Here is a 144,179-nt window from a genome sequence, read left to right as displayed (position 1 = left end):
ATGTCTGTAAATTGTAATTGCAACTTTTGACCTTTGTAATAAAGGACTTGGAACCAATTGATTTTTTTCAGCATGTGCCATCTAATTGGTGTCTCTTCTTCTTGTGTCCTTGCTTACAACAAAAAGCGTTCTGTTTCAGTGGGAAGCCACCATGTAGAGTCTTGGACATCTCTCACCACTCAGCAAAGTGACGGATATGAGAAGAGGCAACAGTTGTAAAGTCTCTACTCCCCAGCTAGCGTAAGTTAGCATGATCTCATTGACTTCAAAGCAGTTAACCTGAGTCACACATCTTTAAAATGACATTTTAAAATGCAAAGTGAAACGCAGTGATTCTGGAACTCCACAGATTTTTAGCAAAGACTGTATCCCTGAAAGACTCGAATATAAATGAGGCATAACTACATCCTTACTGTAACTAAAATGCTTCCCGTGCACAAGAAGGTTGAATTTTAGGTACAAAGAGGTTCATTACATTTGGTTAAGAAACTTTAGTGGCTTGTTATTGGAATACATTGAAATGGCTGATTATGGTATACAGTTCAAAGGTAAAGCATTTTGATTGTCTAGAATCTCTGTATAACTGTAATTAGGTTGTGTCTACACTGAGCTCGACTGCTTATTTCCATCAAACTGTCTCGAAAATTCAAAATGGTGGATCATTTGCATATTCTGCTAATGAGCATATTCATGAGGCTAATTTGCATATTTGCTGCAGAACTGAAGCTGTGTAGATGTGGTTCTGCCAGCAAAAACCCCCTTTGTCTGCAGCCCCTTATGCCTGACTTTTTTTTCCAGGAATAAGGGGATTTTGAAATGTGTGGGGTCCTTTCATAAAGGACGCCTCTGGAACCACTCCAAGCTCCATGCGGTCGAAAGTGGCACTTCCAAAACGCCGTGGCTGGCAGCATGCGAATGCTAATGAGGTGCTGAATATTCAGTTCAGTGCCTCATTAGTATTCTTCGATTTGGCCACTACCATGGCCATGTCGAAGTTTTGGCAAAGTGTGGCCACAGCCTTAGTGTTGTAAATGCTCATGTCTCCCACTAAGGATTTCAGTGAGCATGAGAGTTTCAGAATCCTGTCTTGGGCCTAATCTTGTGGACACTTATGCACATAGAACTGTAGGGCTGAAAGGGACCTCAAGAAGTCTTCTATTCCATCCTTCCACATTGAGGCTGGACCTCAACCTGTCTTGACAAGTGTTTGCTTAATCTGTTCTTACAAGTCTCCAGTAATGAGCATTCCACAATCTCCTTTGTCATTATCCAAATTCAAAGCAAATACCAACTCATTTTGGTATTTAACCATCCTTCTAGTTAGGTTTTCTTAATACTGAACCTAAATCTCCCTTGCTGCAGATTAAGCTGAGTACTTCTCTTCCGCTCTTCAGTGGACCTGGAGAAAAACTGATCACCACCCTCTTTATAACAGCCCCTAACATATTTGAAAACATATCAGGTTCACCCTCAGTCCCTTTTCTCAAAAGTAAATTCTGCCCAGTTGTTTTAATCTTTCCTCAAAGTCAGGTTATCCAGACCAGATTTCCCAGTTTCTTTATGAGGGACTATGTGAATAGCCTTACTTTAAAAAAAAATGCCTACAGCTTCCCCCCAAAAGTGAACCATGTGAGAACATGAGTCTAAAGTCCCCAGAGAAGACAAACTACAGCCTAGAGGCCACATATCCAACCTGTTGGACCCTTCAGTCCAGCCCCCCAAGCTCCCACCAGGAACCTTTCTGGGAGGAGCCAGCCTAACTCCAGCTAGCCCCTAGTCCCCGCCCATCCCTCACCCTTTTCCCCTACCCACCTGGACACTGTTTCCCCAATGCCTGAGTAGCACTGTTGCTATGCCACCAGCCCTGATGCTCCTGTGGCACTGCTGCAGCTCTGACTGGGTGAGTCAGTTAGGGCAGGAAACAGGGGACTTGGGTAAGGTGTGGGAGTACTGCGAGGTGCAGTTGGGAGGGGGTGCGCATGGTGAGTTGGTTGACAGTGGGGGTGGGGCCATACTTGACTCTTTGGGGAGGCACAGCCTCCCCCAGATTTTCCTACTCATCCTGGCAGAGGCTATGTCTAGACTCCTGGGGCTTTGCCAACAAAAAGGCCATTTTGCTGACAGAGCCCATGGAGCATCCAGAAAGTGAAGCACGTTCTGTCAACAGTAAATAGACAGAACACAGCACTTTTCTCGACCACTGTGCTCTGCTTGCCACAAGGAAGAATGCCACTAGCGACAGAGATCTGTCAACAAAACGCTGGTCAGGATGTTCTGGGGAGGGGTCTTCTGTTGACAGAAAAGGCCTCTGGAGTGCCACACAGGTACTGCAGTGGACACCCTGTCCAAAGCAAACAGTGGTCTATGGTTCTTGCCTCCAGACATTCATGAAGCCACAGGGAGCCTGGGGAACCCCGTGGCGGGAAGCTGTGAATGTGCAATCAGCAGAGCACAGCCGCATGTGCACAGTGAACCACACTGGCATAGGTCTCCTGCCCCCCCCCCCCCCGGGCCCTTGAGGGAGCAGCCTGAGGGGTCCCAGGATCCACCCTGGGGGCTCTAAGAGGTGGGGCTGAGGTCCAGGCACTTCTGGATCTGTGTGGGGAGGAGAATGCCCTGCAGAACCCCAGGCCAAGTGCCAGAACGTGCTGATAAACACCAGATTGGCCACTATCCTGGCTGAATGGGGCCACACACACCACCTTGCCCACTATAGCATGGAGCAGGACTGGGCCAAAGTAAAGGAGCTGTCTGATACGATGCTCCAGGGCAGGACCTGCTACCTGCCCATATTAGTGGGAGCTGCACGGCATCCTGCAGGGGGACATTCCTTCCATACAGCAGCATCAGTACAGCACTCAAAGTCCTCCCACCTCAGTTGCAGCCTCTGCAGGAGAAGGAGGTGGCAGCCCAGCCCCAACCCCCACCAGAGTTGGACTCGGGCCAGCAACCACTTCCTCACCCTGTGCCCAGTCATAGAATCATAGAATACTAGGACTGGAAGGGACCTCGAGAGGCCATTGAGTCCAGCCCCCTGCCCTCATGGCAGGACCAAGTACTGTCTAAGCCATCCCTGATAGACATCTATCTAACCTGTTCTTAAATATCTCCAGCGATGGAGATTCCGCAGCCTCCCTTGGCAATTTATTCCACAACTTAGTCTCCATTAGCAGGACCCATCCTAGGCGTCTTTGCAGCTGGGCATGAGTACCCCATGTGTTACACACCTCAGGCCATGGGGGGTGGGAGCAGATGGGGCATACTACAAGCATCGCAGGGCCAGCCCAGGTGGGATCTCATGTTACAGTCCCACACATGGAACCATGTGCACCTGGAGTGTTCTTCACCCAGACCCAGCAGACCCCCGCAGCATGGGCAGTATCCTGCTGCCAGCCTCATGGGAGGCCAGGTGAGCACCAGACCTTGGCGTGGGGGGAGGGCTCCCAGCACCTGCCATGGCTGGAAGCTGGACCCACACCAAGCGAGGGCTGGGACACCCCCATGATGCCACCACGCCGATCCACCTGCACTTCACCACCAGGCCAAGCCTGCAGCTAGAGAGGCTATTGGAGGGTCTATGAGGACCTCTAGTGGTACCACAATGCCACCCTGTGGGCTGTGACAGGGATAATGGTGTGGTGGCTCATGTCCAACATAGAGTGGCGGTCATGGGCCTGGGACCAGCTCAAGTCCCATTTTGATGCTGTGACCAGAATCTGGCAGCACATGATGATTCAGCCACCCGCAGCTGTCCTCCACCAGCTCGCCCACTGGGCGCCTGGACCTGCTCCAAGACACATGGCTACCTCCTCTGCCCCCCAGGCTTCCTCTATCCCCCAGGTCCCCTGTGCTCTTCAGGCCCACCGTTCTCCTTGGCGGCCCAAATCCTGCCACAGCTCTTCCCCCGACATAATTCTCCCTGCTCCCAGCCCAGCTCTGACAGGGGCCCTGAAACCATGGCAGGAGGGGATCCTAAGGCTGATGCTGCCCAGCGTCCTGCTTCCCTCGAGCTCATGCCCTCCACCCCCTGTCCCAAGTCCCCCCACTGTAAATAGTTCAAAGATATTTGCTCTTTGCTTTCTTGTAAATAGTTTTGTATTACGCAGTTTCATTTGCACGTGTTTTTCCTAATTTCATTAAAACATTTGTTCCCCACACCCGCATCCCTCTTCATTGCGCAGAGGTCAGGGAGGGGTGAGGCAGTGAAGGGAAGGGTTGTGGTGGGGACAGAGTAGGGCTGTTGGCCTGAGGTAGGGTGACCATCCATCCTATGTTAGGTGGGATGGTCCTGCATTTGGGACTCCAAAAAGACGTCCCAACTTACTTTTTAAAAGGGACTAATTGTCCCATATTTGGGCTTTCTCCACCTCTGACCTTTTCTGCCAGCAGCTGCACAGGCACAGCTGCTGGTGGGAGTCACTTCCCCAAGCGTCAGGGAAGCGTGGGAGCATGGGCAGCTGCCACGTCCCTGCTGCTTCCCCAGGGCTCCCGTGGAAGGCTGGCAGCTGCTGCTTCCCCAGGGCTCAGGAGCACTGGCAGCTGCTGCTTCCCTGGGGCTCCCAGGGAGTGCTGGGAGCTACAGCTTTCCTGGGGCTCTGGGGGAGATCTGGTGGCTGCTGCTTTCCCAGACTTCCAGAGAGCACTGGGGGCTGCTGCTTGCCTGGGCTCCTGGGGAGATCCATCGGCTGCGACCTCCTTCCCAGCTCCCCAAGACTTGGTGAAGCCAGGAGGAGCTGCCCCTCCCCTGCATATCTCCCTGTCTCATATTTGGGACGTGGAGATATGGTCACCCTAGCCCAAGGCCCCCATTGGGAGGACCCTGGGGAGGGTTACTGGGGGCCCTGGGAGAACCTTTCCCTCAGAGCTGCACAGATCTGCACCCCATCCTGATGGCCATTGCAGATAGCAGTTGTGCCCGGCTGCTCATAAGCATGTTTCTCATGGCTGGAGACTGCCCCCCACGATGGGAGGAAGGCCTCTCACTTCCCCTCTACAATGTTGTTTTGCCACAACTTGGTGGACATTGTGCTCCTCCACATCCCACCTGAAGCAAGCCTCGATGCAGCCGAAGGCACACCCAGCCTGCATCCTGGTGCAGTGGAGGTGGGTGTTGAGCGCTTCCTGGCTGGGGTTCAGCTGGCCAGCGTAGGGTTTTTTCAGCCAGGGCATGAGGGGGTAGGCTGCATCCCCTATGATGCAGAGTGGCATCTGAACATCACCAATCACCAGCTCATGGTGGGGGATGAATGTGCCTGCCTCCAGCCTCTGGCACAGGCTGGAGTTGCAGAACGCATGTGCCCAGCCCAACCACCCAATATAAATGTCCATTAAATGTCCACAGTGATCGACCAGGGCCTGCAACACCATTGAGAAGTAGCCATTGCGACTGATATACTTGGTCTCACTATGCTCCAGGGCTTGTATTGGGATGTGGGTCCCATTGGTGGCCTCGATTCAGTTCAGGAACCTCAGGGAGGCAAATACAGCCACAGCTTCATCAACGTCTCCAAGACAGATGACCCGCCGCAGCAGGATCATGATGGTGGCTCTCACGACCTTCAGAAGGAGGTGGCTGACCACATACATCAGGGACTGAGGGAGGGAGACCCTGGGCCCTGGGGGAGTCCACAGCCCCCTCCCGTCTCCTCTCCCCAAGCTCTCTGGGAGCCACTCCTGTGAGGCCACCCCCTGCAGCAGCAGAGCTGTGCGAGGGTGGGATGGCGCAGTCTGTTGGGGATGGGGCTTTCCCTCACCCCAATCCTACCCCTCGCACTCTCAACCCTTCATCCAGAGGGTTCCCCTTTGGTGGGACATGCCCCCCATGCAGTGATGGAAGCCCAAGAGTGGCTTACGTCCATGAGGACGGCCCTGACAGTGGACTTCCCCACACAGAACTGGTTGCCCACTTGGCAGTAGTAGCAAGCTTCCAAGAGGGCAACCATGACCTGCTTCTCCACAGGGATGGCAGGCCACAGCTGGGTGTCCTGTCTGTAGAGGTTGGGGGCAAGCCAGGCACAGAGCTCCAGGAAGGTGGCCTTCCACATTCAAAAGTTCTGGATCCACTTCTGGTCATCCCACAGCCGGTCCCACCAGTTGGAGTTGGTGCAGTGTTGTAAAAGCTACCTGTGCACCAAGGGGGCAGGTGGAGGTGTGAACATCCTGCAGCCATGGCAACATCCTTGCAGGTGGTCTCAGATTTGCCCTCCAAGAGGAAGAGGAGGATGGGTGTCAGAAAGTTCAGCAGCTGCTGGAGCATCTCTGTGTGAGGCCACTGCAAGCCTGGGGGCAGCTCCTGTGGCATGGCTCCCTGGAACCAGCTGTGTCACTCACAAAGCCCTGCACTAGCTGTGATGTCCCTTGAGGAGGTTGGCACACCCACAGCAGAAGCAGGAAACAGGTGTCTGGGGGATGTCCCCTTAAAGGCCTGTCTTGCTGGAGCTCCCAGAAGGACCTGGTGACCTGTGACCCTGTCCAACGTGGCTAGCCTCTGTTTGTCAGAGGTTGGAAATGGATTTCAGGAGAGGGATTGCTTTGGTGATCATCTGTTCTATTCACTCCCTAGCTATGTCTACACTAGCCCCAGCTTTTGAAAGGGGGGATACAAAGGAGACACTTTGGGGTGTTTTAATGAGATGCTGCAATGGATATAAAAGGACCCCACACACTTCAAAATCCCCTTATTCCTATAACCGAATGGGAATAAGGGGATTTTGAAAAGGACCCCGTGTGGACAAGCCATGCACGATCGAAAGTGACACTTTTGAAGTGCTGTGGCTGCTATTATATTAATGAGGAGCTGCAAATTCATTGCATTGCCTTATTAGCATATCCCAAAGTGTCTCATTAGCATCTCCTTTCAAAGGGCAGGGCTAGTGTAGACATAGCCCCTCTGGAGCATCTGGCATTGGTCACCGTTGGAAGACAGGATACAGGGCTAGATGGACCATTGGTCTGACCCAGTGTGGCCATTCTTTGTGAATAAACTTAGTTTAGCACAACATCCTGTCTCTGTTCTGCACATGAAACCTAAGAGCAAGTTTTCAGTTAACCTAATAAGCTAATGTGTGCACTGTCTCTATGGAGGCAGCAAACTTAATCATTTTTGTGATTATCCCATGAGAGAGACTGAACGCTGCAGATGTCTCTGGGGAACTCAGGAGCTGGGGCCCAATTATTTTGATCTGCATGGCCAAGTTAAGAGGAGCAGAAGTGCAGAGTTTGCTAGTGAGATGAGTAGACTAGTGTTTCAGGCTGCTGACATACAGTGTAAATCCCAGGAAATCTCACTCCTGAGGCAAAGCAGTAACTGTGGCTCACAGCTCCAGGTGTCCTGAGGTGAGCATCACACTGTTTTTAAAAATTACTCTATAGGTTTTGAGCATTTGATTATGCAGGAACTAATATAGAACATTTATCATCTGTAGACTGTAACAATTCCCAAAAAACTACATATCCTCCCAAACTTTGGGAGAAAGTCGATATTTTGTAAGTAGTCTCTGAGGTAAAATATTAATTTCTACCTCATATGACTCCCTTTTTCCCATATTTTCAGTGTTTCAACTCTCACTAGCTCTTGTTTAAAACTATACTATTTCTGGCAATAAACATTTCTATGCATACTCATTCAGCTATCCCCTTTTTACTCCACAGCCATTTTCTATCTCCTGCTGCTGTTTGTACCCCCAAAAATAAAGTGAAAGATCAGAACATAGTTTTGCTTATATCCTATTCTCATCTGAAATGTGCTAAGGAATGATACAAAAGAATGAAACAAAAATCAGAATTTATTCTGGGCCACCACTAGATGGTGCATCTAGAAGGAAAGAAATTGCAAGCTTGTAGGAACCTTGTAGATTGCTCCTGGGATTTTCAAACTTCTCATAATGTGGACCATGTATTAATAGAACACCCATGTCATTCAGGGTTATGGGGCCACCTCCCCATCCATGCACGATCACTTAACATCCACATGGCAACTACAATAATTGCTTCCATGGAGAAGTAACACTAAGAAAGTATTTGATGTCTTTGTACATTTCTTTTAATTCAGTTCAACTGCCCACAAGATGTAGAAACCAGTACACTGTGACCAGCCAGCTCTCCCCAGCCCATCAGCGAGTACTCCATGTCCACAAGTAGCCTGCAGACAGTCTCAGGACAAATGAATTATTGAAAGAGTTCCCTGCACAGAATTCATGCACCAATGAACTTGTTAACAGAACACTTTCTCCAGGGCTACCGATTCTCATGATTTTAGTCCCTGGTGCAGGGAATCTCAAGACAAGATCCAGCTATTGTTAGATTTCAGGGAATGGGAGATCCCCTTGTGGAAGATAACATGCTAAGCTGTCATAACTTCTAAGTCCATCTCTTCTGCTGACTGCTATTAATATTTCCATTCCTTTCCCAACCTCATAATTGAACAAGATTTCAACAAGGCGGCACGCTGACAGAGGGTCTCTGCTAGTGGGTGGTGGATGCTTTAGTCAGTTGGAGCATGGGGCCCTGAAGGCACGAGGCCCAAGGCAACTGCTTTGCTCACCTTGACTTAAGGCGAGGCCTGTAACACAGTGAGGCTCTGTCATCTTATCAAAGGAAGAGCACACAGAAGTTTCTGTATCTGCCTCTGCTTTGATGCTGAGATCTTTTCTTCTTTGCTCAAATGATAGCAGATCATGTTTACACATCAGAGGTACCCAGTGACCCAAGCAAGGGAGTCATTAGATCTGACTATGCCCAGGCTACCCTTAGCTCGTAGAGCTAGAAAGAGAAACCAAGAATTCTGATGCCAAGAATGCTAGTGTTATCTGACAAATACTTGTGGAATATGTACTTCTATAATAAGTGTATGCAGCATGCCATTTGTGTAAAGTAAGTGGCACTATGTGTTTTGTGTCTCCTCATATGAGTTGCTTCACAAAGAAAAATACTATGTTTTCCCCTTCCTTCCTACTTATTCCTACAGCTGAGCTGGACAATGTCTGGGCTCCGGATCTGCTGGCATGAGTTCAAACCTGACTAATAATGCAGAGGGGAAAGACAAATAACTGGATAAAAGCTAGTGTACAGTCTCTGGCATAGCGGTTGGAAAATTCTACATTGCAAAATATCATGTTTAGAACTGAATTTGAGTAACTTACTGATATCTACCTTATCTTTGCATTGTTAGTGTTCCTGTTTTGATTACTGGAAACCAGGAAGTCACAGACTGAAAGTGTGTTTGAATTCGAGACCCATGAGCAGCAGATTTTGTCATGTGTTTAGAGAAGAAAACCTGCCTTTGAACCTTCCAAAAATATCACACTGGATTTAATAAACTTGTGTCTCTAGAAGACAAGCCTCATTCTCAAAGGCGTAACCATATTTAGAGGATTAAATGCCTCAGGATACTGCTTATGAGCTGCAGAAATTTTCACCTACAGGTCATCAGTGACTGGGACGTGGGCAGTCATGTGTAGAGATTGGATCCAGGGTCAGTGTCCAAGGTCATAATTAGATCCAAGCATCCAAACCAGGTTATCTGGAGTAAGACAGCAGTAAATATCTGAGCAACTCCTGGCCTGCAGTCTGATACCCCTTCCAGCCAATCAGGCAGCACAGTCAATTAGGTAGCCAACTGCAGGCCAGCTGTGCTGGTTAGGTTACTGGAGACTGGTTCTGTTGCAGGCTCTGGTTCCTGGCAATCAGTGTTTATCCCGATCAGTTTAGCAAGAATGTGTTCCTATGAAACATCCATGGGATGAAGTTAATGAGTTCTAGTTCTGGCTCCCACATCTCGAATTCACCACTGTGCTTTGCACTGGGTTAGCAGCTGATCAGGGCTGGGACTGTCTTTTGTTATGTTTTGTACAGTGCAGGCCCGACAATGAGGGTGATGGGAGACAGAGGTGGCAGTTGCTCCTGGGCCACGGTGTTTCAAAGGGGCCCAGAGCTTCAGCAGCCACTGCTGCCAAAGTGTCTGTGACGGAGGGCCGAGCACCATGGTGCAGGCAGCACTAAGGGCTGAATGCCCTTGGCCCCGCCCCTTCCAGGGTGGGGAGCCAAGGCCCACTCCCACCTTGCCCCGGGGCCTGCAGCAGCTGTCAGCCCTGCTGGTACAGTGACTCATTCAATGGAGCATTTATCCCAACAGGGGCCTCTTACAAGAACCAGTTACAACTTCTGCAGTTGGGACCAAAATCACCTTGATATAGATTTACAGGTGTCAGTAAAACTATAATTGTCACCTACGTCCATATGCTGATGGGGAGTTTAAAAATTCAAAGACAATTTAAACTCTCTTCTAAAAATTGTAATTTTGGCACCAATCTTATGGTATTTGGGTTTTGATTTATGGCTTTTTTAACTTTTGAGTTTGGCAATACTGTTTCCTTACATCTGCTTTCCTTTAATTGAGATGACTTTGAGTCTACACACAATATGATCTTGTCAATGAAGTACGGGGTTGGGAGTCAAGAGATTTTGGTTCTATTCTCAGCTCTAATGCAAACTTTTTCTGTAGCCTGGACATGTCATGTAACTTATATTGCTTAGCCTTCTCCATCTATAAAATGAGAACTGGTACTTCCCAAACTGAGAGAGATGGAGTGAAGTTTAATCCTAGAAAAATTGTTCTTGGCCTCTGAGGATAGGACAAGGAGCAATGGGCTTAAACTGCAGCAAAGGAAGGTTGAGGTTGGACATTAGGAAAAACTTCCTAACTGTCAGGGTGGTTAAACACTGGAATAAATTACCTAGGGAGGGTGTGCAATCCCCATCACTGGAGATTTTAAGAGCAGGTTAAATAGATACCTATCTGGGATGGTCTAGATGGTGTTTGGTCCTGCCAAGAAGGCAGGGAACTGGACTCAGCGACCTCTCACGGTCCCTTCCAGTGCTACTGTTCTATGATTCTATAATGCCTTCAGAATGCTCTAAGATCCCAGGACAGGGAGGAGGGGAGCACTAGAGAAGACCAAACTTTGTAGAAACTTTTAAAAAATATCTTGCTTACACAACTCATAAAATATGGTATTTTACATATACTGTGTAAGATTTTCAGGTTGGATAGTGCCTTTCTGTGGAGCAGGCTACCTTTATTTAAAAAAACCCGAAGACTAAAAATCACCACAAGGTAAGCATTTAAGCAGTGTGTTCTGCTTTTATGTCTTGCTCAATGGAGCTACATTAGTACCATGGCTAGTATTATCAGAAGGAGTTCAGTGCTGAAATCTAGGTATACAATCTATGACTGTATCTGGAAAATTTCCAAGAGAGAATGTGTTTCTACCTTGAATTTTGAGATGCACAGAATTATGATTATTTTCTTGCAGTTTTAAAGTCACAGAGAGTATGTCTATACCACAGTAAGAACTCTCTGCCCCAAGCTGGTCCAGGCCATCTGGCTCAGGTTTGTGAGGTTCGGGGGAAGGGGTCTTTAACTTCAGTGTAGGTATTTGGTCCTGAGCTCTAGGACCCTCTGATCTGACATGGTTTGAGAGCATGAGATGCAGCCTGAGTCCAAATGTCTACAGTGCAATTAAACAGCCCCTTAGCCAGAGTTCTCTAAGCCTGAGTCAGCCATTATGAGCTAGCTGTGGGTTTTCATTGCAGCGTAGAAGTCCCTGGAGTTACACTTACATTGCCTCAACTCGCTGCAAAGGTTCTGTCTTCCACAGGAGGGAGCTTTTCTACTGCAAAAATGTCTGAAATGTTGAGGGAGTCCAAATTTTTTAGGACCATCTTACTTTGGAAATGGTTTCAGTATTGGCTTTGGTTCAGAGTGTCTCTGCGAGTGACAGTCTGGGTCATAAGGAAGAGGCTTCAGGTTTGGAAAGCATGAAACCAAAGAGTCACAGCTAACAGAATTTACAAGATGTACTGGTGACTCATTCTCTTTCTTTTTAAAAAACAAGGTCCGGATCCAATAAGGCACTTAAGCACATATTAAATGTTTTGCTTGATCTCTGCCAGAATGTGGAAATTCCATGCAAAACCCCCTCCGCTAATGAACTTATAAACAGAACTCTTTCTCCAGTGTGTCTGTCTGCTGGGTGTTTGATAACTATATAGCCTTCTATGGAAGTTAAGTACTAAAAACTCAAAAAATATGAAAATTGAGATTGAACATGCAGCCTTAACTCTGTCTTCTCGCATGCATGGCTTATGCTACTCCTCTAATATTGTCAACACAGACTCAATGCCATTCTTAGGATATCTGGGGCCCTACAAAGTACTATTAAACTGGTGCTCCTATGCCCCACAACAGCCTATGGAAGGGAGGGACAATTTTTTAGAAATGTGATTTTATAATCTTCAGCAACACACTAAGGAAATATTTTAAAGTAAATTTTAAACTAGGATCCTGTTGCCTAACACGGTAGATTCAGAGACAGAGTATATACCTATTAAATGACTTCATTACCACCTGAAAGGCTCTTGACAGGTTCAGTATTCTGTTAAAATGTCTGGCAGGTCTTTTCACTTTTAAGGTAACTAGATACTCTCAGGAGAAAACAAAGCAGCAGAAATATAGCACTTTAAAGACTAACAAAATGATTTATTCAGTGATGAGCTTTCATGGGACAGACCCATTTCTTCAGATCAAATTCATTTCCAATACAAACTAACATCTGTAAGTACAGAGGACCAAAAAGAAAAAAAGCTGCAATAAAAACTGACAAATCAAATAGGATAGAAGGAAGGGGATGACAGGAGTGGGGATGCAAATTGTCCTGCCTGAGATAATTACCAGCATCAAAGGAAGGGAAGCAGTCCCTGCAGTATGTGAGGTAGTTGATGTCTCCGTTCATACATGTGTTATGTGTCAAATTTGAATATGTACTCTAACTCAGAAATCTCTCACTCCAATTTGTTGTTAAATTCTCTCTGTTGCAGGACACAAATTCTCAGGTCTTTAACTGAATGGCCCACTCCATTGAAGTGTTCACTGACCGGCTTATGTGTATTGAGATTCTTGATGTCTGCTCTGTGTCCATTTATTCTTTGGTGAAGGTTTTGCCCAGTCTGTCCAATGTACATAGTGTCAGGGCATTGTTGGCATATATAATGTTGCTGGAAGTGCACGAGAATGTGCCTTTGATCATGTAACTAATATGGTTAGGTCCAGTGATGGCATCCCCAGAATAAATATGTGGACAAAGTTGGCAGCAGGGTTTGTTGCAAGGAAAAGTTCCAGGATTCGCATTTACTGTGGTGTAGCCTGTGATTGCTGGTGAGATATTCACCAGGCTGCAGCAGCCAGAGAACAGGGATAGGAAGAGGTGTATAGGTGGACATTAATACCCAATGGTGCCCCAAATTTTCAGGTGTCTTAGGTAGTTGCATATGCCACTCATGGCCAAGGATAACCCTGCATATACTTTCATAACACAATTTATTATGTGGGGAGAAGCCTCTGGAATTTCACTCTAGCATCCCAGTCCAGAACCAGACAAATCCAGCACTTTCAGCTTAGTCAATTGAATCAAACTAATCTATCTAAAATCCAGTTAGCTGGCTAGTTTTATCTTCTTAAAATGCTAAAAGTCAATGGTAGCCCATGTCTTGAGGAGAAATTCAATGTCAAGTAATGATGCAAAGCATTAATATCTGAACTGCAAATATATTGGAAGTTGAATAAAAAAAGATCCCTCCTTGGATAACCAATCACCTGTCCAACCTCAAGTGATGCTCAGCTATAATGAGGATCGAACATAGCTTGAAGTACTTTTATGGTGTAGTAAACAGCCATTGCATTAGCTTTCACAGGAGCTGCTTCCACTGCTGTCCCTTAAAATTCAGTGATCTCAAGTCAAATGGGAGTAAGACTTAAGCTCTTCTGTTCCCAACATCTATCAGCTAAGGGATTTTACATTCCCTTTGGTCTAGGTTCAATTCTAGTGGGTATTTTCTCCTCTTGATGCATGTGGCTAATTCTCATGATCACAAATGGGAATAACACACACCCACAGAGGGAAGAACACACTCCTGAGGTTTGCTGTAGTAGTAATTTCAAAATATCAGAGTAAACATATTTTGTATATGATGTAAAGTATGCCAAGGCGCTATCTTCCCATGTGGTTTATGAATTCATCGTGAGAGTAAATATTTATAACCCATTTTGGATTCAATCTGCCAGTTTTTGTAGTTTTCACTTTTGTAAGAATGTAAAGGATGGCTCTGCTCTGAATAGCAGCACTGCTGTTGTTGTTCATTATTAAAATATCCCCAATTAGGGATCAAGGCCCTATTGTGTTAACACTGTACAGACATGAAGTAAAAGGACAGTCCCTGCACTTCAGGAGCTTACAAATGCCATTTATTACAAGTTGCTGAAAAATAGCTTCATTCTTACACAACAGAACTGTTCTCTGTATGCATTCAAAATAATTTGAAAAATAAGAAATTTTACTGCTTTATTTGTCCTGTTATTACTTCAGAGCCAAAAAGCTATGAGGCTAGATTTTGTTATATATTATGCACCATAAACAGAATTGTTAATGTACAATCACAGAGGTGTAAAGAAGGTCTGAATTTGCTCTGACAAAACTGGGTGCTGATATGTGCAAGTAGGAGAACAGTTTGACTTTCAGATCTCAAGCTGAGTTTGCAAGGACAAGCACTTGAGGGTAGAAATGCTAGGAAACTGAGTGTATTTTATGTAAATACAATTGAGACACACAAAACATGGAATCTTTCAATATCATATTCAAAAAATTCAAAAATAGTTTTTCAGAGTACAACTGGTTGTTTGATGTCCGATATGATTTAAAAAACATTGCACTATTGGGCACCTTTTCCTAGTCTCTGATAATTAGCACTGCAAAACTGTCATTATGTAAAATGAATTTAAACTGTGGCATGGTAAAAGGATACAAAAAACCCAAACAAAGACAGCATAGTTCCAGACAAGACCATATGAGCCCTTCATTTGATGCCAAGTCAAGCTAAGCACCAAAGCAAGACTGCTTTGTTTGTATAGCTCTTAATAGATCCCAGCGGGAAAAGGACAGCTGTGTAAAGCTGTCTTAGTTATCCAATTTTTTTCCCTTCATAATTACATAAGTTACTGATATTTCATAAATTGAAATGTCCAGAGTAGCAACAGAAGTTCAATTTGCTTATTAATAAACCTTTGAACATAGTAAGCATGTAATAATTCATCTTTATTTGTGGGATTCTGGCATGCAGTAAAGCCACATCTGAAGCCTGAAATGATGCCAAGTAAAATCAACCCCCAAAGTCCATTTTGTGAACAACATTAATTTTTGTAAAAAACTCTTTGAATTAACCTAGTACAAAGAGTTTTTAAAAAGACCATCAACTCAGTGTAAAGCTATCCATTGCAGCTTATGGTTTACAAACCAGCTTGTTTTGCCATCCCTTAAATTATGTTAGAGTTGTTTTAGAAGACAAACTAGCCAAACTGATTTTGTTCCATACTTAAAAACAAATACTAGGGTTTTGAAAGTTATCCAGGGAAGTCAAAATGTCTTAGGCAGCTTTGAAAATCTCTGTATAAAACTACAAATACTTGGGTTGCTATAACCACAAAACAGAAAAAATCCCATATGACTGTGGCATGATGCAACCTAAGATCTGAGAATTCTTTGATTTAATCCCAGCTATAACAATGAGTGGGCAAGTCAATTGGGACACAACGTTCAAAACTGTTGCCTAAAATTAGGTACCTAAACTTATAGACTTACTTTTTGAGGTGATGAGTATTGGCAATTTCCATTGACTTGAATGGAAACTGCAGGTGGTACTGTAGTGCTTGAGACCCTCAAGGTGTATACTTAGGAGCCTAAGGCTATATCTACACAGCAGAGCTATTTTGTGATACCTTGGTATCCCAAAATAGTTGCTCTGTGTCTTTGACACATGCCTGTTGTTTTGAAATATTTTTCCAAAATGGCAGGTGTGCTATTTTGACATTCCTGTAGTCCTCTCTGCAGAAGTAAGGGATGTTTCAAAATAGCACTTTATTTTGGCATTTGGTGCTATTTAGACAACTCCAGATGCTGAAATAGCCTATTTCAAACGACACACGTCTATACTAGCCTCCGCCTTTTAAAAGGGGGATGCTAATAAGACTCTTTGGGATATGCTAATGAGATGCTGCCATGAATATGCAGTGCCTCATTAGGATAATGGCAGCCGCAGCAATTCAAAAGTGCCGCGGTCTCCCTCTGTCTGTCTGTCCAGGCATGGTTCTACCATGTTCCCCCACCCCCACACCATGCCAGTCCCTGCCCCTTCCCTGGTCAGCATGGGGCATGGCTCAGCACCTCCAGTGGAGCCCCCCACACGCTGTGCCACCTCCAGCCTCTCCCCCAGCTAGCATGGGGTCCTGACCAGCCCCCAGTTGAGCCCCTTCCCCACCCAGAGTGGGGCCTGGCTCAGGCCCCCCAGTGGAGATCTCCCCCCCCGACACCCTGTCAGCCCCAACCATTCCCCTGACCAGCATGGGTCCCAGCCCAGCCCAGCCCAGCCCAGCCCCCACCCCCAAGGAGCTCCCCGCCCCCCACAATGTGCCAGTCCCACTCCCACTCAGCGTGGGGCCCAACCCAGCTCTCAACAGAGCTCCTACCCTGGCCAGTGCAGGGCCTATACAAGTTTCTGACTAGAACTTTCTTCCAGCCTAGCTTCCCCTTGCAAGCGGAGCGGCAAGAGGGCCTCAGTTTTTAAGCTCCCTTTTTAACTATACTCACTTTCAGAGACATAAAAACTCCATTTGGCTCCTTTTAAAATTTCGCCCTGTCCTCCAACCTTTTTCAAATCCCACATTTGGCTGGCAGGAGAGACCATTAAACAAACTATGTATCTCTTCCTCACAAACGATCTATAAAACTAATTACTTATTTATTTTTTTTTGTCATTTGGAGAACTAACTCCTCTACACAAGAAATAATTCCCTTTATGTTATTCCAGCATAGGTGACATAATGGAATGCTGACTCATGGAAGAGCGTAGGGCAGAAAAGCAGAAAAGTACTGTAATGCTAAATGGCATGGTTTGTCCCAGTGGTGCTGTGGGGAGGAAGAGAATAAAGCTGGTATATGCCTACTTTTACCTCTTCTCTGACCTTCAAAATACTGCACCACCAAATATGACTCGTTGAATCTCAGAATGAAAGCTGGATGGGGGAAGATAACCCCAAAAATTCAGGTTAATTTCAATTAAACTTCGTAACACAGAGATCCATCCACCTCTATACATAATAAACATTCACATTAAACTTTAATAGTATTGCAACATTCATGGTGCTTTGTAGAAGACAGCACTTCTTACATGCTGAAACTCCCCAGCTGTCGAAACGTTCTAGTCCTTTTATAATTCAGTGCAACATTATGTATGATATTTGATCAGCCTGGTGAAAGAAAGTTTATATTACGCTACGTTTGATCTTCTGCCATCCCTAGTTAATTTGCATCTGTGAAAAATCAGTTAGGACGCTAAATTATTCTGCAATTACTACAATTTTAAATATAACATTTATATGTAAACAGAAGACAAAACAAGAGTGAGCTAGAGTGAAACTTAAAAGTAGTCACTTCTACAATGGAAGACACCATTAAAATACAGGTGGAATTAAGAAAAAATACAATTTAAAAAAAATTAATGAAAAAAATTAATGGAATGTCTTTAAATTCTTGGTATGCTATTGAATAATCTCGAAGCAGAGAGGGCAGAAATTTGATTTTTTCTCAGTTTTCTCTTAAAGAATCTCTTCACCTTACCCTCTACATCCTATAGGCTGACCCAAAGTTTACAAAAGCCAATGAGAGTCTTTCCAATAATTTCTATGGGCTTTGAATTGACCTTCGGGAGAACAATATTGAAACAAAAGAACAGCTCCAAGGGCATTTGGTAATGAAAAAGGGCCATGACCAGTACTGAGGAATGGCTTCAAATCCCATTGACCTCACTGAGATTTGAGCACACTCAGTAGGTATCTGACAGGAGCAGGCCCTAATTCTTTTTACCTCTTAAATTCAAAGACTGCTCGGTGTCCATTTCCCCCCTCACTGTAATGGGACAGAAACCTGACACATTCTAACCACCCACCCCAGGTTTTTTTCTTCTTTGAGCCATGGAGGATTGAAGATTGTCTTTTTCTTTCCCCCTCCTTTATACAAAATGGGGGGATCACTCAGTGGTGTGTGCATTGGCTTTGTAAACCCAGCATTATGAGCTGAATCCTTGATGAGGCCACTTACAGGTCTGGGGCAAATAGATTTTAAAGAAGAAATCTGTCGGGATGGTGCTTGCTCCTGCCGAGAGGGCAGGGGACTGGACACAGTGACCTCTCAGGGTCCCTTCCAGTTCTGTGAGATACATATATCTCCATATATCAATGGCAAAAGTGTATTAAGGTTCGTAATGGCTGACATTCTGACAGCATGTGAGGCTGGAACTATCTACCCATGGAACAGACAGCGTAAGCTTTGCCACAGCTCCCGTCCAGTGTGCCTTCCCCCCAGTCTGGAAGGGCCATCTTAGAGGTGGAGTATAGTATAGTCTCTGTTTCCATTCAATTATTATTCCTCCAGTGAGATGGCCAATATTATTCTTGTTTGACAAGCGTGTCAATGATTTGTGATGTACAGACTTGTGATGTACAGCTGGCTGGAGCGGGACTCAGGCAACCAAGTCATTTCATATTGGCTACCACAAAAACTCTTACATCTGATGAAGTGGGGCTTTGCCCATGAAATCCTATGCTCAAATGCATCTGTTTAGTCTTTAAGGTGCTGCAGGACTCCTCATTGTTTTCACAACAACTTACAGGCCCTACGAGCTTCCAACTAGAAACCTAGATGAAAAAAGATCTGGAGAGCCCCATTTACTGTACCTGTCTCACTGTTGATATTTTCTGACAGCTCAGTTTGTTAGAGAAATAGTGGAACTAAGAAGAAGTAAAGTCAGTATGAAAAAGAATGGCAGTATTAGGACAACCATGTCAACTTGTTTTTGGGTCCTTCCAGTTTCCATTTTTTTTGATCCAAAACAAAAACCAAAACAAAAAAAAATATCATTTCCAGCTTGACCCCTAAAATTCAATTTTGGAGTCAAACCCTTTTTCGCCCCAATATTTTGAAATTGCTAGCAAACTGAAAAATCAGTGATTTGTCCCATTCCTCCTGTGAATTAACCATTTTAAACTCCCGTTCTATCAAAATACAGGCTCCCATGTATTTCTCAGGACTTCAGAACACAAAATAAGGGGGCAAGTTGTGGGATGAATATATATGGTGGAATAGGTTATTGCCATAACTTATGGATTCATTAGTGGTATTGCAGTAGGCTTCAAATCAAACAAGTGCCGTAAATGCTCCTCTGAAAGACTCCAGAGACTGCTGTTTTGATCATGGTTTTATTTTAATTAGGGCTATCAAGTGATTAAAAAAAATCGTGATTAATCATGTTAAACAACAGAATACCATTTAGTAAATATTTCTACATTCACTATACTGATTTATATTTATTTTATTATGAATACTTTTACTGTAAAAATAACTAAAGAAATAGTATTTTTCAATTCCTTGTACAGGTACTGTAGTGCAATCTATCATAAAAGTTGAACTTGCAAATGCTGACTTGTGTACAAAAATAACTACATTCAAAAACAAAACAATATAATACTTTAGAACCTACAAGTCCACTCAATCCTACTTCTTCTTCCATCAATTGCTCAGATAAACACAATTTGCAGAGGATAATGCTGCCTTCTTTTTTTTCATAATGTCACCTGAACAGGTGTTTGCATTGTCTTCTTGTAGCCCGTGTTGTAAAGGATTTGTCAGATGTGGCAAAGATTCATGTGTCCCTTAATGCTTCAACCACCATTCCAGGGGACATGCATCCATTCTGTTCAAAGCAGAGCAGGCTGATGCCTGTTCATTTTCATCATCTGAGTCAGAGGCCATCACAGAAGGTTGATTTTCATTTTTGGTGGTTCGGTTCTACAGTTTCCACATGAGAGTGTTGCCCTCTTAAGACTTCTGAAAGGGTGCTCTACATCTCATCCCGCTCAGATTTTAGAAGGCATTTCAGATTCTTAAACCTTGGGTCAAATGCTGCAGCTGATTTTAGAAAGCCCACATCAGTACCTTCTTTGCATTTTGTCAAATCTTCCTTGAAAGCATTTTTAAAATGAACACTGGGTCATCCTCTGAGACTGCTATCACATAAAATGTACGGCAGAAGGAGGGCAAAACAAAACAGGAGACATACGATTCTTCCCCAGGGAGTTCAGTCAAATTTAATTAATGCATTTTTTAATAAGCTCCATCAGCATGGAAGTACGTCCTCTGGAATGGTGGCCCGTGCCTGAAGGGGCATATAAACATTTAATATGTCTGGCACTTAAATGCCTTGCAATGCTGCCTACAAAAGTGCCATGTGAACGCTTGTTCCTGCTCTCAGGTGACCTTGTATATAAGATTTAGGCAGCATCATGTCCCATAAATGTAAATTTACATTTAATATCTTAGTGACAGGCTGAACAAGAAGTAGAACTGAGCTGATTTACAGTATCTAAAGCAGGCCTCTCATCCTCCTGGTCCGTGGTCCCTCCCCAGCCAGAGCAGTTTTGCAATACGGCCAAGGAGTACCAGCAGGCTGGGCAGAGAGGGGAGGGAGGTTGTTGTTGCTTAACCTCTGCCCATTCCCACAATCAGCTTAATCAATTACAAGACACATAATTTTTTTCATGCCAAGCAATGTTTCTCCCCATCACAACTGTGTATTTGTCCACAGTACAGTAGCACTCTGCTTAACTGGGCCACTCGGAGTGCTTCCCAGAATGACATATGTACATAAGGCCTCTTAACTAGACTGAATTCATGCTCATTTGAGATTTTTGACCTGAGTTTAAGGATCATCTTAATCATAGTTTGGAGCAGTGCTCCTTCTAATTTTTTCCATTCATGGGTGAAATAAATTTTGTTATGTGAACTAAGGCAGGTGTGGATGTGCTCCACCAATATAAATACATTATCCTGGCTGTGGGTGCTCTGCTAATCAGCTGGGTGGCACCTGAATCTCTCCTGGGTGGCTGCCCAAGTGGTCAGCTTACAGGGAATACTGGTTTGGAGACTGTCTTTCCTGGACATTTGCTGTTGAAGATCTGGAATCTTGTACAGCTCCATAAATGCAACTCCAATGCTACGACAAAGTAGACTTTTTTATGTTTATTCTTAGACTTTTTTGATGTTGGTTGCCTAGTAACTGGAACAACTGCCAGGCAGTCTTTGAGAGCCACATGCATCCTCTGAGGCAAGCAGTTTTATCAGCCAGAGACACGGGTACACACAAATACCTAATCTTAGCAAGCAACAGCCCCATCACCAATGAACAGCCCCATCATCAAGCAGTTGGGGAAATACCCTTGGGTAAGACGAAACAGCAGACCTTGCAGATAGTGGTGATTGGTGGCACAAAACTGGAGGGTATTTCCAATATGCCAGGCCGATTGCAATATGGAAAAATATATTTTTCAAGTCCAAAGCCAGAAAGTGGTCACAGAGAAGGAATGATGAACATGATACCTCATAAGAATGGTCACACTGAGTCAACTCTATGGTCCATCTAGCCCAGAATCCTCTTTCGACAGTGGCTAGTGCCACCTGCTTGAGAGATAATGAATGGAAGAGGCAGTCATTGAGTGGTCCATCCCATTATCCACTCACAGCCCCTGGCTATCAGAAGCTTGGAACACTAAAGCTGTGTCTACACTAGCTCCCTACTTCAAAGGGAGCATGGTAAGTAGGGTGTCAGGAGATTATTAGTGAAGTGCTGCGGTGCATATGCAGCACTTCATTACGCTAATTCTCCTCTGTGGCAACTTCAAAGTGTTAAACTCAAAAGGAGAAAAGGAACTTTGAACTTGCCCAGGCACTTCGAAATGCTGGTGGGTTAGCCCTGGCTATACGCGAGCCAGCACTTCAAAGTTTAACACTTTGAAGTTGCCGCAGGGGAGAATTAGCTTAATGAAGTGCTGCATATGCACCACAGCACTTCTCTAGTAATGTCCTGACACCCTACTTACCATGCTCCCTTTGAAATAGGGAGCTAGTGTAGACACAGCCTCGGAGTGTAAGGTTACATCCCTGTCCATCTTGGCTAATAGCCATTCATGGACCTATCCTCCATGGACTTAACTAGTTCTTTTTCTAAAAATCCTATTATACATCTACAATATCCCCTGTCAATGAGGTCCACAGCTTGACTGTGTGTTGCATGAAGAAGTACTTCTTTTGATTTGTTTTAAAACCACTGCCTATTAATTTCATTGGGTGACCTCCTGGTTCTTCTGTTATGTGAGGGGGACAGTACTTGGAATGTTTGGAAAGATCCACATTGATGCAGAGAGTGTCACCACTGATGTAGATTGCAACTATTCCACATTGCCCTGTTTTGTGTGACTGTCTTCCATGTGCTTTCATGAATCCTCTGTAAAGGATCCACCAACATTCTGGAGGCCTTCCTCTTGTTCTCTTCACATCATGTGGCTATCACTGGAGTATATGCACTATCCGTCTGCTGTCTCTCAGTCTCTCAACATGACCAGCCCATTTCATTTTACAGTCATACATAACTTGGATGATATCATTGACACCGCTTCTTGCATGAAAATCACCAATAGCAACATGTAACCTAGAGGCAGCCGTGTTAGTCTGTATTCTAACAAAACAAACCAGCAGTCATGCAGCACTTTTAAGACTAACAAAATCATTATTAGGGGATGAACTTGTGTGGGACAGACCCACTTCTTCAGATTTACAGCATTTCCAGTATGGACTGACAGTTATATAAAAAATTCAGGCATAAGGTGCTGGCAACAGAGGGGGGTTTTGCTGGCAGAGGCATGTCTACGTGGCCTGTTTCCTGCCTGTAGCAGCTTCTGCTGGCACCAAGGTCTCGTGACGCCATGCTAATTAGCTGCATGATTATGCTAATGAGTCTCCATTTGCAATTGTGAGACTGCTCATTAGCATGAAACTTCTGGCAATGCCCCTTTGTACCAGCCATGTTTTCTTAAGTTTTCATGAAGCTTGGAGGTATTTCATTGTTGTAACTATAAGTTTTCATTTCCATGTAATTAGCTTGTTCATTTTTGTGCCGTTCCCCTTTCTGAAGTTAAATGTCACTGTGGTGGGCTTTGTTGGTTTCCTCCATCAAAGATGTTTAAATCTAATTATATGATGGTTGCTATTGCCAAGCAGTTGAAGTGGATGAAATTTAATATTTGTTTTCCACATCAGTTCCATTACATCCCAGATCCTTTTCTTTTGTAGGTATCAGGAAGAAAAAGAGGTAGAATCCCTCACCTCTTCGGGTGTGTCTACACTTGCATTTCCTCTTTCGAAAGAGGTATGCAAATGAAGTAAATAGAAAACGCAACTAAGATAGAAATTTGCATATTCAGCACCTCATTTGCATATTCTAATTTCAAAAGAGCTTCTTTCGAAAGAAGAAAGGCAGGGTAGACACTGCTCTTTCAAAAGTAAACCCATTTCGAAGGAATCCTTCCCTTTATTTAATGGAAAGAAGGATTCTTTCGAAGATGGAGTTTACTTTCGAAAGAGCAGCGTCTACACTGGCTTTTTTCTTTCAAAAGAAGTTCTTTCGAAATTAGAATATGCAAATGAGGTGCTGAATGTGCAAATTTATACCTCATTTGCATTTTTACTTACCTCATTTGCGTACCTCTTCCGAAAGAGGAATGCAAGTGTAGACACACCCTTCCTGTTGTGAGAACAAAACCTGGGCATCAATGAGCATCTGGGTGATGACAGCTTGCCCTTGGTGCCTGCCTCATGCAGCTCGTCCAGAGGGGGCTCCTTTTCGAAAGGACCCCACCAACTTTGAAATCCCCTTATTCTTATGAGCAGATAGGAATAAGGGGATTTCGAAGCTGCCAGGATCCTTTAGAAAAGGAGCCCCGTCTGGACGAGCCACGCAGCTGCAAGCCGTGTCAATTTTGAAGTGCTGCGGCTGCCGGCATTCTAATGAGGCGCTGAATATGTATTTCAGCGCTTCATTAGTAAACTTCAAAATGGCCATTTGCCTGGCCATTTCAAAGTTTTGGGCTGGTGTAGACACAGCCATAGGGTCTCCATACAGAATCTCTTCAGACTGGGCTCTTCTGCAGTGTGGCTCTATCACTGACATTGACTGAGCAAGACTGTGATCTCCACAGATGCTTTGCACCAAAGAATGACATCCAGATTGCTCCCTCATGGTGATGAAGTTTGAGACACGTGGAACACCTTAGAGACCTGTGGCCCTCTCTGAAGCAAAAGTGGTATCTGGTACACATATCCATCATAGATATGGTCAGATTAACAGCATAGCAAAGTATTGAACCAGTAGATTTAGCCTCTACCATCTCAAGAACGAAGAGGGACTCTGCAGAGAACAGTATTTGACAAGGACTGAGGGGACATAAACTTGGAAAGAATATTAAAAGTGAACTAACCTAAAAAAAAAAAAATTCCCTGTTCTGCCACTGTCACCAACAGGTGTAGTAACAGAAACCTACTACTGAAGTCAGAAGTAAGTGGCATTTGGAGCAGTATTCCCTTATTCTCTTGAACTGAAACAGCAACAACGCAATAGGTGGACATGCAGCTCTAACAAACAGTTCTATGTAGAAAATCCACAACATGCACACCAGGCCTAGAACTGGACACTTAAAAATTTAGAATGGAGCATGCTATTTTCTTACGACTCATTTTGACCTCAAAAGTGAGATGCAAATATTATCTTTGAATATTTGCATCCTAATCACAGAACTAAGCAAGGCTGTGTTGTGACTTCATTGTATTAATAAAGCTTTCAAAGAAAGTGAAATACACATTTTTAAATGGAAAAGATGAGAATGCTGGCAATATAAATGGAGACTTGTAAACTATATGAATGTTGATGCCTGAGCTATCAAAGTTATGGGGAAATGGAAGACTAGCATAGATTCACAAAACAAGTATGTGAATCCAGGATATTTACTATACTAGGTAATAGAAGGCATTCATTAATGGGCATTCTGCTATATTTCAGTTTTGGTAGTGAGGATCACAGCACCAGTTCCTACTGGTGGGACTGATTGGTAGTGGGATAACCAGCAGTGGCTCCAGAACTTCTGAATGCGGAAGAATACCTTCCTGGAGCTCTGTGCCTGGCTTGCGCATGCCCTCTGGAGACAGGACACTTGGCTGCAGCCCACCATCCCCCTGGAGAAGTGGGTTGCAGTCGCCTTCTGGAAGTTCACCACCCCCCAAAAAGTACTGCTCAGTGGGCAACGAGTTTGGCATGGGGAAGTCCACTCTCTAGGTCCCCCTCATGTAGGTAAAGGCACTCTGGGGCTGCAGGACATGCATGGGGAGGGGTAGGGGCTGTCCTGCCCAAGGGGAACCCTCGGGATGCAGGGTCTGAGGTGTGGAGAGGGTCGGGGGAGGAAACCCCATCCCTGGGGGACCATGCCATTCCACCCTTGCACAGCCCTCCTGCTGAGGGAGTTGGCCTTACACGGGAGCTCTTGGAGAGCTTGGGGGGGAATGAGAGAGGGACAGGGGATGGGATGGGAGCCCCCACCCCAGGCTCAGGTACTCCCTCAGTCCCTGAAGTGTATGTTTGGTCAGTTCCCTCTGCAGGTCATGACGGCCTTCAACACCATCCTGTTGTGGAGAGTCATCCACATGGGAGACATGGACGCCGTGGCTGGATTCATCACCCTGGCATTCCCAAACTGCACTGGGGCCATTGATGGGACCCACATCCCAATAAGTGCCCCAGAGCATAGTGTGGCCAAGTATATCAACCACAAGTGCTACTTTTTGATGGTGCTGCATACCCTAGTCGACGACTGTGGACAGTTCATGGACATTTACATCAGGTGGTCAGGCCAGGCACACAATGTCCATGTGTTCCGCAACTCCAGCCTGTGCCAGAGGATGGAGGTGGGCACATTCATCCCCCGCCATGAGCTGGTGGTCAGGAACATTAAGATGCCACTCTGATTGTGGGGGATGTGCCCTACCCCCTGCCCATGCCCTGGCTCATGAAGCCTTATGCCAGCCAGCTGACCCGAAGCTGGGAACTCTTCAATGCCCACCTTATTTAGGTAAGGATGCAGGCCGAGTGCACTTTTGGCAGCCTTTAGCCACACTTTAGGTGCCTGCTCACCCACCTGGATGTTGGGGAGCACATCTCCCAAATTGTAGTGGTGTGTTGTACCCTGCACAACATTGCAGAGGGGAAGGGGGAGACCTTCCTCCCAGAGTGGAGGGCAGATGCCGGCTGTGAGGGCCATGCATGTGAGCAGCCAGGTACAGTTCCCATCCACCAGGCCCACCAGGATGGGGTGTGGATCTGGGACATCTGAGGGACAGCTTCTCCCATGGCCCCCAGTAACCCTCCCCAGTCCCTCCCCCAATGGAGGCCTTGGGTCTACAACCCTACCATGTCCCCACCACAATCCCTTCTTTTGGCCCCTCATCCCGCCCCAACCCCCACACAATATTCAGAAACACATGTGGTGAACAAATAACTATTCGACTTGACCAAAGAAAAATGCGTTGGAAAGAACTGGTGTAACAACAAATTATTTACAATAAAGCAAACTGCAAAAATCTTTGAACTATGTACAGTTGCGGGGGCTTCGGACAGGAGGGATGGGGCATCAGAACTTGGATGGACAGCTTGGGACAGGGAGTGGGGGGTTTCAAAACATGGTGGGGGAGCGGGACCATGAGTGGCATCGACCTTGGGATCCCATGAGTATGTAGCCCTTGTCAGGGCTGGGTTGGGGCTGGGACCAGGGGAGGTAGGCAGAAAGTGGGGCTGTGGCAGAGTATGGATGGGCAGGGAGACATGGGGGGGGTCTGGGGAGGGAGGGGGCGGGCATGGCTGTCAGCCACTGGAGCAGGCCCAGGATGCCCTGTGGGATGGCTGGCAAGGCAGGAGGGACTGGGGCAACAGCCATGGGTGGTGGGGCCATCACGTTCTACCGGACACCAGTGGCAGCATCAAAGCAGGACATGAGTTGGTCTCAAGCCAGCACCCACCACTCTGTCTGCCCACAGGGCTGCTCCACAATCTGGGTCACCCTCCAGAGGGCGGCATTGTGGGAGCTCTTTTTGGACATGCCGACAGCCCCTCCGGCTAAAGGCTCACCCTGGTGGTGACAAGAGGTTGGCCCGGCCCTCGGAAGTTTAGGTGCAGCTGCGAGGAAGACAAGGAGAAGAGACAGTGAGTCATTCACACAATGCAGCCCCTAGGGCCCTTCCCTCACCAAGAGCAGCAAACAACTCCCCTTGGGCCAAGGGATGGGAATGTCCTAGAAGCAAAGCGATGTATGGCCTGCACAGTGGGCCCTGCCACAAGGGTGCTCTGTGGTGCTTCCAGGACCAGGTTGACCACAGCACTCTCCTTCGCTCGATGGGCTAGTGACCAAGAGAGGTGTCCAGCCACAGAGGGTCCCCGCAATTGTGGCAGATGAGCCAGGAGCAGCCTGGCCCTACCCAGCATCCCTCCACACCTGCAGCTCGCAGCACTGTCCATAGGGAGTGGGTGCTGCCTTGTGCCTGCGGGCATGCTCACATGGCAGTTACCACGCTTCTTGGTCTGGGATGTGTGATGAACAGGATACTCACCAGAGGGACCCTCACCCAGCTCCCAAGACACCAGGGAGGTGGCCTGGCCGGCAGGGACCAGCATCAGGATAATTAAGAGGCTGCTGCTGCCCTCCGACCCTGTGTCTGGCTCCAGCTCTAGGGGGATTGGGGATCAGAGGCCTCCTCCTCCAGGGGCTCCTGCTACAGTTGGGGGGCCCTGAATACCATGTCAATGCTGTGGCATGGGGGGGATGCATTCACCCTCCAGAACGGTGTGGAGCTCATGGTAATAGAGGCAGGTGATGGGTCCTGCACTAGAACATTGGGCAGCGTCCCAGGCCTGGACATAGCCTTGAAGAAGCTCCTTCACCTTGGCCCACCCCTGCTCCACAGCTTGTGGGAGGGGCTGTCCATGTGCGGCCAGGGCAGTAGGCCTCGGGGTGTAGATGAGGGCATTGTGGCACTTCGCCGTAGGGTCTTGGAGGGTCTCCTCCTCCCCCTACAGGTCCAACCGGGCCTGGACTTTGGCCCTGGTCCAGGAGGAGCCCCACATCTGGCTGCCAAGGGGGGGGCTCTTCGGACCTCTCAGGCTAGTTCCTCAAAGGCCTTGGGGGCAGGTTGCAGGCTGCCTGCTGCTCAGACATAGGGAATGCTGACTGCTCAGGTGTTGCTGTGAGGGTGTGGGACACAGCTGTGTTACTGTGCTGTTTGCATGCTCTCACCTTCCTGCCACAGGGTTTCCCAGGCTCCCTGTGGTTTTAAGAGGGGCCAGAGGCAGGGACCCTAGTGTGCTGACTGCTGTGGACAGAAAGCATCCCCAGAATGTCCAGACCCGTTGACAGATCTCTGTAGACAGAGGCGTTCTTCCTCTTGGGCAGCAGGATACAACCGCTGACAAAAGTGCTGTGTCAACTTACTGTCAGAAGAACGTGCTTGGTAACCTGGACACTCTAGAGGGTTTTGTCGACAAAACCCTCTAGTCTAGACATAGCTTCCCGGAGCAACCAGAAACATATTATGACAGATTGTATTTCTATTTCTTTCTGCCAAAAAGAACAAATAAAAGCTGACATGTGAGGTAAACTCAAGCAACCTTTTATTTTCAAGTCCTTTTGTAAATGTGTTTCAGCCAGCATTTATACTGTGTATTTAGATTTGTTTTATATCCATTAATTTCATTTATCTAAATTGGATTTCCAGAAAAATGGCTTGTCAGTTTGATGGCAGACTACATGGGAGCAGCTTTCTAAATGTGCTGAGCTGTGGCTAACAGTCCAGCACCAATGATTTACTTAAACACTAGCGACATTTCTCACTTTAATTAGTATATGCTCTTTTCCTGGGAGAGTGCCGTCTTGTATTTTAGCTGGTAGATAGCGAACAATTCCCTACAAAACAGTTTGCAGTAAGATGAGTAATAGTTTCTTATACTTTGGAAGGGTGAAGGGTAATGCTTACTAAAAATAACTTTAGCAAGCCTTAAAAGCCAGTTATTGAGAACATGTATAGTCTTTAAAATGATAGACATTTTAGAACATTACTGCAATGCCACAAAAGTTCACCTGCTTGGCTCTGGAAAGTTGCTTATGGCCCATAAAGGGTCGGAAGAGAAAATTATTTAATTAGATGGAGTCTCAGGCCATGGGATAACTGACAAGTGAATGCTCCATGAGAAGCAGTTAGTGACAGTTGTGAATGAGGTATGAAAAGACAAGGCACAGCGTAAGGCAGATGTATATTTTTATATTGAAATTTGGTTTTAGGTGATAATCAACAAAACACCCCAAATACCAAAAAAGCAAAACAATAAATCAGAAATTGGTATTTAACCAATAAGTACAAAAACATCAAAAAAACAAGCCCAAGATAAACAAGATCTGCTCAGAACACAGAGGCTGTGTCTAGACTAGCCCCCAACTTCAAAGGGGGCATGGTAATTAGGGCAGTGGGAGATTACTAATGAAGTGCTGCAGTGCATATGCAGCACTTCATTAGGCTAAATCTCCCCCGTGGCAACTCTGAAGTGTGAGGAGTAAAGGGACTTTGAAGGAGCTCGGGCACTGGCTGACCCTAGGCTACATGCAAGCTGGCATTTTGAAGTTGCCTCAGGTGAGATTTAGCCTAATGAAGTGCTGCATATGCACCACAGCACCTCATTAGTAATTTCCCAACACCCTAATCACCATGCCCCCTTCAACATTCAGGGCTAGTCTAGACACAGCCAGAGAGACCATTGTAAACAATGAACTTCATTCAAAAAATCCAAAATCTATATACTAATAAAATACCCCAAAATTTTTGTGAAAAAATTATGTAAGTTATGTAAGGGGAAAACAGAGCTAGATTCTGGTTAGATAAGTAGCCAGGTAGATTTATGAGGTAGTTTTAGTTAAAATGGATATGCATGTTTTTCAGCTGTAGATGATTAACAGGCATCCTTTCTGTAAACTGTATTATTATTAATGTTACTGAAGAACCTCAAAAAGCACAGATTTAACCTTAATTTCACCTATGTTGATAGATATTTTGTTTAGAGGATAAAACCTGACTCAGAACAACCAAAAAGTGTTAAACAATGGAATTTTCTAAAGCTTGTTCTACAAACTTATGAAAAAAAATCTATTTGCAAAAATACTACCCCAGATTGACATTCTCGTACAAGGGAACAATGCTGTGAAAAATAGTGAGTACTACTCGATGTTTAGTACACAGTGTTACAAGCATCTACACCAGTAGCAAACACCCATATTGTATTTTAACATTGTTTAAAAGAATGGTAAGTACACCAAAGAAAAGCAATCTACTAAAAACTACAGGAAAGAAAATGTTATAGGAAATAAAAATAGCAAATGTGGCTTAACACACAATAGCATAATAGAAAGATGGGTACTTCACAATTAGTTCCTTTTACTGTGTTATCCCATTTGTCTTTGTGTTGAAGAGCTTCTCAACTATTGCCTACAACAACTGCACTACAGGATAAAAATTCAGTATTTGTAAGAAAAGACTGAACTGTTGAATTGTTTTGTTAACCTTACATGAATATTGCTAAGAATTTTAAAGTTTGTGCACTCCTCCTCTTTAATGCCATTTGCTTCTCTCTCATTTCACTCATACTGGGCACTAAAATTAGACTAGTCAGATTTACTTTCAGTTACAGTCAGCATCTAGTCAATTTCACTTCCTGGTTCTCACATACCATGTAGGCATTAGGGATGCAAAAACAGCAGAATTTTAAATTGAAGCTAATTTTTCCTTTGGAATTTTAAAAGAAACATTTCTATTGATCTTGTTTTGTAAACCAAGCAGGGGCCTAAATTTGCATGCCAATGCTGTCCCTGAGAATGCTCTATTTTGACTAATAGAGTCACTAATAAAATTTAAGTTTGCTTATTATCTGTTATAAAGTCTGCATTCGTTTACAAGACCACTGTTACACAAGCATATACTATGTATTACCATGACACAATGTGTCAAATGTGAATTCAGTAACTTCCATACCAGATTAGACTGGGGGTCCACCTAGTCTAGTAGGCGGTACTCTTTGACAGTGACAGTTCAGGTAGTTCTTGAATGTTTGCTGTTAATTTTGAAGTTGGAAATGTGTTATCCCTTCCACTATGCATTATCTTGCATTTATCAACAGTTAATTTTGTTTGTCTCCATCATTTGCCTTTATAAGGTCTCTGTCAATTTCCCCAGTCAGAGGAATCTGCATTTTGCCACTGCACAGTTCACCATTTTTTCCTCAGAACATTAACCAATATTAATCATCACTCCTGCTATAGAATCTATAGTACTTCACTGCCCATCTTTTGCCATGTAGATAACTCTATTCCTATGCTGGTTTTAGCCTGAAGTTTCTAGTCTGTGATAAAACTTTATGTCCCGGTGATCAAGTTTCCTCAAAAATGTTAATTCCCTCTTGAAAGAGATTGAGCAGCTCAGGGTCATCTTTTCTGCCTTTGTTCACTAAGGGCAGATCTACATTATGGAGCAACATTGACCTAATTTACTCAACTTCAGCTGTGTGAATATCACAGCTGGAGTTGATGTACCTTAGGTTAAGGTACCATGAGGTCTATACTGCAGGAGAGTCAGCTGATGGAAAAAACTCTCCTGTTGACTTCCCTTGCTCTTCTCATTCTGGGGGAGTACTGGAGTCAATGAGGGGTGGCCAGATTAGTAGGACTTCACTAGACCCACTAAATCAATCCCTCAGTAAGTTTAAACATGCCCTGACTCTTCAGTTCTAAATTCTAGTTACTTCTTGTAAAGCTGACAAGTTGGCCTCAGGCACAAGCAGTAAGAGTGACCTCTTTGTGCATAAGAACGGATCCTGAGTCTATAAGTCATAAGCCAGCTCATTCTCTCACTCAGCAAGACAAGAGTGGGAGACGATTCACTCTTCTGATAACAGGCCAGAAGAGGAGAAAATTCAGAGTCCACTTTGGGCATCTTGCTTTCAATTATAATCCTGCAATATATTATTCTGGCCCTAAATTAAATTATCCCTTTAAAAAAAAAAAAACTGTCCTTCTGAATTTGTCAGGACTGATTTGCATTTTCCCTTCAGGACATATGCACCAATCTAAAGGCCAGCTGTAATTAAAAAAAAAAAAAATCTCAACCACCTGCAAAATGATACTGTTTCGACAAGACTATGCTTAAGGGAGATCCACATGCTAATATTTTATACTTATTTTCATCTCTCTACCTCATTTATCAGAATCATGTCAGATTTTATTGATAACACAAAAAGGTCAGTACAGCAGCTAAAGAAATGCAAACTAAAGCCACTTTTACTTGATATTGCACTTTACCCTACACAAAGTCTTTCCTAATAAAGTATCAGCTGGCCTACTTAGTGCCTTACAGTATAAGTAGGTCATTTTCTGAGGGCCAGTCTTATGTGTGCAAGTAGTCATTGTCCTAAAAGCTGGCCCTAAAAGGTATTAAGGCTTCCTTCGCCATATTATTTCACGTTTATATAGCACTGCTCATTATAACTAATTTGTAAGCTCTTCCAGGCAATGAATGTTACTTTGTAAAATACCATATAAATGCCAGGGCTATATAAGCATTTTTAGGCATAATGCTTCTCTGTTATCCACTAGCTCAATAACATCTTTGCACAATTAACTATGTTAATTATCAAAGACACAGGGCCAGAAATCATGCAGGACAAACATTAGTTGGGGTTTTTTCAGTGCGAGGACTCAACAGAAGGATTACTGTAACAAACCGGTAGAGAGGGTGGCAGACAATAACACAGGAGTGGATCATCCGACCCCATCCACACACAGAAGGTTACCTCCACACTCAGCCCCTTTCCTTGTAGGGGTACCAAACGTTGTGTCCGCATGCACCAAGCTGAGCCATGACTAGCCACTCTGACAGCTGCAGGTTTGCAAGGCTCTACCCAGGTGGCTGCGGAGAATACACTCCTCTGCAGCCCCGTTTGTTGAATGGATGCTCACACAGGGGCTGGGGGAGTCAGATAACCCATCCAGAGGGCCATGGCCCTCGAGAACAACCCCCTATGTGGTGCAGGGATTATTCCCGCCCCCCGCACATTGACCTGGTTTAGGACACATGGCGGCTCCACAGACAGTGGCTGCAGCCTCCGGGTTTCTCTGGGGGGACCAGAGCGGATGGGGCAGGGAGCGACAAGAAGGCCAAAGAGCAGCGCAGGCCCTGCAGGGCTCCTGGCTCCCAGGGCGACAGCGGAGGGAGACTAAGACCGAAGAGCGCCTCCCCCGCCAGGGCGCTAGAGCACTGGGACCGCACGAGAGCAGAGACGCAGCGCACCCCCAGTGAGAACACGCTCTGCCGACCGCAGGGCCGAGAATAGCCACCTTTCCCCCCGCCCCCGAGAGCGGGAGCGCCCCACAACCGCCGCAGCCTCCATTTCATATACGCTCCCCCCCCCCCCCCACGTGACCAACCTCCCGGAGGTTGGCAATTTATGACGTCCCCGCGCGGTCTCCCCCCTCCCGCCTACGTATGCAAATCAGCCCCTGGTGGCGGGGGATGCCCGGATGTTGGCTGCTCCGCCCTGTGCTGCTGCTCTTCGCTCGCGCTTCTTCCCTCCTTGTCGGTGAGGCTGCGGGTCAGCGCGAGCCACTGCAGCGAATCCGTCAGCGGCGGGGCCAAGCGGGCGGGCGCGGCGGAGCGCAGCGCAGCGCAGCGCAACGCAACGCAACCCAGGCGGGCACTGAGAGCGGCACTCGGCGGATCCAGTTGCGGGAGGCTCCCGACACCCACCCGCCACCATGGTGAGCAGCGCCCGCTCCCCCCCTTCCGCCTCCCCCGCCTAGCCCCCTGCACCGCGCCCGGCGGAAAATTCCAGCCCAAGCCCCGGGGGTCCGGCGCAGAGCTGGAGAGGGAGCGGGCACGATCCCGGTTCTGCTTCCCGCCGGGCTGGGCCCTCCCCCGCCGCCGATTCCTCCCACCCCCGCCATGCCCGGGCCGCCTTCAGATCTCCTCCCCCCGCCCCTGTGACCCGGCCGGCTCCAGATATACCCCGCATCGACCCCCGGGCCTCCTGCAGCGCTCCCCGCGCCTGCACCCCGATTCCCGGGCCGCCTCCGGATACACCCTCACCGGGCCGCGTTCAGCTCTGTCCAGCCCTCCCCCGCCGTGCCTAGGTCGCCTCCAGCTACACCTCACACCGACCCCCGGGTCGGCCCCAGTTGTCCCCGTGCTGCCTTCAGCACCTCCCCCCCCCGTTCTCTCCCTCCCCTCTGCACTCCAGGTACTTCCCGTCCCCGGTTCCCCCAACCGCCTCCAGCTTTCCCTTGTCCCTCTTTTCAGGCCGCCCCCAAATACCTCCTGTTTGCTCCCACCTGCCCCCCAGGCTTTTCCTGCCACCCTGTCAGTAACAGCCCAGGCTCCCTCACCTACACTCTCCTCCTTGTCAGCCCCCCACCACGTTGTCCTTTGCAAGTTGTCCTGCTTCTCTGCCTCCAGTATCCCTAACCCCCGTATCCTCAGGCCCCCTCCCGTCTCTGGAACAGGACTGAATCCTGGACTGCAGTTCATCTGGTTCCCAGATGTAGTCACTGCCATTGCTCAGTGGTGCTGTTCCGTGGTGGTGATTTTGCAGTCTTTCAGGTTTTTTTCTTCTTTGGTGCAGCAGCGTTTACTTTTTATATTCAGAGCGGATGCTAGATTATGCAGGCTTCATTGCTCAGAGAGAAAAATCGTTCAGTAACTGTGATCTACATGTATATATTTGGATGCCATAAGAAGGTCGACAAGATATCATGGAGTGCGTGAAGGGGCTGTCTTTTTAAAATCATGGCGATTTTCAATTTCTCTTTTACTGCTGTGAGATTAATCCAGACATATGGTATTCTGTGCTGTAATATTTTATGTCGACACTAGGGGTATCTCCTGCTTATTACTGGTGCCAAGAAATCAACGCCCTTTTAAATAAACATATATTCTATCTTAAAATATTGAATACTTGGCAGTAGGATGACTTCTGTAAAAGTTTATTTTGGAATTGAGAAGTGTACACAATTTGAGCTATTCATGCCTAGTTCCTCTTTGCTTATGTGCAAACCAAGTGTTTATCATCATAGCAAGTTAAGTCTAACACTTTATATGAACCAAAAATGGGTTTCTTTTTGTTTTTTGTTTTTTCTTTAAACACAATTGCCAAATTTTCTTTATACAGTAGTTACGGTAGAAAATTACGTTGCATACTTAGTCTGATCTTGTGCCTTTACCTTCTGTTAGAAATATTCTGTTAGGGAAACACTTTAAAATATTTAAAGACTTGCTCTGTTTTGAATTGTGGCTGTGGAAAGCCAGTGCCAAATATTTGAAATACATAGGCAACACTAAGGCTATCAAATGGTTTGATTCCTTTGATGTTCCAAAACGTGGTAATAAAATCAGGACTTAAAACAAACTTTTACTACTAGTAGCCATGTTACCACAACAGTGCTTGCAGTTTTGTAGGTACATCTGATGAATGATACATAGCTTTCATTACACTGTAAATACATTAATGCAATACTTAGCTGAAGTTTGGAAGAATGTTCTTGAAGGTTTCTTGAATGTTTATTAACATGCATAAATTGTAAGAAACCTTATGAATGGTAAGGTGTATTTTAGTGCATCTATGAAAGGTCATTATATGTGCTTAACTTTCACTACTTTGCTAGTTCAGTATTAGGTTAGGTCTATGCTAAAAACTTTTGCCAGCATAGTAATATTGGGTGAGAATGTCTTTTCTTTTTTTAAAGACATTTCCAGGACAACAAGAACCTTACTGTATGTACAGTTATGCTGTTAAAAACAATTTTGCTGGTATAAGCTGTACTGGACAAAAGCGTGGGGGGGGGCACGCATTCCTGTATCTATATAGCAGTCTTGGCAAATACGTTCTGGTGTAGATCTGACCTTCTAAAATTTGAAATTTGGATTTAATCTGAGAAATCAAGATCAGCATACCTTAAATTCCCTTTCATTTTCAGGGAAAAAATGAATATACTTTGATCTTTTGCAGTGAAGACATCTAAATCACAGTGTTAATTTATATAAACTAAGCTCATCTTATTTTTCAGCTGAGATTTTTACTTTTTTAGATACTAGGATGCTGGTTTTTGGAGTTTGGAGTAACATTTCTATTACATTCCTGCAGGACCAAAGAACTGGCAATTATAGTGTCCAAGTTGAGGTCAGTGTATTGTAGTATGCATCATAGATAGCTTTTTTTTTTCCCTAAGATTTCATAGATAGTGAGGCCAGAGGGGACTGCTCTGATTATTTAGTCTGATCTCCTGCGTAACACACATTTGAATTGGAGTGTCTCATCTTTTACACGAGAGAACCGCATTTGAGGGGGTGTGTCCACATAGACCATCACCAGAATATGCAGGCTAGCAATAGACAAAAAATAACTGGGAGATGGGAGTGTTCAAGAGTTCATGAAGTGAAAAATAAGTTTGTTTTTAAGCTAGCTAAGTTCATAGATTTCTTGTTTTGGCAGCATTTCCACTTTCTGATAAATGTTTCTTATTTTGAAGATTATCTTTTAAGGGCATTGTTTCTGACTTTTGTGATTAGAAAGCAAATTTTGCAAACGAAAGAAAATAAGGATCAGACCCATTATATCATGATGGCCAGTAAAGGTATGAAGTCTTAACTTGAAAAAAAAAAGTCAACCTGTTTTTGATATTTGAAAAATAGGTCCCATCTAAGAACATTTTTAATAATTGTAGAACTAGCAAAATGGTAATATCACAAAATCCAAGAGAATACAAGCTGAGCAGTTATGGGAGAGGGATTTTTAGTCAGTGTTTGAAACTCTTAATTTTTAATACTTTGGCTGATTAACATTTTGGATAAAGTAAGTCTTTGATTTAAAGCCCTCCTTCAGTAAAGGTATTTTGCCCAGCAAGCATCAGACTTCTCATAGTAATAAAATCAGGGAAGGACAAACTTTATACCCCCCAGATACTTTTAAGCCTCAGTGGGGAGCTTTTCAAATCAGGGGGGCCTTTAAAGGAGCGTTGTGAATAAAATCTACAGGAATGTGTATTTTTGTTTTGCATTGAGCCAGACGTTATTTGGTTGCGCTGTAGTATGAAGCGTCTCATGATTGCTGTCTGTGCAATAGTGAACAATGCAAATGCACCTTTTGGCACTGTTTATGATTTTTATAGGCATGCCTACGCTCCAAAGTGAAGTCAGCTTAAGTCAGTTGTTATCAACCACTGTAATTAAACTGCTGATGAATGTCCACACAGTGCTCATTGTGGCAACCAAGCCTGGCCACCGAAGATGCTCTTGCATTGACAGAGCTATTTTGTGACCATCTGCTACTGGATATCCTGGGAAGTGTTTGCCGTCTCATGAGGGCAGGCCATGATACGGGTTTCTCCATCTCATCAAGCCATAGCCTTTCTAGTATGTTTCATTCCACTTTTCAGGTAGCATGGATCCTACAGTGCTCTCAAGTTTCGTGGTAATCATTATGACTACAATGTGCTTAATCCTGCAGTATTTCATGAACTGTGTATCTTTTGATTACACTGTGATGTCTTCCTGCTCTGTGTGCTATGGACAGAAGTAATTCAAGATTGCTTTTGGCATTCACAGAACAGCTGCATACAGTGGACCATCAGTTCTGGTCCCAAGAAATAAGCATTGATTGGTAAGATTGCATTGTTACGCTGGTATGGGAAGACAAGCAGTGGCTGCGGAACTTTTGGATGAGCAAAGCCACCATCATGGAACCGTGGACAGAATTTATTCCTGCCCTCTGGCATAAAGACACCAAAATGAGAGCTTTCCAAATAATGGGGAAGCGAGTGGCAATTGCTGTGGAAGCTGGCAATGCCAGACTGCCACTGATCAAACATGAATCAGTTTGGAATGGGGAAGTCTACTGTTGGAACTGCAGTGACGCAAGCATGCTTGGTCATTCATCTCCTCCTGGTATGAAGGACTGTGACTCTGGGCAATGTGCATGAGATAGTGGATGGATTTGTGGCAAGGGGACTTCCTAACTGTGATGGGGCAGTGCATAGCATGCATACCCCCATTTTGGTCCCAGACCATCTCACGATGGAGTACCTCTATAGAAAGGATGGCTTTTCTATGGTATTGCGAGCTCTGGTGAATTTTTGGGTTGAATTGCTGGTATCAACGCATGCTGGTGAGGGAAGGTGTCTAACACTTTCACTTTCAGGAGCACTGTAGGCAGATCAGATGATTTCCATTACGTATGTTGAAATGCCAGTAATAATCCTGGAAGACCAGCATTCCCTTTGCTTCATTGGCTCAGGAAGCCTTAGGCTAGCAATCTTGACTTCAGTATTAGGCTTGGCAGGTGCAGAATGGATGTTGAATGTGTCTTTGGCCACTTAGAAGGTTATTGGTGCTACCTCTTTGGTAGGTTAGATTGCATTGAGAAAAATATTCCTGGGGTCCTAACAGTCTACATTTATGAAACTAAGGGGAAGATTACGTAGGAGTGAAGTATTGAGGTGGATCAGCTGGGTGCTGTCTTTGAGCAATCAGGTACCAGGACTGTTTAAGATACTTAATGGGGAGCTAGTAGGATCAGGGAGGCTTTGAAGGAACATAATAAGCTGTGGTGTAATGCGTTTTTGTAATGCACTGAGTAAAGCATTTTTTTGGTTTTGCACTCTAGTGTGAACTTAGCAATGATTGCTGTACATGGAGGAGGGCAATAATGCAAATGTACCTACTGGAATTGTCTGTATTTTAGCCGAAACCCCTGTGTGTAACGGACAAAGATTAATTCGCTTCCTAGAAGAACATTTTTATTCAGCAGTTATACAAACATTTCTGTCTTCTGGAAGGAATGTGAAAATTAAGCACATTTGCCAATGAAGCTCTTACAGCTGGATGTATGTCCAGCTGTCATTAAGAAAGTAGACACGAGGAGCAAACTTTCGATCCATAATCAAAGTGCTTACACGTTTCCTTTTCAGTGAAGTATAGCAAACCTTTATCAATAGTTGTTTAATTTTTTTTAAAAAAGCACTCTCCAGAATTCTGAGTTTGAGTATTGCTCTCTTGATTCTTGTAATGTCTTTGTCTCCCCCACCCTAACTCCGCCTTGTGATCCTATTTTGTGAATTTCTCATGTAGGAGAGTTAGCATTATTGCTTACTTAGATCACGCTGCGTTTTGTGGTATGTGTCCCTATTTTTCCACCCTTTCTCCTCTTGATTTATATGCATTTATTTTTTTCTTCACGCCTATTTATTTGAGTATTAGCTCTCCCAACAGAGAGAATCTTGAAGCAGAAGTGGTTGATTGTGATTTGCTTCCTACACACTAGCTTTTTCTCAGAAGTGGGAGCAGGGAAAGCGTTACTGCTTATGAAGCACAGCCATAATCAAACTCCTTTGCTTCTAGAGGAGTTCTGGGGGTGGGAGAAAAGAGTAAAATGAAGTTTGAGGGGATATGCCTAGGCAGAGATCTAGACGTTAACTAAAGTAGGGAGGGAGATAGGGTCCTACTGTGGAGTGAGAGGATTCTGGGTGGGTGAATCCTGGAGCTGGCAGCTTGGTGAGGGCTTGGGTACAGTGGGGATCTGGCTTCACAGGGTCTTATTAAGAAGTTCTGGGCGCAGGAGCAGTTGCACTCTTTGAGGGTGGGTCTGTGTGAAGGTAGCTGGGACTTGGGTGGCATGGATGCTGGGGGAGTAGAGCTAGATGGGATGGAGTTCTTGGTTGTTGGAATGGCTCATTGGAGTGGTTGAGGATGGGGCTTGCAGTCATGGGAATTGAGTGCCATGGGCTGGTTGCAGGTGGCCTCTGGATGTACAGTGATGGTTTGGGTGTGGGGACAGGGGGCTTAGCAAGGAGATCTGGGTATGAGGACATCCAGATGCATGGTGGATAGGTGAGCAACTGCATGTACAAAGATCCCTTTCCAGTGGCTAAGGAATGAAACTGGCAGCAAACAGGTTCGGGGAGGCTCTGCTGGTATCTCTGTGATGTAACTGTCTAGGTGGTATGAATTAAAGGATTTACTGAAGCCAGCCCATATCAATGAAAGATTTATATATAGAATAGGAATTTCATTGGCTGAGACCTTCATACCTTGTAGCCAACAGCCAAAGGGAAGAAGATTTTCTGCTACCAAAACCTAGACCTCTTGTCTGGGAACAAAGGGAAAAGGTGTCAGGTAGCTATGTTAAGAGCTGGCCTTTGCACAGATAGAGCTGCTCACATCTGAGAGTGAGACACAAAGAGCAAGTCTGCACTAAAGAATTAACTTGGCTTAAGTTACATCTACGCATAGCCACCACATTAATTAAATCAGTTTAATAATGTCCACATTAGCTCCCTCTGTCAGCAGTGCATGTCCTCACCAAGAGCGCTTGCACCAGCTGTCATTGTGGGGCACCAGCAGCCAGAGCTCTGCTGCCCAGGGTTGACAGCTCTGGTATGGCAGGGCTTGGGCTGTTGGCTGAAATAGTCAACACTGTATCCATGCTGCATAGTCTACCTGCATTGACCTAAGCACTGTGCTTCTTGCAGAGGTGGAGTTATTACACTGAGAACAACATTTTAGGGCAGCCACTGAGTTAGGATGTCATAAGCTGACTTATGCTGACCTGATTTTTTATAGTGCAAACCGGGTGAAAGGGACAGAGACAGAGGAAATGAAGATGGTTACTTCAGCCGTATGCTCAAGGGAGCTCTGGCTTGGTCTGTAGTGGAAATTTTGCTTCTCTGTGCTAATCTAATGACTTCCCAGTATTGTATAGTAAACTCTTTTATATCGGGCATCTCCAGGACTAGGAGGCTGCCGGATATTGAAATATTCTGTATAATAGAGAGGTAGCTGGGCGCGGGGCAGTGACTGGGTCCAGATGTGGAGAGCACTGCACTGCCTGGCTCCGGGGCTGTCTTAGCAGAGGGCAGGCAAGAGAGAAGCTGGGATCAGATGCAGAGAGCACCTTTCCCACTGGCTCCAGGGCTGCCTTGGTGGAGGGTAGGCAGGTAAGAGAGAAGCAGGACTATGCCCAGGGGCTCAGGCACCACCAGCCATGGCCAAGAGCTATTGCAGTGGGCACTAGGCACTCATCATCATCTGTGCGCTGCAGCTGGTAAGTGACTGACCCAGGCTCATGTCGCAGCTGGGACACGGAGGGAGCCTGCCCAGTCACTGGGGGAAAGCTGGGCCATGATTGCCACATGCACAAACCAAACCACCAGCTTCCACAATTCAGTCCAGCACGGGGGCGGGGGCATTTGTAGCAAGCAGTTAGAGGCTAGTTCCCATGGTTTTCACCGCAGTGCTGAATGCTCACACAGAGCGAGACACCCTCTTTAGTTTGTCTTTTGATTCTAGTGTCTAAATGTTGAAATGCTGGTTATGTGAGAGTTCCGGCTGATAGAATGCCAGTTAAAACAGATTTTACTGTATTCCAGTTGACTAGGGCCAGGTACGTACTTTAAAGTTAGATTGACTTAGTTATGTTCAGGGTTTTGAAAAATGTTGTGCTCTGTAGAGAGGGTAGATAGACATAGTAGGGAAGTTAAAGAGCAAGTAATCTAGTAACTGAGTAACTGCCAAAATTTCTGTCCATTATTCTGCAAACTGCCCTTCCCTGCACGCCCCCACTGTGCATTTAAAAGGCTGGTCCAGCACACAGGGTGGCACAGCTTCTGTCCCCATCTTGGGGATCAGGCTCTTCTGTCTTCCACTGCTGCTCTGTCTAAGTGCTGGCCCAGCCTTTTCAACGCAGAGCAGTAGTGGGGGAAACTGCTTGATCCAAGTGCAATCAGGGACAGGGGCTGAGCCAGCAACTCCCTATGTACTAGGGAGTGGCAGTGGGAGCAGGGGTGGAGGGAGGTGGTAGGAAGTGAGCCTTCTGGGAGTAACCAATAACACTATCTGAAAAGCATCTGTTCATCAGTTAATGGTGTAACCAGATACTCTTACAGTAAACTCCTTCATGTCCTGCAGCTCTGAGGCCTGGAGGGTGCCAGATACTCAAATATTCTGGATAATAGAGGTGTATACCTAGTAATGCATAACACTAAGAAAAAACAGATTTGATATTAAGACATAAAAATGTATTCAGAGTATTTTATTTACCAACAACAGTAGTATTGTACACTGTAACCTTATACTACATTTGCTGTATTTATGTGTATTTATTTTTTACTATACTGTACTTATTGAAAACATAACTAAAATTTACTTACATTTAAAATGCTGATTAAGTGAGAGTTCTGGATGATAGAATGCTGAATAGGAAAGAGTTTACTGTACATCCCTAAGATGTAGTAACTGCCTTTGGACTTTGACAGAAAAACCTGTGCTATTACAGTGTAATGTAGCCATACCCTGGTAAACCCTACACTGCAGTGACCATAAGTAGCATTTTCAAAACAAATACAAATACTTCTGGAAGTGCGTTTATCCCTGAAGTGGGGGGAAAAGTCTCTGAACAGGCATCTATCTCTGTTGGACTTGCTGGGCAGAGGTGAAACAGGATTATGAGACCTTAGTAGTTCAGTCTTTGACATGTTGAGGTCACGTGGCTTATTCTTGTTGAAGAGTGAGACCCTGGGGAGGGGGGAGGAGTGAGGAGGTGGTCCTTTCATACTGTGGCAGTTCTCCAAGGGACTATTTTAGAGCTGGTGGACAGCTTTTTAATAGCCCGGTTATGCAGACATGCTGAATCAGTGTTGTATATAAAATGATGATCTTGAGCAGTTTAATACAGGATGAACATCTCTCACCAGCACCCTTGAGACCTGAGTGTTGGATGAGAGAATTGGCCAGAACACGGAGGTTTATATTTTTTCACATATTACCAACACTTCCACTGCTTAGTGGGCTCTTAGAAGACATTTGGGATGAATTACAGCTAAATAACAGCACAGAACACTGAGAGCCAGGACTGGTGGCTGTGAACAAACTTTCTGGGACCACAAAAAACCTGGCCACACCCATGGTGTTGTCCAGCTAACTAAAATCATGCTGGAATACAGAGTTTTCTGGACAAGAGAGTTCTGGATTAGAGTGGTTCAACCTGTATTTAGCAGCCATCTACTTCTGGGGTGTCAGACATGAAAACAAGCTTATGTAGATTTGCTACTGAATTGCTTGTCTTTTATGGTCAGTTAAATATCTAATGAAAACCAGAAAAACCATTAACAGAAGTTTGAGGCTCTGGCTACACTTGCAACTGACAAAACTCTGATTCCCAGGTGCTTAAACCCTCCCCCGCTCAACACCCTTCTCCCACAAAGGACAATAATTTTGCTGCAGCCAGTGTAAATGTGAATGCCACTCCTGCCAACAAAACAAAATCCACTGTTGGGGGCTAGAAGTATTTTGTCAGGAAAAAGTGCCAACAGAGTGCATTCACACGTGAATAAATTTGAGTATATTTCATCAAAAGGAAAATACACAGAGATGAGATACTAGTTCTTTCTATAGAAAGACTTATGTACAACCTGCAAAACTGGTGAAATACATAATTTGAATGATGCTTTCCTTTCTGACTCTGGAAAGGAAACGGCATTATCTTATCTGTAGCATGACAACCTCTTATTTGGAAGTGGATCTGTTAAAATGTTTTACTTGTTCCTGTAAATATCCAGTTGGATCTCAAACAAATGTCTGAAGGAATATAAAGTTATTTGCCAATTTATTTGGAAACATAGGTGTTCCAGGTAATAGTTGAAAGAAGTTTGGACTTTTCAAATTCTGAAGTGTGGTAGAAAACTTAATGTTTGGTACCATTTTGAGGAGATTTAATGTGTGGACAGAGTATTGAAAATTAATTAGATTAATTATACAGTTTTAGGGGGAAGGAAAATAATTTGGGTTAATGGGCATCTTTAATCTTGTTGTAATTTAGTAGTCAAAGTTCTACTGAAACCAGACATTCAGAACTAACTGTGGATGGCATGAAAACAGGCTAGACCCCAAAGCACACTGAAGGACTTTAATGATTTTACATAAAAGACAGTAATCCCTCGAAATGCGTGATTTCGAGTGGCACTTGACTTGCATTAATGTGAGTTAAGCACAACTCAGAATCCTGCTTCCTCCCAGCCCTGGCTCAATCCCTGCTGCATGGCCCTGGTTCACCATGCCTCTGCTCCCAGCTTCAGCTCACCTTCCCCACCCCAGGCTCTGGTTCAACACCCTGTGGTTTTGGCTCACCACCCACTATATGGCTCCAGCTCAACTCCACCCCACTGTTCCCCATACAGCCCTGACCCCACCCCAGGCTTAGTCCCTCTCCCCTGCTCCTATGGCCCCAACCCACTGCCAGGTTTAACCCTCCCCAAGGGCCTCCGCCCCAACTCCAGGACTTACCTTTCAAAAGGAGCTCCAGGTGCTTCTGCTGCTTCCCTGCCTGCAGAATGTTTGTTCCACAGGGCGAAAAGAGCTGCCCCTGTGACTTACATGAAATTTGAGTTATGCAACGGTATGTGGGAACACAACCCCCACGTAACTTGAGGGAGTACTCTAGTTAAATATGAGATGCTCAGAGTCCCCATTAAGAGTATGTAAAGCTCGTCACTGATGGGAATGTACAAAACAGGATGAGCATAGTGTTGGAGAGGTAGGTGATGGGAACAGAGTGCAAGATTACGTAGGACCTCATCTTTGTGTTACTATATCAGATTCCATTTATAAGGATTCAGTAAGAGGAACTGTCATGGTTAGGATGTATGGGAGAGGAAGCCGATGTTATCAGTAGGCTTCTCATAGACAAAAAGATGCACTAAGTATATGTGATAAATTTGTAATAAAGCAAAGAACATTGGAATTTTTTTCCAAGTTATGTTTGCCTCTCTGGATTGACACCATACTGACAGTGGTGGAAGTGGAAGTACTCCGGTTTTTGATGTTAGCACTGTTCTTTGGTTACATTTTTACATGTACGCAAGTCTTTAACACAGGCTATGTATATTTTACATGCTTTTATACTGAGAGATCAATGTAGAGAATGCAAAAAAAAAAAATCTGAGGAAAAGACAAGGAAATAACAGAGAAGATAGGTGCAGTGTAGGATCTTGATCCTGCATTTAGATCCATGTGAGTAGATCCTTATACCTACACAGATTCATTGATTGTAAGCCCTTCAGGACAAAGACTAACTTCTTGCTGTTTCTGCAGAGCTTCATGTGATGGAGACCAACCAGATCCTTGACTGTGGTCCTTAAAGGACCACCATTATACAACTACTAATAAATTGAAGCTAGTGGCACTTTGTAGGGCAGCTACCACTTGAATCAGATTATGCAATTGGGACCCATATTATTAGCAATTTTTGGGCGTTTCTTTGTGTTTACTCTTATGTACAGTACAAGCTTCTCGCTACTTTGGCCGTGTCTGTACATTCAGTGCTGCAGCAGCATAGCTGTAACGGTACAGCAATACGTGTGATGAAGAAACTCTGTGTCAAGTGAGCTTTCCCGCTGGCAAAAAAGACCCCCAATAGCTGTGAACAGAACTAGCAGGAGAAACTCTTCCACGGACATTGCACTGTGCAAACCAGTACCCATGTCAGTGTAACCTATGTTGCTGAGAGGATGTGGAATATTCACACCCATGAGTGACATAAGTTTTGACAATAGAATGACCGTGTAGACACAGTCTCTGTCCTGAACACAGCAGTCTGGCTTTATCTAGTTTGTTAGTTTCAACGGTTGATCTCAGTTTTGACTTCTAGGAAGATAAAGTAATCTCTCTGCTTTCACCAAGTTCTGCAGATCTTCCAGCAAAAGCAGTAATGTCATGCGCTATAGATGAGAGAGATTGCAAAAAAAAGTCTTAAATATTTTAGATGTATCTATCACTGTTTCAACATAAACTTCTGAAACTGGTCTTAGAAACCATCAGTTTTATTTCTGAGGATTGTTCTTTTCATGAAGGTTTCAGTAAATAGTCTAGATGAGGCAATTATATTTGATTTTTCAATATTAAATATTTAGATCTTTGTACCTATGGACAAAAAAGTTACAGTGTAGGTTGTAAACTCTTTGTGGGGGTAAGGGTCATCTTCCTCTTTGGGGTCCTGAACAAACAAAAAACAACAACAACAAAAAGAGCAGAATTTACTTTAATGGTACAGATTAATTGAAGAAAAAATTGCGTCTGAGCCATTAGCGCTTACGTCTGAAAAGTCATGGAAGACAGGAGAGATTCTAGAAGATGGGAAAAGGGGCAAATATAGTGTCCATCTATAAAAAGGGAAATAAGGACAACCCAGGAATCCACAGAATGGTCATCTTAACTTCTATGCCAGGAAAGATAATGAAGCAAATAATTAAGGTATCCATTTGCAAACCTCTGAATGATAATAAGTTGACAAGTCACTGTCAGCATGTATTTGTAAAGAACAAATCATGTCAAACCAACCTGTGAAGACTAGATTCTTATAAGGTAGGTGCATAAGTGGTTGGAAAACTGTTCCTGGGGGTAGTTATCAATGGTTTACAGTCGTGCTGGAAGGATATAACAGGTAGAGTTCCACAGGAATCAGTTTTGGGACTGGTTTTGTTCAATTGCTTCATCAACAATTTAGATAATGGCATAAAGAGTAAGCTTACAAAGTGTGCAGCTGATACCAAGCTGGAAGGGCTTTTAAGTACTTTGGAAGATATGATTATAATTCAAAATGATCTGGAGAAATGGTCTGAGGTAAATAGGAAATTCAGTAAGGACAAATGCGAAGTACCCCACTTGGGACGGAACAGTCCATTTCACGTGTACAAAATGGGAAGTGACTGCCTAGGAAGGACTGTTGCAGAAAGGGATCTAGACATCATAGGGAACCACAGGTGAGTATGAGTCAGTAGTGTGACTCTTGTCCAAAAAATAAAACCATCATTCTGGGATGTATTAACAGGAGTTCTGCAAACCAGACACAGTAAGGGTGGTTAAGCACTGGAATAAATGGCCTAGGGAAGTTGTGAACTCTCCATCTTTGGAGATATTTAAGAGGAGGATAGACAAACATCTATAAGGAATGATTTAGATTAGGGATGTAATAGAGTATCTGGTTACACAACTAATGGATAAGCTAATGGATAAGAATGGTAGTTAGTGCTACCATTTACTCACAAGTGTCTCCCCCCCAACCGCCAAAGTAAATAAAGAGTAGCTTGCTCAGCTCTGTCTTTACTTGCACCAGGATCAGGCACTTTTCCCCTACTGCTGCTCTGCATTTAAAAGGCTGAGCCACACACAGGCTAGCTCAGTTTCTGTCCGCTGTCCAGGGAATTGCCACCTCCCCGCTCCCCGGGGCAGTTAAAAGACTGAAGACTGAGTCAGTGCACAGGCTGTCTCAGCCTCTGTCCCTGCTGCAGGGATTGGGCGCTTAGTCTGGTCCTCCTGCTGTTCTGAACTGAAAGGAAAGTTTGGGCCAGCACACATCACAGCCTTTATACAGGCTCAGCCTTTTAAATGCAGAGCAGTAGGCCTGGTGGGTGGGGGGAGGGGGTGTTAACAGAGTAACTGACAGAAACTTTGGCAGTTACTTGGGTACCAGATTACTTGCTGTTTAACATCCCTAATCTAGAGGGTGCTTGGCCCTGCTCTGAGTGCAGGGGAATAGCTGTGATGACTAAAGCTGTGCAAATCCATGGCTATCCGCTTTATGTCTGTGGGTATCGACATCCACAGATGTAGATGTCTGTGGTTGATTTTTGCAGATATGGATGTGACTATGGATACACATTTTGTATAGATGTAGGGCTTTGTTGATGGCGTCTTGAATGTCCTTCTGCTTCTGGTATTCTGTCTGTTAGTCTATAAGGACTTCTTGTTGTTTTTGAAGATACAGACTCGCTTGGCTACCTGTCTTATTCTGGTATTCGGTGAATCTAACTTTGCAATGAACTTGTTTTAGTACATTTAAAAGTAAATGTAAAACATCAACTTTTGCTCAGGTTTAGTTACTGTTAAAAGTTCAGTCCAAGAGTTTTTCTTCAAAATTGAGATGCTACAAAAGCCTTTTCAAGCCAACGGGTATTTTCTTGGTTCCATACAAGGTTGCAAAGCTCTTGTTTAAAACCTAAAATTTCAAAATCTTGATCCACTTATGCTAGCTTACTTAATGTTAAGTTTTCATACCTTGTGACTCATCTCATCCTTCACAGACTTAATTCTTTTTGCATTTTCAACCTACAGTAACTAATCCACAATTTGTTGGAATGACTTAGTTGAAGTGTCTGACAGCTTTTGTTCTGATGAATTCATTTTCTCTTTGCAGCAAGGTCTGGAGAAAACCTAAAACATAGCTTGATCTAGTGACATAACTCAGTGTTGTGAGATGCAAGTAGGTAGATGCATCTTTTGTGAAGTCAACCTAGTTACTGTCTCTCAAGAGGAAGATATAAAAAATTATTAAAGCTAATGTTTGAAAGAAAAATGGATGTGGTACACAGGTTAAGAAAAAAGGAGCTGTATATCTGGGGTTTATGCATCAGTTAGCTCAGATTAAGAAGTTACATATTACATATTAAGAAGTCACATATTACATATCATATATAATCTGTGTTGACCCAGATTTGGGTGTGAGGTTCAGTGGTACAATTTAGGTGCTAGTGAGTAAGTATTTGGGTACATCGCCTATGGGAAGTTTTACAGATTTATCTGTGGAAAGCAGATATGTTGCTGACTGGAGATGGTCCCTCAGTTCATCGGTATTTGTGGTAGGCGCCCTGTGGGAAAATACTCTGCCAATGAAGAATTTTGAGCTACTACCCTGACTTAGTCCCCCATTGCCAGTACTATGCATGTCCGTTGACGTGTTTTGTGTAAATGTCCCTCAACCGCCTGATAGCATTGGACGCCTAGCTGCTGCATCAGGAGAGCATGGCGTTAACCACCTGAAATTGTTTTAGTGATCCCCAGTGCTTACGGCTCTGATGAAGGTATAGGTTTGCACCTGTTAGCTCTGAGCTCTTAGTCTTGACCAGTAACAGAGAGAGAGCCATGTTCATCTATATACTAACAAAACAGAAAAGCAATCCAGTAGCACTTTAAAGACTAACAAAATCATTCATTAGGTGGTGAGCTTTCGAGGGATAGACGCAGTTCTTCAGACCAAGAAGTGGCCTGAAGAAGTGGATCTATCCCATGAAAGCTCACCACCGAATAAATTATTTTGTTAAAGTGCTACTGGACTGCTTTTTTGTTTTGTTCGTCTTGACCAAAATGGCAAAATCTCCCATTTAAGATCTGGCCTTCTGGAAAGCCAGGGTCCTTACTACAGCAATGGAAAATATCCTTCTGTCACTGTACTAAATGCTTACGCTATCCCTATGTAGGTGCAGCTGTGCCTCTAATGCAGGGGTGGGGAACCCCTGGCCTGTGGTCTGGATCTGGACCCTGATGCTAGGGCTCCCCTCCATAGCATCCAGCCTGTGGTAGGGTGGGAGGGTTTGGATCTCTGAGCCTTGAGATTTGTCTGTGTTGGGCAAACCAAACTGTGAGCTGTGCTGGGGGGGTTTGGGGAAGAACAGGAAGCAGCTCTGAGCTCAGCTGCCGCTTACTGCTTCCCCTCCCATTCCCCAGGCTAAAAGAACAGCAGCAGCAGCCTGCCTGGAGGCTTCATTCCACTGCTCTGATTGGCCAGAATTCCAGCTAATTAGAGTAGAGGAGGGTGGTGCCAGGGATTGGCTGTTGGGGTTTGCAGAGCCATGTTCATTCAGGGTGCTGGAAAGGTAAACTTGCACCCCCATCACCCAGACCCCACGGCGCCAGACAGCTCCTGTACCTTCCCCCATCCAGACCCCCATTTCACCCTCTTCTGCACCTTACTTCCCACCTGGGCTCTCCTCCCTCCCAGACCCGCACTCCAAAGTCTCCATCCTCTGCTTCTCGGACCCTACATCCGTCTCCTGCACCCCCTCCTGCCAGACTTCCCAGCCGCCCCACTCCTGACCTCTACCTTCCAGACCCCACACCCCAAACCCTCCTGCATCCTTCCTCCCACCTTGATACACTCTCCCAGCCTGCTCCTGCACCCCCTCCTGATGAGACCCACCCCCCCGCAGCCCTACTCCTGCCCAGATTCCCTAACTTCAGCCCTCTACTGCACCATGTGCCCCTCCCCCCATCTCCATAGTTAGGGACCATATTAGTAAAGGTGGTTTGTTTGTTTGTGTTTGCTTCTGACTTGTGTTGCCACTGACTGATTTGTCTACAGGTCAGTGGCCTCCAACCCAAAAAAGGTCCCCCACCCCTGTTCTGATGCTTATAATCCAGACATACACTGAGTATCAAGATCCATATTAGCTGTTATGGAGAGCTTCAGTTAAATAAATGTTGGTGTGCACACTCAAGCTCTCCTACACCCCTTATGTAGTTTCACTGGGCATGCCAGGCATTCACCTTTGGGATAAACCCACTTTTCTGATCAATTAATTCACAATGTATTAATGTCTACTCATGTGACCACCCAAAGCCTCGTTCTTGAACTTGTCTGTACAAGAAATCTTGTCTCTGTTGTCCTGGCAGACCTTTGTTGGCTCCTATTCCCGTCCTTACTCTTGCCAAAATTCTGTGCCTTTCTCTATGGGGTCTTAATGCCGATGTTTCTTAACTACCTCACTCATCTTCTCTTTATATAACCCTCTGTTTTTTCTGACCTACTTGCCTACTCCTTTTGTATCTTCCAATTGGAACTCGTTTCTTTGTATAGTCTTGTGCCTTCAGAGATTCCCTCCACCCCCATTCAAAGAGACCTCAAAATTCACCTTTTCTCATTCTAAAGTTAGTCGCCAGTCAGCCATTGCCTTAAATGGGTGCTCAAAATTATCAGCCTTTCATAGCTTTTCCAGTTATCTCCACTTCCTTTTATCTTTTGTGCTTTAATTGTTTTAACTACTGTTCATTGAAATGTATGAATTCCTGACTCTTAATTGTATCCAGAGTCCTGGGAAACAGCTGAGGTGAACTGTCAACAGTAGGCACTTGACTCAAATGTATTTAGAAGATGAGGAAGATTATATTTTATTTAGATTATTGCCTGACAGTTGTGTGTAATAGTACTGCATCAGTTTCATCTGTTTTTCTCTGTGGTGCTGTTTAGGGTCTGTAGAGAATTAAAAGGATAAAAGCTCTGTTACTGTATTTAATACTTAAGTTCAGTAGTTACTAAATCAGTTGATTTATTATCAGTTAGCAGAAAGATCAAATTGGGTAGCTTTGATTAATTTCACTAATATTGTCTAAATATATTTATCAGTTTTTAATACAGTATTCAGTCAGCTGTATGGGTTGATACATTTCACAGGTATTCAGAAATATAATCAGAGAATTTAATGCTGTGCAACCTGGCCTGTTCAGGAATAATCTTACTTTTTTTCCATCTTCCTTTCTTGTCTTCACTCTGCTGTTTCTTCTCTAGGAATGGTTATCCTCAAGTATCTGGGTTTTTTTTCCTCTCGCACCTATTATATCTATCTGATGAGCCCTTTTCTTCTCCTGCTGCTTTTAGAGTCCCATCTCTGAATAATTCTACTATACCTGTTTTGAGACTTATCAAATCAAATTCCCATTCTTTCTACTTGCACCAGTCAATGCAATGAGTGTTTTCTCTCTCTTTTTCTCAGCTTGGAAACTTTAACAAATATTAGAGAGGATTAAATTTACTTAGTATGCATAGGAAAGATTGGGCCATCACTGTGACTGGTATCCTTGTACTACCATGGTGATATGCTTCACTCTTCTTCAAGCATCTGGGGAAGTGTGAAAAACTTGGTAGCATTCCATCTAGTGTTTGAGTAGTAGGTATCTGATCATTGTGGAGATCTGTTCCACCCTGTGAGGCTGCAGAAAAGCAGAAGGAGAATTTTCACTATGTTCTCACCACTGCAAGCCTCATGGTTGCCTTTGGGAGGGAGAGATCTATGAGATTGCTGCTAATCTACATTTATTTCTTTGAGTAGTGTCCCTGTAGGTGCAGCATTGAGGTATACTTGTGTCCCTGCCAAGCTGATTGATTGACTTTGGTAGCAGTGTCAGTTCAGCCCACACTTAAACTGTCTTCTCTCATGCTCTGCCAATTGGCATCTGCAGATGAGTTGCCTCCTTCCTCCAGCTCCTTCTCAATTGCCCCGATAGCACTTCAGTACCTAGTTAATCTTCCTCCTACTCCTCTTCCATACTGAAATTTAGAATTGCAAACGTCAAAGCTTCTGAACTGGTGGAAACCCTTTTGCAGACTTGCCTGTTGTTACTTCTCATGACCAGCACGTCCCTCATAGAATGGGGTGCACATCTAAATGTCTTGGAGAGGACGACAAGTGGTTAACCATGGACAACGTGCCTCCACATCAACCTCTTCAAACTCAGGGTAGTTGGAAATGTCTGTGACCAGTTCCTCCCACTGATCAAGAGGACATATGCAAGGGTCTTAGCAGACAACATGGCATGTATGTACTACAGTGGAAGTTCTCAAACTTCATTGTACACTCCCCTCTCCCCCTCCCCCCCCAAAACAAACAAAATAAAAATTACTATATGATCCCAGGAGGGGGATCCAAAGCCTGAGCCTGTCCAAGCCCAAAACCTAAACTCAAAGGCTACATCCCCAAGTAGTGAGTCCCGTAACCTGAGTGTGCCACACAGGGCTGAAGCCTTCGGGCATTGTCAAAACTTCTTGGGCAGCACTCTTTTTCTTGCATGGTACAGGGACCTTCTCTGTGCCTTTCCTGTTTTCCACTACGGTTGAAAGTGCACTTAGAAGTAAAAAGAGCACAAATGTCATAGTTGTTGCTTCCACCTGACTTAGGCTTGGTACCCTTACCTGGTAGAGCTGGTCACATGCCTTCTGATTGCTTTCCTTCCAACACACTCTATATCTTTTATCCCAGAACAAAGGAAACACTCTACATCCCAACTTGTAGATATTCCACCTCAAGGATTGACTCCTTTATGGTTCCAACATGTAGAGAAACCATGTGCTCAGTAAGTTTAGGAAGTGTTATTGTACATTAGAAAATCTACATGTTGTACTCAACCATAGGAGTGTTAAAAGATTCGATTTGGTGTGATTCCCAACAAATTTTGCCAATATTCACTGCTCTCTGAGTTGTTCTAGATTACAGACTGTCAAAACTAATCAGGGCTATTTCTGTTTACCTGAGGTTCATCTACTGGCTATAGTGGCGTTCTGTTGACAGATAAAAGGAGCTCAGTGCTCTCATATCCCAACCACAAAACAATTCCTCATTGGTATATTAAACCTCTTCCCTAACACAGACATCCGATCCTGTTATGGACTTAAACCTCATGCTATAGAGCCTAACTAGAGCTCCCTCTGAACGTAGGGCCACTGCTTTGCTCACCCAACTGTCAATGAAGATAGCCTTTGTGGTGGCTGTCACTTCAACAAGAAGAGTACAGCACTGGTGTATACAATACAATATTCGTTCAGGAAAGGGTAACCCTCAGACTGTACCAAAACTTCATCCCCATGAAGACATCTTTCTTTCACATAAATTGACTGATTCACCTCCTGACTTTTTACCCCTCAGGCTTCACTGTGACAACAGAGGCTATACAGCACACGTTATATGTTAGGAGAACTCTGGCCTTTTACCTGGATAGGATGAAAGCTTTCAGGAAGTCTTCTAATCAAGTGTTCCTCAAATGCAGCCACCAGGGGCTTTCCTCATGGCTATAGCCTTCTGTTCTGTAATGGAGGGGTGGCAGGGGTGGGGGCAGTGCCTAGATGCATCACCTTGGAGTTGGTTGCTGGGGTACCAGTAGGAACTGGGCCCTGCTTCCACTTCGAAGACATCCGGAGCACAATGTTGGAGGACTAGTGGGCTCACGAGTTCTCTGCCTGCCCAGTGGTGATGTCTTGGGCTTTGGGCTTCAGCCCAGGGATGGTAAGGCAGAAGGCTTTGTTTGGTCTTTGGATTCCAGCCCTGGGCCACGGCAGCAAATCTCCAGCCACATGGCTTCAAAGCTATTTCCCTGGGTCCTGTCTTCTGGAGGCAGGGCTTTGGGCTCTGGCTGCCTGCTGTCTTCTCCGTTGCCTCATCCAGGGCTTAATTTGTCCCCAGACTTGGGAGGGCTGAGTAAATCTGCTGTGAAGACTCATGCTTTTATATTTGTTTATATTGCTTTTCACAATATACTTACTAACAGTAAATAAATTTCAGTGGTTTGGACATATATATCCTAAGTATTTTAGGAAAAAGGTTATGTGGCCAACAGCAAGAGTTGGTGGTCAAATGCTGAGGCCACCAAAAATAGTCCTGAAAACCTCTGTCCTAGGCCATTCTAAAAACTCAGCCATATTAGCCCAGAGATTCCAAATGGGTCTCAAACTCTGTTCAGAAATGCTCTTTGTCTCCCAGCAACACTTCTGTCCAGTACTTATTTTCACTTTGTGAAGTTTGTGGTTTCCTCCTTCATTGCCTTCCTCAAGAATGTCCCTATATAAAAACCTGTAGAGCGGCAACCTGGATGGCTGTGCATACTTTCGCAGAGCATTATGCAATTATCAGAGACTCCTCTTCCTGTGCAATCTTTTGTCCCACATTATTTTCATTTGAAATTAGCTTGAGTCCAAAGCCATTGCCCTCCAGAGGGCATACTGTTTTGGAGTCACCTACAGTGGAGCACCCAAAGGGATGTTGCTCAAAGAAAGGGAAGGTACCTTGTGTGGTAATGAAAGTTCTTTAAGCTGGGTTTCCCTATGGATGCTCCACAATGCACTGTCTTGCCTGCTGTTTTGAAGTTCTTGTCAAGGACTCTGTGGTACAAAAGGAACTGAAGGGGGTTCACCTGCCAATGCTGCTCGTCCTTAGTGCAGAGCATGAGGGGAGAGAGCATATGTGTGGGCGTAACAGACACTGCTACTGAAGTGCTTTGATCTGTGCAGTGTCACATGCATGCTTACAATGAAGCACCATAGGAGGCATACATCTCAAAGAACGGTAGGTACTGCACCAGGTGAGTAATTTATCTCTTGGAAAAAGTCCAGATTATTATGCAGGAGGAAGAAAAGATCAAGTTTACACGATGGAAATTCCTTTATTTAAAATACAGCTTTTCCTATGTTAGATCTATGACTCTGACCAAAAATCATAACTCATCAGAATTTTTACCTGCTCTAAAGGAGCAGAGGTGAGGTTTTTTTGTTTTGAAATTGAAAGCTTCTCCTGCTGTTATGTTTGAAGAATCTACGACATCATAGAGAGTAGAGCATATGCTTTCTCTCTTGTTCTCTGTTAGAGCCTTTCACAAGAGATTTGTTTTCCTTATGAAACAGTTCCCTCTGCTCCCCAAGAGCTCTGTATTTGCAATAAGGTGCAGTATTTGAACAGACTGTTGCCACCAGAGGTTTTACCCTTCACTGTCAGTGTTCAGTGTACTCTTTCTGGTTCATATAGCCAAAAGTTTGATGCTACTCCAAGACGCAGAGCAAGATGCATAACACAGACCTCTCTCTGCTTTGTTGTCATCTGTTTTACATTTGTCTTCAGCAGTGCCAGACTGCTCCCCATAAAGTTGCATAATTCCACAAAGCCTGCAAACAAGTTCCTTGATTGAGTCCCTACCCAACCGCCATAGATTTCTATTTGTTTTGAGGTAAAGTTCTGTATTTTCATAGGTGCTCAGTGCCCATAAGAGCTAAGATTCCCTGTATGTGCTAAGTGGCCAGATTTTTAAAAGTGCTCAACATCTGGTAGCCCTCTTAGAGCTACTTAGTGCGAAGCACTTTTGAAAATCTAGTGCAAAGATTTTAGAATATCCTGGTTACTCTAATTGCAAATTATATTTTTTTATTCCAAACTTCATGGTCAGAGTGTGCTGTCATTCTGTCAGGTGCACCTGTCTGCTGTAAACTCAATTGATGTGTTAGTGTGAATACAGGTATTCCTGTGTCAATAAACAGAATTCATGTCATGCATTGTCAATTCCCTGTTCAAACTTAGTGAGTTATTCTGCTGAGTTCCGATAGAATAAATCGTGTAGACCCTAGTTTTGAATGATTTTTGGGAAGGCAGATTTTGGCCCTTGAGCTGTACTAAAACACCTTCCCCCCCAATAAATCTGTCTGGCAACATTGCACTGTTTGTTGGACTGGAATAAAGAATTGTAGCAAATAACTATCCTGTGATGATGTGTGACCTGAAAGAATTGGGTGCTGTATATGGACTAAAGATGAATGAGATAGTCTAAGCAATACTTTAAAAAGCTATGCAAAGGGTCTTCAGTGGTTCAAAACCAACACTGTTAGGATCTGTGCAGATAACTAATCAGCATTTTTATACCTCTTTTCATCTGAGGGTTTCCTAAACCTCATCATTTCAGTGAAGCTCTTTTTATTCCTTTATTCCTTCTCTCTCTCTTTCTGAAGGTTAAGGGACCAGCAGAAATGACTACCTCTTAAGGTGGGCTCAGGTCATACATTGATTGCTGCTTTGGAGCTACCTTGTGTCTTCTTAGAACAGCTACTTGACTCAGATGGCCCACAGCCATTAAAATTTCACAGTTGAGTACCAGTAGTTTGGTGTGGAAGAGACCCTGTGCAGTGTAGGATGAATATAAAGCACAGCAGAAACTACTGGCCAGTTGCCAGCTGGAGGAGCATGGTGGTTCTCCCTTATGTTGACTGCCAAAGCCTGAGCGTAGCTATGAGTGAACTATGGATAATGAACAGGGAGGGAGAACTGGAGCCTTTGTTGTTGGAGAAATGTTAGAGGAGGAACCACTAGGTCATAGTACTGCCACTAGGCTTTAGGAAACACTAGTATTTAATGGGGGTTTGGCTAGGCACCTAGCCATTTGAATACCTAACTATTTTGGCACATGCTAGTCACTCTTAATAGATACACTAAAGTTAATTGTCTAGTATTGGAGGAAGCAAATAGATAGTCTTGTATTATTAAATAAGTTAAAACAGTTGTAACATTTTTAGTGCCCTTGCAAAGAGCAACTGTGCCAGAGTGCTGCAACAGCTTTAACCTGACTTGATCCTGACTATAATCCTAAATCCTGCAATCCCCGCTGCCTTGGTTCGTTATCTCTGATGTCTGCAGTTTAAGTGCTCTGTTCAAGAGGTATTAATCTTTAGCTGAATTCCTTCAGTATTGAAGGTCACTATTAGGTGTTTTGTTTGTAGAGAGAATAACAAATTTAGACTGCTCAGATGACAGTAATAATTTTACAGCTGAAATCTTTTCACAAGTGAGGATTAGTTAAACACAAGCTTGTCTTTCCTGAGAGAGGTTTCCTTTTCCCAAAAATATGTTTTGTAGTCTTTCTTGATTTTTGCTGTAGGTAGTACTAAGAGTTGAGATCCACATTGTCTCATGTGGGAAACACTTGAAAATAACTGACCCGTCTCCAAAAAGGAAGAAGTGAGTGCTTGTGTGGAATGCCATCAATAACAAAACCATTTTTTAGCCCATTCCTTGTAATTTTTTAGTTGTTAGGTTTCAGCTGTGAGACAAGATTTCAGATACAAGCTGTTAAAGGAATGAGAAGACAGCTTAACAACTTAGATTTAGGTGTGCTAAGAAGAAGCTCAAAGGAAACTAAATTTGCAAATATTACAGAAAATGTTACTCTGGCAACAAAAATGTTGCGTGAAGTCTTTATCAGCTCTGTGCGTGTATAGAAGAATCATGCTTTTTTTATGTCCTAGTATGATGTCTGTTGTTAAAAGCCCTGTGGGTAGGTGGGCACACTGACATTGCATATACAAATTTTTGGATGTGGTCACAGCAGAACTTAAGAGCCTTAAGTCATGGAAGTCTGTTTCATCATCTAGAGAGCCCTAGCTGGCCAGAGAGCAGCAAAAGGGTCACTTAGTTTTGATGAAATATACCATAAATAGGTTGGACAACCATTCATCTTAACTGAATAAAATTATACTAACAACTTTTTAAATAATTCACAAACCAGGTAGCTCATTTTCCCTCCCCCCTCCAAAAAAAAGTGTGTGTGGGGGGGGAAGGGGCAGGGCATTAGCAATGTCTCCTGTCACAGAACTGAAAGAACAAAACAAAAAAGCAGTCATGTAGTAAATGTCTTTATTTAAATTATAAATGTTGTTAGTCTTTAAAGTGCTACATGAGTTTTTTGTTTTGTTAGGATGCAGACTAACATGACCACCTCTCTGTTAATACAACTGAAGTAACAGAGGGAAAGAACTTTAGTGACTATATAAACTGTAACATTGTAGCTAAATAGATACATTTCATTATGTTAAAAGTCATCATGCTACTACCCTTCTCTGAAGCTTTAATTAACACTGTCCTCCTACCTTCTCAGTTTTCTACAAGGACTTGTACTTAAGAAATTACTACTACAGAAGGAACAGAAACTGACTGGCAAGCACCAGCATATCTGAATTGGTTACTTGGGAGCTTCTGAATAGGTGTACAGTTATTTTATGTAAATATAAAGCCCTACGTTGTCTGGACTATTTGACACACTTCTTTTTCTGTGATTACTCTCCAAAAGGCTCTCAGTGCTCTGGTCTGTCTTACTGTCCCTGCTTCAGGATAGTGGATGAAAGGCAAATCTAGGCTATCTTGAACCCTTTACTCCCCCAGTTCCTGTATAAAAAGCAAGTTGTGAAGAATCTTGTTTTCAGTCTTCTGATTAAATAACTGATTGACATGTAGTAGTACAGACCCTACACTCCTCAGGGCAAAGACCTTTCTCTGTTTGAAAATCATCAGGCACATCTTGTAGAAAAAGGGGAACCTACCCCAATGTAAATATTGAGGTCTGATCTTCTGGCGCTTCTTGTGGGATGGTACAGGCAGGGCAGAGCGCCTGGAATAATGACATTGTGAGCTGATAATCATGGAAGAAGTTTACTCTGCTTCAGAAGGTACAGATGCAGCTCTATTCTTATTGCTGGCTTGGCTTACACAGTCAGGAAACACACCTTCCCTCTCCCATCACCTTGCTATCTGGGTAAGGAGTCCATCTACTTGTGGAGGAGCCATCTCCTTTTGGTGGATGTGCCTTCTTGATTTCTCTTGGCTTGCTTAGAAGCTTGAATCCAGAAGCTTTTCTGTTTTGAGAAGATCAGTATTGCAGATGGATAGGTGCCTAATTTCAGCACCAGATTTAAGTTTTATGCACTGGGGGTCAGGGCTGTCCCTAGGGTGACTTGCAGCGCCCACCCTGCCTGCCTCAGGCCCCACCCTTCTCTGCCCCCGACTCCCAACTCTGCCTTGCCTCTCCCCACCCCTGCTGTGCACTTTCCTGCCCACATGGCATCCCTAACCCCAAGAACCTTCTCCCGGGAGATGTGACCAGAGGGATTCCTAGGGGGGTGGAGCTGGTGTGGGGCAGCAGCAGGGGCCAGGGTCCACCCTGCACTCATTGGAGAAGTGAGAGCTGGAGTGACCCTGCAGCCTGCTGCATTCTGCTGCCTTCTCCCAGCCGAGTTGCTTTGCTCCACTACGGCAATGGGAAGGGAGCACCCGAGTCCACTCCTCCGAGCCCTGCATTGATCAGGGGAACAGAGCAGAGTGGGCTGGGGCTGGGGCCAGGACACTCCGCTTCCTGCCACCCCAGTGAGGCAGAGTGACCTGGCTGGGAGGTGGCAGCGGAGTGGAGCAAGCTGCTATATCGCTCTGCTTCCTGCTGCTCCCATCTCCATTTTGTGTGCAGGAGGGCTTGACCCCTGCTGCTACCCTGTGCCTGATAATTACCCAGGATGATCGGAGCAGCTGCCACAGGGCCCCCTAAAGCGCTGGTCTGGGACAGCCTCCCTGAGCCATCCTGTGGTGTGGATTGCTCTGCTCATCATATAGTCTTGTTAGCTCACTTCTAGAGTCTACCACTGGCTGCATGAGTATTTACTATACAGCAAACTATGGAGTAAACCTTGAACACTCTAACACATACGTGCTGGAACTAGGAGTGCTGCCCCACTCCCTGGCTTGAAGTGGTTCAGTGGCTCTTTGCACCCCCACTACAAAATTGTCCTAGCACCCCTGCTCTAATATGCTTTACATTCTGTCCACGTGGACTCTGCTGCTATGCGCTAAAAAAGGTCACTGACATACTGTTACAGTAATGTGCATAGTGTGTGCTTTTTAGTGAACAGCAGCAGGGTCCACATGGAACTTGGTTTGTGTCATGCTGGAGTGCTCTAGATTTATATCCCAGTTTACTGTGTCCTTGAATTCTCTACAGAGGGGAAAAAATGTATTTGAATACAGATGACATTTATTAAGTTTGTTGCATAATACTAGAGAGGAAATGGGATACAGTATTACTCCAAGGATGATCGTGCGTTAATGCTTCAGAACTAACAGAAAAGGAAGAAGAAAAATCTTTTAAAAGTCTTTCAAAACCATGAAGTTATAAAACAAAAAAGCAGTCCAGGAGCACCTTAAGGACTTAGCTATTATTTATTTGGTGAGGCACTGTTGTGACTAATACTATTAGTCTTTAAGGTGCTATGGGACTGCTTTTGGTTTGTGAGGCTACCTTTCTGCATCTATATAAAGATTGTCAGGAGTGTGTTTTTGTTGGAAAATTTAGAATTGTGGCAACAGTCATTTTGACTTTTGGTGACAGCATATTAAATTTTTTTTTTAAAAAAAGACCAAACTTTTGTGGAGTCCTTTAGTAAAATGTGGTACATACAAACAAGTGTGACAGTAATTTTTTGTTGGCACTTAGCAGGGGTAACATCACATGTGGTGCTTACACGCCATGGGATATATCAAACCTCAGCCAATTTGTAAATTCTGTAGTTCCATTGAAGTCAATGAGCAACGTACACCAACTGACGATCTACTTCCCCATGCTTTGTCACTCTGTCATGTGATCATGAATACAGTAGAACCCCGAGATATGTGAACTCGACTTGCACATTTCTCTTTTTAATGCGCGTCGAGGGGGACCCCAGGGGAAGCTCCAGCCACAGGGAGCTGCCAGCTGGGGAATCCCCAGGCGTTAAGGGGGATGGGAGCTGGCTGAACACAGTACTCCACCAGCTACAGCCCCAGGGAGCCACCTCCTGGCTAGCTCTCAGCCCTTTTGCTGCAAGGGATTTCTCCAGCACCTGGCTTCCCCCAGATGAGGGAGCTAGGCCAGACCATCATGGCTCACAGCTGCTCCCTGGCTTCCCTCAGCTGGGAGATCTGGGGCTGGACTTGAGCAGCATGCAGCTGTTGCCTGGCTTCCCCCCTGCTTGGGGAGTTGGGGCTGGACTGGAGAGGCTGCTGCCTGGCTTCCCCCAGCAAGACCAGCGGAGGCCAGACCGGCTACCATCTGCTTGTGAGAATGGGAAACTGACCAGCACTGTTTCGCCCATCAGTTTCCTGGCTCCCGTGAGTGGTGGGCAGTGGGGAGCCAAGCGCTGCCAGGACCAGGGCACCCAAAGGTAGCAGGCCCCCTCTTCTGACCCAGTGCAACCTGCATATAAATTATGGGAGGGGGGTCTATTCTATATTGTGTTAGTGGTCTGGAATCCCTAAGAAGCACTATGCTTGTAATGGTAAGCAGCATTAAAGAGCTATTTCTTTAGGGAACATGAAAGTATTTTACTCATTTATATATTTTAAAGGTGTTTGCATTCTTGAATATAAAGTATATTTCTAGGGTGTTTAAAAGAGTACAGTTTTTAAGATTAAGGTCCATCTGTGTTCCTGGATTCCAAATACAAATGCATGAAAACATGGTTGAACTGTAGTAGGGGGATCATTTCTCAGCTTTCAACAACTGAGTTTTGTTTCTTAAACATTTATATTTACTCCTAATTTAGAGATACTTGGGCCACGTTTACCAAACAAAGCATTGGCAATTCCACAGTTGTGGATACTTCATGAGACTTGCCATGATGCCCAGATTGAGAATTTTGGTGCCTCTGTGGCTATAAATAGCATGTTGCAAGTAAATGAGGCTCAGGTGAAATGTCTCACTCAGCTGTGCATCTCACTTTCTTCTCATTGCTCCTTTTGGATTTTGATACAAATTACATAAATACAATACATGTATTTTAGCAGACTACTGGGACACTTCAGTGGCCCTAGGTTTATTTTTCTGTTCTCACTCTCCTTGTCTCAGCAGTCTGCCAGACCACCAGAAGAGAAAGTGACATCGACGTGTTATTTTTGCATTTTCTCAGAGGCTCCAGGGAGGTTTTTAGATTTAGTATGTGTGGTGATTCTTGCCTTCAAGAGAGGTAAATCATTTTTTAAAAAAAGTTGTCTTTAATTGGTTTATAAAACTTCCTACACAGAGTCCAACTTTCAGAAGTTTTAAATCTTCATCAGTGATTTAGAAAATGGCATAGAGTGCACTTAAAAAGTTAGCAGATGATACCAAGCAGGGAGGGGTTGCAAGTGCTTTGGAGGTTAGGATTATAATTCAAAATAATCTGGACAAACTAGAAAAATGGTCTGAGGTAAATAGGATGAAATTCAGTAAGGCTAAATGCAGAGTATTCCACTTCAAAAGGAACAATCAGTTTCACACATAGAGCATGTGAAATGACTATTTAGGAAGGAATATTGCAGAAGGAGACCTGGGGGTAATAGTGGACCACAAGCTAAGTATGAGTCTACAAGGTGGCACTGTTGCAAAAACAGTAAACATGGTTCTAGGATATATTGGCGGGAATGTTGCAAGGAAGACGAGAAGTAATTCTTCCACTCTACTTTGTGCTGATTAAGCCTCAGCTGGGGAACGACCACTTCTTTGTGTTACATTTCATAAAAGATGTGGACAGATGGGAGAAAGTCCAGAGAAGAGCAATGAAAATGATAAAAGGTCTAGAAACCATTACTGGTGAGGGAAGATTGAAAGACTTGGGTTGGTTAAGCCAGGAATAGAGAAAACCGAGAGCACACATAATAGTTTCCAAGTATCTAAAATATTGTTCCAAGGAGGAGAGAGAAAAATTATTCTCCTTAATCTCTGATGACAGGGCAAGAAGCAATGGTCTTTAAATTGCAGCAAGGGAGGCTTGGGTTGGACATTAGTAAACACTTCCTAACAATCAGGGTTGTTAAGTATTAGAATAAATTGCCTAGGAAGGTGCAGGCTGAACCTCTCTAATCTAGCATCCTGGGGACCTGACTGATGCTGGACTAGAGAATTTACCGGATCACAGGAGGTCAATATTGTTTAGCAGCATTCCACTTCCACTGCTACTGGGCTTTTAGAATGCATTTAGGGATAAATTACGGCTAACTAATAGCACAGAACACTGAGAGCTGGACTGGTGGCTGTAAACAAACTATGGGACCATGGGAAACTTTGCCACACCCATGATGAAAGGTCATCCAGCTAATTAAAATCAAGACAGATTATGGATATTGTTGGATGAGAGCATTCCATATTATAGGGTTTCAACCTGTAGTGGAATCTCCATCACTGGAGATTAAGAGTAGATTAGACAAAATATGGCCCACAGGCTGGATCTAGCCCACTGAGCCTTTTAATCTGGCCCGTGGAAACTAGCCAGTAGGAGCTGAGAGATTTTGCTGGGGTTGAGGTGCACAAAGCCCTCCCCTGTAACACCGAGCCACATGGAACAGTTCGCCATTTAGAGGGTCTGGGGCTGCTCGCAGATCAGGAAGCCTGCGTGAGTGCTGCTGGCTGGAACCTGTTTAGGTAAGCACCTCCCAGCCAGAGCCTCCTATACCCCAACTCCTTCCCAGACCCTTCACCTGCTGCTACTTCTCCGCACCAGGCCAGAATCCTCTCCTGCACCCATACCCCCTCCAGGGCTCTGCACCCCAATACCCTGACCCTAGGTCACAACCCTCTCCTTCACCTAAACTCCCTCTCATCCTCTCCTGCACCCTAGTTCCCTACCCTGAGGTCCCTTCTGCACTCAACCTCCATCCCAGGCCCCATCCCAGCTCCATAGAAAAATGCGGCTTATGACTACTTACCAAAATCATGGAGTGGCCCTCCTGTCAAAAAGCACTGCACACCTCTGGTTTAGATGGTGCTTGTTCCTGCTATGAGGGAACTCTCTCGGTTCCTTCCAGTTCTATGATTCAAAGTCAGTATGGGTGAGGAAACTACATGGCACAAATACTAACATAAAACAGTATTTCTAATTAATATGTAAACTGACTTTTAGTCCACCGCTCCTATTAAGCACTGTAATGAGATCTGTTTTTAAAAAACAAAAACACTTCTGGTTGACTAGGGCATTCCTTCATCATTTTGGTCCCACATGTAGGTTTTGTAAACTCTAGCTTTTGTAAGATATATCTTCTTTAGGTAATAATTCTTTCGTGCATTTTTCCTGGGTTCTGCTTATTAATGTATCTTTCATGTGCTGTTCTAACTTGAAAAGTGACTCTAATGATATCAGCACCAGTGTCACATTTCAGTGATGATTTTTTTTTTTCAAGCTTCAATTTAAAAATAAAAATTTTCAACTCACTGTGAACTTAACATAAGATCTGAAAGTCAAGGTGTTTTTGTTCCTTTTCTCACACAATACAATGTGTGCAGGCCAAATTATGCCTTTGTTTACCTCCAGGTCATATCATTACCCTTCAGTGCATCTATATAGGTGTAGCCACTGAAGGCAATTAATTTGGGCTGTCCAGATGTTACTGAGGGCGTAATTTGGCTTTCAATATTTGGGGAAAAAACCCCACAAACACAGTCCCTCAGTACCCCATGCAGTTCCCTAGTCGTTGAGTTGCAGTGAGTGTGCAAGTTAGTAGCCTGATCAAAACAAAAGTGTGTTTAAACACAGAACCCTGCAACAGAGGGTAAAAATGCATAACCCAGTCGTTGCCTTCCTTTCTTCCTTTACTCTTCTCTTCCAAATGGTATGCCTAAATCAGGGGTTCTAAAACTTCATTGCTCTCAGACCCCTGTCTGACAACAATGATATGACCCCAGGCTCGGGGAGAGAAGCCTGTGCCCTGCTGCTTTGGGTGGAGGCAGGAGGTACTGACAAAGCTGAAGCCCAAGGGCTTGAGCCCTAGTTATGGAGCTTGTAACCTGAGTCCCAACAAACAAGGCTGAAACGCGCATGGTTTGGCTGTGATGTTGGGGCTATGGCTTCAGCTTTGGCCCCTGCAAGTCTAAGCCAGCTCTAGCAACCGCATTGAAGTGGGATCATGATCCACTATCGGGTCCTAACCCACGGTTTGAGAACTGTTGGTCTAAATATACAAAGTGTGGAAGGGGGCCAATGGTGTCACAGCAGGATATTGCCCCCCATTAAACCAACTTGGCTGTTTTCATGAAGATATGAACAGAATTAAGAAAATTAATTTCAAAAGTGGAGGCGCCGATGGAGAGCTGCTTTAATGAAAATTTTCAGGGGAAATAACTTCCTGGGATACAGTTGAATATCAGTAGATTCACTCTGTGAACTTGTAAACAAGTCATTGTATTGTTTGTTAAAGTTTGAAAAACATCAGTATTTTGGTTTACCAAAGTTACATTTTAGTGCTCTTTAATGAAGCATAATCATCTATTACTTTTCACATAGTCCCAGTACTGGTAAATTTAGTTTAATGGATTAATGATTTAGCTCCAGTAGCAAATCCAGATTCAAAGATTATAAATGCACACACACTATTCTAAGATGCCACATATAATACCTTTTTTATGTGTTACGTCTATGACACTTCTGATTTGGCATCTCTTCTTTAGGCCTGTCGTGTAAAATTCTTTAGTAATCTTTTTGATGTTGCTAAATCTTTAGGGGAAGCTCTGGAATGACGCTATTATAAAAATTTCAAATTAAGTTCAGATATCCTCTCAGTTGATTAAACAGACCTTTCATCCCTTTTATAACTTTAAATCTAAGAACTGTTTTTCTTCCCAGTTCCATCAAATTGGTTTTAAAGATTAGTTTCTCCAACTCATAAAATTAATTTGTTAATCTGCTAGTTAATGCATCCTAACAATCATAGGTGAAAAATTGAGACTAATTTTTAAAGTGTAGTTTGGGACAATTCAAAACAAATTTGTCTTCTGGTTGTTTTCGCATGAGCTCCAATAGCTTACCACCATGCCTCTTAAATCCACTCTTTATCTCTAGATAAACCAGAAGCTTTTGGTTTTTTATGCTGCCTTGAACTGTGTACCATAGATACCATTACTATAGTGTAACCTCATATGCATATAGGAATACATTTATTATCCATCTAGGTATTCATGCTATATCCATCACTAGGCCATCCACCTACATTTTGTTGGTTTAATAAAACAGATGGGGAAGGATCCTCTGTAGATTAAAGTGCTTGGGTCTGCTCATTTCCGAACACAGTGTTGTCAAGCTTACATGGTGCCTGGAAGGGAGGGGGCTGCCCCTGTACAAATCTGACCCACAGAAAAGAAGTTTCTTGGCCTCTCATATAAGCATGACCCCCGCAGCCAGGCCGCCACATGCTGTGTTGGGGTGGAGGCTAGCCAGCAAGACGAAATGAGTCCCTGGCTTTCCTGATGGCTCCATGCTGGAGCTCTGTAAAATAACTACATGCGATTGCCACACTGATCATAGATTCTAAATGCCGGGCTTCCTGTTTTCTACTTCGTGCTCACCTAGAGCGATGACTTGAAAGGACACCGCGAGGGGCATTGTGAGACAGTTTCCCAGGCTAATAAAATCAGTTTCTAATCCTGGTTAATCTACACTGTTTTAGTTTGATGTTGCAAATTTGATTTTTTTTTGAGTAATTTCATTGGGAATTCAGCAGTATGGAAGTCAGTGTTACAGCTGCTTAAAATCGACTTACGTGACCACTGGGGTGTAGACGGAGAGTTTATAAAATTGACCATAAAGCCATTAATTCACCTTTATCTCCTAGTTCAGATCAGGCACTAGTGGCTTGGAGTGGTAAGGTGACTGGACCTATAAAATGTATCTTCTGGGTCACATAGTGAAGAGGCCTTCCTGTGTAAACCCTCCTACCTAAAAGCTTTCTTGTGTTATCATTGACTAATACAGGTCCCACATTTTTGATTCATGTCTTATTTAGTATTCTAACTTTCAATATGTAATACATGCTCTGAAAACAAACTCTGGTTGCTCTCTGGCATAATAACTGCAAGTTAACAACTGTTCCCATTTTAAATTCTCATGTGATTTCAAAAGAAGTAGGATGGACAAGTTTGATTACCTTTGAGTCCTCTCTTGAGGAGACTTTGAGTGTCTGATACGACTGAGATAACAGAATATATTGGACTCAGTGTAAAATAGTTGAAGCTTTGATATGGTTTGATATGCATTGCACCAGAATCAGGTAGCTAATTTCTGTTCGTAGTATCTACAGGGTAATAAATACTATGCAAAAATTAAATAATAAACTTTGCAAGGCAACACAGATCACTGTGGCAGGAAGGATGGCTTTATTAATTCATTGGGCTAGGAGGTTCTGCTTCTCCAACAGCTCTTGTATGTCCTTGGCTAATTATATTTATACTTTCCATGTCTCATTACACCTCAGGAATGTTGTATGTTTACATCCGTATATGTGCTAATTGGCATGCGTGACACTTTATTATTTTACATTAACATTAATTTATAATTAATATTAATTTTCTTAGCTTTTGTGTTATGGAATGTCTCTCAAAAAACTGACTCTGTGCACATCTGTGCCCATAATATACAAAAACCTTTATCAACCTTGTGATCTGGATTTTACAAAGAGTAGATTGAGAATAGGTGATTTTGACATGGATGTAAATATAAGTATACGGAATGTATGTCTTCAGAGACTGCAACTTTGTCTAAGAATTTGTGTGAAAACTGTCTTGTGGAGCTGATATCTACTATAATGTCAGTATGCCAGTTGCAATAGCAGAAATTGAGGGCAAACTAATTTTGAGCAACTATTGTTGAATACATTTGTAATACAAATAATCTACTATATATTTTAGAGAGTTTGTCCATGCGTATGTTTTGTTAAGAGCTCCTTCTGAACAATAAGAGCTAGGATCGCCAAATTTGGTGGTATAGCTTGCTCTTATCATAACTTGGTTGTGCCCAGAAAAGGAAGACTGGACTGAAGCTCCCCGCCCCCAGATTTGTTGCTCGATGTTCTTCTTCCTCGCTGTCAGGGAGTGAGGGAAAAGTGCACAGTTTGCTGCAGTCCTTATTCTGGCTGAGGAGGGCAAGGGGCAGGTGAGTTGTGCACTTTGCTCTTGCTTCCTCACAGGGACAGGAAGGGGAACAGCAAATGGCTGTGAGTGAGGAGGGGGCTCAGGGCAGGAGGATTAGGGATGCAGGACTCAGGGTTGGGGATGGGGGTGCCTCTGGTTTGGGAGGGTGAGGAGAGGCTCAGAGTAGGGAATGTCAGTGTATAAATCAGATGGATTTGTCAGCCTTCCCTTAAATGTACTCAGAGAAAATGAAAAAGAAACTCATCTTGCCAATTCCAACAGGAGATTATATTTCGGACAGCTTCATTTTCCCCTGTGTTTGGCACAGCCTTATGTACAGGGTGTATTTTTATAGCCATTTTTTAGTGGAAAGCATAGACACACTGCTAAAATTCAACACTAGCTACATTTGATTGTACAGTTAAACTTTTTTCTTTGTTTCAAACTGTTAGAAATCATCTCATTCCAATTTTTTGTCAAGTTCCAGCTCCTGGAATCTATTGATCAGGTGAACATCTTTGACAAGCTAAGTTTACAGTTCTTACGTTTAGAGTGGAAAACTTGAAATGTAACTGTAAAGGCATAGAAACTAAAGGACAAATGAGATGAAACCATTTATTTTGAAAAACTGTGATACAGTACTGTAAATCAGTGTGGCTTCTGTGGGTTCTGTTGTAATTTTGCAGATTTTCACTGATGTCTAGTTCATTTTTCTGTCTGGATATCAATAAGTATTAGAAACAAATTTTTATTCAAGTTGTGACATGATTATTACCTCTCTTCATATTCACACATCCTGATAACCACATGGTTTTGAACTGTAAAGATACTGACCTTCACTTGTGAGCCAAGCATTGAGCATGAATATTTTACTGTGCATGTACCAGACAATAATGTAACAGCAGTAACCAAGCACCAGGTTTTAAAAAGTAGTCTGCCACTTCTTGGTTTACCATAGCAAGCTTGACTATGCTACTTCAACGTATGTTTTGCTGGTGAATATAAATCTTTTGGTAGTTAAAACTAAACTGTTCCATGAAATGGAGAAATCATAACCAAGTTAAGACTATCCAAGGACATCTTGACTTGATAAATCAAAATGTGAAATAGTCAGCATGACCTGGTTCAGTATCAATCTTTCCAAGGAAAAATGAAGCTAGTCAAAATTTTGTATTGCCGTGTGCAAGACAACAGTCATTCTGGCAAGTTCTTAGATTGCCTGCTGCTTTTGTAAAAATAAATAAATAATAAATAGAAATTTTGCTGCACTCAACTGGCATTTTGGTCTACCTTATATTTGAAAATTTTGTCATGACCACAGCATATGGAAGATATCAGAGGAGAAGACAGAGGTCTTTGGCTGTTACAGGTAGTGTGTTTAATCTTTAATTTGATGCTGTGGGTAGGGAGTTCAGGAAAGAGAATGGAGAGGGAAAACAGGTATTTTGCATTGGTTTTTACAAGTTTGTTGTTAGGACTGTACCGTGGGGGACTTGCCTGCGAGACTCATTATTGATACTGGGCTGCCAACTTCCACTCTCCGTGAAACACTTGTCACTGCCATTGTTATACTAGAAGTGGGAATGAGGAACTCCTCTCATGTGGGTGTGTTTATTGAATTCACCTGGAACTACAACCTTAATATTGGAAAACAAGATCCCCAGTCCCGATCCCCCAAATAGTGGCATTGACCTCATTTCTTGCCTCACTGATTTAATGTATGACCTTTGGGAAATATGGATACACGTGTACGAAGTATTACTTTCTGTGTATTTATATAACCGCATGGTAGTACTCAAACATCACAAATGAAAAAAGTACCAAAGTTGATAGTAATATATTTCATTTATCTGTGTAGCTTCAATGCATTATATAAAAGGAGTAGCCCACACTACTGTTTGAAAGCAGTCATTAATACTGAGGCCATTCTCTGTTAGTAAAGATAAACTCATCTCACTTTGGATCAGTCTTCAAGCTGTTGCAGAGATCATCATGAATTTTGGATAGCTATTCTTTAGTTCATGCACCAAACAGATGTTAAAAGCCTGCTTGTCCATGGTTTAGGTTATTTACTGTTCCTGGCCCATCAGGCTTAGGGCATAAAAAGTTGTGAAACTATTTACTAGGGAACCAGATTGTATGTATAATCTTTCATACTTGCCACCATTTTGGTGTCAGAGAACTTTGAAACTGGACAGACATGAAACTTGCCAATATGGTTATCTTGGTTTGACTTCATTTAAAGGTAGTGAGGTTAGAGTACCTTACATGAAAGCATTTATAAAAGGATGAAACTGATTGAAAAATGCCAATGCATTAATGTTTTGTTCAAGTTTCTGAATAGTTTACATAGACACTTGATGGTGCACAAGCATAATAGGATGCAATAAAATATATATGATATACTTCTTTAGAAACATGTCCTCTTAAGTTATACACAACATTTTGAGATAACCTGTTCTAGTTCAATTAGAGAATTGTGTATTGTCTTCAGAGTATTTTTCCTATTGTACCTGCCAGCTGTAATGTTTGCAAATTTTTTTTAGTAGCAAACTCCCTGCTTATCTGTGGGTGGAGTCTTTTCAACAAGTCACCTAAGACTACCCTTATGCCAGATCCTTCCCAAAAAGAGAGACACTTTGGTGCTAACTTGAATAGCTACCTGAGGAAGAGAGAAAAATAATTTTTTTTTTTTTTTTTTTTTTTTTAAATAAGGTGCGTACATGGAAGAATAAGTGGGATGACTGAACATTGTTTGTGCAGGGGCAAGGCCCAGCTGCAGAGGATAAAAGAGAACAGAATGCATTTTTTGTTGTGATTCAATCTTAATACCATTTTAGCCATGATTTACAAAGCCTTGGTTGATCAAAATGTATTCTAGCAGTTTGACTGCTTCATTCTCTCTACTCACTTCACTTTTTGTGCTGCCTGCAATCTCTAACTTTATAACTGGAAAACAAGACAACACACAACTGTGAATTATCCATATGTGAATTGACTTTAGTTTTTTGTTAATAAATCTGGACCATCTTTTTTTTCCCACCATGACAAGTTTCAAGGTGTAGTTCATGGGTCATAGATTTTCTGTCTCTTGGGACTGAAGCAGTTAAATAGCTCTATGAGGAGGTGAAGCAAATACGGAGTGAGCAGTTACGCTGGCATATTAGAAACCAGTAACACAAAACATGATTCTGTTGTGGATGCTAATGTAAGTTAACTCTTCACATTTTTGATAAACTGGAAAATCTTGCTGTATGGGTACTGTAAGCATTGTCCCTTATACTCAGTGGCATGTTAAACTGTGGTAAAATTTTCCAATTTAAGTAGCAGGGTGCATGAAACAAAGTGTATTAATGGAGCTGTTAGAGGAAGTTGGCAAGATACCTACCTACCCTTTTTTACTTGCATCATTTTAATTGTCCCCATTTTGAGCAGCTTCCTTCAAACACCCAGTTTTGATGACAGTGGACCTAACCCTGGTAAATGATGTACAAGTTCCAGATGCTAGAGTACTTGAGAAAATGTCAAAGTCTCTCAAGTGTCTACCTCTTAGCTTGATTATAGAACAATAGCGGAACAACTGTTTATTTGCTGATATGAAATAAGTTGGTGGTCCACCTCCCAGTGGAAAGGTGTCCAAGTACTATTATATAATATTTATTAGTACAGGTTGAACCTCTCTAGCCTGGCATGCTTTCATCTGGGAACATCCATTATCCGGAATGATTTTAGTTAACTGGATGATCATTTATGCATGATCCCATAAAGTTTGTTTACAGCCACAAGTCCTGGGTCTCAATGTTCTGTGCTATTATTTAGCTCTAATTTACCCCTAAATATCTTCTAAGGCTATGCCCACACTAAAGGGTGTGTCAACAGTGTTTGACCCACTGGGGCTCAGCAAATTCTCTTGTTCAGCACTAGTCAGGTCCCAGGATGCCAGACTGAGGAGGGTCAACCTGTAGTATATTAGTATGAACAATTCAATTTTGTATTAGAATATAGAAAATTATACTTGTAACAATAAGAAGTTAACTATTAAGAGCACTGAACAGTATTAATTTCTTATTTGACTGAAAAATATCAGACTTTAAAAGTAGACCTAACAAGTTAGCACAAGAGATATGGATGCCCATTAGAATTATAGAACTGTGAATTAACAAATTAAAAAAGAATAGCTTACCACATATTTAGATTTTAGAGTTCATAATATTCTAGTAGTACATGATCTTTATTTAATTAGGCATTTTAGTACTAGTAAATCTTACTCTAGTGCCAGTAACTCTGAGATAGCAGAATGCTTTTTATACAACATATAGTTTGTAGGTTAGCAAGGTTCCAGTAAAACTTTTCTAAAGAAGAAAATACAGTACCATGTGAATAACTTGAATTTAATTTTCCTCTTGTCAGAGTTGTTCAATAGTATAGTGTAGTATTCCATTCCAGCTGTGAGGTTGCCCTGCCTCATGCCTGTACCATAATACTTGGAAATTAGTCACAACAGGGACTGTCAGAGAGAATATATCCTTCATCCATTGTCTGAAAAGGATCAATCAACCCCTTCATTTACTAACTTCACACTATCTGTGACTCCACGGTATAGTCTTTCCTCACCTTCACTTTGCACATTATTGTTGTGTGGTTGGATGGAAAAAGCAGAAAGAACTTTTTACATTTATTGGTAGATGCTTAATTTGAAATCTGTCGTAAAAACATTTCCTTTTGCATTTCAGTATCAAAACTATCAGCTATATTTTTCTTCCTTTTTTGGGTGGGGGAGACTTAAAGTTAAAAATGTCTCTTGTTCAAGCCCTCATATTTAGATTTGATATTTAGAAATGCCAGTTTTTCACAGGAAATGTTGTGAATGTTTGAAGTGAAGTGACATTTACACATCAGTTAATAAAATCAGATTAACTAAAAAGGCCTGCTCTCAAGAGGGGAAAATTAATTTTCATTGTTTTAGGCAGTGGGTGTTTTGGGTAGGGGACCTTCTTTCCCTTCCCCCCCCCCGCCCCATCTCCTCTGTATTTGTCTACATCACAGGTTTACTGGCAAGATTATGAAGGTTGGTCTGAGTATCTTTTGTACTTACTCCTGAAAACCAAGCTGAAAGTTTAAGATCTTTTTAAAGAATGCACTGGACTTCTGGATTCTCTCATGGAATGAGCACTCAACACAGCACTAAAGATAAGTGTTTAATTTTAACTACCATGTATTTTATGATTATCAAATACTATATCTAAACTTTGTACTGTGAGTTACATGTTCTCTTCTCTTCTTTCTAGATACAAAAGTTCCACTTAGGATGGGTAAGCATTTTTCTCCTTTTTCAGTAGCAGTACCACTTTCACAGAATATAACTTGGTTTAGTTGATGCTTAGTCTTTATTTTTCTCCAGTCTCTCCAAGGTTATGATACTCATTTATGCAAATCATTCATAAATAGTTTTCACTGCAATTAAAATATGCACCTATATTATATTTACTCAGTTTATGAATTGAAATAACTCAGCTCGTTATGTTCCATTATAATAATTTTCTCTTATGTCTCAGAAATATTTTTATTCTGTTGTAAAACTGATTCCTATTGTAGATACCAGGAATAAATTTACATAACCCATAACAGGTTCAGAACAGTCTTTTAAGGCATGGGTGTGTTGTACCTATAAGTTCACTGTGTTTTTTAATGTTACTTTCTTCTCTAATTTGCAGATTTCCGGCATGGTGTTTTCTTTACCATTCATGCCTCATCCTTTTAAAAGTGGCCTATCCGGATGCTCTGGTTCCTGTTTCTACCTGTGTCAAGATTTTCTTTGGTTCTATTTCCCCACATTTCCAAAGATCTCTTCTGCATCTTTGACTACGTATATTTTGCTCTTCACTTGTTTTCCTAAATTTTATTGTACCTCCATCAAAGGTTTTCCATGTAGCAATGACAGGTCTGATGTTCCTTTGTGATCCTTGCTAGTGAAAAAATTTCTTTCATGGAAGCTTCCCGGGAGTTCAAGACACCATTTCTTTAGTTGCTTTCCCGTTCCTAACTGTCCCTATTAAAATTTCATTACAGTTCTTTATCTTCATAGTATAAGCTATAAATAGACATTTAGGGAAAAAATGAAAGATACATATTTAACTGATCTATAAAAATTAGATGGGCACAGAGTGCTTTCTGGGAAGACAGAGTATGTGTGGGGGAAATAACAAATATATTGCTACCAAAAAGGGGCACTTAAGATTTGTGAGATGTTTGATCCACCTCTGCTTCTTATTGCAGTCACATTCCCAAGCTATGTGAAAGATTGCTTTTTCATGAGGCAATTATTTGTTACTTGTATGGTAGCTGGGATCTTCAGCAGCCATTTTCTGCCAGAGTTCTAAGCTGGTTGATCCTTCACAGTCCACAGCATTAAAGGGCACTGCCATTTGACATTTTTTTAAATAGACTAACTTTAAATTTATTCTGGTTTCTGATAGAGAGCTCTATATAAACACACTCATGAAATTATTTTTAAAAATCCCTTTAGTTTTTGTTTAGGGCTCTTCTGCTCTCTAGTTTGTTTAGTGAGGCTCTTTACGGTTATCCAGTGTCTCTGTTGCTAACTCCGTCCTGAAAAACACAGCATACATGAGTACACAAATACATGAAGTATACAAAGTAAACTTGATTTAATAATTTTGGTGTTGTTATTCTACTAGTTACAACATTTACAAATATTTTAAGTTGAACATTTCCAAGATTGTTATAGCAGATAGTGTTTCTTTTTAAATTTTTTGTGTTGTATTCCAGTTGCTCATTCTGGTGTTACATCAAAGTATTATACTTACATATGTAAATCCCAATCTTTTAAAGCATTCCCCGTCTTCTAGGGAGGAGGAGAGCAGTCTATGTGCTATATTTCGTGTATGGATGTGGATGTGGCCTGTTTTGTTACTATTCCACTATTCAGCAATGTAAACTTCTCTGTGTTAATAAATTATAAGGACATGTATTCCTTTGTGTAAATCTAAAATAAAATTATAAATAACCTATTGTGTGAAGTTTGAATCATTTTATTTTAATGTAGCCTGTTATAAGTACTTGCACAATTGACAAGTAAAAAGTGACATGCTTAGGATATAGGCTTGGTTTTACTAGTTACTACAAATATCTTCATTGTTGATATTTTCCTGAAAATAATGTTCTTTGTTGCATGGTGTAACTGGTTAAATTTTCTTTCTTTCTTTTTTTTTAACCTGTTGGTAACACAGAATTATGTATATAATAGTACACTAACAGTAATCTATACTTAGAAGAACAGCAACAAAGCACTATACTGTTTTCAGCCTCATATTTAAACTTAAGCATTGTTAAAAGTAGCTCCTTCTAAGCTTACTTTATCACTAATGAAACTTCTTTGTATTTCAGGGAAATGAAGCAAGCTATCCTCTGGAAATGTGCTCACACTGTAAGTCCATTCTTTGTTAAATTGTTTCAGCTAATTTTCTGTGTGTCTGTAGTTGTGTTAGTTTGAAGCTATTAGAGAGACAAGGGCGTGAGGTAATTAATATCTTTTATGCTCCTTTTCTCATCAGCTGAATTTGGTCCAGTAAAAGATACTACCTTGTCCACCTAGACTGATTGATTTTTTTCCTTGTGTGGAAAGCTTGATTAAAAACTTGCATTCTGATTCTTTGTTAAATCACATTCTTTTAAAAAAAAAAAAAAAAAAAAAAAAAAAAAGATTACAAGTGCTTCATGGTAGAGAATCTTACTCTGTGCTTATACGATGCCTATCCTAATAAACTCCAATCTTGAACATAAAACTTGTGCTAAATAACAATAATTTGTCTGTTCAAGATAACCAAGCAAAGAGGAATTCTTTTCAGCTACATTTTGCACTAAGTGAAAAATGACTCAAGTCTCTATGCTAGCGCCTTTAACATGCTAAGAGAAATTCTTCTAGTGTAGTACATGTCTATTCCACTCGGGTGTGTGCACCCAGCGTCACAGTACCATTAGGGCTGTCGCCCACACCCTCTAGCCTTTTAGCCACCTCCCTAGTTTTCTTACCAGAAGTTCCTGGCTCCCCTGCACTGGTGGGACTCGGGAAACTGACCAGCCATGTGATGGTCAGTTTCCCAGGTCCCGCAAGTGCTCCTGCAAGGCCAGTGCATGCGGGAGCCAGGCTGCCACCTGATTCCTGTCTTCCCACAACTTGCGTGACATTTACATAACTTGGGGGTCTACTGTACCCCTTCCTATCTTTTCCTCTCCAGGGTAACCTGTCATGAGTCTCTGCACATGAGCCTCAGTCCCTATTACTGAAGTGCTCCCTGCATTCAGTCACAATGAGTGATTTGCTACCAGTGGTCATCAGGAAACTTAATTCCATGCGGTGATTTTGCCCTAGGCGTGAGAGCTTTCTGAGATTCGTGGTGACAGTTCAGTATTATCAATACAAAGCACTTTCCTTTGTCTTGTCCTTGCCTATTTATCAAATACAGCAAGGTCTCAGAGTACACGAGGGTTCCGTTCCACGCACCCTCGTGTAAGCCCGGATTTCGTGCAAGTTGGGATCTGGCTTTTTCCCCAGCAGAACACATGAGGGTGAGCTAAGCCAAGGTTGGTTTAGGGCTGCAGGGGGGTTAGGGGTGGAGTTGAGTGCAGGTGGTGAGCTGGGCTGTGGGGAGGAGCAGGGAGTTGAGCTGGAACCAGAGCTGTGCCTGGGTGGTGAGCCGGAGGGGGGGTGTTGCACTGGAGCTACACCAGGTGGCTGGGCAGGCAGGCGGGCAGCTTGTGAGCTGGCAGGGCCGGGGGCAGGGTGTCACACTGGAGCCGCTTGGGGGGGGAGGGGGGGGGCGGCATCAGAGCCATGCGGGCCCGGGGGGATGGCTTGTGAGCTGGCAGGGGTTATGCCGGAGCCCCATGGGGCAGCTTGAACCAGAGCCGCTTGCAGGTGGTTTAAACAGGACGGGGGGCAGGGTCAGATGCGTAAGAGCGGCTTGTGCACTCTTGAGGTCGCGTACTCTGAGACCTGACTGTACATCATGGCCAGAAAAAGAGGATTTCATGTCTTTATGTACGTGAGCAATTTGTTAGTGAGGAGCACCTACACAGGCCAAGTAATCTGTCATGTTCAGTACATCTTGCATATCTTGATTTTTCTTGGTCTGATTTTTTGAACAAAGGGAAAGCAGCATTAATACCAGCATGCAAAATCAAATTAATGTGGGGCCATACTCAACTCTAAAGGCTGTTTCTGCTTCTGTTTCTGTTCCCATCTTCAACCACAATGTGTATGTCTGAGATTGCTAGGGCATGGGTGTGCGCATTTATGTGGTCCAATACACAACTGGTTTGTCATCCTTGCTCTTCAGTATTTTTACATCCATGTGATGACTTTCCCAAGGCACAGCAGGTTTCAGAGCTGCTTCAATTTGGTATATAATCTGAAACGTTAGTCACTGGAAGGCTTAGTGAGAATGCCACCGCCCAGGTTTGAGCCCGTAGAGTAGAGGAGAGATCAGATTGATATGAGTGAGGATGTTTCCTTTTCTCATCCTTCTCCGGCCAGGCCCATAGGTGCCAGTGCCTCCATGATGGTTGGGAAGTGCATCTGGGGACAATGACGATTCAAGGTTTGGGGACAGACCACAAAACTTCTCTTATCAATATCCTCAAGCTTTGGGACTTGGAAGGATAGTTAATCCGTATCTATAAAAAGTCTGGAGTTGGAGACTTGCCTGTTCTGTTCGTAGTTTGACTTATTCATGATGACTACAACAGCCTCTTTGTCAGCCTCTTTGATTTTAATGTCAGAGTTGATTTAGAGCTGTAGATAACATTGTGTTTAGCAAAGCTGAGGTTGTGCTCTGTGGTGGTGTTTATGCACAATGTCAACCTGTGCACATTTGCAGAAGCATTCAGTGTAGAAGTCCAGACTGTCATTATGACCGTTGGAGGAATCCATGTACAATTATTCTTTTTGTGGTGTTGGTAGAAAGGATCTAGTGGTTCAGTGGGATGTTCATTGGGGTATTGGACATGGACAGGAGGCATCCAGGCAACTCTCCCACACCACATTGTACAGGCATCTTTTTCTCTGATCCCACTGAGGAATACCAAAAGAAACTACACCATCTGCTCAAGAAACTCACTGCTTCAGCTCGGGACCAAATCCACGCATGCATGCTCACAGAGCCCCAGCCAGGAGTATTCTACCTGATACCCAAGATACGTAGACGTGGAAACCCCAGACATCCGATCATTTCAGATATTGGCACCCTTACAGCTGGACTATCCTGCTATGTTGACTCTCTCAAATCCTATGCTACCAGTTCTCCATGGTATTGGGAAGGGGCCACATGACCTTTCATTTTCTCTTATCACCTCTCTCTAGCCAGGTTGCCTCTGAATGGGAGGCATCCAGGCTCTCCACAGCTGCTCACATGACTCCCCCCAAATGGCTTGGGGTAGGGCCTTTCAGCTGCAGTCATGTGGTTTTCTGTGGGAAACCACAGTGGACACTCTTAACTGTCTGCCTGTAGTGTGGATGGTCTGCTGAAGGCAACCTCTGTCCCGTATCCCTGGCCCTCTGAAACTCCCAGGGATGGTGGCAGATCCATGGCCAGCCATGTGACTCATAGCATGGTTGGGCCGTGGCTCCAAGCCTTCTCTATTTCCCCTACCAGCCAGAGGCACTCAGGCAGCTGTGGTGTGCCAGGGTGGAGTTGCAAATCATCCGCCTACCCTGGCTGGGCAGGCATGAAGGCAGGGGGGCTACTCTCAGCCCCACTGGACTGCAAGCAAGTGGTGGGGTCCACACAGTTCCCACAACTGCCTGAACTCCACGCTGGCTGGGGAGTGGGACTTTCTGAGGAAAGAGGAGGGGAGCAGGTGGGCCTGTCCACTTTCAAAAATGGCCTGTCTGGCCCAGCCTAGTTCTAGTGTCACAGGGGACCTGAAGCTGTTCCAGATGGAAGTAGGAATTGCTGGAATAGTCTCTTTGAAGCAAGCTTTGGTGCATGCAACACATGTACGAAGATCTTCTCCAAATGCAGAAGGAGCTAAGAACGCAAGGAGCTGTTTCTTAGCTTGAAGCCCCAAGCTCCTTTGGCCAACGCCAAATCCAAAGGCGCTCTGTGTAGGTCTTCTGACAGCCACACTGTGTTCACAGGTCTCCTGCTTGGCTTTCTTGCTTTTTCTCTGTTCTTTGTCCACCCACACAGCAAAAACAATACTCAGCAAAAGCTCCTGGGCAAGCTTTCCAACTGCCTTTTGTCTTTGATGGTGTGCTTCTAATTAACACTTCCTGTTAGTTACGCAGAGCTATCCAGTCCTATGGGTGGGGTCCATGGGGGCCCAGTGCAGCTTGGGGGACCTAGTGCAGCTTGGGGAGTGGGGGAACAGAAGGGATCAGGCTGGGGCACTTTGCTTCCTGTGGCCACAGTGACGCGGGACACAGAAGGCTCGGAGATGGGTTGCAGAGCGGAGCAGGCTGGTGGGTTGCTCCAGCTCCCATCACAGGGTATGTGGGTGGGCCGGATCACTGCTGCTTCCCTGTGCTCAACACCCTGGTAATGCCCCAGGTCATGTAGCTCAGGAGAGGGCGTTTCAGGGAAGGGATGCGAAGCAGGAAGGAGGAGGAGCAAGGGTAAGAAGAGGTTGGGTGAGAATGGAGCAGGAGTGGGGGTTGGGGGAATGGGTGGAGTGGGGACAGGAAGAAGCAGGGCAAGGCCTAGTGTGGCATGGGAACGAGGTGCTGCCTCAAGCCAAGCCCCCATAGGGATGGCCCTGCAGTTATGTTAATTGAAGAGTTTGTTCACACCGAATTTCAGATGTTTGTGAACCAAGACATCATGTACAGCATAAAGGTTTGTATGAAAAAACAAAAATCCAGCTTATCTGGAGTAGAAGCCATAGGATGGCAGGCATTCACTAGTCAAGAGTACTCAGTTAATTCTGCCTTCCCTTTTGCAAATTGGCAAATGAGCAAAGGATGTAACCAGGTTCCTAATATTTGAATTTATTTAAAACTGAAATGTTCTGCCTGAGAAGAAGCAAGTAAAACTTAATACTATCTTATACTTTAGAAACTGAATTTGAATCAGATTAGATCAGAATAGCAACATGGAAGTTTATATCACTGCAAAAAGCCATGAAGAAAATCTGGTTTTCTTTTTTGTGGTACATCTTATTTTGGTGTCTGATGTTAATAAGCATTTTCTGTACTTAAAATTGTAAATAACACATCTGAAACCATGGAAAGGATTAAACCAGCTGCGTGTCAGCATACACAAGACAAGTGGTTGAATTCATTCTCAAGGCCATCTTTTTTGACATTTGACCTCAGACTGAAATAGAGATTGTCTTGGTTGCACACTCTGAAACATTATATTTGTACACCAGACAAGACACTGCAGAGGTGAGAGCGTAGACTGAACATCTCCTTTATTTTGAGATCTCTACAAATTCTGATGAGAAATTTTTATATCAAATAACTTATTTCTAAAATGAATCTTAGTGTGTATTTTATTCTTATGACAGCTATCATACTTTGTTACCTATAGGTGGATATTTGAGAGTGCCTGAATTTTAGGTTTCTGAATCCATATGTAAGCAATTTATGTGTCTGGATCTTCAAAGCATGGAGCACTCTGCAATGAATAGGTACAGGGTGCAGAGTGTCATGATTTAAGACACGATCATGAGATCATTAAAGATACTTGAAGGCTTTCTGAAACCTCATTTCAATTGGACTTGGATCAGGTCCTTTGGAACCCAGATTTAAGGTACTTTCCTTTAATGTTGGACTTACAAGTTGTGAAACTATGGTCATGTAATTACTAGCTACTATCGATGACTAGCAAAATATCATTAATACAAGTTTTTTGGAAGACTTTTTATTTTTAAAAGTATACATATGTGAAAGTTGTCTGTGTATCTGTGCATTAAAGAAGTGCCTAGCACTGTAATATCTTTGCACTGATTGGCATATGTGGACAAACTGCTAGTAACAAAATTGCATCTTTAAAAACAGCATAGATTGGAACATCAATTTTCTTCTCATCACCAATGGAGACCCATGTGCTGTGCAATTCTTGCTAAATATCAGAAAAGTGTATCAAGCCCTGAGTATCTAGTAACTTAAGTGGAGCTAGAAAATTCAAAAAAAAAGTTTTGGGGGAAAAACTACTTTAGATACTCCTAGTATTCATTTTAGGTCTCAAATTCTAATATCAGTACAAGAACATGCATTCCATTCATTTTCTTGGATTCTTGTAAGTGTTTAGAGGCCCATGCAGATTTACTAGTAAGACATGCTTTATAGTTGACTCTGGAATTTAACAAAACAGCTGATTGGATGAATGACAGAGCATTTTGTACTAGTGTCCTGTGAAAAAAATACTTCAAATTGGAACGCTTATTTAAAAAAATCTAGATTGTATTCTAAATGGTATATGAAAATAAACAGAAATGAATTATTTTCCTTTACCAGTTGACTGCCTTTTCAAGATAGCCATTTAAAATGCCAGTATCTCTAGTCATGTGGAATTGCATTGCTTGCCACATCAGAGTAGCAATTTATAACTGATAAGTAGTATCTTCTCTGTGGGGGCTAAAGTTAGTGGAGTCAGTTCAATTCATAGGTTTCGCGTCTGCTCTACTTCCCTACTTCACATAATATTCCTACTGTTCACCAGTTCTCAGCGCCTCTTAATGACATTTGTATCAGAAAATGGTTTTAACCTAGTTACTTCTAAAGACAAATATGCATGATGTTACTGTTAAACCTAAATGGCAGAAAATGTGGATTATGTTATCCAAGGAAAACTGGAACCACAGAAGTTTTATCTTTCCAGACAAAAAGCAGTCAAGTAGCACTTTAAAGACTAGCAAAATAGTTTATTAGGTGAGCTTTCGTGGGACAGACCCACTTCTTCAGACCATAGCCAGACCAGAACAGACTCAATATTTAAGACACAGAGAACCAAAAACAGTAAGCAAGGAGGACAAATCAGAAAAAGATAATCAAGGTGAGCAGATCAGAGAGTGGAGGGGTGGGGGGCGAAGATCAAGAATTAGATTGATACTTGGCTTAATCTAATTCTTGATCTTCGCCCCCCACCCCTCCACTCTCTGATCTGCTCACCTTGATTATCTTTTTCTGATTTGTCCTCCTTGCTTACTGTTTTTGGTTCTCTGTGTCTTAAATATTGAGTCTGTTCTGGTCTGGCTATGGTCTGAAGAAGTGGGTCTGTCCCACGAAAGCTCACCTAATAAACTATTTTGCTAGTCTTTAAAGTGCTACTTGACTGCTTTTTGTTTTGATAGTGTATAGACTAGCACAGCTTACTCTCTGTTATCTTTCCAGAGTGTGAGATTAGAAGAATGTTGCCCCCAACCAGCACTCAAGGATATTCAAATCAGTCCCCTGAGGTGGAAGGTGGACTCTGCTTCAACTAATTGTAAACAAAGTTAATTTTTCCCTGACTGTTTGTTACCTGGGGCCATGCTTACTGCTGTGTAGCTTAGGCCTGCCTGGAATGGAGTGCTTGGATTCAAGAATTCTCAGAGCAGAGGTATTGCTTGCCTGTCCTTAATTCTGCTCACTGGAACTACTGCCCATGTGACTCATCATAGTTCCAAGTATCTTTTCTGCTGTCTGTAAATTGTCTATGATTTATACTTTATCCACAGATTTCAGTTCTAAGTGGCTGAAATGGGTGATGCCTCTGAGTTAACTTCTAGAGAGCTAGAAAACCGCTGGTAAAGGTGCAATTCAAGCTCTGATTTCTTCCTCTTACAGGGGTCAAAAACGATCATTACAGGAGAGGGCAGATTGCTACCAGATATATAGAGAGTTTTTGTATGAAGGAGAAGAATGGTGGTAGATGAGAACCAGAAAAATACGTGTGTAGATATCTGCTGAGCAAGCCCAAGTGGGTGAATTTAATCACATGGTTTCAAGAAAAGCCTCTTTTTGTGGGGTCTTGCGTCGAGAAGAATATGACTTTAGCAGAAGAGTGAATGAGTAAGAATAGCACTCAATGGCTACGTCTACACGTGAACGCTACATCGAAATAGCTTATTTCGATGTAGTGACATCGAAACAGGCTATTTCGATGAATAACATCTACACGTCCTCCAGGGCTGGCAATGTCGATGTTCAACATCGACGTTGCGCAGCACCACATCGAAATAGGCACAGCGAGGGACCGTCTACATGCCACAGTAGCACACATCGAAATAAGGGTGCCAGGCACAGCTGCAGACAGGGTCATAGGGCGGACTCAACAGCAAGCCGCTCCCTTAAAGGGCCCCTTCCAGACACAGTTGCACTAAACAACACAAGATCCACAGAGCCGACAACTGGTTGCAGACCCTGTGCATGCAGCATGGATCCCGAGCTGCAGCAGCAGCAGCCAGAAGCCCTGGGCTAAGGGCTGCTGCACACAGTGACCATAGAGCCCCGCAGGGGCTGGAGAGAGAGCGTCTCTCAACCCCTCAGCTGATGGCCGCCATGGAGGACCCCGCTATTTCGATGTTGCGGGACGCGCAACAACTACACGGTCCCTACTTCGACGTTCAACGTCGAAGTAGGGCGCTATTCCTGTCCCCTCATGGGGTTAGCGGCTTCGACGTCTCGCCGCTTAACGTCGATGTTAACATCGAAATAGCGCCCAACACATGTAGCCGTGACGGGCGCTATTTCGAAGTTAGTGCCGCTACTTCGAAGTAGCGTGCATGTATAGACACGGCTAATGTTGTGGAGCATGGTTTCATGTCTACTGCTTGTGCCAAACAGTGTACCTCACTTAAAATCTGGTGTGTGAAATGCTACCTAGTAGCATGATGTCATTTTATGTAAATGGTAAAAATATAAAGTTAAACTACTGGGCAGAGAATACTGTCACAAGCAGATGGCACCAAGATTTAAAGACAGAGGAAAATAGATGAAAAGATATTTCACACCTAGACCAAATCTTGCACTCTGCATTTTTACCCTTTTGTGCATTTTTAGAAAGATGTTTTATTGAAAAAAAAAATTAGAATGTGAAAGCATTTCTAAGGCAGTTCATGAAGATTAAATATACTGTTGGAATTTTGTCACAATGTTCAGAACACTGGTTTTGAATTTTCTGTATGCAGTGTTGTATATGTGTTAGTTCCAGGATATTAGATAGGGTGGGTGAGAAAATATCTATTTTTTTCTAACTTCTGTTAATGCGAGAAACAAACTTGAGTTTACACAGAGCACTTCTTCCAGTCTGAGAAATGCATGGAGGGCTTGTCTACAATTAAAACGCAGCAGTGCCATCTTACACTGCTGTGATGTTTCAGTGAAGGCACTGTGCACGCTAACAGGAGGAATTCTTGTGTTAGCATGGTTTTTCCATGTCTCTGAGAGGTTAAGTGAACTGTTTTTGCTCAGATACAGATTTTTCAGTGTCCTAGTGTATACCAGACTTCAGTGTCACAGCTAGACACAGGTTATTTAGCATAAGTAGTTAACACAGTTTTCAAAACACCATTGATATTACAATTGCCCTGTTAACGCTTCTCCAGTTGTAGCTGAGATGTGGGAAATGCATTGAATTTATGGCTTATGAGAACAATTTATAACCCACTAACCTTCCCTCCCCCACCACCCTCCATCCTCTTTCTTTCTCATCTGCGACTGGAGTGGTATTAACAGGCTGGTTCACCTTGAAAGGTCCCCAGAAATGCATTACCTACTTAAGCTAAATAATCTGTTCCACCTTCTATTTAGTTGAGAAACTCGAGTAAGTTCAAAAGCTTCTCTCTCATATCTGCAAAAGTGGTCCAATTAAAGATTTGTTTTGGTTTGTTTGTTTTGAACATGTGGAACAGAATTTATTTAAAAAAAACTTAAGAATTAACCTATGATCTTGCTGCAGGACACTTTTGATGCAAATGACTTAGTAATTAAAAAGATTAGACACTTATTCATAAGACTTTCCTTTGCAGTTACAGTGATTGCGAATGGCAGTTACAAGAGTTTTATGCTAGAGGGCATAGGCTGATCTACAGTTCAGTTAATAAAGAAATGTCTGTTTTCATGGTTTATTATTGCTCAGTTGCTGTGAACAATTGCTGTCCTTTCCATGCTTTCCTCTGAAGAATTCAGTAGGAGCTGATGCCAAATTAGACAGAACACTGGTCTGGTTCTGATACAGCAGTTATTGTATTCAACATGGTACTTCAGCTGCATTTATTTATCAGACTTTTCAGAACATAGCTTTGAGTTTAGATTATAAAACCTTGGCATCAAAATTTCAAGATAATTGTTTTGGAACTGCAATTGTAGTAGCTATTTCTGGCACAAACCCTGTCTTCAACATGTGTAATTTAAACGGAATCCCACCTAAGCTGAAATTTACCATACAGTCGTCAAACCCATATGGAAAAAAAAAAGTGGTTTTAAAGGGTTCTCCCCTTTTTATTTGGCCTGAGGAATATCAAATGTTTCCTATTTTCAAGTTTTAAAAAGATTTTCAAAAATTCTGTAAATCATTAGCTCACTACAGATTCAGACTCCTCCCCTTCTTAACTTAAATTCCTGCTTCTATTGTCCATAATCCTACCATCCTCTTGGAATGTGAACTTTTCTTCTATGGAAATTTTGACTCCTCTTTTTAGTCGTTGCCCCAGTATGTTCTTAGAAAACTCATCATCAGTGTGGATAACTGCAGATTCAAGAATGCTTGACCCAATAGTGTTTGGCTTGTATTTTATGCTTGCCATTTTTATAAGAATGAAGTGCATATTTTTAAGTGGACAGAACTGGTCAATGACAAACCCTTTAGAAGGATTCTGTGATTAGTAATAATTAATTTTTTAGAATGCTTTCACAGAAGATTTTCCTGCTACACCCCGCCCCCCCCCAAAAAAAAAAATCACAGGTTCATAGTATGTATAAACTGTCCAAGAGAAGAACAGGTTCTGGTCACTCTCAGAATATTTTCTTTGACAATGAGTTCAGTCACTTTACTTGACTATTGATAGCAGATACTGTTTTCATGCAGGATGTCACAAGGTACTCATCAGGCATCTTGCCGGCTGAAGTTGTTTAATTGGGTAATGTGCTTCATTACATATTCTTTGAGTATTTCAGGAGATGATCAGGGTATTTTGGGTTCTTCTTGAATAGTATTCTTATGGATGCTCCACTGTAAGTATATGTGCATCTCTGCACTTCTGATTGGAGATCTTTTGTTAGCAGTGCTTGTTGGGCCTACTCATGCATTCTCCCCTCCTTGTGCTCTGCCTGGAGGTTAATTAGTGCCATGTGGGTGAACCGCCTCAGTTCTTTTTGAACTGTGCCAGCTGGATATGGAGCAATTGGCAGCCTGTTGGTGGATACTTTAATTTTTAGAAATTAGTTCTTAGCTAGTTGTGGTGTATTCTTATTAGTCTCATAGTTTCCTGGATCTCCACTCGAGCTTCCTGGTTTTTTTCCTCATTTCCTCTTTTTAACACCCCTCCCTCCTTTTTTTCCCCCTCCTATACTAGGGCTTGACCCTTCAGGAAGGGACATGCCCTGTTCTTCTTCGAGTGATTGCTCATGTCCATTCCAAGTTGGGTGTGTGCGGGCGCATGCCCAGTCACTGGGAAGCTTTTTGCCCTAGCCAGTAGCCATAGGGTTGGTGCTGTGCCCCCTGGAGTGGTGCCGATATGGTGACCAATGTATGCACTGCCCACCACACCCCCCTTCAGTCCCTTCTCACCGCACTGTGAGTCATTGGAGCTCTTGCTTCTTCTTCGAGTGTCCCCGTGGGTGCTCCACATTAGGTGTTGGGCTCGCCCGGCGCCGCAGATCGGATCTTCCAAGCAGTTTCTGCCGGACCGCGCATGCGCCGGTGCGCACCGCTCCCTTGCGTGCTCCTGGCCACGTGCACGATCTGGTCCACTCCAGTTCCTCTTAACCGCCGTCGGCTGCAGACGGAATCCGACTAGGCTACGGCCAAGTTAGCGTATTCAATGGTTTTAACTGTTTTTCTTTAAAGTTTTCAAGTTCTTAGGCTACTGTTAAGTTAGCCAGCTGTTGTTTTCAAAAAAGGAAAAAAAAAAGAAACAACAAGCAGGACGGCATTCAGTCCAGTCCTAGTAACAAGCGGAGCACCGGAGGCCAGGAGCCTAGGGCCATTAACCCTCCTGCCGCGGCAGGCTATCCGAGAGGGGGAAAACAGCACAGAGAAGGTGCTAAGTACCCCATTAACAACTGAAAGACTCACCAACAATGTCCTATTCAGGATTCAAGGAATGTGAGTCTTGCCGAGAGGCAATGCCAGCGTCTGATGGGCACAGTCACTGCATAAGGTGCCTGGGGAAGTCCCATATCACGCAGAAATGCTCCTTCTGTGCAAAATTAACAGCCAGAGCAAGGAAGGACAGGGAGATGCAGCTTAAAATGCTGCTCTTCGACAAGGCCCTCCAGCCAGACGTGCCGGAGCGGCCACAGCAGGAGGGACCCTCCGGGGCCCATAAAAGGAAAGCTGCCTCCCTCACCCCATCAGCGCAAAAACGGAGGAAAGTCTCCCCAGCCCGATCCCTGCCGGCAGCAGCAGCGAGCGGGACGGGAGGAGCGCACAGCCCCCAGCCGCAGCAACAGCTGATCGACGGCAGCACGGAGAGCCACGTGGAGGCGGCTCAGCCTCCGATAATCAAACAGCTGCCCCGCACCGCAGGCAGGGCGGCAGCTAAACAAGTGCCGGTACCGGCGGCACCGCAAGCAGCGGCACCGACCCCGGGGAACCGGCGGTGCAGAGCGCGCAGGCACGCAGCCTGCAGGCACCGGAGGACACCGCCCGTGCGGCACTGCCCATAAGCGTGCTGAGCATGGTGCGGACGGGGCCGAGATCCCCTACACGTCAGGGGGCGGAGCTACCCCCTCAAGGGAGGGGGAAAGCTGCACACAAAACAAGGCACCGCAGCCCATCTCCAGACAGGGCTGCAGAGTTGCTTCTCTCAGCCCTCCGCTCATGCTGCAGACTCCAACTAGGAGGCAGGGGTCCCCCCCTAGCCTACCTGGAGCCTCTGTCTCCATTTTTACAACCAGCCTCGCCCTGGCTGGGACCACCTTCACCCTTCCTGGGGTTTGAGCCGCTGGAGTACTATCACAAATCGCTCTCTCCAGTGTCCCAGGTCTCTCGATGACCTCGCTCCCCCGGACGCAGAGGGTATGCACCAAGGGAGTGGTCTAGGTTACCTTCCCAAGAGCAGTGCCCATGCTGCCATGGTCGCCCCTATCATGCGGGGCATAGACACCACCGGCAATCTACCAGGGAAAGATCCCCACAGACGGTCCCGTATCCCCGAGGGCAATCGCGAACGGGGACAGAGACTCAAGTATCTCAGGGGGAACTGGTTATGGAACCCCGAGATTTTTCCCTTACAAGCTTCCAGCGAGCGGATGTACCATCACCAACAGGAACCAGAAGGGTCCAGAGAGGCATACCCTAGTGGTTCCTCGCTCTCCTCCCCGGACGAGGCTACGGCCCCGGGGAACGTCCATCCTCCGGACGATCTCAAACAGTTCCAAGAGCTGTTTTAAGAGGGTGGCCTTCACGCAAGGCATCCAGACAGCAAAGCTGCCAGAGAAACACCATAAGCTCCTCAAAAATCTGAGACCTCCGGCCTCCTCCAAAATAGCAATACCGCTTGATGACGCAATCTTGGAGTCCGCCACTATGATATGGCAGACCCCTGCGACTATTCCGCCTGTCCACAAGAGAGCGGATTAAAAAAAAAAAAAAAAACTTCGTGCCGGCAAAGGGCATGGAGTTCCTGTTCAGCCACCCACAACCAAATTCCTTGGTGGTGGAGTCGTCGCAACAAAGATCAAAGACATCTCAATTCAAGATGGGGGAACAGACAAAGATGCCAAGAAGCTAGAGCTGTTCGGCAGAAAGGTCTACCCTTCCTGCACTCCACTGTTGCGAATGGCAAATTACGCAGCGCATCTAGCGAACCATAATTTCAACAACCACACTAGGTTAACCTCCCTCATGGACTCGCTTCCAGAGGGCAAGAAACCGGTGCTCAAAGCCATCGTGCAAGAAGGCTACGCGGCCTCGAGGACGCGAGTTCAGATCGCCCTGGATGTTGCGGACACAGCAGCACGTTCCACAGCTACGGCAGTGGTGATGCGAAGGGAGTCCTGGCTCCAGACTTCGGGTATACCGAGGGACCTGCAGACAAAGATAGTTGATCTTCCCTTCGACTCGCAGAAGCTGTTTGCTGAATCAACGGACTCAGTCCTTCATTCCAGTAAAGATTCAAGAGCCACACTTAGGACCCTGGGGATTTACACCCCTCCATACAGAAAGAAAAAGTACTACCCTCAACAAAGACGGTACCAATACCAGCAACAGCGTCCCCAGTACCACAGGGGTTACGAGCAAGGGCAACATCAACAGCACCAGCAGTACAGAACTCCCAGGCGACGTTCCCAACAGAGCCGTGCGTCCTCGGGGTAGGGCCAAAGGCCACAAGTTTGACACACAGATCCAGGGCTGCGCCATCACTACCATCGCACAAGGTCATCTGAAGCGGTTATTCCACCATCGCCTCCGACCATTCTATGACCAGTGGCAAAGGATCACCACAGACAAATGGGTGCTGGAGATCATAACCACGGGGTATGCCATCCCCTTCCAGTCGCTCCCACCGCCACGACCTCCACCCAGGCCGCACCTCCAGGAGGCCTCCCACGTAGTGAGGCTCAAGCAGGAGGTAGACCATCTCATGCTCATAGGGGCAGTGCAAAGAGTGCCGGAGCAACTGCAAGGGAGAGGGTTCTACTCGAGGTACTTCCTCACGGAGAAAAAGACAGGAGGCTGGAGGCCCATCTTAGATCTTCGAGGCCTCAACCGGTACCTGCGCAAGCAATGCTTTCGGATGATCACAATCGCCTCCATCCTTACGGCACTAGACGATGGAGACTGGTTCGCAGCCCTCGACTTACAAGACGCGTATTTTCACATAACTATCCATCCGGCTCACTGACGATTCCGCCGGTTTCATGGTAGGCAAAGAACATTTTCAACACGAGGTCCTACCGTTTGGCCTCTCCTCGGCCCCCAGAGTCTTCACCAAGACCTTGGCAGTGGTGTCAGCCTACCTGCACAGACAGGGGGTATTTATATTCCAGTATCTGGATGACTGCCTACTCAAAGGGGCCTCGAAGGAGGAGGTACTACGCATGATACGCGTCACAGCAGGCACGTTCTCTTCGCTCGGCCTGGTTATCAATCTGACAAAATCAAAGATAGATCCCACACAGGACATAGAGTTCATAGGGGCACGCATAAATTCTATTACAGCGAGAGTGTATCTACCAGAGACTTGCTTTCGGGCCATCGGCTCCCTCGTGCAAGTCATCCCCTTCAGCCCTACGGTGCCGGTTCTGACGTGCTTACAGCTGCTGGGCCACATGGCAGCAGCGACGTTCGTAGTACAGAACGCCAGGTTACACATGCGCAGCATGCAGCACTGGCTGGTGAGCATATACAAACCGGCAGCACACACCGTGCACAGGGTGGCATCGCCCACAACAGAGGTGCGCAAATCCCTGCAATGGTGGGTAAACCCCGAGAACCTGCTAACAGGGGTGCCCTTCCACCAACCACAAATATCGGTTTTTCTTACTACAGATGCCTCCCTCATAGGGTGGGGAGCACACATGGGCGAAGAGGTGACGCAAGGGCTGTGGTCCTCCACGGAGCAGTCACTGCACATAAATATACTGGAGCTCAGAGCAGTGTTCAACGCCTGCAGACGCTTTCGAGACCATATACAAGGCAAAATAGTCGGGATCAGTACAGACAATACCTCCACCATGTTTTATATAAATCGGCAAGGAGGAGCTCGGTCCCGTGCCTTCTGTGCGGAAGCAGTCCGGTTGTGGAACTGCTACATCGCCAACAATATAACCTTGAAAGCCTCGTACTTACCAGGCGCTCACAATGTGAGGGCAGACCAGCTGAGCAGGCGTTTTGCACTCACGCACGAGTGGCAGATCCGTCCTGATCTGCTGCGACCGATTTTTCACGCATGGGGTTTTCCCCAGATAGACCTGTTTGCTACTCAACACAACAAGAAGTGCCCACAATTCTGCTCCAGGGCAGGACTGGGATGGGGGTCCCTGGGGGCCGCATTTGCGATCTCCTGGAGGGGCCCCCTGCTTTATGCTTTCCCTCCCACAGTGCTCATCCACAAAGTGTTGCAGAAAGCCAGGAGGGAAGGAGCCCGAATGATCCTGATAGTCCCAACATGGGATCGACAGCAATGGTTCCCCCTACTCCTGCGCATGTCGGACCGGCCACCGATGCCCCTTCCGGTGGCGCCGGATCTGCTCACGCAAGCCCAGGGGTCCATAGTGCATCCACACCCCCAAGGCCTGCGACTACAAGCGTGGTTAATCCATGGCTCAGCTCCCTAGAGAACACATGTACGGAGGAAGTGCAGCAAGTCCTAGAAAGTAGCAGGAGGACTTCCACCAGGAAGACCTACAAGCAGAAATGGACTCGCTTCACGGCATGGTGTTCTACCAAACAGCTAGCCCCCCTTTTCGGTGCCTACGCCTGTGATATTAGAGTATTTACTGGACCTCAAGAGAGGAGGACTCTCACTATCCTCGTTAAAGGTCCACCTTGCCGCTATTTCGGCATTCAGACACAAAGAGGAAGGGCACACGGTGTTCGCCCATCCCATGGTTACCAGGTTCCTCAAAGGGTTGGTAAACCTATACCCACCTCGGAAACCGCTTCCACCTTCGTGGAACTTGGACCTGGTGCTTAATGTGAAAACGGGACCACCGTTCGAGCCTTTGGCCACGGTTTCCCTCCACCTCCTTACGATACAGACGACCTTTCTTCTCGCAATCATGTCAGCTCGCAGGGTGAGCGAGCTTGTGGCAGTTATGGCAACGCCACCCTGCGCTGTTTTTTCCAAGGAGGAGGTAACCATACGGCTGCATCCAGCCTTTGTTCCTAAAGTTTCTTCTGAGTTTCATATTAACGAACCTGTCGTTTTACCCTCGTTTTATCCAAAGCCTCATAACTCTAACAAAGAGGCGCGCCTACACCTCCTGGACATGAGGAGGGCGCTAGCCTTCTATATAGACAGGACCAAGTCCTTCCGGAAAACGGATAGACTCCTAGTCTCTATCGCTCCCAAATCAAAAGGAGAATGTCTCTCTTCACAGAGAATCTCGAAGCACATTGTATCTTGCATAAAAATGTGCTACGAACTCAAAAAGACTCCTTTACTGGCCACGCCCAGGGCTCATTCCACTAGGGCGGTGGCGGCATCAACAGCCTTTTTCAAGGGCGTTGCGCTAAAAGACATTTGCAGAGCGGCGACCTGGTCATCCTATGACACCTTCGCCAAACATTACGCCCTTCACAGGGTATTCCAAGAGGATACCCGTCTCTCGACAGCGGTCCTCTCGGGGACAAGCTGCACATAATCCGATTACCCACCTCCTATCTTGGGTTACTGCTGGGTAGTCACCTAATGTGGAGCACCCACGGGGACACTCGAAGAAGAAGAAAAGGTTACTCACCGTAGTAATGGTGGCTCTTCGAGATGTGTCCCCGTGGGTGCTCCACTACCCGCCCATCCTCCCCGCTTCGGATCTCTGTTTAGTGTTTTGCAGGAGCATCCGAGGCAGTTGGTCAAGGAACTGGCGGGGACCGGATCGCGCACGTGGCCAGGAGCGCGCAAGGGAGCGGCGCGCACCGGCGCATGCGCGGTCCGGCAGAAACTGCTTGGAAGATCCGATCTGCGGCGCCGGGCGAGCCCGACACCTAATGTGGAGCACCCACGGGGACACATCTCGAAGAACCACCGTTACTACGGTGAGTAACCTTTCTTTTCTCTGCTCAATTCTTTAGCTAGTAGTCTATTGTAGTATTAATATCAAAACAAAAAAGCGGTCAAGTAGCACTTACAAGACTAACAAAATAATTTATTAGGTGAGCTTTTGTGGGACAGACCCACTTCTTTAGACCATAGCCATACCAGAACAGACTCAATATTTAAGGCATAGAGAACCAAAAACAGTAATCAAGGTTGACAAATCAGAAGAAAATTACCGAAGTGAGCAAATAGTTCTTGAAGAAATGTAAATAGTTTTAGTACTTGATATAGTCTTAGTGTTTTAACTAAGAGCCAAGACGGGGCTTTCCATCTCCCTGGTCACTGGGGAATGCCTGGCTCCCCAGGCTTTAAGACTTGTTCAAAATGTGGCAAACATATGCCCAAAAGTGACCCCCATTCAGCCTGTTTGATTTGCTTGGGGGAAGGATACTTGCTCTCTGTCCAATTTGTAAGACCTTTAAGCCCAGAACTTTTAAAAGATAGGGCCTGACGCCTTAAAGTCCTCTGAATGGAGGTGCCTCTTAAGCCTCAAGAGTCTCCAGCAGGAGCGGAGCCTCCTCGGTACAAAGTGCACCAGCACCGTCGATCACGGTGCCACCTAAGGACTCCTGGCACTGAGAGCAGGTGCAGGGACTGTCGCCTTCTTGGCACCATAGAAGTCAATCTCCAGTGCCGATGAAGAGGAAGAGACACAAGAGGCATCACTCACTGAAGTCAAAGTCCAAGGCTGCGGTGTGCACTGCCAAAGGGTGGGAGGTGCGTCTGTTGAAGTCGGTATGGAACAGGAGCCCGCAGGCACATGCATGGGTTGAATGTGCAAGGCTACCAAAGATCTCCAAGTAGGAGCACAGGGAGATGCACATACATCTCTGAGTGTCCCACTAGAGGGAGACACATCTCGAAGAACCATGATTGTGCATGGTGAGTATCTTCCTCTTCTTGCTTCTAAGTCCTCTTAGAAGATGGCTGGGCTGGAACCACAGTTTCACAGAAGCTAGAGTTTCTGTAGTGATCTTACCATTTAGTAACCTCTTATTTTCATTTTGGAAGCAAGGCAAACTGGTAGAATAACCATTCCAACCGTTATTTATGACTTAAACAGTAATAGAGCATGGAATTGTGTCTATGACTATCTCACTGCTGCTATAACTCGTAACTATTCCGTGTCCAGAATGATGCTATTCTAGAATAGACTATTGCTGGTTTTGCCCTACATCCCAGAGGAAAGTAGTGAGGGGGGTTATTGAAGCATAGACTCAACTTCCTGTCTTGAGATTTCAGTATATAGTCAAGATGAACATAGCTATTTCTCTCACTAACTACACTATATATTTTAGTGAGCACAAGATTTGAACCTAATTAGTTGTATTGCATGTGATATTTTCCTGCAGCTGTTAAATAAATATGCCATTGTAATAATTGCTGCTTATAGGAGTTGGTTCACTGATGCTCATACACGAACTTGCCATTTGGTGGTTGACTTGCAAAGTCTCTCAATTTTTCCTTTCTGTCTCAGGCTTGCTTTTTTGAAGGGTAACTCATTCAAACATTTAATTTTCAAAGAATGGGGATTTATTGCAGATCATACAAATTAAGCAATTGCCTATTCTTCAGTAAGAAACTGTTCTCTCAAGATACAGGTTATAGTAGATCTAGGCTCTCCCATTTTCACAGAGTTTGGGTAATATGTATTTGTTAATGCTTTGAAAATTGTGGGCCCTAGATGTTATTGCAGCCATTCTTTAGCCACTTTCTGGGAGGGAGATATAAAAGCTTTGAAAACTCTGTAATAACACTTGGAGAATTCTGGATTGGTTTATACTGGGAGCATAGATGTAAAGCATGGGGATTTACTACCACCTACACCTTTTGCAAGCAATCATAGGAAAGTAATTCGTTCTTCTCCCTTGACTGTACTTTTTAAATTGTGTTGTACAGGAGGTCATACTAGCTAATCATTATGGTCTTCTTTAGCTCTAAAATCTAGGCATTTCTGTTCCACTGAAGTATGATATATTGTATTTCATGGGTGCGCTGTCCAATTTTTGTTACAAAAACTCCATGATGATCATCTCTGTTAAGAGGTTTTGAAAGAAATCATGTAAGCTAGCATGAATGATAATTTTTTTACTTTTAAAGTAGATCCTCTAAAACTCAGTGGGGAAAACTGTCGAGATGCTAGAATGGTTAAATATTTATGATGTATACTTTTGTGGCAGAGAGAGTAATAATTAGGTCGTGTCAGTATCTACAAGGATTTTAGGAAAGCAGGGAGGTAAATGTTATCCAATAGAGCAGTGTTTCCCACATAGCATTCCATAGAACCCCACGGTTCCGCAAAGTGAAAGTAAGAAAATTTCAGTATGACAGCTGACTTGTCTGCAGCTCCTGGCCCTGTTGTCACTGAAACAGTAGAACTAAATTTAATTGGTTTTAACGTTCAGCAGGGTGGTGAGAGGGATCCAGCTGTTAAACCAACTGAATTTAATTCCATTATTTCAGCGATGGCAGGGCAGGGAGCTGCAGAGAGCCCCTCACTGGCCCCACTACGTGAGCAGCCACATATGTGGCCCGGCTTACACCCGCCAGCGGAACATCTGTACACCAGTCTTTCTCCTGATGGGCACATGTGGCTGCCCAGCATAGACTCCCCAGTTACTGCCACAGAAGGGTTAGTCCCCGAGGCCTGTTTGGGGCTAAGGAGGTTTAATCCTTAGGATGCGGGGATGGGTTTGGGGCTGAGAGCAGTTAAGCTTGGAGGTGGGGGTGTCTGGATTTGGGGCCTCAAGCAGGTAAAGCCTGGAGATATGGGGCGGGTTTGAGGGCCGAGGGGGTTTGAACCTGGGAATGGGGTTCCTCAAAATTCTTTTGAGTTTAAAAGGGTTCCGTGGCCAAATAAAATTGGGAAACACTGCAATGGATTAAGTATTTCTTTGCACACATTCTTCACACTTTTAAATTGACTTTTATAATACAACTGTTTTACTTTCACCCCTTCACCCCTCTAAAGACAGACACTCTAAGAGAGTTTTCTTAAAAAAAAAAAAAAAAAAGTCATTTTTTCCTTAACTTTTCTTATTCTTGCAGCATAGGCAGCCCATGGGCCCCCTTCACTTCCCAACTGGGGTGCACAGCACCCAGAGCTTGTGACCCCCAGATTTGGCCCCTTTGAGAGGTGTGCAGGGTACAGTAGGTAGGCAACCTGCCTGAGGCTCCCACTGGGCCAGGGGATGATGATGGGCTGGTTTTGGCCTGCAGGCTGAATTTCCCCACCCCGTCCTGTACTGCGCAGACCAACACCCCACATCAGTGGTTTTTAATCTTCCCAGACTACTGTACTCCTTTCAGGAGTCTGATTTGGCTTGCATGTCCCTGAGTTTCACCTCATTTAAAAACTAACTGCTTGCAGAATCAAACAGAAATATGGAAGTGTCACAGCAGACAAGTTGTGGGAAAATGGCTGAGTGTCTCTCTCTCTCTCTACCATATAATTACAAAATAAAACAGTCACAATATAAATATTGTACTTCCACTTCAGTGTGATACTTAAGCCATTTATTCACTCATGAACCTTCTTAGAAGTCCAGGCCCCTCCTCTCAGGCTGAAGCATGTAATATAGCTTCATGTGGCCTCCTGCGGCAGGAGGCCTCAGGCACTTTCCTTGCTTGCCCACCTGCTAATGTCAGCCCTGCACTTTTGAGCCCCCTAAATCCATTCCATGACCACCCCAGGGGCAGCAACAGCCACACTGAGAAACACTGATTTAGACGAGTATCCTTCTGAAGACCTCTGAGTACCCCCCTGGATACATGAACCCTGTCTGAGAACCACTGCCCTCCCTAGACATTGTTCATTCTAAACAGAGAACATGGGCAAGTGGGAGCGCAGTATGTTAACGGAACAAAGCCTAACTAAGTGAACTGGCACTCAGAGCTACTTTATTTCCCTTAAATGTTTCTCCAGCTCCAATTGTAGGCAGCTGAGGAAGCAATATTCAGCGTAGAGAAGTACACAAATTGTGCAGTGAGTGTTCAGTATGCGTTTGCAGCTTTGGAGGCAGAATCAGTCCTGTCAGTAACTGACAGCGGGAGAAAATTCTCCTCTTGAAGAGCCTGCCTTTTTTTTTCCCCCTCTTGCCTCCATAGTTGCACGCAGTAGCCAGACTTACTGCTGCAGAACAGCAAGATAAACCATTATACCAAACACAGTCTTTGGTAAAGTTCTGATCTGGCTAAGCTGGCAGGGGCACCAGCTTGCTTTCCTGGACCTTATTATTTTCTCTCACCTTGGTTTGGAGGTATGTCAGCTTTGCCTACCCCAGCTGCTACTTTCCTGTTCCATATGTGCATTGCTGATGACGTAGTGGTGACCCTAGCTTAGTTGTTGGTGAAGATTTAAACTGGGATTTCTGGATCTAAGAATATGGACCTTCACTGCCTAAGCAAAAGTACCACATCTCCTGACTTGGAGGTTGTAGCTGACAAATATTTCTTCATATGGTCCAACCAATAAAGGGGACACAGAGCTACTGTTAGTGTGTAGTACAGACGTTGATCAGGGAAACATGTCTTGAGTTAGAGACTCACAGGGATGGGAGAGACCCCCGCAAGTTATTGACTCCAACCACCTGCTAAAGCAGGACCAGTCCCAACTAAATCATCGTAGTCTGGACTTTGTCAAGCTGAGACTTAGAAACCTTCTAGGGATGGAGATTTCTTCACCTCTCTAGGTAACATATTCCAGTGCTTCATCACCCTTCTGGTGAAATAGTTTTTCTTAATAGCCAACCTAGACCTCTTCCACTGCAACTTGAGACCATTGGTCCACACTCTGTCACCTGTCACCACTGAAAACACCCTCGTTCATTCCTCTTTGTAATCCACCTTCAGGTAGTTGAAGGCTGCTATCAAATCTCCCCTCAGTTTTCTCTTCTTTAGACTAAATAAGCCTAAATCCCTTAGACTCTCCTCATAAGTCATGTGCTCCAGCCCCCTAATCACTTGCCCTCTGCTGGACTCTCTCCAGTGCATCCACATCTTTTTTGTAATGGGAGGTTCAGAACTGGACACAGTATTCCAGATGTGGCCTCACCACGTATGAGTTTCATACATTCACACCAGTTCAAACTCCTGTACAGGCCACAGCTTGTAATGAACCAACTGGTTGGATTGTTTGTATGGACTGAACCTAGGACCACAATCAAAAAGGATGAACCTCTTCAGATTAAGCTAGAGACAACCAGAAATTGCGACTCATAAGTCCTTTATATGGTTCAGCATCTAGGTGGGACAAAGAGCCTTACTTATTGTGGAGTATGCTGATGGTACAGACAGGCTGGTAGATTGGGAGTTGTCTGCTGTAATGAAGAGAGATTGTACAAGTATGGCTGCTGAAGGAAGCTGTAGTGTGCCTCATTAGGGGACAGAGAAATTCTACATCTTGAAGCTCTGCATGAAAAAAACAAGTTAGTAAGGTAGTCCATTTTTGCTGAATGTTACCTGAATATGTATGAATTTTCCATGATTATCTGATCGTGTTCTTTGCTTTGTGACAAACCTGTGTGATCTGTGAGCTCCTAGACAAGAACAAGGTGGGTTAATGACAGATACTTTATCACAGAAGTGGCCAAGGACATGTGTATGGGTTTTTTCCTCCATTTCCACTGTTGCCCAAAAAAGGGATGTGGATGTCCCTAGAGGGTCCCTAGTGGTTGAGAAAGCAGTTGTCCTCAAGACTGGGTAACATGACTCTTTGTCCCTACCAAAGATAGCAGATACCATCTTTGAGGTACCACCATTGATGTAAAAGAGATTGTTAGGAGGAAAACATTAGCCCTACCACTATCCTGGAATCAGCTTGGAAGAACAGGAATTCGAGGAATCCAAATATGAAAAGGATTGATAACAGCCTCACTAACTAATGCATTCAGCTTTTATATACAGGACACCTCTTGGTCTCAAGAAGTGGGTCTGTCCCACGAAAGCTCACCTAATAAACCATTTTGCTAGTCTTTAAAGTGCTACTTGACTGCTTTTTGTTTTTATAAGGTGGTGACTTTGGACTGAAAGATCTCAGAAGTGGGTGCTGGCTCTGCAAGCCACAGTTCTAGTTTCTGCAACAAAGCATCACTGATCACAAATCGGTTTTTTATTCCCAAAGTCAACTCCAATTTACCATCAATTTTGAGTGCTATTATCATTCAGTCCTAAAGCTTTTCCCTGTGAGGAAATGGCATGTCATGCAGTGACTGAGAGAGGTCCTTAAATTTTTTTAAAACATTGTCATCCTACTCTTAGAGGAAAGAAGGTATCAAAATCTGTGATCTCAGAATGACTCGGTGCAAATGTGAGGTACAGAAGCAAGGAGAAAGCAATTGTACAATAGCAGGAGATGGCAGAGCAGAACCATGGTATGAGGAAATATGTAGGACAACCTTCACATTTTCATGAAATTTTGTAAGGCTTTTTCTGCGCTACAGCTTGTATTAGCATAACTTCATAAGTGCTATGTTGGCAGGAGAGCTTTTCCCACTGACATAACTTCTGCTGCTCGCGAAGGTGGTTTTATTATTTCGACAGGAGAAGTTTTGGTGTATGGCATCTTCACCAGAGGTGCTGTATCAGTAGAGCTATGCCACTTCAGCATTCTGTGTGCAGACAATGATTAAAGATACACGTGCAATTATGATGTTACGGGATGCCGTCCACACTTGAGAGTGGCTGTTACCCCGTTCTTCAACCTGGGGAGCCTCACAATAGTTTGCTGCTCTAGATTGCAACCTGGGCTCCTCACAAGCAGCATTGTTACACTGATTATTGATGCATAGCCACAGTTGTGGCCCAGCAACTTGACCACAGCAGCTAGTTCGTAAATGCCAGCAAGGCTTACTTCTGGAAGCCTTGGCTACTATTTGTGGCCTGACCCCAACACACTCCCAGTAATATTCTCTCTAATCTTATTCCATCCATGCGTGAAATAAATTTGTATGTTAATCAAGGCATGTACGAGTGTATGCCATTAGTAGAAATAAAAAACCTAGCTGGGCAGTATCTGAATCTCTCAGGTGTCCACACGAGCTCACCGACTCCCAGTCCTGGGTGTTCCCCCTAAGAAGGTATGTTCTGCATGGTCCAATCCTCTCCTCAACAATCCAGATGCATTAGATCTGTTATCCCTCCAAGCGGCTTCTTATACAACAGTTTCTTACCATAAATTGAGTTACCAACACAGTTTAGTTTAAAGACAAGACTGGAATTTTAATTAGAGGATAAAACAAGTTTCTTTAACTGCAAAAAGAGAGTTTCAGTGAATACAGGTGTAAGTCATTACAGTCAGAAATGGTTAAAAGAGAAAATAAAGATAAAACACTTTCTAAACTTAAACTAAACTTGGCTCAAGTCGAATTGTTACCACATGCTTCCAGTAACAGGGCTGCTCAAATTTCAGATTGGGGACTGCTTCCAAAGTACATCGGCTTTCTTTTGTTGTCGTAGATCAGTGTTTCTCAAAGTGGGCCATGGACCTTCCTTGGGAAAGCCACTAGCGGGTCCATGCCTCTTTGTTTACCCAAAGCAGGGGTCTGCAACCCAGCTAGCAAGAAGAGCTGTTTTTTTCAAATTCAGTTACAAAATCAATACTTCAAGAGCCACAGTACACATGAATATGAGACAGTGCTTAATAAACAACATCAAAGTTTTAAACTCATTTTAGGGCAAACTCTGTCCCTATGATACCAAAATAAGATATTTTTGCACAGAGGATCTAGGCCTCATCTACTCCACATGCTTTTAAAGGCGTTTGTGGAATTAGAGCTGTAAACATAATTGTGTCCAATGCTTACTACTCATGTAATAAGTGGTAGCAAATAGTGTTTCCCAAACAGTAGAAGATTCAGTTAGCTAACGGAACTTTTCTTGCAGCTGGTTGAAATCATTAACAGCTGTTTGCTGGCAGGGTGATGGCTGCATAATCATACGTCCAGTTCTCTTATCTAAGCCTTTTTGACACCAGGGCTGTGTCTACACTAGCCAGAAACTTTGAAATGGCCATGCAAATGGCCATTTCGAAGTTTAGTAATGGAGCGCTGAAATACATATTCAGTGCCTCATTAGCATGCGGGCAGCCGCGGCACTTTGTAAGTTACACGGCTCACTGCCGCGCGGCTTGTCCAGAGGGGGCTCCTTTTCGAAAGGACCCCAGCTACTTCGAAGTCCCCTTATTCCTATGAGCAGGTGGGAATAAGGGGACTTCGAAGTAGCCGGGGTCCTTTTGAAAAGGTGCCCTGTCTGGATGAGCTGCGTGGCAGCGAGCCACGTCAATTTCGAAGTGCCATGGCTGCCCGCGTGCTAATGAGGCACTGAATATGTATTTCAGCGCTCCATTAGTAAACTTCGAAACGGCCATGCAAATGGCTATTTCAAAGTTTACTAATGTAGTGTTAGACGTAGCCCAGGAGACTGGCTCGCTGCCTTCTTAAATTGTCAGGGAGATTTGAGTGATCAGTATGGGTCCATCGATTGGTCATTGAGAGACACTGTTCTATAAAAGAAGACAACACCAAGTGCATTGCGTTATGTACTGATAGTGATGCTCTGCATGCATATCCTGCAGGCATTCCCAGAATGAGGGACTCTGCTGCGCACCCTCCCTGTACCGGGTGGTAGCACGAGGCCCTGTGGGCAATCGCTGCTTTGCTGAACCAAAGTCACTGCTTTGCATGACCTGAGAGGGGGAGGTGGGAAAGTCAAGAGCTGGCCAGTCTGGAGATAGCTGCCATTGCCTCAGCGGCAGAAAAGCAGGGTTATTACAGAATCCATAGCCGCATCTGGTGCTGCAAGTTACTCCTTAAAGAGCTGCAGGTTGCTGACATCTGACCTAAAGCATCCGTAGCTACAGAGCCTCATGCCTCCCATTGGCCGTGGTTCACTGTTTCTAGCCCAAGGGGACTATGGGACGCAACTTTCCCAAATATCAGAGGGGTAGCCGTTAGTCTGGGTCTGAGTCTGCTGTCCACTTTGAGAAACATTGTTTCAAGATTAGAGAGAGAACTTAAGATTTTGCCCCTTGCTTTTATAGTTCAGTCACCCTTTGGAATTGCATTTTCTGAAGTTACTCCGTGATAAATTTCACTTCCATTTTCAGGACAGAGATGGAGTCCTCGTGAAGGTGTGTCTACAGTACGCAGCGTTTAGCAACAAGGCTGGGTTGCCACAGCCCTGTCGCTGAAAGTCGGCGTGTGCGAATGCAAAGGCTGACGGAAATACTTCCGCATCCAAGCAGCGGATTTCTAGCCCCTGCTCACAAAGCAGCATTCAAACATGCCCTTGCTGTGGCAAAGCCTTGTCATTCATCGAGGGTGGAGGGTGCTAAAAGAGGTTTCATGCTGTGGTTAGCTAAAAAGCAGATTTGCCTTTTCTCCCTCTTGCTGTCTCAAGGAATTTGTTTAGATGAAAATACATATAAGTAGTAAACAGACATGCCTTTAAAACTTACTTGACCAGTTCTGCCTAATGAGCTACATGGGTTGGACCATGTGCTCCCATCATTATTTGGGGGAAGTCATAACTTTGCATATAAGGTTACTACACACACATTATGATGATGATATTGACCAGTGAGTTTCTCGCTTTCAGATGATAATTCACAAGGTGCGAGTTGTACAATGATTATTACAGTAGTATGGAACTAGTCTTGTAACAGTAACATGACATATGCTTTAAAAAAATTGTTCAGGATGACTACTCTTGTGAAGAATACTTACGCAAAATATATTGTTGAAAAATTTTAACTAGCATCAAATGCAAAATATTGCATCAAGTGCAGTTTTAAATTTTGGGTGTCGCTAATTGAATTAAAAGATGTGTTTGTGCAGACTTACAGAAGATCTGTTTTCTACAACAATCATCATTGTAGCTGAAAAGTTGTTACTAAGGTCTATCACTCTAAAGTTGCTTTAAACTTGATCGTGATTGTGATAAAATGGGTTCTGTTCCTATGTAGGCTACTATATTCTTGTACTGACAGGCTGCTGGGTGGGTGGATGGGAGAGGTTCTACTTTTGAGTTTGATGGAGAAGTTTGACCGAGTCTCATAAAAAAGTCTTGCAAGATTTCAGCTATCAAAATTGCAGTAGCTTTGCCGTGTCCACCAGTCTTTTTAACTCTGCATAGTGAAAATATCAAACAGATTTCCAGTATGGTAGTAAAATATGTGTGTGTGTTGGCATAACAAAGTAACATTGTTACTTTCTGTTTTACATAAACAAAAGCATATTTGCATAATTGCCTTTCTTTAAATATTGCCATCAATGGTAAGTTTAATGGTAGAGTTTAATAATTTAGTACTAGTTGTTAAAATCATTCATGATTATTTCAGTTGTTTAAGCCTTTATATTGAAATGAATGTGAATGAAAGAAATGACTGGTGCTTTCAGATGGAACCACCAAACACCTTGCTGAACCCCCCTTCCCTCCCCGCCTGTGTTCTCCTGGCTCAGGGTTTCAGAGAGAGGACGCTGCAGAACTAACTGCAGTGCCAGAACACGTCATGTGTAGGAGACATGTGATCATAAATAAGAATTAGCTTAACTTCAATCCTTTAAAATCTTGAGTCAGCATACAGTTGTTATAGTGAGTTAGAAGATTGTGTGCTATGGCTAGTCCCAGGGGAAAAACTGGTAAGTGTCTTTTGGTAGAAAAGATTGCTTACTGTAAAAGGTTTGAGGTGATTGCAAAGTTTTTATACAACAGCTGAGATGTGTAATAATTGTGATGCTGGAAGAAAAATATTGAATTAAATAAATCAGAGTGAACATTATAATTAAGTAGCAAATTTGTATAGTAAAATCTTTCTGAAAACGGTTTTCTTCACCCTTTAGTTGACGCAGATGAGATTAAACGACTAGGAAAGAGATTTAAGAAGCTTGATTTAGACAACTCTGGTTCTTTGAGTGTGGAAGAATTCATGTCTTTGCCTGAGTTACAACAGAACCCGTTAGTACAGCGAGTAATAGATATATTTGACACAGATGGGAATGGAGAAGTGGACTTTAAAGGTAAGATAGTGTTCCAGAATACATATGATGGCCATTTTCTTAGAAGATCTGTCTCTTGGAAACTTGGTTAATTTCTGGTTTGATGTGTTTTTTCAAAAAAAAAAAATTTCTGTAAGACCAAAATATGATGTGAAGTCCACATAGAAATTTAACATGCTTATAAAAATACTTCTATATATTAAAAATAGATGCTATCAATTCCTGTGAAAGTGTGAATAAAATAAATTTATTCCCTGAAGCATAACCAAATATAACATAGTTTCTGTTGTTTTTAGCTGTTTAATAATGTTTCTTATTATTCATATTCTTAACTTTGCTTTTGTTCTTGATGCCCATTTTAGAGTATATTAGTGTAACAATATCTATCTTGGCATACTAAAAAATATTTTTCTCATTAACATGAAAAAGACCTGATGGGTAGAAGAGAATTGCAAATATGAGAGTTCAGTTTCACTTGACTTTTAAGAGACACGTGGAACCGATCTTGGAACCGATCTTGGAACTATTAGCAAGAATCTTGAAAGATGGGCAAAGTTCCAGAGGACTAGAAAAGGGAAAACATAGTACCTGTTTTTAAAATAGGGAAGTAAGATCCGAGCAATTATAGATCATTTGGCCTAAGTTTGATATCTGAAAAGATGCCAGAACTGTTTGGGATTTTGCAGCTTATGGTAGTTATTATTTCCACTCCAGTGTTTGCTTTGTACTTTTTTTTAACTATTTCAGCTACAGATTTTTATAATTAGGTCAGCATTTACCTTCCTGGACTTCAGAAGGTCCTGCTCAGGAGTCTGAGTCTATGTACCTTAAAGAGTAGTTTTGTTGATTCTTCGCTATTACTCATGTGAGTAAGGGCTGCAAGATCTGGCTCTGGAAATTAACATGGTTTTGAAGTTTGTTTAATATCATTTTGTTAATATTCACATTTATAATACCCTCCTAAAATACTTTTTACATGTCTGTTTTATTAAAAATACGGTGACATTAATAGAATCCAAGATGAAACTTAGGGCATGATTTGATATGTACAGAACACACCACAGTTCCAATTAAAGTTAATACAATAGGAGTTCCGAGTCTTTATTTACATAAATTGTGTTCCCTGGGGTATTTTAAGTAAATGTTGATGTGCATTAGTACAGTAGGCATGGTGTTTGGTTTGAAATGCTTCCTGCTGATGGAAGCTAGAACTGCCTTCCGAAGGATGTGGCAACACTGAGGTAAGCTTTGTTCTAAGGACATTTCCCAGTAATGTAGACCTTTTTAAAAAAAACAACTGTTTTCTTTTTTAAAATTTCTAAATATTCTGGTTTCTCTTTGCAATAAACGGGGCTTTTAAAATATGTATACACGACTGATTTTTAAATGCTTTTCCCGCCCTGTATTCTTCAGAATTTATAGAGGGAGTCTCCCAGTTCAGTGTCAAAGGGGATAAGGAGCAGAAGCTGAGGTGTAAGTACTTTTAATTTTTGTGACAGCTTTTCTGATCTCTTTCCAAATGTAGTTTGCCTTTAATAAAACTATGGGAAATCACTTTTCCCTCTTGGGGAGCCTGTTTTCTGAGTGAGAGCAGCAGCATCAGATTATCTTGCAGGAGCTGAGACTCCCTAACTGTTGAGGCGGTCATTGTCCCGTCACAGAAATGGCTGTGTGCTGCCTCTGCAGCATTGTTGCATTCCCTACTCAATGAGCAAATCGGAGTCCACATCCCTTTTAGGATATAGGAATTATATATGAGCAGTGCACATGACCTTGGTTTTGACAGTATGGAGGTCAGATTAGATTTTTTTCGTTATACAGTAAAACAAATACTTAACGGTTCCTGCAAAAATTTGCAGGATCTTTCAGAAGCATAATGTGGTCTAACCTTTGCTTCTCCTTTCGATCCTTATTGCACTAATCAAGATATAATATGGCTGGAAAAATGAAAGTTGCTATCATAAAAAACACTCCCCCACCCCTAGATCTAGAATATGTCCAAACTGCCTGAATGAGTTAGGCTGTTGATTAGCCATTCCACAAAAGGCCATGGTTTTCTCTCTAATATGAGTGGCCCAGCACATACTGCAGTCCTCTATGCTGAAATTTTTTCTTGCTTGTTTAATGTGACCAGTGTTTAATGGAATAGTTTTACACTCAGGGCTCATCTACACTTCAGACATTATAGGGGTACAGGTGTGCCTCTGTAGCACTTCAGTGTATGCACTACCTACCCTGATGGAGGGGAGGGGTGGTGTCTTCTATGTGCATAGGTAATCCACCTCCCTGAAAGGCAGCACTTAGGTCAACAGCAGAGGTTTTCTACTGAACTAGCACTGTCTACACAGGGACTTACACGTTGTCTTGCGACACCACTCAAATGGTTGGTTTAACTTTGTTCATCAGGGATGTAAAAAAGGACAATCTATATTTTAATCCTGACCAGGCCTGAGAGTAAAAATCTAAAAGGTTAAATAAATTATAGTAAATTGTTTGCTGCACTGTGTCTGATATAGTGGGATCCTGGTCTCTCAGGATGTGTATATTCATGACTTAAAAATCAGCATGACTCTACAGAAAACAATGCAAAACCTGTTTCTCAGTTGTGCATATGAAATACATAGCTATCTATGTATGCACCTTCTGAGGAGTGTGCAATCTAATTGAAAATTTTATTAGTAGGTTATATTTACTATTGAATTTTCCCTTAACTCACTTCTGTAGTTGCTTTCCGGATTTATGATATGGACAAAGATGGCTATATCTCCAATGGGGAGCTCTTCCAAGTGCTGAAGATGATGGTTGGGAACAATCTCAAAGACACTCAGTTACAGCAAATTGTAGACAAAACCATAATTAATGCAGATAAGGATGGTGATGGAAGAATATCTTTTGAAGAATTCTGTGCTGTAAGTATATTTTATGGAAAGCTGTTAATATTTGTATTTTACATATAATTTTAGTAAATCTAGATTGACATAAAGAGACTGGTTTTTCCATGGTTATATTTTAAATAAGACCATTACAGTGGTCTTATAGTAAGCAAAATTCATCACAAAACAGGTGACTGTATGATTCAGCATTTAGATGTTTCAGTGGCTAACACCTGTCTATAGAAAAAAATATTGTGCTGAAAATGCAGTGATATAAATTTGGCATCCTTTTTATTGAGCTGTATAAAAACCAGTTGAAAACTACCCACTCGTTTATTGCATCCCACCTCTCTTCCTCTCTAGCTCCCCTCCTATGTTCTTTGATTTCCCCTAAGTGTTTTTCTCTTATGTTTTGTTGATATATTTTTTTTTAAAAAGTCCTCTCCCTCCATGGTCATTTTTTCCTTGAACCTTTCTCTTGTTTCAACTGCACTACTTTCCCCGTTTCATTTGCACACCCATTCCTTCACTGTTCCTTTCCTCCTTGGTTTTGCATTTTCCCTGAGTTCTCTGAGCATATTTTGCTGCTTCTGGAAACTTCTTGAGTGCGTCCCATATTTTTTGTGCATGCCCTTTCTTCAAGGACAGTGGCCTTCCATAAGTTCTTCGTTCTTCCTGGTGATTTCCTCAGGGTTAACTGTCAATCCATGATAGACTTCCTATTCAGGGTGACGTGTGTGTGTGTGAAAATCATAACTGATTAATTGGGAGGTCAGTGGATCTAAGAGAGAAAAAGCTGGTATGATTTATCTTCTGGTTCTCGCTATGTGAATTGCACTAATGTGGGTACACGTAACCTACTTGTCAAAACATACACCCCCCTTATATGTTACTTGTGAATTTGGCCTGCTCAGTCTATGGGTGTTGTAAGCTGGTACGAAAATGCCAGAAAAGAGGGAATCAACAGAAAAAGCAAATATCTGGAGGTGGGCAGTTGCTCAGAGGATGCAAGTAGATGTACGTTTGTTTGTGGTTTGTTGTTAATATAATTCTACTAATTCTCAGTTTTCTTACTTCAATATTTTTCATTCTCTTCAGGTTGTAGGGGGCCTAGATATCCACAAAAAGATGGTGGTAGATGTGTGACTCTTTTTAGGGCACCACCCAACACTTTTGCTTTCTTCTCCATCTCTGAAGATCTGCTCAAGACGTCCAGCAACGCTCTCTGTGTATTTAAATGGAAGTATTTTTCTCTGTGAAGCCACATTTTCCAACATGAGCCTCATGAAGCCAACTAAGTGTTATTGAACTTGATTCTCTCAATAACTCAGTGTAGCACTTTAAAGTCTGAAGGACAGCAAGATGGAAAGAGCATATCAGTGTGGTGGAGAAAGGGAAGGGGTTGGCTTTTTAATTTATTTTTCTTCATCTTTTATAACAAGGAAATATCTATCTATATATATGTGTGTCTATTTATATATAGATATATATGTAGCTTTCTATATGTAGTAGTTAGTTGGGCTTTAATTTAATATACTTGATTCAGAAACAAAACTATAGTACAAAGTGCCAAGCAGAACATTAACAGTTCAATATATGGATATACATCCTTACTTTTATTTCACACAGTTTTATATATGTATAGTAGAAGAATGTAAAAATTTAACAGGGTGGTAGGTCAACTGTTTTCCTTTTCCCGTGACTGTTCAGGTGTTTCTATATATTGACTGGCTGACAAAACATTGCTTCCTGTTAATTGACCTTAATTACTTTTTTGTAAAACAGGAGACTGTTTATTTATACCTGTTAATATATTACCAGAGACTGTCTCTCTTTACTAAATAACTTGTAGTACAGCTCTGCTTAATAGTATGAGGAAAATGTAGTTTTTAATGCAAATGCCAAGAACTTGTCCTTGTATGCATATAGTAACTGCAGCATGCGTATATGGTCACTTCATTCTGTCACCTACTAACTGGGAACAGTTGCATCTATTAAATAGCCCTAATGATACATAAATCAGCTGTGAGATTCATTTCAGATACAACAGCTGAAGATGTTTGCAGTCATGATTTCTCTTGCACTTAGCTTAATAAAATTTAGGATTGATGTAATTGTGCAGGGTTCCCATTTATTCGTTATACATTGCTTAGTGTGAGATTATAAATTTTTTCTTGACACTAACTGTTCATAGTTTCCTTTCTCCATTTTGAAAAAGTACTACAGGTAGCATAAATAGCTGGTAATATTATATATATATATATATATATATGTCTATATCCATAGAGATATATATGTACATAAGATTCCTAGAGGAGGAAAATTTTGTTAACCTATGCCATAGAGAAGGAGGAAATTTCACATTATCTAAATTTATACCTCTCCCTTTTCTCCAGTGCTTCACTTGGAGATTTGTTTTTCTTGTCTAGATTTGTCCATATCATGATTTCTGATGGAGGGTAACTTGATATATTTGTGTGATATAAAAGTAGTGAGCCATGTTTTACAACTTTATATCATCCCTTCCCTTTTCTGCAATGGTACTATTGGCTAGAAGAAATATGCATTGACTCAATTTTAGGATAGTACATCTTTTCCGGTATAGCAGTTTTTCTATTTAAAATGTTTTATAATCAGCAGTGGAAAGGGCAGGTTGTATGAACCTACTTAAATGGAGCACCTGTCTGCCATAGCTGTTCCTTCAACTGAGTGCTGCACATCATGGGCTCTGTCTGTGAGAGAGAAATCCAGGTGCTTGGTGTCCTTGCATGACATGAAGTTTTGCATGTAGATCGAATTGAAATGTTCCTCTTGTTTACATAATTTGCATAATTTAAAAAGATGATGTTGCCAAACTTTGGTAAATGTTAATGTTCAAACCGAAAATCTCCACTACATGTAACTTTCTTCCTCTGGATCAGTACGTGGCTTATAATCCCAGCCAGTGGTTGTATCTGTTCCATTGTCAACTGCCATGTGCTCTGCTTCAAGGGGGAACTAGTCTTTTGTGAATTTTTTGTACATAAGTATTTGTTACAAACATTTTAGCAAATGCTTTCTATTTCTCTTACTTGCTTGTGCATATCTTGGCTGGCGTTATAGAAAATAGTGCTATTATTTCCTTATCGGGAGGGGGATAAGGTTTTTTTTTAGTTTGTGCGGGGAAAATGGCTTATGTTTAGTTTTTCCTCTGCATGCTACATCATATGTTGTGGGAACTATAGAATCATTATACTATATGAATAAAACATATTTGAATCTTGCCTTAATGTTCTAAATGTTTTTGTTGAGCTTTGTCAGGTGTGCTAGGTTTATATTTCAAAATTAATTCTGCAGAACTCAATTTCACAGGTGTTAGTCTAAATTAAGGTTACTAGTACTTATAAAATGTTTATTGAAAGCTTTGTTAGAAGATGCAAACTGTTAATGGAAACATAGCCAGTCTTCCATTTGTAATGCTTCTAAGTCCTGTTTTTTTTGTTTTTTTGTTTTTTTTAAAATGGGGACGTGTGATTCTGTAAAAGTTACTTTACTCTGATATGTTCATGCGCTAATCCAGAGAGATATTAGCGAGATGAGGTAATAAATATTACTGGACCAGCTTCTGTTGTAGAGAGAGACACTGTCCAGCTACATAGAACTCTGCCTCCATGGAAGAAAAGGCCAATTAGCTCAGATGATTTTAGGTGGTAAAAAGTTCTGACTTGAATGTAAGGATGACAGGCATTTTGGAATCATCTGTGTCCTCAGTGGCAGGTGCACTATTGTGAAGAAGGCAGAGGAGAAATAATTGTCTGGTGTCTCGCTACTGAAAATCACCCCCTTAAATCCAGATGCTGTTGTTTCCACTACAGCCTGTTTCTCATTGTATTTCATATGCCACTGCAGAAGAAGCTTCTTCTGGGGACAAACCCAGTGCAGTGGGAAGAGGAGTGGTTTATTCTTTAGCATAACACACAGTGCTAGGTTGGAGTAGTTTCCAGTAAGTGCATGCTTACGTCAGGACACTTGTGTAGCAACATGGCTATTTTCTATTACTGCAAAAGTTGATGGTTTATAAAATGGCAGGAATAGCCTCTAAAAGTAAGTTATGATGGTAGGATGCTTTCTTCCCACTTCCACAGCCCTCACTGATTTGGGGCAAGAATATCTGAGTGCTTCCATAAAAGCAGTTAAGGTATATCAAAGACAATGCTGCAGGACAGGGAGGATCTGGATGAAGTTTGACCACATAAGCCAGGGTCCCCTAGTTATTTAAACTATTAGAGTTACTACACATTTGATTAATGTTTGGGGTATCTGAAGAAATGGGAGCAGTTGCCTGAGCTACAATAGTTTGTCTTTACAGAGGCACACACAGATGTTAATGAACTATTCAAGTTATTGTTCATTCTTGAACATGCAGCACTACGAACACCCCACCACAATGGACTTCTGCCCCTGTGGCTGAAATTTGAGGGGAAGTCTGCTGCTGAACATACATACAGTACCACTTCAAGGAGAATTTATTGAAATAGTTCCCTGTACAGAGGATAGGTTAACTGGACTAATTACCTTACATTTAGTAGAGTAGTACAAGTTTCAGGCAGGTACACTCCTCACTCTAAGTACATTGAGGAACAGTATAGGCCTGAAATCCCATTTTAAAATGCATAAATTTGTGTATAGAAGTGGTGTCTCTCTAGGATGCACCATTCAATAGAAATATCCCTGCCAAAAAGTTTCATAACTAGTGTAAGTTGCTTTGGGAAAGGAGTCCTCTGCTTAAAAAGGAGGAATTTAGCTGGTTCAGTGAAGGTATGAAATTCTAACTTAGTTACAGGTAGGACTTGTAGAACTATAATTCTAGCTTCCCTGATGTTTCCCCATATAAACCCTTAGGTTCAGTTGGTTTCATCTTTGCCAAACTTTAGTTGTTTGAATTTAAGGTTTGTTTATGGGCATTGTAATTTTAATTGGAATCCTTGTGGAAGGCTTCATGCAAAATGGTTTAGGAACAAAACTGAAGTACATTTTTCCCCCCCTCTATTTAACATTTTTTAGAATTTCTTTGAGAAGCTCTTGAACCTTTCATTTGAGAATGAAAATGAAATTTGACCAAGCTATAAGCCTCTGAAAAAAATCTATACATGCAGCATGTTTTTTCCCCCCCCTGCTCCTACTGCTGACTTCTCTAGCTTACAGTAGAGAAGCCACTGTCGCATAGGGTGAACTAAGACAGTGGGTCTCAGGCTTAGTGTTGATGATCTCTCTCACACAGCAAGGCCCTAATACCATCCCCTTAAATATAAAATAGTGGTTTTAACTGAACACTATTTTAAATGGGAATTGAAGCGTAATGTTCTTGGTTTTTAGACTAAAATGCTGAATTTTTAAAAGATTACTGTGTAATACTAGGGTGGATGTGGAAAAAAGCCTCCCTTTTCCCAGCAGACTGTATCACTTCATAGCCTCCACACTGATTTAAATTATCACTCGTAGTAGACTTACTAGTACCCCATTGCCACTCTGACTTCTGTGGTGATGCTGACAGCCTGCACTAACTTCAGAGCTCAGCAAGTCCACACCGGTAGCTGCAGACCAGGTACCCATCTCCAGCAGCAGCACAAAACTGCAGAAGGTGCATTATTTAAGTTTGGTATAAAGTACATGTAGCTCCTTCATTCACATACTTTCAACCCCCCTGTAATTGCCTTTACTTCTACTTTAAAGACTCCTGAGTGTAGGGAACCCCTTTCTCCTATGCTGTCTATGCCCCTCCTAGCATCTAACAGGGCAGCACAAGAACCCCTTTGATACAGAAGGAACAAGAATTGAGACAATGAAGGTGAGATAAGTATGTAGTTATGGGACGAGAGGAAAGGTCCTCTTATGGGCCAATAATGGCTTAAGACAAGAAACAAGAGGTAGGGTAAATGGTCACTTTTTTAGACTAGAAGGACGTAACCAGCGGTGTCATTTAAGTGAGCTAGAGAAAAGGGTGTAAACAAGGAGGTGGCAAAATTTGCAGATGACACTGAACTGCTCAAGACAGTTAAGACCAACACAGCCTATGAAGAACTTCAAAAAAGATCTCACAAAACTAGGTGATTGGGCAACAAAATGGCAAATGAATTTTAATGTTGATAAATGCAAAGTAATGCACACTGGAAAAAATCCCAAGTGTACAAAAGGATGGGGACTAAATTAGTTATTGCCATTTGAGATCTTGGAGTCATTGTGGATAGTTCTCTGAAAACATCCACTCAATGTGCAGCAGCAGTAAAACAAACAGTGTTAGGAATCGTTAAAGGAAGATGACAGAGAATAAGACATTTTACTGCCTCTTTACAAATCCATGGTGTGGTCACTATATCTCAAAAAGCTCTCTTGGCATTGAGAAAAAAATCAAAAGGGCAAACAAATAAAGGGTTTGAAATGGGTACCATATGAAAAGAAATTAAAAAGACTAAGCTGAAAAGTCAGGAGGAGAGGAGACTAAGGGGCTAGATGGTAGAGATCTATACAATCATGACAGGTATGAAAAAAGGGAAAGTTATTTACTTATTCCCAGAACATAAGAACCAGGAGGTCACCTAATGAAATAAATAGGTAGCAATTTTAAAAGACAAAATTTAACTCAGCACACAATCAACCTGTGAAATTCCTTGCAAAAGATGTAAAGAAATGGACTTAAGGTTAAAAGGATAAATTAATGGAGGATAGGTCCATCAGTACTCATTAGCCAGCCTAAGGAGGAATGGCATCCCTAGCCTCTGACAGATGCTGGAAATGGAGGGATCAGTTGATTATTACCAGTTCTGTTTACTCCCTCTGGAGCATCTGGTGTTGGCCATCAGAAGACAGGATACTGGGCTACAGGAACCTTTGGTTTGACCCTGTATGGCCGTTCCTATGTATGATTAAATGAGCGTGTTGCCATTGGTCCAAGACCTAAAGTTCACACAATTTACGATATCAGAATGCCTGAGTTTGATCCTTGCCAACCACTCACTCCTTCAGAAATCAGCAATCCTGCTCATCAGCATGCTTGAATCTTTCACTTAAAAGCAATCAAGTCAACCATTCTTTTGATTAGTGATAAATCATTAATCTTTAATGAGCATGAGGGTTTAAGTTAAATTACTTAAATATTGTGTCCAAAAAAAATCAGACATTATGCCTGAATGAAAACAGACTGCAAGAACAGCCTGAATTTCTTCTAAGCTTCCCAATCAAGTTGAAGGAGGCTGAATATGTATAGGCTTCATGTAGCACTTCATACTATTTCAATACACATTAGCTGTGTATTCAATCTCCAGCCACACTATTGGATCCAGAGTCCCAAATTTTAGTCCGCACTCTTAAAATCTTTCAGCTGCTCTGCTTGCCACAGCTCTAATATTGCCATAGACTTTTGATGGTGGGCTTCCTGCAGAGAAGACAGACATATTATAAAATGGTATTGGACAGATTATAACTATTACTACAAACTCTGCTGTGTAAATTTTGGAAAACTTAAGATGTCTACTTTGCTGCCAAGATAATCCGCCTGGAGTAACAAGAAGTTCCAAAAGAAATTATTAGCTTCCTTAAAGATTATTAAGGAAACATTTAGTCAAAATGCAAATATGTCAGATTCCAATATAAAGAGAGTCACGTGCTTTTCTAATAGTTGCATGAAATTACAGACTGTTTACAAGTGACATTTTTGCACAAGTCAGTCCTAGCTGCAGATGATTGGCAAATTACCTCTGGACATTAAGCATGCTAATTTTTCATTGGCTAACCTGGTATTTTAAAAGTTTCAACTCATTTGTTTTAGTGAGCTCTGAACAAGAGCCAGAAATAGGAAGTGTCACTACTGAGTGCAGCCTTCTGTGGACACTCAACACTACTTCCTACTCTGCTTCAACCACAAAGTTGAAGGATATACAAGCAGGCAGTAATTCTGTGATCTTTACCATGCAACAAATGAAGTCCCTAGAAGAATAAAATCTTTCTAAACAGCAGACAAGAATGAGGTGAGTAAATATGGGTCCAGATTTACAATAATCCTCTGGCAAAACAATTAAGCCCTACTTAACAGCAATGATTGCAGTTTCCCCTTAAGTACAGATCTTACAACAAATCAATGTTTTTGCACAATGGACAGATTAGTTAACAGAGCTTACCTAAAATGAGATTGCAAATTGCTGTGCGTGCCATCTTAATATTCTGAAAAGATCCTAAAATATGTATTTTCCTGTAACAAGCAACCAAAGCAGTTAGTTATTTTGGAAATGGTTTCATTTGAAGCTGATGTTTTTCTTTCACTTCATGCTACTAACCACCAGTGGAATGTCTGTCCCATAGTATTTTTGATGCATAACTTATTTCCACTACATGTTTGGATTAAGCTCACTTGCAGTCCCAAATTTGGAGGGGTCAAGGCCAATGTTCCCTGAAAATTTTTTTCATCCAGGGGCAGAATAAATTTTGTTATGTGCAGCTGCAAGGCATGTGCTGATATGCACCACCAACAGAAACATGTTTCCCACTGTGCATGGTTGTGGGTGCTCTGCTATTCAGGTGGACAGTACCTGAATCTCTCCTGTACGGCCACCCAAGCAGTTGGCTTACACAGAACACTGGTAAATAGAGTTCTGTGATGAGAGCATTTGTAACCAGGTTTAATAGCAGTCAGCAAAGGAGAAACTGATCTGGAAGTTCAAGACAATACACATCCCCCACACTCAGTGCTATCATCTATGCTTCTGAATGCCTGCTGACATTTGTAGATTTGAAGTATACACTGACCCTTTGTTATCACATAAAGATGCATCTTAAGACCCAGACCTTCACCTCCATTTAATTTAGTGCAATGATTCTCAACCTGTGCCTATCAGCACACAGCTGCAGCCAGTGATATCCTGAGGGTCACCTAGCTAATAAAGAATGCAGCCCACACTGGTAAATAAAATGAGAACCACTGATTTAGTGGGTACAACTTCCATCTACAAAAGGGAAGAGACTGGGCTGCACTCCCTCTGCAAGCTTATGCTTTAAAAAAAGTGTCTCCTCAAATATGGAAACATTAGAAGTAGTCCCCATCAAACTTCTCGTCACCAGATTGTTCCACTGGACAGCTCAGATTCAGTCATAAAGGGAGCTAATTTATACTTCACTTTATTACCAGAATACAGCCGGTGTGTGTATGTTATCTTTCAAATATCATACCTGTTTTCACAGATACTATTTGAACTTCCCACAATTTCGGGACTCTGAGGGACAGACACCATTCAGCTACCATCAGAACATATCTCCCTTACATATTTATCTTGCAGCCTCCAATGATGTTGCTGCACATGGTGATCCTACTATGGTCCCCTAAGGAGGTCCCCATTCATCACCATGTATGTCAAAAATTCAGATAATCACTTTGAAGCCCCTAGCATTCATTGGATAGGGAGTAAGAATCTTGACCCATCCCCATCATGTAGAACTGTCCATAAGTTTACCTGCATGTTCTTGGTCACCGCACAGAAGGGAAGGATCAATAATGGATCAAATTACAGGTCAGGCCAGCAGGTTGCTAGAAAAGTAATGTTAGAAGTAGTCTACTTACGAGTCAGCAAGAACTATTCGCGTCTTGGTAACATTTTCTATAGTGAATTTGGTTTTTCCACCTTTTCCTGCTATTCGTCCAATTGCTCTAGAAAGATGATCTCCTTTCAAAGGCTTCACTAAAACAGAAGGGAAAATACTATTTTGTTAGCCAACATAAGCATGTATCTCTTTTTAGCTTTCAGGGTCTTTCAAATCACTTTGGGTCTGCTTACATAAGCCCCCTCCTTTCAGATGTGGCATGTTAATGAGGGAGTTCGGAAGATACTAATGAGGCACTGCTGTGAAGATGCAGCACCTTATTCGCATAATGGCAGTTGTGGCAATTTGAAAGTGTCGCTTTCAAATCGCGCACCACCCATTTCACCAGGGGCCTTTCAAAAAGACCCCTCCCAAGCTTCGAAAGCCCCTTCTTCCCAAAACAAATGGGGCTACACGGGCAGTGTGCAATTTGGAAGTGGCACTTTCAAATTGCCATGGCTGCTATTATGCTAATGAGACGCTGCACATTCATTGCAGCGCCTCATTAGCATGTTCTGAACTCCCTCATTAACATGCCCCTACCAAAAGGAGGGGGCTCATGTAGACACACCCTTATGAACAGGAATCAGTTTCAAAATACTCCTCTGGAGATATGGAAACACTATACAGGTATTTTATGCACTGTAGTAAGACAGCAGTTCACCCCAGAGTTAACTATTTTAGAGAGGAGCTATACAGTGATCACTGAGCAGGAATCACTTCAAGTGGTTGGGGAACATGGACCAATTCCTGAGTGAGCTGGGAAATTATCTAAGCAAAAGGACATGAAATTATCACGCTCCTGTAGAGCAGAACTGAAAATGAGAAACATTTCGGTTCCTATACCACTCTTACTCTTTTTCCATCTGAGCACCATCCATTAGTGCACTAAGCAATGTAACCAGTGCCCGTAAGTTACAGTTCTCTCATCCTCTCTCCAGAACTACATGTGCAACATAGTGCTTTGTAGTAGGTAGGGGTGGTTTTTGTTTTTTTTTTTGTAGCTCCACACAGCATTTGATGGATGGAGTCAGGTGCTGGGCAGATGGGCTTTTGACCCTGTCTCCTCCTAAAACCTTAGTTACAGTATTCTCCCCCCCCCCGCCCCACACCATTTTTCAAATGCATTACACACTTACTCAACTTGTTGGGGCAAAAAGGGTAGCCATATCATTGTCAGAAATAAGCAGCAGAGATTAGAAATCTAGGCTTTCAAAAACAAGTGAGCATTGACATGACAGGCCTGATACACTGCTTCTAATACTGAACACAATTTGTAGCCTTTTAGGAGAAAGGCAACTGTGCCACCATCATGCACCTAGCCAATTTTGCACTGCTGTACATACATAGCAATAAAAGTTCTTCCCCATTTCTTAAGGGGAGCAATGTATGACCCTCAGGAGAATTGCATGCTTTCTCAAGATTGCATAAAGTGTGTTACTGGTCATGTTATCCAACCCTTCCAACACACACGCACCTGACTACTTACTACAAGCAACAATATTTCCTCTACATGTTTTATATGTACTTGTCCTAAATTCATGCAACAGGTAATCACCTGCCTTTGATTTCAGAGTCAGCTTTGCAATACTGCTCCCCTCCCACCAATACCTGCATAACAGATATCTATTAACCCACACAGTGTTTAAACACTGCAAAAGTTTGCTAGTTTTTCCACTGCTATTTAGACTCTAAGCTCCTTGGAAAGAGGTCTGTCTTATTTTACACAGCGGCAGGCATAGGACCACTGTCCAAACCCTACAGGTGCCCAGTAATTCTCATGACAAACTAGACTCGCCCTCCTTTTTAGCTCAGATGTAACACTGCAGGGAGATCTCCTTATTAAGGCTGCGGCTTTCAAATCACACGCTATAGTAGTGTGTTATCATAACTACTTGACAAATTCAGTTTCATGCTACTGAACATAACTCTGATTTATGCTGTTCACTTATATACTAAGCTATAAAAACTCCCAACAGATCTCAAGTTCTACTGAATATTCAAAGGCAATTTTCTTTGGGCAAGAACAGACATCTGACACCTACTGAAAGTATCACAAAAGAAGACACTCACCATCTGTAACTTCAAAAGATTCTAGAAAAAGGTCATCTAACCTGACAAGAGCAAGAGCATCCTAAAAATATTAAAAAGATCAGGTTATAATACAGATCACAAAGCATGTTCAAAGACTGCTTCATGTACCTTTTAAGGCAGGTACATAATAAAACAGTCACAGAACAACCATCTAATTTATCATACAGCATCAGGCTAATCCACTGAAGCATTAGTTTCAGGCAGTCTGTGTTCCTACATAAATAATCCTGCAGGGGCTTTAATTACCTGTCACTCTACTGACATGCAATACAGCCACCTCCCACTGAAATATGCAGATGAATGACAATGCATAACCTGAAAAATTAATATGATGTAGCTGGTCTACAACCCTAACAATTCATATTTTTTAAGCACCAGAACAACAAATAATTTTTTTAAAACCAAAAGACCTTTAAAGCTTAGTTTAAAAGGTGTCTGTTTCTTCTTCAACAAGTTTGTACTAAAAACTACATGATAAACAAGAAAAATTGCAAATTCAAACAAATGTATCTATGTCCTTCCTCCACTAATAATCAGCAGAGACAATGCATTTCTTTAGGGTGGTTTTGAAATGTTTATACAACAAAAAGCCTTCCCAACTTTACAAAGGCAAGCTTACTCTACCATTGCTTCAGGAAACCAGATAAAACGTATATCCCATAGACAGTAACCCTGTAGAAGCCAAGGAGTTTAAATCAGTAAGTTTCTATCATCCCTTCTTAGGGCACAATGTAGACTGAGCAACCAGGACCATCTGGCTGTTGAAGACTCACCTCAACTTGAAATCCAAGAATAAATGCTTTCACAAAGTCAGCTGCTTTTGTCAGAGCACTTACATCTTTTGTCTCTTTGCAAGTCTACGAGATAAACAAAGCAATGTGCACGTGAGGGAGACGTGTACGTGAGAAACTCACATAACCACTAGCCCACTTCTAATCACTAAGGCTACATCTGCACTTGGCCAACATTTCAAAATGGCCATGCTAATGGCCAAATTGGACAACACTAATGAGGCACTGAAATGAATATTCAGCCCCTCATTAGCATGTTGCTGGCCACAGCACTTCAAAAGTGCAGCCTTTCGCTCATGCGCAGCTCGTCTACATGGGGGTCCTTTTCAAGAGGACTCTGCAAATGTCAAAATCTCCTAGGGGATTTTGATGTTTGCACGGTCCTCTCGAAAAGGACCCCCATGTAGATGAGCCACATATAAGCAAAACACGGCACTTTTGAAGTGCTATGGCCGGCAGCATGCTAATGAGACACTGAATATTCATTTCAGCGCCTCATTAGTACTCTCCGATTTGGCCATTAGCATGGCCATTTTTGAAACGTTGGACAAGTGTAGACACGGCCTAAGTGAAATACCCTAGTGCCCCAAACCAACCCCCTCCTGTCAGCTCTACTGCTTCAGTTCACAAGACACCAGAGCTCTGCTGAATTAACACTACCTTCAATTAATGCTGGAGCTCCACAATGACAAATTTGTGCTACCTAGCCTAAGCATGTCAGTTTATGCCCACAGGCCTCTGCTGGAGGGGTGCAGGACTGAGGTTTTCCTTCTCCTGGACCAAACCCTACAGCATCCAAAAACAGAGTGATGGGGGAAACCAGGCAGAGAGTTGTGCCACTGAGGCTTCTCCCAGCTGGGAGAAGCTATGCCTGGCTCCCAGAGTGGCTTGGAGCCAGGAAACTGATGAGCCATGTGCTGGTCAGTTTCCTGGTTCCCACAAGTGGAGAAGACCCAGGAAACAGCCTGCTGCCAGGTCCCTGGCTCCCCCCATTCACTAAAGCCAAGAAAATGAGCAGGGCTGGTGGCCTTGTCATTTTCCTGGCTCCCCAGTGTTGGATGGGAAATTTGACTTATGGAGAGGTTGCAAGAACATAAGTCAGCAGATGAGGCCGGCAACGAGCTTTCAGGTTTTTCTGCTTTGCCCTGCAGCTTGCAGGTGTGAATCACTTGTCAGATGATCTGGCTCTCTCATGTAATCAATTCCCTGCCACTGTGGGGACCTCAGACATTAGGAGAGACAGACACATCCTTTTCTCAGCAGCCCACAGTAGTTGAGAATGCTGTAGGCTGTAGCACTTTGGTCTAACTTTGATGATTGTTGTTAGTGTGAATGTGCTGGGAGGCCTGACATACAAGGGGTCAAACTACATGTTCTGGTGGCCCTGCCAGGTCTTAAATTGTATGGCTTTTATGAGAGCCTAGAGGGTAGAAGCATGATCAGAAATGGTTTAAATGGAAAAAAAAGAACATAAGACAGTGACTGCAGGACAGATTGAGTTCAGAAACTTAGAGGGAGACATTGGACATTAATTTGAAGGCGATACAGAATTAAGGTGGGCTTTCCCCTCCCATTTATATTATATTTTAAGACTATGGACACCCTGCAGATATAACATAAACATCCATGGATTTACAGAGTTCTACCAATGACCCCAAAGTCATCTGATAAAACATAAGTAGCAGTGACATGCAGTCACCACTGGAGTGGAGGGTGGCAAATCATGAAGCTCCCCATGTTTCTCATCTTTATTACACATAAGATGATCTACTGGTAACTTTAAAAAAAAAAACAAACAAAACAAAAGCCACAAGACACTGTGTAAAGAAGACTTTTTCCTTCGTGTTTAGTGATTACTGCACTCAGGATAAGATTAATTGACAAGGGAAAGAAGACGCCACTAGTTTCCATATTTCCACCCTTAAATTTGAAAGTGTGGTTTTGAAAAATTAATTTAAGATGTAGCTTGATAAAAGTATTATGACATGCAACAAATATAGTTCCCCATCTGTTAGGGGCTTCCCACAATCTTGATACACTCCATTAAAAGTTGTTAATGTGCATAGGCTGTCAATAAGAATGTTAGTTATGGCCACAACTATCACTTTCTACCTCCCAAATGACATGAGCGTAGTCCATTAGAAGGAACACAGGAGCTTATGAATGCTTATTTGCTATGGTAAATAAAGGTCATTACGGGATTTGGCAGCCCAACAGCTGTAACTCAAACACAGTCACATAAGCTCTAAGTAGGCCCAATTATTATTAACAAAGCATTGCCTTCGACAATAAGATTTAATGGCTAGTTCACATCCAAGATTTTTCCTGTTCAAAACCTTTTTTTCCTCCCTCCCTTACAGTAATGTCCAATTAGATAAACTGTTCTTGTAAGTCTGCATTGCCAGAGGTTAATTCATTTTTCTGAGCTGTATAAATGCTTTATGAGTAAAGCACTGACAACTGTTAAGCTGTATTTCAATCCTATAAGTTTTGCAGGGCTTCACCTTAGCATCTAAGTAATAACTGGGATCTGGATAATTAACAAGTTTTTGTGCTACAGATACAGGAAATAGGAATAGCAAAAAATCCATTTCGTGACTCAGCTGAGCTGAGGTGCTCCATGAAAATGCAGAGAAAGAGCTTCCTTCTTACCTTGATTTCTACATTTCTTGTTTTTAAATTAAATCTGACTTGAAGCTGCAGATGTTCTACAATAGGTGTGAATATTTTCATCCAGTTTTCTTTCAGAGGGGTGTATCTGTGTGCCGGAACAGGAATTTTCCTCATTTCATCTTTTCCACCCTAAAAAGAACAGAAAGTTCAAGTAGAAGTAACCATCATTATGATTCTTCTTGCCAAAATACAGCCTCTCAATTATCTAATCATGCTTTTGCCTTGATCACTGCATCAGTGAAAAAAGTATGACAGAGAGATAACAGCAATTCCAAAATGTAGAAGAAATGAACTGCCAGTACAGTGAAAAGTTTTATATTAGTATTATTTTTGATATATGAGATTAAGTTATTTACTGACAACAAGCAGTGCCAACAAACTGGAGCTATTAAGTACTTGATCTTTGAAAAAGCTTGAACTACTTACTGCAACTGTTTTCTCATCTACTCTGACTTAATTTCAAAACAGTGTTCTTCTACAACAAACAAATACATTTTCACTGGGGAGAAGTGTATCTGTGCCAATTACTATAAAACAATACACCTAGAATGTGGTTAAAGGGACAAAAGTGTCACTTGTCACAGGACTATCTAAAAACGTTTACCTATCATGTCTAATATCACTTGAGCTGAATGATGATAAAATGTTCAGCTTTTTTCCTAATTTGCTTACTTTTTGCATCATGCAGCACACTATTTACTGGTCTTACTGTTTCTCTGTATAGTTCACATCCCCTGTTTATGTAAAGAAACAAAGGCAAAAAACATTTAAAAGTTTTGTAGCCGCAAAAAACACAGAAATCTGGAGGTGGACTCAAGACCAGCCCTAGTATCGACATTTTTTGCCCGTTTTAAAAAGCGGACCGGCTCTCAAGTTAACATCGTCCCTTTAACCGTTAACACAAGTGCTTCTTCCGGTAAGGAGGTGAAATCTAACATTGTCTCCGCCCCACGCCTGGGTCCCTTTATTTACACCGCAAGCAGGATGAGGGTGGCAGACAAGGCACAGCTCAAACCTCCTGCTTCGATCACGCTTTGACCGGGGCCAACCTCACTAAAACCCGGGGGGGGCTTGCCAGGCCACCCAGCTGGCGGCCGGACTCAGGGGTACGTCGCGCTTGTAGCGCAGCCGGGAGCGTCAGTACGGAGGGACCCTGGGAAACTCTGTGACAGGCAGCGGACGGCTGGTACAATCTAGCTCCAGCTGAGCGGGCAGGGCCCATGCCCAGCATCCCCCGAGACAGACCCAAGGCACCGCGCGGCCAAGCTCACCCTGAGCGCGTCCCCGGAGATGGGAGGGAAACTGGGCCTCTTGCTGGGCCGAAGCTGCCCCGTGTCCATGCGGCTCCCGGTCCCCTCCAGCTCGGCCGCCCGGCGCTTCCGTTTGCTCCGCGGGGGGACCTTGGTGAACTGACCGGCCTCCGCCGCGCCCTGGGTCTCCGGGGCAGCATCAGCGGCGCGGTCCGACCCGACCCCTTCATCCAGCGGCTGATCCATGCAGCACCTCACGTGCGGGCGCCGCTGAGTTGAGGAACGACGTAGTGCGGAAGCACAGAGACGTCACTTCCGTCTTCGAGGCCCCCACACCGCGGCACTCATAGGAGCCCTGTGTGGAGCCTGTCCGAGCGTAAGGGGCGTGAGCCCCGGATGTTACCGTTGGCTCTGTGCATCTGGCTCGCCTGTAGTCGCCGGCGGTTGGGGTGGCACGCGGCATGTCGGGCGCGGGACTGGAGAAGCCGCAGCTGATCGCGCACGTGCAGCAGTCGCTGAACTACACCGTGTTCGAGTGCAAATGGGTGCCGTGCAGCGCGCGCCTGCTCTGCCTCGGCAGCGTCCCGCGCGGAACCGGCATCATCCAGCTCTACGAGCTGCAGAGCGGCCGCCTCAGCCTGCTGCGCGAGGTGAGTGTCAGGGGCCGCCCGGCCGCTGCCCTCCGCCTCCCCGCCCCCACAGGTGCAGCCCGGTCGGGGAGGGGGCGGCGCTGGTTGTACCCTAAAACTCCTCCTTTGGGTGTTGCAGGGAGCAGCCCCCCATAACCCCATACGTGCCCCCCCCGTGTCTCTGCTGTTTCAGGCCCTTGGCTCCATCACCAGTCAGTGTCCGGCCACAGGACAGTCCTACTCTTCCCGTACGCACAGAGGCTGGGTTGCCATAGCAACGCTGGGGCCGTCAGGCCTGCCTGCAGTCAGCTGTGCAGAGCAAGCCTGTGCCAGCCCAACCCAGTGCGCTGGCGAGCGGCCCCTCAGCCATTTGGTCTGTTGCAGGGAGGAAGCACCAAAACTATCCTCTTCCTTTTAAAATGGCCCCACTGTGATAAAGGTCCTGTCAGCACCCATGTGGTATATCGTCTGTGAGCGTGGATACTAGACAGCTGCGGAGAATGGTTTCCTTTTTCTCACATATCCTGGAAAGCTGGAAAGGTCTGGTAAGATAGCTTAGTCCTCCCTGCAGTCATCAATAAGGTAGTTGAACCCCAGGTGTGTGAATTTTACCTTGTGAGCTGTATTTTAATGGTGTTTTTTGTTTCTGATTACTTGAACCCTGTGTGGATACAAACTTTGTATTGGTATCTACAAATGCAGGTACCAGCAGATATAAAGAGGGTATCTGGAAATTTACAGGGCTCCAGAATAACGTTTTCTCTATTATTTTCCATTCATGTGTGCATTTATTCCGTCCATGCACAGAAATATTTTTGTGTGCACTGAGGCATGTGTGAATGTGCACCACCAATAGAAACACTAGCAGAGCACCCACTGTTAGGTTTAATCAGATAGGCCACATTTAAATTTCACCTGAGTGGCTGCACAAGCACACTGCTTACAGGGATCCCTGTTCTAGATAAAAAATTTGTAGCTGTGAAAATGAGCCACAAAGCTCTGCATTCACATCTGTACCTTTATCTATAAAGTAGATATCCATAGACTTGCAAAGTCATCTGATAAAACAAGTAAAAGTGAAAACAACGAGAAATCCTGTGGCACTTTATAGACTAACAATTTTTGGAGCTTAAGATTTCATGGGCAAAGACCCACTTCATCAGATGCACTGCAGATCCAGTGCATCTGAAGAAGTGGGTCTTTGCTCACAAAAGCTTATATTCCAAAACTCCTGTTAGTCTGTAAGGTGCCACAGCACTTCTCGTTGTTTTTGCGGATACAGACTGAGGCTGGTTGTACACGTGCCACCTCCCCTTGGAGGTGGCATGGTAATGAGGCAATTTGAAACAGGCTAATGAGGCATTAATGTGCATATTCAGTGCCTGATTAGCATAACGATGGCCACGTGAATTTCGAAGTTCAGACTTCGAATTGCAGAGTGACAGTGTAGGTGGAGGCAGCTTCGAAATAAGTTTCCCACTTCAACATTTCCTTACTCCCATAAAGGTAGATCGAAGTAAGGGAAAGTCAAAATGGGGCGCTTATTTTGAAGCTGCCCCTATCTACACTGTCAATTTGCAATTCGAAGAATGCACTTTGAAATTCGTGCGGCTGCCATTATGCTAATGAGGTGCTGAATATGCACATTAACGCCGCATTAGCCTGCTTCAAATTGCCTCATTACCATGCCACTTCTGACAGGAAGTGGCATGTGTAGAAGCAGCCTTACACTGCTACCCTTCTGATATAAATAAAAGTGAAATGCAGTCACAGCTGGAGTGGAAAACAGCAATCGGATTGTACACAGTATGTTTCTAAATGGGCACAGGGAAGGAGGGTTAATATTGTGAAAGTAAAAACAGTAAAGAGTCTTTCAGGCCAAGAGTATTTATCATTTTAAAAAAAAAAGCAAAAATGCAAACAAACTTTAAATCTCAACTTTAAAATGCCATCTACTTCAGTGACAGGTCTTCTTACACTGGAATTTCTTAGAACTGGCTAACTTCATTTGTCACTTTGTGTCACTGACATAACATCATATGCCATATGCATTGTGCTAGAGCGTGGAGGAATGATTCCACTGAAGCACTTTTAAGTGTCTTCCAAGCAACTTCAGTGTTGTTTAAGAATGGTAGCTGTTTTCTTTGCCTTCCTCTTCCTCCCACATTAATCTTTTCTAATGTTACTTTTAATATGATTTATTGTTCAACTCAGGATGACAGAAATCTTCCATCTAATTTATTTTTTCCCTGATTTGAGGCTTAAAATATTTATTTTGTTTGTTGTGGCGAGGGTAGTACCTTCATGCTGGAATGCCAAGGATTTTAGCAGGCACCTTGCAATAGTGCTGACAGCTAATTTGTTTCCAAAAATTAGCTCAAGTAACCTTTTTGTTATATGTTTAGATGATGTGTTATCCAATGCACACCGTTTCTAATCATGTTTTTACCACTCAGAATACTCTTATTTGGATTTTAGACCAGGATATGCTGTCAAAATTTTAACAAGCACTCATATATTTTCACCTCAGCCATGTCATTACTTCCATAGAAGAAAAAAAATTCCACATCCCCCCCACACACACATTTCTTATGTATACTATACATCCTTCAGACTCTGTCATCGTAAATGCTTCTAACTAACTTGCCAAATTTCCATTAGCTGGCTTCTCTACCTAGTGTCCTTTGTTCTTCAGTTGTGGAAGTGAGGGGGAAAAATGCGACCTCTCCTCAAAGTAAATCTGTCCAATACTATGTCACAACTGTGCACGTAGCCAACCAGAAGATTTTGGGGATATTTTTGGTGTACATCAAAATTTAAATGCTACTTGTTAAACGGGATGGGGTGACTGGTAATGATCTCTCTAATCTTTTTCCATCAATGTGCGGAATTTATATTTATGTGCACTGAGCCATGTGCAAATGTGCCCCACCAGTAGGAAAAAGCCTCCTAGCTCTGCTAATCAGCTGAGTGGCATTTAAATTTCTCCAGAGTGCCCTCTCAAACACACAGCTTACAGAGACCATGGTGGCACATTGTCTGTAGATTTAAACAACCTCCTGTTGTGGAGGTGGAGTGCAGTTGCATTATTGTTAGCTCTCGCATTACTTTGGTGTTTTTTTTGAAGGCTCAGTGTCTTGGATTCATTTGGTTGTGGGACTCTCAGCTTTCATTTAAAAACAACAAAAAAGGTTTCTGGCCCTCCACGCTGTGGAGAATAGTTTTGAAATGTGACCCTGAACTCTTAAAACCCAGAGCATACATAAAAAGAGCTTCCATTTTTTTTAAACAAACTCATAATTTTGGTGGTTTAATTCATGATTTTTGATGTTCCATTGAGTTTTAATAATCTTGTCACATCACTTTATTAGGCAGACTTGAAAATGTTATCTTTTCAAGTAAAATTCTCAAAATTTTGTTCATTTTAATTAAATGCCAAAATCCTCCTTCATAAAGTCAAGTGTTTGGCCATTGAACTAAAGACTTGCATGAGTTCTTCCAACGTTGAGTGGTTGTAGGTATTCAGTCAGTAACTAAGTGCGTAAAGAATGTATGCAACATCATTGACCCTCGCTGTACAGTAAACCCTCAAGAAGTGCTATTTCACTTTGCGCTTAACTCTCATTAATGTGAGTTTAAGTGCAAATCAAAATTGCTCCTTCCAACACCCCAGCTCCCCCAGGTGGGAGAAGCCAGGGGCCACATGGTTGCTTCCCCCTTCTCACTTCCCCCAGCAGGGGAAGCCAGCAGCTGGACCTAACCTTCCCCCAGTTTGGGAAGCGGGTGTATGGAACAGTGGCAGAGCGCTGCTGCTCTGGGAAGCGGGGGAGCAGCAGAGCTCTGCAGAGGCTCCAGCTGCCCACTCCCCCAGCCAGCGGAATTCCTGGGGTCTCCTCAAACCTCTCCCCCTGCAATTTACGCGAAATTTGATCTATGCAGAGGCTGCCCAAAATGCAACCTATGCATAAATCAAGGGATTACTGTATGAGGTTTTATGCACCATGATGGCATTTTAAGTGCATAGATTACTTTGTGGAGCAGCATTTTTTGTGTTGAAGTAAGCTTTGAGGATTTACTAATCTGCAGTAACGATTATGCCTCCATTGTATAAAGAGAGTTTAAGACCTACAGGGAAGATAGTACCATCAACTTCCTCAATTTAAAGGGTTCTGTAGGGATGCAGCATAGAAGACACATAAACAGCGTTGATCGAGACTAATAGAAAGAACGTCTCAATTATCTCTTATGTTCATGGTAGCAGATCTCTGAGACAAGCTAAAATCTCTGCTTTGTATTTGCAAATCAACAGAGACAACTGCCCTTGAGTATCATTAGTGAGATGGAGAGAGGGGAAGGAGAGTGAATGATTATTTTTTTACAAGCTCGTTACAATTAAAGGCAATGATATATTAAAATTTTAGAATAAGTTGTGATATTCCTATTGTATTTGCATGTAATACTGAATGTCTTATTGAAAGTTCACTGAAGCTTGCTAGTAGTGTGGCTTCCAAGCAGCAATTTACCCATTGTGTAATTTCATTGAGTTTGTTTTAATATGCTCGCAAAAATGTATCCATTTTAGATTGAAAAGGCCAAACCTATTAAATGTGGAACTTTTGGTGCTACCTCTCTACAGCAGAGATACCTAGCTACTGGAGACTTTGGTGGAAACCTTAATATATGGTAAGAATACTTGCTCCTCTTAGAATACCCCTTACTGGACAGGATATACTTGAACTTACAGTTCTACCACACTGCATTCTCCCTATTTTTGTGTGTTATCTTTATTATAGTTGTGCCTATGGACCCCACTCATGAGTCTTTGAGTTCTAGACACTGCATATATACTCATGGTCCATGCTTTTGAAGAGTTTACATCCTAAGTAGAACTACTGACCAAAATTAAGACAAAATAAAAAATGTTGATTAATTTAAATCTTCTGTCTCCAGATAGGACTAGGAACAGATTTCTGCAAAAGGGTGTTAATGTGGAAAAGAGGCTTTTTTGGATTAAAAAAAAATAACAGCCACGTGTTCTGGCAGTTTTTAAAATGAGGTTTATTTTTAACATTCCATTTACAGTTCAGATTTTGAACACTTTTTTTTCCTTAATGCCTTGGGTATTATCACCAATAGCCTGATTCTGACAACATGTTCAGATTTGTATAAGTAGGTAAATGTTTTGAAAATATAAAAGGAAAGCTTTACAGATTTTCAAAATAAATTTTATAAGAGAAATAACAAGTAATTTGTGACAAATTCCATTTCACTGGAATGTTAAGAAAGGCACCAACAGAGCAAATGTTAGTTTGTATGTGGCTTTTTAAGTGATGAGAAATTGAAGAGAAATAAAGCAGAACAGTGAAAGAAAAATAAGAACCTGGGAAGTTTCCAAATAGGAGATTAGTATTAAAATGCAAATTGTGGACTTTTCTTTAAAGTTGAAGAGCTGCAGACACTAAATTGATTAAATGGATCAAAATGGTCATCTTGTATCCCCATTGAAAATAAAGTTAGCTACAAATTTTTGACTCTGAGTCCAACCTAATAAACAATATTAAAAGTTTTTAATGTGAGGATTCTAATTTTTGGGGTTGTCCTAGACTAAAATACTGTGCTAATATTCTTATACCCAATACAAATCTGAGTACTACCATGTTATGCAATGTGTAGGACAGCAAGGAGTTTAACAGTAAAAAATGAATTGAACAATATAGCAGCAGATATCCTTGATAGCATGTTACATGGCTCTTAGTGTTTTTGGAATGATCAAGATCTGTATGCACTGTTCCCTGTTAACTTGCATTGTTGCTGAAGTCAAGGAACTGGAAAACATGCTGCAGTAAATGACATTCAGTACTAGATGTAGCATTCTCTCAGAGAAATTTCTGCTTTATCTAACTTATCCAGTGTTAGTTGTATATTGACCCCTAATTGAGGGAAATTATTTTTCTTGCTTGTTCTGACCAGTGATTCACACCAGGGTGACTGAGATTAGCTGATTTTAAATGATTGACCAGTTAAGGCATGTAGCTGCCAGGGCAGATTCATTTGCATGGTAAGAGTGACTATTCAGATGGCTATTAGAGATTCATACTTTTTTAAAATTAATTGAGCAATGCTGAACAACCTCAAAAGTAAATAAAATCATGAATGTGAGTTTGGAAATAGTTTAATCTTTTTCCATTTTAGACCCATCGAGAAGAAATACTCATGGTTTTAACTTTACTGTTTTGTTCTCAGTGCAAAATTGAGCCATCTTGTTGCATTTGTAGCCTACATTTGGATACAACATTCCCTCCCTTTTGCACAGCAAAGTAGAACCCCAAGGAACATGTACACAATGTACTGTTTGGTTGGTTGTTCTTTGTTTATTCTTTTCAATTGCCTAGGAACTTGGAAGCTCCAGAGATTCCAGTGTATTCTGTGAAGGGCCATAAAGAAATCATAAATAGTATTGATGGAGTAGGTGGCTTAGGAATTGGAGAAGGAGCACCAGAAATTGTGACTGGGAGTCGAGATGGTGAGTTAGCATGCCTTTAAAGTTCCTTAATCTTTGCCAATGAAATACTATTTACAAGATTAGATTGGAGTTTATGCCCAGTCTGCATTGACTTTACCATGGAGCTTTAAAAATGACCTAATCTTTCAAGAAAAAATACAGCTTAGCCAACTCATGTGGTGCCTAGAAGGAATTGGTTAGCTGTAGCTTATCTGGTTGGGCACATCCACTGTGATAATTTACCTTCTTCCATCAGTGCCACGTCATAGGTACTTTTGAACTAGCTTTCTCCTTCTGGAGTCTGGTTTATCAACATAAATAGCAATTCATCTCAAAGCAAGCCTTCTAGCCCAAAGACTTCACAGTCCTTTCAAGTCCCCCCTAGCTTTAGACGATCCTTTTCCCTAATGGCCCAGGGCAAGTGAATGGGCTTCCTCTCTGGCGTTCCCTCTAATATTGCCCATTCATGGGCAGAATATATTTTGGTATGTGCACTGAGAGGTAGATGACCTGTTAAACATTGGAGGGGTTTTTTGTGTTTACATATAAAGGTGAAATGTTTTAAAGCATTTTGCAACTTTTATTAAGCAGCTTCTGATAACTGTAATGTAGGTAGCTTCTATGTCTCCTGTGACTGCTGCTGTTAGCCTTCAGTCACATTGAAAGTTGCCCAATGATGACCGAACTACTTGCCTTGAAGTAGTTGTTTTGGAAACCAATGGGAAAGCTGGCTTGCTAATTGCAAAGTTTTGTTAATAGACAGAATTATTGGTTGCTCCAATCCATTACTGCACCTTGGCAGTTATTTTTCTTAGCCTAGTGAATATGACAATGCCAAGGTTGGTCTCCTCAGCTATGGGAACCACTGGCTGCCATATGATATGATTACAAGTATGTTGCAGTTAGATCTATATATGCTGCTTGTTCTATTTTGAGTCTGACATGGGATGAAGTTTTCACAGTTCATTTAGAGGCTCTAGCAAAAAGGAAGACATCAACATAACAGAGGGTAGGAAGGAAAGAGAATGAAACCAGGTAAATACAAACTATGGCAAATGAGCTGTGGAAACCATACCACTTTCATAGTGATGCTTGGTTTAGAAAGAGCGAAGAGAGCTAAAGCAAACTGTGCACAATTCTGTTTATAATTGTGAATCATACCATTCCTTACTTGAAATTGGATAGACTATGTATCCTTGAACTTTTACAGGATTGAAATAAACCCTTTTCCTCATTTCTGTTCTGTTTTTGTTTCTATAAATGTATTCTGATTTGCTAGAGATCAAAGATATGTAAATGTTTGAAATGTCTTCCCTAAAGCAAATTGAAGAGTCTGGGCTTGCGCTAGGAGAATGTATACAACATGCTACTGTATCAGTAATGTAAAATCCAGTATAATTACAGGAACGGTGAAGGTGTGGGATCCAAGACAAAAAGATACACCTGTTGCTAATATGGAACCAATACAAGGCGAGAGCAAGCGAGACTGCTGGACAGTAGCATTTGGTAAATTGATAAGCTTTTCAGTCTGTAACTCACAAACAACAAAATGTCTATCCATCTAGTCTGTCATGGTAAGCTGAGAGTGGGAGCAGTGATTAAGATAATAAAAACTAAATCATGACTATTTCTTTTAAACATTCTGCAGGAGGAAATTTGGTAAAGTTCAACTTAAATTGCTTTCTATACTTTTTAACCCATGCCATTCTTGAAGTGTCTTTAGATTATGGAAAATGGCCAATTACTGCTTTTCCTTCCTCTCATGTCTTTTCTGTGCTCAGAGGGGTGTACGTATTTGTGTGTGTGTGAGAGAGAGAAACAAACTGGGATTTACATTGAAGGTATTTATACATCTTTTCTTTAGCTGTATATTTTAATTCAGAAATAATTGGATTCTTCTGCCTTTCCTGATATGAATAATCTTTACATGTGCAAATAGCCCTGTTGATTTCACTGGGATAATGTACATGAGTAAAGATTACTGTAATTAAATGTTGTATGGCGATCACCATAGCACAGGGATGAGCAATAATTTTTGATGGGGAGCAGGGTCACTCCAGGAATTTGGTAAGTGGTCAAGGGCTGCACTCTCAATGATATTAATGGTGGAGATGCAGGGTCTGGGATGGAGGGTCGATGCAAAGGGAGCTTGGGGTAAGGAGTTGGAGTGCAGGAGAAGGTCTGAAATGGAGTTTGGGTGAAGGAAGAGGTTGTGACCTGGGGCAGAGGATTAGGATTGGAGGGGGCGGTGTACAGTCTGGGAGGAAGTTGTGACATGGTCAAGGGGTGGTGCAGAGGCTTGGGTTGTGACTGCAGGGCAGGGGATCGGGGGTGCATGAGTGGGCATGTGGAGGGTTTGGGTTGTGAACTGGAGCGGGGGTGCAGGAAGGGGGAGCAGAGGATTGAGAGGAGTGGGGGGACTGGGGTACCAGGTACAGGCTTTGGTTGGGAGGTGCATATCTAGGCAGGCTCCCTACATGCTGTGCCTCTGTCTGCTGCTTAAAGCATCCACTATGGGGGCCTTATGCTTTCTGTGCACCTGTGTGTGTGTGTGTGTGTGTGTGTGTGTGTGTGTGTGTGTGTGTGTGTGTGTGTGTGTGTGTGTGCGCGCTTTATGTACTCCTTGCACATGCATGGGAACTGCAAGATTGTACTGGGGGCAGATGCAAAGCCTCGCCCCACAATGGCTCACAGTGCTCAGAGGAGCACGTGGCTCTCACAGCTGGTCACGTGGTCACTTTCAGTGGCATGCAGGGGCAGGGAGGCTGCCTGAAGCTCCTGTTGGGCTACAGGTCAATGGCAAGACGGATTCAGAGGGTGGGACAGATTTTGCTCCCCCCGCCCACCTCCGCTATGCGCTACGTTCGATGCTCGTCCTCATTACTCTGAGGTTCATTAGCTTTTTGCTTGCCTAGGTAGCTTTGGTATTCATTACAAAAACTTTCCCACAACCACTGTTGGACTTAATTTACAGAAAGAGAAGAATTCCACAGACAATGGCCTGCTGCAGTGATAATCTTCTCCCTGATTCTGGAAGGGTTAGTCCCAGTAATTCTAGCTGCCCTGTCCAGGAAGAAGTTAGCTGACTCAGTGGAGTGAGAAGCAGTCTCTAAAGTAGCACAGTTCCAACTTAATGCCCTAAATATTAAGAGCAGAATCTTGAACTGGGTGCTATGCTCACTCCCCTAGCTCTGCTCTCTCTAATCTTTTCCATCCATGTGCAGAATATATTTTTGTGCACGTCAAGGCATATGCAGCCATGCATCACCAGTAGAAACAAAAAAAAATCTTGCTGTGGGTGTCTGGTAATCAGCTGGGTGGCATCTGAATCTCTGCTGACTGAGCACTTGTACTTCTAGCTTACAGACAACGCTGGAGCAGAGTATCTGTGTTTTCAGCATTTTTCTTTTTTGCTAAGGAGACCAGTTGCTTTGTTTTTACAAGGTGATATTTTGGGGTTTCTCCAACATTGCCTACAGATTCAGTGGGGTAAGTAGATCAGTCTGGTGATAAATACTAGAATTGCTGTCACTAATCCACAGTAAAAGCATAGTTCCTGGTAAGATAGTAAACACTTATCACTATTGTATGTAAGCGTTCGGAATTAGTGGTGACTCAACTAAGGTTCCGTCTGCACTTCCAGAAGCACACTTAGTGAAGACATTACCTATGTCTATGGGAAAAGTTCTCCGATTGGCATAAGTACTTCACGTCCTCATTGATTTATTACCTATATTAGTGGGAGAATCCCTTCTGTTGATACACAGATGTTTATGCCAGCAGTTAGGTAGATATAATTGTGTCACACAGGGAAGTAGATTTTCCACACTCCTGAGTAACATACTTACACCAGCATAAGCTCATACTATAAACAACAACGAAGGGTCCCGTGGCACCTTATAAACTAACAGAAAAGTTTTGAGCATGAGCTTTCGTGAGCACAGACTCACTTCATCATTCAACAGATGAGTCTGTGCTCACAAAAGCTCATGCTCAAAACTTTTCTGTTAGTTTATAAGGTGCCACAGGACCCTTCGTTTCTGTTACAGATCCAGACTAACACGGCTACCCCTCCGATACTATAAACAAATGTTCCTTCCAAGCTTTGCCATCCATCCACAAAATTAATTGCATTTTGTGTATCAAGGTATGTGCGAAAATGTCTCATCAGTAGAAACAAAAACCTTAACTGCAGGTACTGTACTAATCAGCTGAGTGGCATTTGAATCTCTCATGAGTGGTTGCACAAGGGCACAGTTTATAGGGAACAATGGTGTAAGCCAAGACTAAGAACTAATTACTATGTAATACCTTGACAAATAACGTGCTGAGCCTTAGCTAGCTTCTCATGACTTTCCTTTACCTTCAGCATTGCTTAATTCTTGCCCGAGTTCAATCTTGGCCATCTGCTCTTCACTTGGCTGTTTCTTTCAGCTACTGATGCATGTGTGATCTTGTCAGCTGAGAAGGACTTACAGAGCTTGGTGTCATCAATATATTTTTGGTAACAGCTCCCATATCGCTTTGATCCTTTCCCAGAGTTCTCCTGCAAATACTGAAGATGAGGGAGACAGTCTTGATTTATTGAAACTCCGTACATGAGGGCTCTTAGAGATAAGCAGCTTTCTGTCATTATTCCTTGGGTCCTGTTTGAGAGAAATGGTTCCTAAGTGTTGCTCCATTCCCTAGAGCAGAGTTTCCCAAACTTAAAACATTTGCTTGCCCCTTTCAGGACTTGGGACTCATTGGCGTCCCCCCTCTCCCAGTGCTTATCTCCTGATTTTAGTAATTTATTTTCTGCCACGTATCCCTTGAAATCCTCTTGCGTACCACCGCTGGTATGCATACCACACTGTGGGAAACACTGCTCTAGTGTTGGTCTTGTAAGCAGGTCAGCGATGCTCTATGATGGAATGTGTTGAAGACTGTGGAGAGAGGCTCTTCTAAAGCTGTCTGTGCCATGCAGTATTGCAAAGCCTGTGAATGGTTCAGAGAATAATCAGCTGCTAAGTTCCCTCTAAGCAACGCAGCAGGTTGTAAAGGACCACGCAGCGGGGGGGGGGGGTGTCAGTGGTTAGAGCATTGACCTGCTGAACCCAGGGTTGTGAGTTCAGTCCCTGAGGGGGCCATTAGGGATCTGGGGCAAATAAAAAAGGGATGGTGCTTGGCCCTGCTAAGAGGGCAGGGGACTGGACTCAATGACCTCCCAAGGTCCTTTCCAGTTCTATGAGATGTTTTACCTGGAGAGGAGTGAGATAGGGGATGGGCAAGAACTGCAAAAGGGAGCAAGTTGTAGCATGCAGGGCTGCTGCTGGCTTCTCCCCTTCCCCACAGAGCTCACTGCTGCCAGCAGGGAGTGGGGGCCTCCCTCACCCCAGAGCTTGCTGCAGATGGCAGGGAGAGGGCTGGGGGGCGGTCCTTTGATTTTTAGCCCCAATACAGCTTGCCTGCACCCAAAACTCCTCATTCCTGGCCCCACTCCAGATCCATCACCCATGTACCTCAGCCCTGAGCCCCTCCTGCATTCTGAACTTCTCATTCCATTGCCTCGTCCCACAGACCTCAATCCCCCATACCCCAATCTTCTGCCCTATCTTGTGCCCCCTCCCACACGCCAAACCCCTCCAGCCCCCTTCCATTTGTTGCATGCACCAATGGGGAGATTTGTTACGTATCACATCCATATTGATGCATGTAACAAGATTCATTCTGCATATGAGTGAGGGAAAATTAGAGGGAATGGTGATAAGATGCCACTTGCTTTTGGATTACTTATTTGAGTAGGAGTATCAGAATCAGTCATGTCATTCGCTGTTCAGAGAATATTGTATTTTTAAATTGTATGAATTAAATATATTAGAATATTTTCTGAAATTCATTCTATAGAGCAGCAAAGAGAACTTGCCAGTAGTTTTCCAGGCACCAACATTTATTTGCAGAAATTGATTCTTACTCCCAGGAACATATATTGAAAAGCAGACACAACTCTTTCTGGAGGGGATGCATGCATATGAGGTACTGTATACAGTTTAGGCAGGAGTTGGGGAGAAGCAGTGGGATCCTTTTATTTTAAATTCTAGAATTAGGTATTTTGAAGACTACTTGAAAATTAAATCCTTCACCTAATATGTTAATTACAAACATTAAACTTATTTTTTTCTGGTATAAATGCAGATTTAAATTGTAGATTTTCATCCAGGACTATTTTACATTCTGATGAGGATTATTTTGCATAATGTAAATAGCTCTGTTTATTTTTAGGCAATGCCTACAATCAAGAGGAGCGCGTTGTGTGTGCTGGCTATGACAATGGGGACATTAAATTATTTGACTTAAAAAACATGTCATTGCGATGGGAAACCAACATTAAGAATGGGGTAATGTGTCATAAAGACATAACTTAAATGTGTGTGTAATATGGACGAATTAAAAGATCACTGTGTCTGTTTAATACAGATTCTCAGATTCTCACTAGGATTAAATCTGTGGAGGATTTTTGTCCTCCACTGGGCTGGGTTCTTAGGTTCTTAAGTCCTGTCGATCCTGTATTTGCTGGAGTGTTGTTAGCAGGACATGTTTTAAGACAGTTGCATTCTTATTACCATTGCAAGTGTACCTAGAGATTGTGAGAGGCCCATATTCTACAAATTTAAAACAAATGCTTATTCAGTGATGAACTGAATTTCAGAGTGCATGTGTTCATGTTTTGTATTCCCAGGTTTGCAGTGTGGAGTTTGACAGGAAAGATATAAACATGAATAAATTAGTGGCCACATCGCTTGAAGGAAAGTTTCATGTTTTTGATATGAGAACTCAGCATCCAACGAAAGGTTTTGCTTCCATTTCAGAGAAGGTATGATGTAATGGAAGTCTGTTCTTGTTAAGGGCGAAATTTCATACTTACTGTTCCAAAGGTGTTCTGGAAACACTGAATGCTTCAAATTATTACATAGGAAATGTGGAGGTCAGCAGATTGCATGTTCATGATGTGATGAGTGCCTGTTCATCCACCTGACTTCAGTGGGATTTGAGAGTGCTTGGTACCTGTTAGCTTTTGACCTTAACTTCAGAAACGTGAAGTGACCATATCAAAGGTAACATGCATCACTTCAAGATGTGAAAAGTGGGGCAGGCTGCCTTGTCTGTACGGTGCTGTGTGGGAGGTTCAGGCTCAACTTCTGCTCCTGATCTATTTGCTGAAAAGGAGGGAGTATTGTCATTCAGCAGAGTTTCCTTTTGGCCTTTTAAGGCCAGGGGTTTTTTGAGTGGACTTGGCCAGATGGATGTCGACCCAATATGAGGCACTGAGGAGGATGTAAAAGCAGAGAACAAGATATGTGGAGGATGTCCAGTGCTGGAGGGTCAAAGGGCATATGTGAATACTGAGTTCTCTCAAGATGTGATACTTTAGCACACCATTTATGAGGTCTTAATAGAGCCTGTTTTAATCAATTTCACAGTCATAGGATTTTAAAAATCATAAATTTCATTATTTCAGCTATTTAAATCTGAAATTTCACCGTATTGTAGTTTGTAGGAGTCCTGACCCAAGTAAGAGTTGGGGTTGTGGGGAGGGGTTGTAGTACTGCTACCTTTACTTCTGTGCTGCTGCAGGTGATGGCTTGGTATTCAGAGCTTGTCAATTGATGACCAGCAGCTGCTTCAGAGCAGGGTTCCCAGACAGCAGTCACTGCTCTCCAATTGCCCAGCTCTGAAAGCAGCATCACTACCAGCAGCAGAGCAGAAGCGAGGGCAACCTGGTATCATGCAACCCTTACTTCTCCACTGCTGATGGCAGGGTGCCACCTACAGAGCTGGGCACCTGGCCTACAGCCACAGTTCTCCAGCCACCTAGCTCTGAAGGTAGTACAGAAGAAAGTGTGACAACACTCTTTTAAAATAACCTTCTAAACCCCTTGCCAATTCCTTTTGGGTTGGGACCGCCCATTTTAGAAGTGCTTTTCTCCCCTCTGTATAGTAAACAATACAAACACACACAAGACCAGATTTCATGGCCCATGATGCTTTTTTCATAGCTGTGAATTAGGTAGGACCCTACCTATTGGAGATGATTGTCTTTTCCAGAACTTGTGTTCCTGCTTATTGGTTTAATGAATACGTGTGTATCCTGGAAATTTAATGTAGAAATGATTGCAATTGAAACTGATGGGATTTGTTGGAAAACTAGATTTATATCTGAATTGTATCCTGAGATAAAATGAGGTACAGTAAACCCTCTAAATGCGTGATTTCGAGTTGTGCTTAACTCACATTAACGCAAGTTAAGTGTAATTCAAAATCCCGCTCCCCCCCAGCCCTGGCTTAACCCCTCTGCCCCAGTTCAACCCCCTCCTCAGCCCCAATCACCACCCGCGCACGGCTCTGGCTCACCACCCCTCATGTGCGGCTCCAGTTCAACCCTTCACCCCAGTTCAAATCCTCTGCTGGCTCACCACCCTTGGCCCGGTTCAACCCCTGTTCCCCTCACATGCACAGCTCTGGCTCCAGCTCACCACCCCTCACACGTGGTTCAAACCATCCTGCCCCGGTTCAACCCCCCCGGCAGCCTGGCTCACCACCCACGCGCAGCTCTAGTTCAAACCCCCTGTGTGCGGCCCCGGTTCCTCCCCCTCCCACACACCCCAGGCCCCAGTTCAAATCCCCTGTGACCCAGCTCACCACCCAAGCACAGCTCTGGCTCACCACCCCTGCGTGTGGCTCTAGCTCAACCCCCCCCCCACGCTTTTGTATTTACTCATTTATAATACAATCGTTAGCAAATGTTGGTAATTGCTGGGAAGTTTTAGGACAGCATTACTAGTTATCTTTATGACTAAGTATAGAAATCAAGTAGTTACTTTGATTATCGTTCCTCCTTGTGACTTAGCAAGCATGTATGCCCATAACCTTCACTTTACTCACTTTAGTAGTCATACTGAAGGTGCATACTCCTGTGAAGACAGTTGTTAACATTATTAAGATCTTACTTACAAGACTATACTTTAACTATTTTTTATCTAATTTATTAGGCTCACAAATCTACCATGTGGCAAGTTCGGCACCTGCCCCAGAACCGGGATATCTTTATGACTAGTGGAGGAGCTGGGAGCCTTCATCTCTGGAAATAGTAAGTGTTCACTATCCACTGTAAATTAGGTGAAAAGATAACAAAAGTACCATGTATTGTAAAAAGTCTTCCTGGAAAAGGTGTATGGGTTCCACATTCAAATAAAAGATGCATATAAAGTCATTAAATTACAAACAAATTATTTCTCACAAAAGTCCCTACCATAACTTGGCATTGTGAGTTTACCACAAGTATGCGTTTGGCCTTTGATCTTTAGCCTAATGTAATCAACATCTAAATTTTCTTAAAGGCTTAGTTGTAGTGGGTATTGCCGAGAAGTGTTTATGAAGGCTTTAAATAATTAAAAACCTTAAATAATTTAACACTTGCATTTTACATATTAGAAACACTGTGCAAGTGTAATCTAGTCATCATAGCAACTCCATGAGATAGGTTAATATTATCCTTAGTTTTATCTTGAAAGCTGATACACACAAGTTGTCATGTGCCCAAAAAGCTACAAACTAAATAGCAAGCAAATAACAAAGGAATTGGTAGAATTTGAGTGCTCCAGTCTCACGACTTCATGTTCAGTCTACTAGACTATGCTGCTTTTAACATTTTATGATCTAATCTTCTCAGTCAAGGGGACTTAACTGGGGATCCTCAGTCAATTCTGTGCAGAATGAACTGGATCCAGGGGACAGTACTTGGGGTGTGTATTCCCTTCATGGCACAGAGTGCTGCTCTGTGTTAACACTTTGCATGATAGCATGGAGTAGGCAGAGATCTTCAGTTTCATCCCCTGGTCACCCCATCTATCTTCTGTGGATGGACTTTGTAAGTGCCAATGGAGCCTGCCTCATCCAGAGTGGCTCCATAGCCTGGAAGTGAAAGGTTAGTGGGGCTTGGATATTGTGATCTGAATTCATCCCTTAACAAATGGTCCAAATGGTGTCAATGGCCTTTTATGGATTCCTGGACCTGTGGTAAATTTTATCACATAGATTTTTTCCCCTTTTTTACTTAAATTGACTTAATTGGACGAATTATGATTTAGCACTGATATTTTCAGTTTCTCTAGGAAATGGGAGTCATCTTCTAACTGACTTGTGAAAAATAAACCTGTGTGTATGTATATGGGATGTAATGTTTGTCTGTGATACCTATTCTAAAACCAGGCTTGTTTGATTCTTCTTTCTTATTGGCAGTGAGTATCCTGCTCAGCGCTCAAAGAAGGATTCAGAAGGAGTTGAGATGGGGGTTGCAGGTTCAGTCTCTCTCTTACAGAATGTGACTTTGTCAACACAACCCATTTCCAGCCTTGATTGGAGCCCTGACAAAATGGGTCTGTGTGTCTGCAGTGCCTTTGATCAGACTGTGAGGGTACTGATTGTTACAAAGCTCAACAAAGTTTGACCAAAAAATTCCTGATTTTTTTCAGAGGGACAGCAACATAGTCTGAGATGTGTATAGAAGAGAGACTTCCTTATTTGTAATTTTGAATGTTTCCTTTTAACCACGCTGGTTTAAAGAATTAAAAAAATAGATCTTTCTATTGAAAGTTCAGGTTAAATTACAATGGTTTGACTATGTAGCATGCTGCTGTTAGTTGGAAGAAGTTGCCTAGGCATAACTTTTTTTACCTACTAATGTAAATATACCTTTAACATAAAATATGCCTTTTGTTTAGTTGTTTAAAATAACTTCTGAACTTGCAGATATTTTAAACTGTATCTTCACAAAGTAATTGCTTTTTTCTTCTATAGCACTGATATGTTTATTCTTGTTAAATTGTTTGCTTTGTTTGTTTTTTATCATATATTTGCCCATATTTAGTTATTAGGAAAGCTATCCTATGATCCATTCTAGAAAATCCATTCAAGGGACAGTAAATTTTCCTGAGCTTATGTGACCATATTTGCCAAAATGTTTTACAGGGACTCGGACTACTTCAATGCTTGTAAACACTTATTTAAAAACTGAGGAATATTCAGATTTCAAATACATTAATGAGTGATTCTTTTTGCAGAGATAGTATACCAATTAAGCTATTCAGCCAAATGAGAAGTTTTTGTTATGAATCACTTTATATTCTTTTATTCTTTTAATCAATCTGTTATACAATATCCTACAATAAAAATGCACAGTGGGTTATTGTAATGTGAATTATATTACTGAAGAAACAGAGATGTGGGGAAGAATACATTTAATTAGGTTGCAAAAAAGGAAACAGTTTGTACCAGAAAGCTGTTTTTGCTGCAGAATGATGAATTTTGGCCTGGTTTCTTCATTTTGGTTTCCCCCTTGAAAACCTTCATACAACAGCCAGAATAGTGGGATATTTTTAACCACAGTATCCGTAAAATTGATTTAAAAAAAAAAAAAAGGGCCACCATCAAATAGAAATCTAGTCAAAATCCAAACAAATAATTTTGGGTAATGTATCTCCTCTGATCCTCTGCCAATGTTTCCTAATTTATTTAAGATGATTTTCTCCCCATTTGTAGTTGTGTGAAAGACCCGCACAAAATATTTGGTAAAACTGACTATACAGGGGAGACAGACATGCATGTACACAATGCAGACAAATTCAGAGTGAAAAAACAGGGGATAAGAAAAATATTTTCTGTGTGTATAATAATGTTTTTGCTGTTACTAATTACAACAGGTACAACACTTTCACAGAAATGGGAGCTGTGGTTGATGTCAATTTTAACCTATAAACTTTAAAAAAACAAGATATTTTGCCAGTGAACTGCTCCTTATTTTTCAGTTACTTGAAAATATGCAGCCATAATAAAGTTGAGCCACCTTTGAGTCAATGTTGGTTTGCACTTCTAGTGGATCTGAAAAGTTACAGAAGATGGAGCTGTGTCAGGGTAAATTCTCCTGTAAGATATAAAGTTCCAGTTTACTGTAAAACAAAACGATGGTCTGGTGATGTTTACTTTGGCCAATTGGCCATAAAAGTTGTATGTGGAGCTGGTGTTGAGGCTTATTGGTAAGGTTACCCAACATTTCCCATGATTAGTCTGTTTTCAGTTGCTTTTAACTTTGCCTAACTTAAATTATTTGGTCTGTCATTCTCCATGTCAGCTGTTTTGGTTTTGCTTGAGGCTTTCCAAAACAAATTAATACATTCAGCCATTTCTGAGGAAGGAGTTGTGGGTGGCGATGGGGAACATATTTTTGCTCATTTTTTGGGGAGTTTGTTTTAAAAACCCTTCTCTTATAGCTTTTCTGCTGAGAAGTTCCAGGACCTCCTTGGTTGAGAGCAAGGATTCAAACTTTGGCAAAGAGTTCCAGTACTGTCAGGAATGTGCCTTTTGCAATGCTGATAGGACTTCCTTTGTGTTAGCACCTTTCCATAATGTGACTGCTTCTTCCTTCCCTTCCATGATGCTTAGATGTCAGGAGAGGGCATTAAGAACACAGGAGAGCTAGCCTCCCACCTCTCTATTGCATGTTGCCTGGTGCAGGAGCAGCCCTGGCCTGTGTAGTCGTAATTCCGTCCCCTTGTATATATACTTAATTGAAATAGTCTTTAATTACATGATCACAGTATTATTCCCCTCGGAAATAGTGCATGGGATCGTGGATGGTGCTTTGGAAATGCCCCAGTGGCTCTCTGTCACTTTCTTCTTGCATCATCCAGCCCTGAGATAAATGCCAGATATTTCCCTCCCCAAAGCAGCATGGAAAAGAAGCATCCTTGAGTCCTGTCTTCCTTGTTGAGCATTGGCTGCATGCAGCAGTAGCTCAGCACCTTTTGTTTTTCCCTCCCAATTATTGCAAACCTCAGCCTCAGTTCTCTCACTGCACTCCTAGCCATAGGTGTGGATGCAGAGAGGAGGACCTGCTGTGTCCTGACATATGGGGTTATGTGCTACCAGACCTGCTGTTGGTAGGTCTGGGGTATAGCTCTTGGCCATTTCTACCTGATGTAACTGATTTTTTGGAAGAGATTCTAGACACAATGTTGATAGTACTTTGTACTTCTGTAGTCCGTACTTGCAGGGACACTCAGAGCACTTTGCAAATGGAAATTCCAGTCCTGTGACATAAGTAAGTGTTCCTGTTTCACAGAGAGGGAAATTGAGGTATGGTCAAAAGTAGAAGCCTTCCCCCCCAGGTTAGACAGCGAACTTCAGCAGCATTGAGGCAATGTCAGAAAGTAAATACCATTTGGACCTGACTGGTCCTGAAGGAGGGAGTTTGCTTGACTGAGGAGATTGGTTCTGGCACTTCTGCCCCATGACTGCCAAGATTTCCAAGGTCTGTCAGCAGACCCTGCTGGGTTTCTGTCTTGACCCTCAGGCTCTACACCCAGCCCCTGGGGCCACTGGGCTCTGCCTCTGCTGCTGTACTGGGGCCACCAGGCTCCATAGCCACCCTCTGACTCCTAGGCTCTACCACTGCCCCAGGGCTGCTGGGCTCCGTAGCCAGCCCCTAACCTCTGGGGTCCATGGTCCCTGGGCTCCACCAGCCTCCCAGCTCAGTGGCCAGGTTCTCTGGTCCAGGAGTTACGGCTGGATTAGAGAGGTTCAACCCTTACTTCTATACTAGTAGAGATTTTTTTTATCATTT

The 144,179-nt window shown here is 43.2% G+C and overlaps 4 protein-coding genes across 4 annotated transcripts in view; 3 read left to right on the top strand and 1 right to left on the bottom strand.

Annotated features, from left to right (window-relative positions):
• The window catches only part of CNRIP1 (cannabinoid receptor interacting protein 1), a 12,957-nt gene extending 12,902 nt beyond the window's left edge, over positions 1-55 (top strand). Inside the window, exon 4 of the mRNA XM_074988486.1 lies at positions 1-55. This exon is cut by the window's left edge and continues 1,430 nt beyond it. The gene's annotated coding sequence lies outside the window, so the exon portion shown is untranslated.
• Positions 56-33,636: 33,581 nt separating this feature from the next.
• On the top strand, positions 33,637-110,240 carry PPP3R1 (protein phosphatase 3 regulatory subunit B, alpha). Its single transcript, XM_074989443.1, has 6 exons — positions 33,637-33,880; positions 75,588-75,627; positions 103,949-104,125; positions 105,518-105,577; positions 106,829-107,013; positions 108,076-110,240. Exons 1-6 carry the CDS (start codon positions 33,878-33,880, stop codon positions 108,121-108,123), a joined length of 513 nt encoding a protein of 170 aa, XP_074845544.1. The 5' UTR covers positions 33,637-33,877; the 3' UTR covers positions 108,124-110,240.
• Positions 110,241-114,051: 3,811 nt separating this feature from the next.
• Positions 114,052-123,692, bottom strand: PNO1 (partner of NOB1 homolog). Its single transcript, XM_074989442.1, has 7 exons — positions 123,413-123,692; positions 122,121-122,270; positions 119,451-119,534; positions 118,657-118,717; positions 116,564-116,681; positions 115,131-115,201; positions 114,052-114,388 (listed from the first exon to the last, which is right to left on the bottom strand). Exons 1-7 carry the CDS (start codon positions 123,635-123,637, stop codon positions 114,321-114,323), a joined length of 777 nt encoding a protein of 258 aa, XP_074845543.1. The 5' UTR covers positions 123,638-123,692; the 3' UTR covers positions 114,052-114,320.
• A 36-nt stretch (positions 123,693-123,728) lies between these two features.
• Positions 123,729-142,728, top strand: DNAAF10 (dynein axonemal assembly factor 10). The gene is made up of 8 exons (XM_074989440.1): positions 123,729-124,041; positions 128,603-128,703; positions 130,413-130,543; positions 131,927-132,028; positions 136,784-136,899; positions 137,241-137,375; positions 139,552-139,649; positions 140,801-142,728. The coding sequence occupies exons 1-8, from the start codon at positions 123,853-123,855 to the stop codon at positions 141,006-141,008; spliced, it is 1,080 nt and encodes a 359-aa protein (XP_074845541.1). The 5' UTR covers positions 123,729-123,852; the 3' UTR covers positions 141,009-142,728.
• Positions 142,729-144,179: the final 1,451 nt, after the last annotated feature.

The sequence above is a fragment of the Carettochelys insculpta genome, chromosome 3, assembly GCF_033958435.1.
Source record: "Carettochelys insculpta isolate YL-2023 chromosome 3, ASM3395843v1, whole genome shotgun sequence".
NCBI classification, from domain to species: Eukaryota; Metazoa; Chordata; order Testudines; family Carettochelyidae; genus Carettochelys; species Carettochelys insculpta.
The sequence above is the reverse complement of the archived record's forward strand: the minus strand, read 5'-3'. Positions and strand labels throughout refer to the sequence as shown.

Excerpts from the sequence above, each read along its gene's own strand:
- DNAAF10 (XM_074989440.1), top strand. The coding sequence starts at position 123,853 with ATGTCGGGCGCGGGACTGGAGAAGCCGCAGCTGATCGCGCACGTGCAG. Across the intron at positions 132,029-136,783 it reads CTGCTGGACAGTAGCATTTG|GCAATGCCTACAATCAAGAG; the intron begins GTAAATTGATAA and ends GTTTATTTTTAG. Across the intron at positions 137,376-139,551 it reads TTGCTTCCATTTCAGAGAAG|GCTCACAAATCTACCATGTG; the intron begins GTATGATGTAAT and ends CTAATTTATTAG.
- PPP3R1 (XM_074989443.1), top strand. Across the intron at positions 104,126-105,517 it reads TGGAGAAGTGGACTTTAAAG|AATTTATAGAGGGAGTCTCC; the intron begins GTAAGATAGTGT and ends TGTATTCTTCAG. Across the intron at positions 107,014-108,075 it reads CTTTTGAAGAATTCTGTGCT|GTTGTAGGGGGCCTAGATAT; the intron begins GTAAGTATATTT and ends CATTCTCTTCAG.
- PNO1 (XM_074989442.1), bottom strand. The coding sequence starts at position 123,637 with ATGGATCAGCCGCTGGATGAAGGGGTCGGGTCGGACCGCGCCGCTGAT. Across the intron at positions 116,682-118,656 it reads ATCTTTTGAAGTTACAGATG|TGAAGCCTTTGAAAGGAGAT; the intron begins GTGAGTGTCTTC and ends CTTCTGTTTTAG. Across the intron at positions 114,389-115,130 it reads AATTTGCAATCTCATTTTAG|GAAGCCCACCATCAAAAGTC; the intron begins GTAAGCTCTGTT and ends TCTTCTCTGCAG.